The following is a 144179-nucleotide window of genomic DNA, read 5'->3' on the forward strand; positions in this document are numbered from 1 at the left end:
CTATTGGAAAATTCACTATCGATAGTATCGATAGTTTTTTGAAACTATCAATAGTGTAAAAAAACTACCGATAGTGCTGCTATCGATAGACTATCAACAGTATTATTGATACTCTACTATCGATAGTAATACTATCGATTCTACTATCAATACTACTACTATCAATATCGATTCTACTATCGATAGTATTACCATCGATAGTAGACTATCGATAATATTATCGATATCGTTGCTATCGATAGTACTACTAGCGACAGAACCACTATCGATAGCAAGACTATCGATAGTGAAACGGTCGATGGTAAGGTTATTGATAGAAACAATATTGATATTATGCATTTTCTGCCCACCGATATAACCAAAATATTTGCGATACCTGGTTGGTTTGACGGCCTCATGTGGCTTAATGTCCCAAAGAGACTAAAGCTATGATTGATGCCGTAGTAGAGGTCTCTTGGTAAATTTCGGCCAGCTGTGGTTCTTTAACGTGCACTGGGATGCGATGCGATGAAAGAAGAAACAGCCCTTGTGCTGGCTTGCTGACGTAACCGCTGCAGAAATGGTTTTCGCACACATGTTTCGCAACTAGGACATTGGCGCGCTAACATTTTATCCAGCAACTTTACATAGGAAACGTCTGCAGAGCTCGGTGACGCGTAAGCCGCGAAAACGGACGAGTCCTGTCAGTTGCTCATACCATCACCTCCATACCATACCATCGATAGTACTATCGATAGTGTTTTTTACCATCGATAGTTCGAGAGTGATTCAACTATCGATAGTGTCGATAGCACTATCGATAGTTTTGCATCACTACCCTCGTCCCGAGTGGTAAAAAAGATGTTTAGGAGGCAAAGTAGCGGACCAACCATGTGAAATATGTTCTATCAAGGACATGTCTCATTCTCATCAGCACCAACCAGAGTTCTCTAAACATGGTTTATGGTTGATTAAGGTTTAACATCCCAAAGTGACTCAGGCTATGACAGACGCCGTAGTGAAGGGCTCCGGAAATTTCGACCACCTGGGGTTCTTACGTGCACTGTCATCGAACACTACATGGGCCTCTGTAATTTCGCCTATGCCTATGCTGCACCAAAAGTGCAAATAAAAGGTGGCTAAAATCTTTTTAAAAAGTATCTGCCCCAAATTACGTTCAGCCATGAAAACATACCACTTAAGTATCAGCAGCCTCACTACGCCCACTGCAGGACAAAGGCCTCTTCCATGTGTCTGAACCTCTTCCTCCATGGAAACCATCGGTGCGAAATTAAAAGAACGTTACTTTTATACCGCCAAGAACGAAGGGGAATACGTTTGGCTCGTTCAAAGGCACAATTGAAGTTATACACAGTTGCATCACTTTTGCGTGTGTGCAGCGGTGTCTGAGGCCATGTGGGTATTGAGCGCTGCCGATCTGTCGTAAATAACCATCCACGCTCTGGCCACCATGGCGCGGTCGCTGTGGGCGGCTTGAAAAGCTGTCCCACAGGATTGCAGAGAGTTTACGCTATTATTAAGACTGTGCCTAAAGAACTCGATCTTACTTTTCCTGCTTAAATCTTTGCTTTGACCGCATAGACATTCTATCCGGTGTATTGTCTTGGCAACACTCTGTTGGCACCAAAGATGGGCACCTCAGATGAACATGCTTCGCGTGCACAAAAACAGTCAGGTCATCAATATTCGACCAAATATTCGCTTTGCCGGGAAATACGAGAATGCAGCCGCATAGTTACCCATGAAGTTAAGAGCACGGCGAAGCAGGAACTGTCCTCTTCCTTTGTACCACATTGAAAGAACGGCCATTCCTGCAAAACAGAGATATCCGTGTCAAATCACAGAATAGCGCTGCTACACTCAAGAGATATCTTGACAGAGATATGGCTTCCCGTATTGATAACACGCAATGGTATTGGCACATTTACATTCTTACAATGCCACAAGAAGACAACAAGAGTTGGATCCACCAGATGCGCACACAATGGTAGGCATGTACCAAACAGCGCCAGGTCCTCACGACTGTTTCTATCTAAAGATTGGTTTCGTTTAATAGAGTTTAACGTCCCAAAGCAACTCAGGCTATAGGGGACACCGTAGTCAAAGGCTCCGGAAATTTCGACTGCCTGGGGTTTTTTAACGTGCACTGACATTAAAGAACACCAGGTGGTCGAAATTTCCGGAGCCATCAACGATATATCGTCCGGGAACCTAAAGGTGGCTCCATTATCGCGTGATCCCAGGCGCACATTATAGGGTGCACCTATTCTTGCGTGCACACGTGTGTACACCATCGCGTTTACCGCGAGCTAACAAAGCCCAGAGCACTATAGCTCTAAAAATTACACTGGAATGGGCATGTGGGCAAAGCAGCAACTTGGAATAATTTAATTATGCCTTGCTCTTCAGCTCTCACGATGTCTAATTTAACTAGCGTACGTAGGAAACGACAAAAACTGCGATACTTTACACACTTATGCATTCCCGATACCATAGAAAGAAGCTATGTTTTGAGTAGAAGCGGAAATGGAAGTTGTCAGTTTACTTCCCATTGAAGAATCCATACTTTCCTCGCAACCTTTGACGACTCGAAAGGTTTTCTTGCTACCTTTCTCACTTCAGGGCAATCCTAACGAGAACACGGAAGCCGCGGGAAAAAAAAGGGCTAACACTTGTGGAATGGAGACTCTAGGCCCATCGGTGCAGCGGTCAAGCGACGCGCAACTGCCCCGCGATGGCAGGTGCTGCCACAGCGGGTCTTGAGCGACCCAGGCTGCCCTTCCTGAGCAGCCTGTCGTGACCAATGATTAACCGGGTCGAACAAATTTGAACAAAAAGTTTGAATATTAGATAACTGTCAAGTACTGTTATGGAAATATTGGAGGTAATGGCCCTTGCTTCAGATGTGTAGCAGCAATGTTTTCTGTATTGCTAAAGACTGCCATAGAAAACCAAAGGAGAACGCTTTTGACGGTAGCAAAGTTTTAAGAGGCTGCAGTCTCTTGCGGAGCTGCCGCAGTGGACATTTTTTTCCACACTGACTGCAGCTATTCACCCTTCAGAGGCTTTTGCCGGACATGTTTCATACGGTACATTGTTGCGGATGGTGTCATATGCAATAAAGTAAGACATGTATGGCTTCACATTTGAAGTGAGCCTTAGAGCAAAGCCACGCATTTTGACACAAATGCACTGCCTTAATGCTCGTCTGATACGACAGCGATGAATCCTACGGGACAGCTACGTGCACTTTCCTCACCTGTGACAGCTGTCTGTACTCGCCCTCACAGTCACTGTTATGTGAAGGCGGGTCTGGCTGTCGGCGACCTTATTTGCACCCACGTCATGAATGCGCTTCAGAGTATATGCGCTGATGCGGTTCTTCGTCAAGACTTGTGCTCGGCTTGCAGGTGGTTCTATTGGCTTCACTTCTGTAAAATTAAATATAGAACTTTATGGAAAGAAAAGGGGTCATCAGGATATTGGAGTAAACAAGCAAGGGATAGAACTTATCGCAGATTGTCTATGGTGTCGTGAACAACTCATGCTCAGCCTTCCAACATACGATCCAGGTTGGTCTCCTTAGCGTTGTAACTTAGTTACCAATTACGGCACGCACAAGTTATACATTTTATGGTTGAAACAACTGAGTAGAACACACCACAAAGCCTGAATGAACTGCACTCCGAGTCGTTATATCATTGCACTCACGTTGCTCTGTTTGTAAAGGTAGAAGTTTATTCTAAAAAGTTGAGAGAATCCTGGCCTTCCAGGGTAGTGGTAGGAGGCTCGGTCTATTCTATTCACCATGAAGGTGAGTAGTTCTAGGGGTTGGAGACAATTATTCAGTATAATGCCGCTGCCATCTCTTCACCAACTCAACAAACAACGTTCACGTGTTCACGGCCATACTATCTCATAGGGAAAATCCGACTGAAGAGGCGGCTCTATTCTGAGCCGTCAAATTACACGTGACCAAAAACCAATTCTTGCAAACACTTTCCCTGAAACGAATTATTCCCCTCTTTTCTGATCCACGTTATGTAGAAGCTTTCACATCCTCGAGACGGCTTTTGCTACCAGTCATTCAAGGAATTGTGTTGGCGGATACTACGAGAAAGGTGGCCGACAGACTTTCTCTAGGTATATGGATTACAGGGGTTTAATGTCCGAAAGTGATTTAGGCTATGAAGGACATCATAGTGAAAGGCTTTGAAAACTTCGAGCAATTAGGCTTCTTTAACGTGCACTGACATCACACAGTAAGACCTCTAGAAACGGACTGTAGCTAAATATGCACAGAATCGGTGAGAGAATGCATCTGTATGGTCATGGCCCCACAATTGCGGTGAAGCAAAACGACGCACCCAGTTCTGATCTTTTCATGTATGAGACGTACAGCATGGCTACGAGCATTGTTGACAGAACTTTGCTATACGAACCACACGGGAGTGGTCTAAGGGAAGAAGCCCAAATAGGGCTGTTTTCACGTGTATGCGCTAAACAGCGATATCAAAGTTATCTGGAGCCCCGGTTCATACTTGATAATTGGTGCTTGTACTAGATAAGATTACAATTACTAAATAGTACTCAGCTCTCTATATAACTAACCGTTTCTGATAAGCTCTTTGTGCTATGTTAGCTCTTCTACCCTAACCCGTGAAGCGCACCAAGGTAAGTTGTCCTGTCCTGAGCTTTCCAATCGAAAAGGAATAATAATTCAGTGCTATGCGAGTCGTATTTGAAATAATTATTTGTTAATTTAGTTAATTGCATAATTATCTTATTAGTCTAATTAAACTTTCTACTTAGGCCAGATTAATAAATAAAACCGAGTAGGAAATTGGCCGAGCTCGGGAATCGAATCCCGGTCTCTGGAGTGCGAGACGAGCATGCTAACCACTCCGCCAGGTCAGCTCGATGGTTTGGAATGAAAAAGGCGCGTCTAGCGGACACTTGTCTTCGTTCACTCCCATTTTCTTCCCTTCCCGTTAAGGCGAGGTTTATGTGTCTACCAAGATATTCGAGACAGATCCATTTTCTTTCTTCAAAAACCAATTTACCGACGAGCAAGGCGTAGAACCGAACGGGCGATGGCGTTCTATAGACTCCCTGTCAGCGCTGCAAGACGCTGTCGCGTTCCACTCTTGGAGGCGAAGCTTAACATCTTAACCACAAATCAGTGACACAAGCAGGAACACCGCGCTTAAGGCTTTCGCCTCACCGCACTATAGGTGAACAAAGCACTCCCCTGAATTTTTTCTAAATACACACGTTACCAGAAGCTCACCTTTTGAAGAGTCATCCTGCAGAATGTGGCAGCAAGGTAGATCTGGTCCTGGCACTTGCTGCAAGTCCTTGCATTTGTTGCCGCGGAGTCAGAATCCGTCTCCTGCACAGTTGTGCGATAAAAGTGAATTATTTCTTCAGAAAGAAAGGCTCAAAGGTAGTCGACAAACGCAGCTGAAGAGAATCACAGTTGACAAAGTAAGACAGTTTATTGGGGTTTAACGTCCCAAAGTGACACAGGCTATGAAGGGCTCAAAGATAAGAAGAGGGCGTATACTCAGTCAATGATTATAGAGACGAAATGGGAGCGTGCGGGGGATGTTGTTTACGATACAAGGCGGAAAGGTGAATGTCAGCACTGATTCTATGCACAGGGACCAGGGCTTGGGAGAGTAAAAGGCTTGGAAAGGTGGCGGTTGGAACGGATTATAGGCGCATATATATAACAAAGCATTAGGAACCGCTTGAACACTGCCATTAATGGAGACGATGAGGAGTGTGCAAAATGCCGGAATGCCCGTACTTCCATAAGGGTGGCCCGAAGTTGAATGCGGGTTTAACATCCCAAGGTGACTCAGGCAACAAGGGACGCGATAGTGAAGGACTCCAGAAATTTCGATGCAGACCAGCAATGTTCTCATGACCAAAGAGGCCAAGGAATAGGAAGAAACAATTCCTTTTCGCGCAAATATGACGCATACTTTGGTAATATATTCCACTTTTCCATGTATAAGCCAATCGTAAAATTTTACTTCAACGCAGATTTTTGCTTAAGAACTGATGACGATGATAATGGTTTGTTTTAACGGCGCACGGGAGTGTGAAGTCTGTTTGAGACTAGTCAAGTGCGTAGAAACCTGTCCCATGACACGTATCTGAAGAAATGTATGAGGCATTGTCATTACTGTACAAAGACTCAGCAGTTAAACAGGCATTGTAAAAAAATTCTCTCATAGGCAGGTATGGCACTAGGCTTCTGCCTGTGAGAAATGGCGATGAAATACTACGTGACAGAATTAAAGTGCCTTCCAAGTACGGCGCGCAACGATCTAGAAGGTTCCTAGAAATACTGGCAAGTGTGCTACTCCTTAACAGAGCATACTTAAAAATGATACATTACAAACAATATAAATAAAGTGAAGTTACCGAAACGTCAATCAGAACGGCTTCCAAGAATAGAAACCTTAAAGTTCAAGCTACATTTCTTTGCGTTGTAAAGTTATCATGCACGAGATGGAGCTCATATTTTTTCGCCACCTTTTTTTCTGTGATGCCGATATAGAACTAAAAAGTTCTCTAGAAATACTGTAAAATCCCCCGCCCCGCGCTGTCGACTAAGGATCATCAAGAACTAAGAACTGAACCAACAAGAAAAAACTGTTTTGATGGCGCAGGGCACTGTGATGTCTATTTGACTAGTCAAGTGTGTAGAGACCTGCTTCATGACTTGTAACTGAAGAAGAAATGGAAAGGGGTTGTTAATATTGCACAAAGACTCAGCAGTTAAGCATCTGGCAATCTCAGGGTATCAGTAGCTTGAAGTGGTGACTTCAGGTATATACTAGAAGCGAATGCAACTGCCCTTTATACGCTGAAACGGTATCTATGAAGTATGACCACCCCAAGTAAAGCAGTGTCAAAGTAAAGCAATGCTCATTCAGAGTAGCGTCCCACTGCACACCAAGTGACAGCGTCCATTCCTGGTTGAAGCTTTTTTTTCAAGGGTTCTCGAAGCTTCTCTGGCCTTATGCATTTTGAGTTAGACATCCGTCTCTATAATTTGCTGTGCCGAGAGGCGCTGTTGATAATTGAGACGGACGCACAACTTGCTCACATGCTTCATGGCTCGAGCCGGAAGCATGTAAGTTCACTCTTGCGTCCAGCAAGCGTGATGGGAAGAAGACTTGTTTCCAAGCTGGAAAGAAAGTTGATACCACATTTTTTAAATCCTTAGTTCCTGAAAAAGCTCAATGCTGTGGGGCTTTGTTACTGGCACTCTATTTAATAACTGTTGAAATTACACACTCTTGGGAATTATCCAACGTTTTCACCTGTGCAGTACTACAAGGTTGATCCCAACCGCTCACCCACAATCACTCACAGGGCGCTGGTGGTGGAGCCTGAACTGCCAGGACGTGGTCGTGGCGTCGACTCCAGAGACGCAGCGAGTACTCCAGGTCAAATTCTCGCTTCCACCTCTGACACGGCTGCGAATGGAGAATCCTATGTGAGCACAGTACACTGCACTGTGAGAAAAACTAGGTTTCAAGAAGCAGCCTAACTAATTAATGTCTGCGCAATACCAGAAAATTTATCCGCCACTGCAGAATGCCACAAAAATGAAATAAAACAAACTGTGGCGCTCAACTTCACGAAACAGGATATGAACGAAGGCGGACGACTCTGTTGTATGCTCCGTATTTAGATAACCTGGTGATGTCCTTTAGTGGGATCCTTCAACATTCGCTTACATGGAAGAGCAAACGGCTGCCATATCCAGCATTCGAAGCAGCGATGTGTTGGGGGATCAGGAGTTTAATGCCAAAGCTACAGATTCCCTGCGGCGGATACACAAATTAAATCTGGGGCATTGGCTCTGGAGCAATGGCAATGGAGAAAAGAATGGGCACTGTTTTTTGTGGGGAGAACCAAAAACGAGTGAGGCAATGTTGAATGTTTGCTGCTACCTGCCCTTGTCTTTCGGATGTTTTGCGAGGACGTGGAAGCTGTCTGAACATCGTCAACATTGACTGAATACATAATGCACCGTGGGATAATTTTACTAATAGAATTCATTTTAACAACAAAGAAGGTCGTATAAGATACACCTTTGAGGCGCTTCATTTTCCCGAATGAAAATTCTCGAGAGGGTTGAACCAAAGTGTGCATGGAATGAACGATTTGACAGGAAGTCTTTTAGGCAGTTCAACATGCTGCCGCGAATGCCAGTTCCGCCAAGTCCTGAAAAATTCCGAACCTCCTGGTTGTTTGCGTACAAAAGCTTCACGGACAGTCTACGGACAGTCATGGACATACTAGGTGGTCTGCTGTTTGAACATGCCTTTTTGGAACCGCAATGATAGACATCGAGGAGCTCACAGACGTCTAGCACGAAGGTTAATCTAATATTCACGACACTGAAAAGATTTCACAAAGCAGCTGGTGAGGGCCAAGGGCCTGTAACTGCGAGGTGAAGTTGGTGGTTTCTTAGGTTTTTAAAATGGAATGATGATGGATTTCTCCCATGCTGCGGGCAGTTTACCTGATAACCAAACGTTATTAAAAAAAGTACTTCAACGGCAGGTTGAGAAAGGTGGAATAGTATCTGTTAATGTATTTCGTCAGGGCTGGGAAAAATCCGTTTACAACTGGACAACACTGTGGATTTCTTGAACTGCAATAAGATTATTTTACTGTTCATTTGTATAGCCACTTGTAGGGAGTCTGTTTCTTGGCACTGTTTTCGTATTTTAGAAATCATTTTTTACAGATTGATGAGCTGGAATGCCGAAAAATATTCACCTACAAAGTCTTGCCGTTCTTCGATGTTTGTCTCTATACCAGGGGCTGTTTCAAGGAGAAGTGTGAATGGGTAGTATTTACCATAGAGCTTTCGCACCTTATCCCACATTACATCTGATGTTGTTCAGGTATTTATAGATGTCGCGTAACCTTGCCATGAAGTCTTCTCGGCGCTATGCCGGATATATCGGGATTCCACTCTTGTGTTTCTAAAGTTTATAAGATTTTCTTGGTAGGGTACCTGCGATATTCCCCATGGCTTGTATTGTTTGTTTTTTGCTACTTTATATTTTTTGTGTATCAGGTGTTGCGTTTCACCGCTCCAGAAGACTGAGGTATAGCCAGGCGGGCAGAGGAAATAATCCAGTTTGCGAAAATTTTATTAAGTTCATCTAGATCTATTTTTCTAGTCTGCAATTTTCTTGAAACAGTGCCCAGTCCATCAAATGCAGCTTCCAACGTCGTGGTTTTGTTGGAATGATATCCGGATAAAATGCTAGGTTGATAAGAACGGATAGATGATCACTGCTATATGGGTTGTCCAAGATATCCAACTGAAAATCAGTAAAAACGGAATGTGATGTAAGAGACAATTCTATCCAGCTCCTTTTTCCTGACCTTGGAGACCAGTATGTGTGTTTGTCTGTTTTAGGCATATATTATTGCACAGAATAAAATTTTCTAAAATACGGCCTCTAGTGTCTGTTCGCTTCCCCACAAATTGGACTGAACATTAAAATCCCCGACTAACAGATATGGCGCTGGTAATTGTTATAAAAGTTTTTCTAAGTGATGGAGTGTTACTGTCAGGTGTGGCTGAAGATGTACGGAACGTATTATAATTGTTTTAAAATGTACAATAGTGACTGCTTGAAATGTAGTCTGATGTCTGACTTCAGGAATGGCTACACTACTTTGGACGATTATGGCGGTACCTCCAGGGAGCCTATTTGCTTGCTGCCGGCTGTGCCGAAAGATTTTAGATTTATTCAAAATATGTTCTGATCCTATGTTTTTCTCCTGGAGACACAAAACAACCGGGAAATATAAATCCAGAATAGCTTTTTCGTCACGGTAAATTTTTAACGTCTCTACAGTTATAGTGAATTAGGAACGACATATCTGATGCCTTTCGGGGATGTATTTAAAGACCTATGGTCCCGGTTTTGTGGGGGCCTGTTACTAGTATTTTCCCTCCCTTTCTTTTTCCAAGGAAGTTGCGCCACCACTTCTGCGGAGGCGAGCTACAGCTTGTATTCATCGCCTCGCAGGAAGCACTGGATTTCCGCGGGGAACCCGAAGCGAGCCTTTCTTTTGAGATGGCAGGGCAGCCTTGGCTGCACCTGTCAGTGATGTGGATCGCTATGCCTGGGCAGGTGCCTGAATTGGAGTGCTGGATTTCCACTGCCACTAACTTTGGTTGTCCCAGAGGCCGCTGTCAGGTGTACCGCTGGGCTGACAATTGGGCCGACACCGCAGTGCCGCTGGGTGGGGACGGGGGAGGCACACATGAACGATGGTGTACTGTTTGCTGAACTTTTTTCGTGCGTCATGGTAGGATATATTTTCATGCACTTTGAGATTGATTATTTGCGTTTCTTTTTGAAGACTTAGGATTCGCGAGTAGGCTGCATGCGGACCTTTGCAGCTCGTGCATTTTGTTACAGTTGCGTGGCAGCTGTCTGTGTTAGTTTCGGCCCATTTGGCACATGTCTCTTTGCCTCTCCACGCCTTGATGCGGTGTCCATACTTTTGGCCTTTTGGCAGTTGAAACATCTTCTAGGATTAGGGATGTATGGGTGCACTGGGCGCGTGATGAATGCAACCTGGACACACTCGGGCAAGCGAGTGCAGCCGAATGCTAGAAAGATGTGAGGTGTTTTCATTTCTTCTCCTTTACACCTGATAGTGATGCCTCAAAGAGATTTTATGCCTTGGTCTCGCAAATTCTCGAGGAGCTCGTTGTCATCCTCTGCCATTAGCAGCCGCTCAGAAATTACTCCCTGAACGCTGTTCAGGTTTCTATAATGTGTTGCTGTAATGTCAAAGTCAGCAAGTTTCTGCTCTGTGAGCAATCCGCTTCTTGGACTTCACCTGCACAAGCAGATCTCGGGAGGAGAGTTTTTTGGCTTCCTATTCTTCGCCTATGTTGGTCTCTAGCCAGTTTTGTGTCTAGAACACTGTACTGTGCGGACACTGGAGCATTTTGCTCAAAAAGCGGGCACCTATCAGGAACTGGGGGAAATTCTCAGGAGATTTCGGAGTTGAAACTGATTCCTTCGGTGCAGTACTATTTCCGGTCCCAATCGTTTTTTTTTTTGAGGGGAGGAAATTGAGAATCCATGCGGCATGTATGGATTGAGGGTTCCTATTTGGTCACTTGTGCTTCTCCCCAATAAACACAATGTCCCGGAGCCCCGCACCTGGTAAATAGATGGAGAATCCGTCGAACGGGGCTTGACCGAGTCCCTGACCACCACCGTTCATGGTTTCTATCTACCCTTACCCTTTTGAGCTGTCGCCATGCTGCGTATTACAGCTTCGGTATGGGGCTAAGGGTCCATGGCGGCGCCAAGCACGATCACCTTGAAACTCAAGGTTCCCTTGCGGGGGACGAGCTATTACCCTTCTCTAAATTCCTTATTCCTAATAAATGCTTTTAACTACAAAGTCGGAAGTGTCGTTTATGCCCAACGCTGCGTACAACTGAATTCGACGATGAAAACTTAAGCATGCTTCTGAATGCGACCCAGGAAGAGCTTTCTGTTTTATCAAACATTCTGGAATATCAAAGTAGAAAGAACACCACTAGAACTAACTTTATCGCCAGATTTCTCACCCTGATGTAGTGTAGCGAAGGCTGCAGTCAGGCTCGGATTCGAGTCCGCACGCGATGCGGATGTTCCACACTACTCGGTCGGGTTCGCTGACGGCACCAGGACTGGCGGCAGCCACTTCCTCCGAGGCTGCGTACAAAGAATCCAGAGCCAGCGTGTGTCATTGCACAGAAGGAATTTTAGAAATTTCGGATTTAGCAGGAAAAAAGTATTGGAGGTTAGCATATGCTGTGATTCACCGAAAAAAATTTGCAGAACGCAAATGCACGTCCGCTTACACTAAAGAAATAACTACGGTTATGATTTTGGTTTTGTAGGGATTTATGTCCCAAAAAGACGCAGGCTGTGAGGGACACCGCAGTGAACGGCTCTGAAAACTTTGACCACCTGGAAACCATGACACCTAAGCGTGCACTGATATTGCACAGTACACCGTGCGACCACCGCGGTGTGTATCAAACCCGTGTCTTTCGGTTGAGTAGACGAGTGCCATAATCACTGAGCCATTGCGCCGGCTGACTACGTTTATGAATGAACAGATCTGCGCATGCGCACAAATAACGACTGCATGCTTATCACAATTATTTGTCGCCTGCAAAACCAGTTCGGCCGTAAAAACTTTCATGGTTTATGATTTATGGGGTTTGACGTCCCAAAGCGACTAAGGCTATGAGAGACGTCGTAGTGGAGGGCTCCGGAAATTTCGCCCAGCTGGGGTTCTTTAACAAAAGATTTCTGTGTGTTTCACTGTAACCCTGTAAAATGCTGCTCCGGCTTCAATGTGAATCGTCTCTTTGTTATACGGCATTAGCTCCCTCTCCGTTCGAATGGCAGGGGCGGTTTCATCCCTCCCCCCCTGCCATCCGCAAAAATGCCGCCATCTGCACCAACACTGAAATCAGAAAAGATCGGACCGATTAAATTCCGGGCTCTGGCAAGAAAGTGTGTGTGTGTGTGTGTTTGTGTGTGTGTGTGGGGGGGGTATTGGTGTGGGTGGAGAGGGGGTGATTGATTTTATGGCGCATTAGCAGCTGATGCTATCATACGCCAGTACAGGGTTGGTAAGATCTCACTGTTGTGCTGAATGACTAGTTCTTAAAAGTTACAAATGTGCGATGAGATTTGAAGTCTACTATTGCGTTCTCTCCTAAGAGCAAGGTGGGGTGGAAAGGGACCTGCTTGTGGAGAAAATGTTTTTAAACACTTTTTCTTATTACTAGGTTCCCGCACTAAAAGAAAGGCTCATTGTGACCACTCCATCACATTCTCAAAGAGCATTTTCTTGTTTCCTATGTTGTGTTGGGTTTAATGGCGCACACGCGACTAAGGCTATCATGTGCCAAGCTCATCTGAGTATAAGGGTGCGTGTGAGATGCATATACGAGGTCTGTTAGAAAAGTATCCGACTTTATTTTTTTTACGAACACGATATGGATTTTAAACAAGCACGCTTGCACCAGCATACCTTCAACCTTCGTGCGCATGCACAAATTTTTTCACGCCTGCCGATAGCGCCAGTCACTGGCACGCAGCGTTTGAGTGAGGCAGTGCGCAGTGCTCTCGTCGGTTTTTCATTGCAAGGAAAATGGCGGAGCGACAGGAGCAGCGCTAATGCATCAAATTTTGCCAGAAACTAGGCGACAGCCAAGTGGAAACAATTCGGAATATTCAGACGGCTTTCGGTGACAATGCTATGAGCAGCACACAGATTAAGCAGTGATACAATTGGTTTAAAGACGGCCGCACATCGGTGCAGAGAGAGCCACGCTCTGGTCGGCCATCAACATGCCTAAATGACCAGGTCATTGCCAAAGTGAACGCTATGGTGACGCGGGACCGTCGTGTGACTATCCGAGAAATTGTGGAAGAGGTGGACATCGCCAATTTTTCTGCACATTCCATTATCACCGAAAATTTGGCCATAGAGAAAGATGCGGCGAAATTCGCGCTGAAGCTGCGCATGGTGGAGCAAAAGCAGCTTCGTGTTGAAGTCTCACAGAATATGCTGCATTCCACAAACAGTGACCCCGACTTCATCAGCACCATAATCGCTGGTGACGAGTCTTGTGTGTCACAATGGCAGCATTCTACGTCACCAAGACCAAAGAAGGCCCGCCAAGTGCGCAGCAATGTCAGAGTGATGCTGACTGATTTCTTTGACTCCCTCTGTGTGGCACACCACGCGTACGCACCCCACAAAGTAAACATTGACCAAAAGAATACTACAGGGATGCCCTCCGTCGCCTGCGTGGCGCTGTGCGGCGCAAGAGGCCGAAGTTGAGGTCAACAGGAAATTGGCGCATCCATCACGACAATGCTCCTGCACATTCCTCGCACTAAATTCACACTTTTTTCGCGAAAAACCAGACTGCTGTAGTTCAGCAGACTCCTTACTCTCCTGATATGGCCTCCTGTGACTTATGGATGTTTCCCAAAACCAAGAGGCCATTGAAAGGAGCGCGATTTCAGACAAGAGAGGACATTATGGCTGCAACGACAGCTGAGCTAAACTCCATTCCGAAAGGGGCCTTTTCTTAATACTTCCAATAATGACAGCACCACTGGGAGAAGCGTGTGGAGTCCCAAGGAGACTACTTTGAAGGTGATTAGGTTTCCAACGCTCCTGTTATGCCAGTTTTTTCTTCGGTAAAAGGTCGGATACTTTGCTAACAGACCTCGTATGTCAATGCCAAGGCGCCACAGGAACACTTCAGTAAAGCATTCTTGGTGTTGATACGACATCCATTCGCCATGAATCGGCTTTACAAGGTGTAGTTTGTTGTCTTCTCAACATCCCAAGTGGAGTGGCATTTCTTTTTTTTTGCTAGTTTAATCTTGGCATTGTGTCAAGCAGTCTCTGTGCCGAATGTTTACTTCCGCTGGTGTGCTTTGACGTGCTCGCGCCGCACAAGCGTCGGCTCTTTCGTTACCGGCTACGCGGATTTGCTCGGACCCGAGCTAATTTTCTTATATTTTTTCTCCATATATTTCGGCTGCTGCTGTACTGTGCATTATATCGCCTATTAGCAGTTGTACTGTGTTTCTTGAGTGTAGCGCTGTTAGATTTCTTGGCGAGTCTGTGTAGTTTATCCTCTTCTTAATGTCCTATCTCAAATTTTCCCGATTGCGCAGCAGACAGCGTAGCATTCGGCTGTAAAGATTAATGAGCTCTACGGTAATCGTATTGCTGTCTCCCAGTTGTCTTCTACAACTGAGCTTCAGACATAAAGGGCTGTTTTTGATCTGTCTAAAATTCTCATACTGTTGTCTAAGTGTTTTGTATGATGCGTTTCTGTGGGGATCGTTTGTTTGAAAGCGTGCCACAGAATATCGCACACTGCGTGGAGGTTGCACCATGGAGAAAGTGGCTTCAGCTTGAGCGTAGTACCTGGTAGTGTTTCCAGTAACTCCACTTCAAAGCATTTATGCTTAAATAGCTTAAGTAATGGCATCACTGCTTGTGGTTGAATACTGAATATTGTACCGGGCACGCACTGGGTGACTGTGGTGTAGCAGAGGCGATCCGGAAGTGATCTGTTTCTAAGGACGTACGCGCATGTCACCATAGTTCTATATTCAAGGGGAGGCGGCTAATAATGCGTGACGTTCTGCACGTGCCTGTTGCAATACACAATACCAAGTTGTGCAACGGGTATAGCTGTTTTACGTAAGACGGCCTTGCTGATCCACGTAGTGCAGACCCGTAACCCCACTGAAACGGTCCGTATGAGCCGCTTGTATGGAATTATGGGAATATGAAGTCCATAACATAAGGAGTATACGGAAATCCATATATTATCTGGACGAAATCCATAAGCCTTTCAAATAATTTCCACGCAATTTTCATATAATGCGCATGACCTTATATGGAGTCTGAAAGTTTGCATAAGTGCTTCTATATAGTCCATACCGTGTCCATATGCTCCATACTGACTGCATAAAATTTTTTATAGAAACGTATAGAATTATGGAACTTGCCGTGTGGAAACTTTCAGTAGTGAATCTAAAGTCGAGTGTTCTAGCTAACAGTAAATATGGAAAATACAAGTCCTATCAGAGCCCCAGTGTTCTCGAGGCGTAGGGTACTGTTAGCGACATGCAATGCTCTGGTCGAAACTTCCCTCACCTGAGATCGCCGGTACCCGCCTCATCACGCAAGGAGGAGGCGGGTCTGGCTGTCGGCGAAGCGACTTGCACCCACGTGACGAAGGGACTTCAGATTAGTCAGCCGGCTGTATTTCTTCGCCCGACATCGACAGTGGTCTCGCCACTGCTTCTTGCAGCTTTAAAAGAAAGAAGATACTTCAATCACTAACTTCGGAAAATAAAAGCTGGAAGATTGAAAAGTGATAACATATGGCAGTAAAATGTCAGCCTCACTATCAACAGCAGACAGCACGCGCTTTTTAATTGGGAGGCATGATACTGATCCTCTTTCCCACATGGGATTAGTGACTGATAACTGCGCAGCAGAAAAGTTGCAGATGAACTAAGGCAGAGGCCACGGCAGTTCCTCCATGTTTAAGCTGGAACAGATCCAGCTTTATTGGACATCACTTTAAACTGCGAGGCAACTGTGTCAAATTGAGAGATACTGTTAAAAACATATTGGTCGGAATGGTCTCATGTCAGATCAGTTAAACTAGTTCCTACGGTAATATTAACTAATGATTCTTACCTAGGTGCAAAAAAATGGGTCAATAACAAATTAATGCATGGCTATTTTGCCTAATGAGCAAAGAATGTAATATTAAAATCAGTTTCTTTTCAGCACTTCGAATACCAACATTCATGGTGTATTTTAATAGTATGAATCGATAAATTTTGCATATATATAATTTTTATATTGAGCCGTTACTGAAGAATTGTGTTCTATTTATTGCAAACACTGAGTGTTCAGCTTTCCACACAAAGCAAAATGGTTGGTTTATGGTTTACGGGTTTTAACGTCCCAAAGCGACCTAGGCTGAGGGACGCCGTAGTGAAGGGCGCCGGAAATTTCGACCACCTGGGGTTATATAATATGAACTGACATCAAAACAAAATATCATTGTCTCTATTAGAGATGCAGAGATCGACATAAGACAGCCAGGTAACAATTTTAAGCTGTTAAATATCGCTTCCTGCGGAAATTTAGTCCAGACGATGATCTAAGTTAATATTATGTTTAAAATACAGGTTTCCAGAAGGAAATAATGGCAATACTTTGAAAATAATACTGCAATTGAAAAATGTAATTCAGGTTTTGGTCCAGAAGACCTGTGTCCCCTTTGCGACCGCCACAGAAAACCGATGCGGTGAGTTTTGGAGAATAATTAGCAGACAACCAAAAGAGTATATATATTGATTGTGACTGTGCAATCGATGTGCAACGAGTGATACAAGTCCACAACAGTGACAGGGTTTAAGCCAACTCAGTATCCAGTGCTCACTAGTGCAATGGGTCGATGTTGATATTTCACTGACGTGCCGACCCTTCCTTCAAGATAGCTGGTGCTTGATGAGCTTAATGCGTGACTTCACAGCCTTTCTAAGCAATATAATGGGTTACGGCTATGCATCTTGCGCATATAAGGAACATGCTTGTACGCGCCCGAGACAGTATTAAAGAGGCGTGATTGCCTCCACACCGTCCTCTTTAATGGCAGATGGCACAGGAGTGCAGTTTTGATTCCCTCCGCCACTCATCGCAGATCTCACAAACTTTCTCGCGGATGGCATTTTGTTTTAAGACAGAATTGATTAACTATTACAGTGAAAGCTGTTAATGGAAGGCCATCTTCTAGCGATCATGCGTAGCCACCTGGGCCGGTTTAACAAGGCGGGCTCATGGACATAGCTCGTGACTCGGGCACGCAGCTCGGACCTGGCTCAAGTAAGTGGAAACACGGGCACTCGCATGGGAGTCAGCGTGCGAGCGCCTGCTGACGAGCGGACGCAGCCAATGCGAGGTGAGGAGTAGCCTATAGGAGGTATACGCACTCAAGCCACAGTGCTCGCCATTTTGGCGTCCATACAGAACAGTGTATGGCTATGGCGCATGTCTAAACTGGCAACCGTATCGTCACGTGAACATTTCATGTACTCCCATTTCATGTACTCCAGTTTCATAATCAGGAGCGGAACGCTGTCAAAGCTAGCGTGCTTTCTGCGCTGCCTGTAACTGCAACCAAAAAGCAGTGGCTTGGTTGTAGTTGGCTGGTTGTAACTCCGCCGCCAACCGCGATGAATGTAACTGAAGGAGGAACTGGCGCTAGCATCTGTACTAAAGAAGAGGATCTAACCGCAAAAAAATCTGAAAGAAGATTCTCTCTATCACTTTTGAATTCCTGACCCGCGCGGAATTGTTCATTCTCAACTTAACATTCATATGTCCCTACAAGGTCTCACACCATACTCTGCACAGTGTGCAAGCGGTTAAGGAATGCGCCAGTGCTGTGCGATGGCACCGTCCTGCCCCTGTTGGGTCTCGTGCTGCCCAAGTTGCTCTTCCCTAAGAACTTCGTTACTTTAACAATAAACTGCCTCCTGCAGTTTGCCTACAATCCGGTGCATAGGTTGTGATGGCCCCACAAGGTCACTGACCTACCCAGGTTGCATGTTCCCAATCGAGGTCGCCCACCTAGGTTGATTCTCTGGGGCTGGCTGCTGGGGTCACGCTACGCCACCCTGTACTTATCACGCACTACGCCGACAACGCGGACACCGGATTTTCTGTGTAATGTGGCCTTGAGCACTATCGCGTGCAATAAAAAGGCTGTGTTTGAAGGTTAGCGCTATGGAAAGGGTGTCATATTCCCCCTTTCTGAGGCACAAAACTGTTCTTTCGGCATCCAGACAAACTGTAGCTAAGTATTCCATACCAGTAATTTGTAGTGCGAAGAGTGCTGCAGGGGTTGATGGGTTGGGCGCGATGTCCCCCCGCGATGCAGCATCGAAGATGGCGCCGTCATTTGTCCGCTGTCACCTTGTTGTCTGCGCAGGCAAAAGCAGAGCAATATTGTAAACGACGGCACACAGAGAAATGTTAACGAAGTATGGTACGCAAAGAAAAAAGAACAAGACTTATTCTTATGACGGAAGGGAAGGAAACAAAATTTTGGTTTGGTTTATTGGGGTTTAATGTCCCAAAGCAACTCAGGCTATGAGGGACGCCGTAGTGAAGGGCTCCGGAAATTTCGACTACCTGGGATTCTTTAACGAGCATTGACATCGCACAGTACACGGGCCTCTAGAATTTCGCCTCAATCGAAATTCGGCCGCCGCGGCCGGGATCGAACCCGTGTCTTTCGGGTCAGCAGCCGAGTGCCGTAACCACTGAGCCACCGTTGATAGAACGTGTTGCAGCCAGCAGTCGAAGCAATTTTGTCAAGAAACAGCCCATATTTTTTCCGAGGACGCGATGCATGGCGCTATGGACTGATAACCATTGCAGAAATTACCATCAGTTCCTAGTGCCAGTCCAATGATTGCATCAAAAACTGGTGTATAATTTTTTTGAGACGCGTCGTTTTATTTCCCGTGTGTCCCAAGCACATCAAGGCCAAGATAGCCGAAGGTTACTCAATCAGCGCAGGTAATTGGCCCAATATTGGGAACATATTGACAAAGGCTGGTTCAACAAAGGACAAGAGTGAAACCATCTATTTAAAATACTGGGCCCATTACCAGTGTGCTGCATGGACTCTTGCAGCCATTTTAATTACTGGAATCCTAATTCCGGAGTGAGAGGATGTGGAGAGTCCATGCGTGCTCTCCTCGATATGATGCATAAGGAGCTGAATACAGTGAATGCGGCATGCCTCCGTGGAAAATAAAACATCGGGCGTGTATTGTGTTTCTAAAAGATAAACAAGAGCATTCGCCGAAGGAGCCTGCGGATACGCCAGCAAACTTTGTTATTCTGATCTAAGGCGTACCCACATCATCTTCAATGTGACGCAAGCATGATGCAAGCAGAGTTTGAGTGGAAGGCCGGGAACAATTTACAGTTTTATTCTATACTGTTACGAGCAATCAACACGTCTTTCGCTGCGAAAATAACCTCCATAAGGCGAAAAAAATTAATTTTACTAGCAAGAAAATTTGGATCGAGCTGTCCTGAGTGTCCTTTCAAGAGAGATACAGATGCTCACTATTGACTCTATTGTTGGCTCTGTGGAATTTCTCGCAAGGACAAGCGGCTCGCCTACTGCCGCAAGGTGCCTCCATGGGAGACCATCGCTGTCGCAAGTCGGCCGGGCATTGGTTGTCTGGTCCTCAGTCAGCTGTCTCCATGACAGCGAAGAAACGACGTTGGTCTCTCATATCCTGCGAGAGGACCACAAATCATGGAAAGTTCATACCCATAAATTGTGGATAAAAGCATTTTCGAGCTGAAAACCTTTGATGAACTCATTTTTTTTCATATACTGTAGGATTTTATTACATCAATCAATATATCCACAGATCACCCGCCAGCAGACTTGCACTTCTTTTTTTCTATTAAGGTTTTTGCTATCGTCAAAAGCGTTTGCCATTGTTTTTTTATGACGGTATTAACTGTTCGGTGCGATCTATGTTAATTGATTGAAAGAAAGGTTTGCTACAGTTGTCGGCGCGGTGCCGACAACTACGATGTCGACAGCTTTTCGACCGAACGAGCTGTATGCACTGTCGTTTAAAAATGACATTGATTACACCAACCCAATTACGCATAATCATGACATACTCCTCGCAAAGGTAAGGATGCTGCTTATTCTGGTAGTTAAAATTGCCAATCGACTCATTTAAAGGCTGCTCGGTGACGTTTCGCCTTATTCATCTGATGTCTGTTAAAAAACAACTGGGGTCAGAAAAATCGAAATCCGGCGGCCACCTTTCAAGCTCTAAGATTGGCAGTAATAATGGGAGTTCCTGTGCTGTGCGACAAGCGAAATTTGACCTTTCATTTTGCTTTTTACCCGATTCAGCAAGTGCGCAAGAATTGAGAGTCCTGATGCTGCTTTACGCATTCGCCAGCTAGGCAGGCTGCGCTGGGTGTGTGGAGTGTTTCAGTTCCAAATATAAAGTCAGAACCAACCAGCTGAACAGTTTTCTAGAACATGAAGCACAAGCCACGAGTTAAAGAGAACAGCGCGAAGAGATGAGTTCGCACAGATCAAAAATGGTCTATTGGTGTCGCCAAAGCGACTCAGGGTATGAGGGACGCCGTAGTAAAGGCTCCGGAAGTTTTGACCACCTTATACCTAACTGCCTTAAAGTTAACTCTTCTTACGGCAGTGCAAGAAGTTTAGGTACTCTTCTTATGGCAGTGCAAGTAAGGGTAAGAGCAAAAATTACGAGGAACTTTAGCGGCTAAAATGTTGAAAGGCGAAAGGCGCGATTGTTCACTTCACATTCTTTTGGTGCATTAATTAACTGCCAATTAATGATGCTTAATCTTTGCCTTTAGGAGTGGAACGTGACAGCGTGTTGTAGCGCTGCCAGGGAGTCCACGGAACACCACCACCCGTTCGGCGGGAGGCGTTGACCTTTGAACGCAACGCTTTTTGAGGAAAGGAAATGGCGCTGTAACTCTCAGTCATCTCGTTGGACACCTTAACCGCACCGTACAGGAAGTGAGGAAGTGGCAGTGAAAGAAAGAAGAGAAAGAGGGGCCGTAATGAAGAAAATGAAAATTGTATGCGAAGAAAGGAAATTACGCAGTAACTGTCTGACCAGTCGAAAATTGTATTTGAGGAAAGGAAATTGCGCAGTGTCTCAAATATTTCGGTGGACATCCGTCAAAATTCGCGCGCAGTGACGTCACGACCTCTTCGACCAATCTGAAACGCGGACAAATTTGATAACACGTCTTTGTCACGACAGTATGAGCCATTAAAGTCTTTAGCCTTAAAAATACTCTCGAAGAAGCAGCGTGACCTTACCCCAAAAAGGTGTCAACTCAGCGACAAATGAGTTAGTCCCCAAAAAGATTAAGATCACACTATTTTTTTTGCGATGTGCTCCTCAAGGCGCTCACATTCCCTCCTCCTCCGCTTTCCTCCTCAATCTCTCTTGGGTACTGCCGTAGCCGGAGAGAGCCAGCGGCACCGGATCTAAGCTCCATAGTTGCCCTCGATGGCCAGCAGGGGGAAGACTCCGGTCTCGGCGGGGGATGATGATGAAAACTTTATTTATAACAAGGGAGTTTTGGACACGTCGGTCCTTGGGCCCCCGCACGGCCCCACTGCACTCAAACGTTCATGTCCCGGAGGCATGTTGGGTCCCACTCTCCCATTCGGCTTCACTGAGCGCCATGCGGCGGCGGGCCGTTTCGAAGAGGCAACTGCAGCTGCGGCGTGGAATTCAGGAAATCTGGCATTCTAGCAAGGCAGGATGGTACCAGAGATTGTTTAAAAAGGGAATCGGGGTTAACCCTTAAAAAAGTTTTAGACAGTCTGCAGTGTGTCGACAGACGACAGACAGGCAATACAAATCCCATAGACCTTCTATAGACAACCTATAGAATTATGGCCATTGACATTTAGTAGACTTTTTGTCTATAGACAGTCTATAGACTATGAATAGACATAAAACAATGTCTATATGTCAATAGAGTCAATAAGAAGTCTATAGCCTGTATTTAGACCATTCTTATAAAGGAGTTACTCTTAAATACATCATCTTTCGCAGCTAATCTGCCGAGAAAGTCGGCGCCTTGAGAACAGTCGGTGCACTTGTGTGGTGGTTCTCTTCTGTCCCATTCCTTTTGCGCTGTGTTTCGTCATAGTAGCAAAAATGTCTTGCAGCATGAGTAGCATATTCCTGTGCAATCACGTGACCCGGACATACTATTTTTCAATTATTTTCCAACAATCAGGATCACTTATTTCGAGCTGCAGTTGCATATTCGCCAATGACAGCTTCTCGTTCACCTGGAAATCAAATGCGAGAAGCCGCCTTTCATGGCTGATAAATTCAGTAATAAAAAAGAAGCAAAGTTAAGCTGTGCTTTATTACGCGATTACCTACACAGCTCGTTCGGTCGAAAAGCCGACGGAGTAGTCAGCACCGCATGTCGAAAATTATCGGGAAGCTGCGTAAAAAAATCTCATGCCAACCATTTTCCGCAGAATGTTCCGGATGATGTTATACGATTCAGCGTTTCACGGTGCATAAACTTTGCAAGTTAGAGCCTAGCTCACGCCAGGGATTTAAACCGGTGACCTATATTCGTGGGCCTCGTAAAAAAAGTATCGTGGCAATTAGGGGTTCTAGTTATTGATGATTGATTGTTGTGTAATAGATGACGAGGTGATCATCATGTGTATTTTTTCTTAAGGACGCCTAGGCGGGGCATTGCATAGCGGCATTACATGAAATCATGGTAATTAAATTGATTAATTAAGGAAATTAAAAAAATGGAAAAAAGTGATTCAAATGTGTCAAAATGCTCAGAATAAAAAGCCAATGCTTGATTATGCTAATTAAGAAAAGTTAGAGTGCATAATTGATCAATTAACTAAATGAAACAACTGAAAAAATGAAAAATGCGTTCAGAGGTGTCAAACTGCTCAGAATAGAAAGCCTAACCCATTACGCTATCACGTCATACTGTTAACGTGATGCTTAAGTGTCGTCTCCAATTTTTTCCTCCATCCCCAGTAGAAATTGTTCTGGAAAGCAAACATTTCGCATGCCTTATCACGCATACTCAGAGTTTACTTTTGGTGTAGCAGTCTCGCTTGAACTCCGATTTACATTTTTTTCTACGTGCACTGCCACGGGCAAAGCGAAATAGCCGGTCCCCTTTTCTAATATGTACAGAACACCTGGGAGCACAACAGTCCTCAGAGCTTGATCTCGGACTGCTGCGTCACACACACAACACGTTGTTTGTGGGAGTTTTACGTTCTAAAGCGGCTCAGGCTATGAGGGACGCCGTAGTGAAGGGCGCCAGAAATTTCGACCACCTGGGGTTCTTTACCGTGCACTGATATCGCACAGTACAGCTCGCTTAAAGCAAAGGGGCATGACCGATGAAGGGATTGCCTGTTTCCTCCTTGTTTTTGCATGTGTTGATTATTTTCCCGCTGCCTTCTCCCGACTAGAGGTGCCTCGGTACACATCGCACCTTCTGCACCACTATCACAAGTCGCATGTTTTGTCCTCCAGACCAGAAGCACTTGCGCCGAAGTCGCAGGCCAGGAAAGCTGACAGGCGAGTGTTAAATTCTGCTGAGCCGCATCAAAACTTGCCGAGCGCCTCTTCACAACCTTTCCCAGTAAGACAGCCGTCTTATTTAGGCACTCTTGTGGGCTAGCGAGCATGTGAAGATCTTGTTGTTGCCTTTTGTTCAGTTTATATTTGTCTTATCTTAACGCCACGAAGAACTGCTCCCCTCTCAACTTCTTCGCGCGGGCTGACCAGCGCGGGATGTTTACCGACGCCTTGAAGCGGATAGCCCTCCAAGAGCTCTCCTTTGCCCTTTAAGGGCAGCCCCCTAAGGGTTGCCTAAGCGGGGAAGGGGGAAGGAAGAGGGCTTGCCCCTCTTTGCATTGCTTTCACCTACCACTATGAATATTCTGGCGTCAAACCCTAACTCATATGCATCTGTGAGCAAAGAAGTTGGGGCTGCGTGATGCCCATGGAAGTCTGCTTTTTTCCCCTAGTAATGGATTATATTCCTTCCTTTTCGTATTGCCTGTGGTTTCGTATAGAAACCACAGCCAACACTACAGCCAACTGTACGAAAACGTAAAAAACCTACTATACGACAGCAGCGGTTTCGTATAGAAAACACAGGTGTCGTGTAGTTCGTTTCGTACAGTTTCGTATGTGGTTTAAGGTCTCGTATAAGGTTTTGTATTGCGGTTTCGTACAGAAACCACAACTGAGAGGAAAAAAGCTCTTTTCATTGCCGTCAGGAAGCCATCTCCGCAAAATTCGTCACGCGTATTTCGGAGCAACCATGTCCTATAGATTACTTTTTGCCTGTTTTGATGACAGCAGCTAGAATGAGTCCTTGTCGGTTATGTTCACTATTACGCGTCTTTCTGCGCGCTTTCCCTATTGAAAAATCCGGTATAGCGGCAAACCGGATATTACCGGAACATATCGGTTTCATACCGGTCCGGTATGACTCTCATACCGGCGAGACCCGTCCGGTTTGATGGCTATACCGGTTCATACCGGTCCGGTATCGATCCCAAACCGGACAGACCGTTCCGGTACGGAGCTCATACCGGGCAGTCCATTCCCGGTTCGAAGCTCAAATCAGACAGACCAGTCCGGTACGGAGCTCAAACCGGACAGACTAGTCCGGTACGGAGCTCAAACCGGACATACCAGCCTGTATTCAGAGCGATATGTGCTGCGGTTTTGGTGCTTGGTCTGCAGATTGACTGCTGTACGCCAGCAGATATTTTTAGGGGAAGGGGGGTGGGGGGGCAGCGTGCGCATAAGTGCGATAATCAACACACACACGGTCTTGTTGAAAGGGCTAGGAAAAGAAAAGGGCTAAGCGTGAACTTCGCAGTGGCAAAACATGCAGTTTGTGCATGAAAGGCGGGGGCTGCATGAAGGTGATTTGCGGGCAACCGCCATAGGCACCCTGCAATGCAGTTTGACCGAACAGGTCGCGCCCTCAGGCGGCCCACGCAAGAAGCTCGAAGGCGCTCGCACGCTCGGGCTTTGCATTGCTGAAGTTGCTTAGCGTGGGATTTCTGGGCTTTTTTCTTTCGCGTCCGAAGTAGGTGCGGTTATTTCTGCAGTTGAGGACTCGACGGCACCATCGGAACCGTGCAACCACACCCCTGCCAAAGATGTCAAGTGGGCGCAGGTATTGCTCTGTCAAAGACTGCCACAGTCGCGAAAAAAGAACGCCGGGCGTCAAGCTGTACAGCTTTCCGTCGAAGTCTTGGAAGAAAACAAGAAGGCAGAAATGGATTACCGCCGTGCGACGAGTCGCGGAAGTGTATTCCTATTTGTAAACGGTAATTTCCGCACGTTACGAAAGTAGCCAAAGACGTGGTTCATTTTTCAGCTGGCTCAATAGGGTAACAGTTTTGTCAGGGTACGGATAGTTTGCACGAGGCGGCATATCGTCCTGTTGAAATAAAGTGTACCATGACCTTTGGCATGAGTTCGCGACCCACTCTTCTTCGTCTTTTGTGGCGCTTAATTGTTTTCTGAGGATGACGACGTAACTACTCGTAGACATGTTCACCGCAACTACTACGAAAGAAGCCGTCCTCCTTTTTGGACGGCATTTATTTTGTCTGGACACAACATGCTCTTCGCGGTGGTGCGTGGTTCATGCCGGCGGACAAAAACTGCAGAGAATGTTTGCTACATTCGAATCGGAGCGAAAGCTCGGATTTGTGCTACGTAGAAGACGACGATGAGCGGGCAGTGCCGCGAGACGGAGTGCTCGCGCTAGGTCAGCTGCGGACGTGCAAGAGAATATTTTTCTCGGGTCAGAATCACCGAATTGGTGCCAAGTAGAAGGCGGTGAGCGGGCAGTGTCGCGGGACGGAACACTCGCTCAAGGCCAGCTGCTAACCGACAACACGACAAGGGACGATTTTGCTCGGGGTCGGTACCCATCGAATTGGTGCTTACGCAATAAAAAACGCCCAGTGCCCGACGCTGTCAGGCGCCTTTAATGTCCGCTGTCGCTGTTCACTCATGCGAATTATCCAGAACTATTTATTGTGTTAGTGCGTAATCTGCTGTCCATTCTTAAAACTGAAATATAGTTCCCGCACTTAGGCAGGGGAGAAAACGGTCTGTGTGAAGTGTATGAAGTTAGTATGATACCTACATAAATAATTTGTATACGTAGCGCATTTTCTTGTTTTAGTAATGACCCTTTCGTTGGTTGACTTAGCTACATATGTTGCAGCAGATTGATGGTAATTACTCGTGTTTTACTCGTTTAAGTTTTGGGAAACCTCAAGCTGGCAGCCGAACAGGAATTCGAGGGTGTGCTCCAAGCATTTTGTGAATGGCGAAGAAAGCGCAATTATTGAAAACCACCCTGGCTATGGACCTACAGTAATTAATTGGTACGATGAAACAGCGCTGACGGACGGGACAGAAGAAGAGAAAGATACATGCGCTGAACTAACAACCGGATGGTTTCTACGAAGTCTACAAGGTCTGTCATGCGGCCGTTTTTACATCGCGGAGACCGGACGGTGCGTCAACTAATGGCTACGCGAACAGGCGAAAGACACTGAAAACAGGTCACGCCGAAATAACATGGTCATTCATTCCGCGGATGGCAATGAATGTGAGGAGTTTGTGAACCAAACCACTATTATCGCCAAGTATACAGATCACACCTGGCGCCTGATATCAGAGGCTTTTCACATTCACGCATTAGACAACTCATGTGTAAGCCAACCATCGGTGGCTCTATTCACACAGGAGCTCGCCTTTCTTTATCAGTGATGCGTTGATAGCTCCCGTATGTATGTCACGTCATGTTCGTCCCGCATTTGCTTCCCATCTGTGCTTTGGCTTGCCCTGCTTCTTTATATTGCTTCCCCCACCCCCTCCTTTTTTTTCGCAATAAACCATTTGGTTGCTAGTTCAGCGCATGTGTATCTCTTCTTCTTCCGCCCCGTCCGTCAGCGCTGTTTCGTGGTACCAATTAACATCAACCAACCAGCCCGACTGAGCCCTCTCCTTGGACTTACAATAATCCCGAGGGTGTACAAAAAGCATTCCACTTCGCCTTCTCCTCAGCTGGCTCGATTTAACAGGTAAGCTTGTCTGTGATGTGCTGCTTGGGCTCAAGTTTGCTGTGAAAGCTGGGACTTTTAGATGCGTGTGTTTTGTAATTAGCTTTACCGCAGAGCGGTTGGTCTCTACCAAGAAATCTGAATGTTGCGTGCACCAAAACAAAAGCCGTGTGTGCTGACAAGCAAGATTTAGTGGCATTAAAGCTTCTATAAAATGGGCAGGTGGAAACAGCGGCACTCTGGGTCATCTGCCCCTCCTGCTGCCACTGCATCACCTGCTGGCCTCGAATCAGCTTTTTCCCACACAGCTGAGGCAGCAGGAGCCAATGACACCATCAGCACAAGCAAAATACTCGTCGAGGACGTCGACTGGCTTGAATCCGCAATGGACAACCCGCGACAGTGCGGGTAGCTTGCGCTTTCCGGATGCTGCCGAGTGCAAAAAAAGGAAAAAAAAAACGTCCTGAGCAAACGCAGTTGTGGTGAAACGTTGAGGATGTTCGTAACGTCACAGACACGGTCGGAAGCCACGCCGAAAAGAGGCGCTGCAACGGCGCCGACACACGAAGGAGCGCCTGCGTGGTTGGTGACTTCTCCGTTGGTGGCGCAGATGTCGGCGCGCTGGTGGCGCCGCCCGACGATTGCAGGTTCCCTATATTGGCTTCCCGTGCAGCACCCTGACAAAGCCAGAGCCAACGTTTTTAGATTAGGTCAGTTGGGGAAGAGCGCGCGCTCGCCATGTAGACGGAGCGGGCCCCTTCCGTATCCCGCTCAGCGGCGGCGCTGCGGTCGCGTTGGATTGCTGCGTCTGGGTTCGTCTGCTATTTCTCCGAGCAATCCGTGCTGAACGGCAGATGCAATCAGCTTTCGCATCAATGCAAAGGCCTTAAAGCAGCTCAGAACAGCTGGTTTAATGATAGTTACACACCGAAATAAAATAAAAGCCGTGGTTGTAGTCTCGGGAAAAAAATGGTTGAACTAGGCAATCGGCTTGAGCCAGCTGACGGACGTCGGCGGCTGCTTCGCGCTGACGCTCCGGCGCGGCCCTCTTAACACGAACCATATTCGAGACGGTTTTGCGTTGTCGCTTCCAATAGGGCTAGTCTATACCTCAGTCGGGTATATTTCGACACACGGCTGCGCTTTTCAAGCAGGCGTGCCCATGGTCACTCTAAGTGCATGTTTAGGCCGGCTCATAAATTGAGTGCAAGAATGTATTTACAAAACGACCAACTACAACGTGAAAAATGTATCCTTAATCACCTTTCAGAGTTGAAACTGTCCTTTTTATGCGATTAGGCTCCGCGATGATACCTTGCTTCCGATCGGTAAACTCGTCTCACTTCTGGGATGTCTAACTTTACCCTTAATGTCCTTAACAGCTGGGAAGAGGTTTGTAAGGATGGAAGAGAAATAAGCTCAAGGTTAAGTGAAATGCAAGGAGCGCAGTTCAATACAAATCAATCAATCAATCTCTATTTTGCATTTTTAGTACAAATAAAAACGCAGGGAGTGGGGACAAAAAGCTGCTCTGAGGCAAGCTTGACTGGGTCCCCACCCACTTTACATGGCAGTTTGTGCAGCAGTTATGCATGAAATGTTGAATGTTTAAAAGAGAACAATTCACAGCACATGCGATTTTCGCGCAGGAAATGAATAATGTTACAAATGCAGTCTTGTTACAATATAAAAAAAATACAACAAAAATGCAACAAACACTCGCGTGAAAAATATAAAGTCAAAGCATCTTCTTCTATAATCTTTATTTGGTGCATGTCTTTAAGCACTATGGATTCATTTATTTGCCCATGAAGCCAGTCTACATCAACTTCACCTTCTTTCTGACCGAGGCAATTGTGCCACAAGCAGTTAACTGTTTGCAAGCATCCTTTGCTGCAAAGTGCATTCTCAAGACTATGTAGTACTTCAGAAGTTCTGCTGTCAGAGTGTCCCTGTGGGTACAGCACCCAACTCCTAGCACACCAGAGCCTTTGAGTAAATCCAGAATTTCCCAGAAGGTGTCTACACAGAGGCTGTTTTCTTGCAGGAGAGCGGAGATCTTGCTTTCAATGCTTCTAAACATGTTGAATAGCTCCCACGAGGGATATTTAAGGCAGCCTTCCTTGAATTCTCTTTCCAGAGTTAAAAAAGCTTCTGGGCACTGCGTATGTGATGACTGAATTTTGCTGATGCAGGCAGCACACTTCTCGTGCTTCAAAAAGGAGTGCACAAGATAACCACATAAGTAGTACACAACACAGTCCTGTGCATCAGGCATGCTGTATCCATGATCTGGAGCAGTGCTTCCCTTAGCCGGAACATCCTTTGAAGGACTGCAGAGCTTGGAAAGTTTTAACGTGATCACATTTTGGAGTTCTTCATGTGTTGCCAGGCGTTCTTTCTTTCCTGCCTTCATGGTTTCTTGAACAGCAGCAAGCACGAGTGTTGGCTCTGCCGCAACATTGCCAGTGATGCAAGTCTTTATGGGCGTGTACAGGCTTAGTAGTCTGTATATGTGCGAGAAGCTCACGATGGTTGGGTGGTCTTCATCCCCTCCAAAGCTTCTAGTGACTCCAAAAAATCTCTGAAAGTCAGAGAAAATATTAAGTGAAGTCTGCTTCGCCAGAAAATTTACAAACATTTGCACCTCTGAAATAGCAGATATGTAACGTTGCATAAAGTTTCCAGATTTCTTACCTCCAAGGGGTCCTGGTTCAGTTTTCCAGTCAGAACATATTGCGCTCCTTGGGAAAGCAGGTCGGTGATCAGGTCTAGGACAGATGCCAGAGTCACTCGGAGAGACTCCATGGTCACTTGTGACGCAAACATGACAGTTCCTTTCCTGATGTTGTTCTCCTCAGTTGCATTTACGAGCCCGAGGAATTCTTTTATGACCTTAAAAACAAACCGGCATGTAACATTCATTAGTATATCCAAAAAAAAGTTACATTCCATTAGGCTAATTTTTACATACCTCAATTTCTTTCGATCAGCTTCGGATCCCAAACCGTGGCAGCTTCACATTTAGGGCATCAAAGAGATTGTTCACCAATGATGTGAACTGAGCTGTTCCATCACAATTTTCCAGACCGGGCTGTTGAAGTCTTTTGTACACTTTTAGGCCGATTGCAGTGCTACGGCTGAAAAGCTGTACAGTACGAAGTTCCGACAGGTTAAGCACATGCATGGAAGAATTTGGACCAACTGCAAACAATATTTGTATGCACCAACCTGCACAGCCAGTCTCACATTCATTTTCCTCAAATTGTCAGGGTTCACATGCTCCTTTGTCAGCTTCGGTACCACACGAAGCTGCTGTTTGCTCTCGACTTCCTGCAGTACACGGTAATGATCGAAGTTTACCTTGTGTTCACCAATCTGTAAGTAAAAATATATAGAAAATATTATTTGAGAGTAGAAGCAAACACCTTAGGTGTGCAGGAAAACCTTAGTTCAAGCTAACCTAAGAATAGTTTATACTCACCATGCCGTACTTGTGGCGAAGGAGATGGTTCCTCACACATTTAATGATATGAGGCACATCACAAAGGAAGTACAGCCACTTGTCGGGATCGCATGGGTGCTCAGTTTTGTGCTTGGGTGCATGAAAGTTGCCTGTGATGCCGAATGTTGACCACATGGCCTTGTTTGTGCTTGCTCCATCACTGATAACTGCTACTACTGTGGCCTTTTGTTTATGAAGCTCTATGATGGCTTCTAAAACTATCCTTGCCAGGACTCTCCCAGGAGCAGCACTTTTTGTTGCCAAGCTGGCGATTGGTTACACCCACGAATGAAAGAGCGGCACAAACATAAGAACAAGTGCATGATCTGCCACTGCAGTTGACTGCTCGTCATCGCCATAATCAACAAACCCATCAACCTTATAGGTTTGTTTGTTAAATGCGACAGTTCGGCGCACTTTCATTTCATCTAGAATGAGCGTTCCATTGCACCTGGCTCCTTCTTCTCGTTGCATAAATGCACCAATGCTGGCAAGTGAAACCTTATTAAAGCCAAACTCGCAAGGCATTCCTTTGATAATTTGTTTCAGCCGTGAAGAAGTAGGCAATGGCAATAGGTTCATCTTCGACATCAGCCTATAAGCCGCAGGACTCGAGATCTTTAGGAGGAGGCAAGTCATCAACCATTCGGATTCGTAGCGCTTTCCTCTGGCTGACTTTGCTGTGGAAGTTTTCAATGCTGAACGAAGAGCGAGCTGTTGTGCATGAGGAAGACCCTCTACAACTTTGTCAATTTCACTGCTTGAAACTTTGTTAAGCTGCATCTTCATTGCACGAATTTCTTTCTTCGCTTTTTGCCGGAAAATAGTGGCTCTAATAACTTTCTTCCTTAAGTTTCTTGCTTTTGAGCAAAATCTTTGTTCAGGTTTGGTCAAATCCTTTCCTTTCATTGCTCGGTTTCGCTTCTCTCGAGCACAGAGATTCTTCCTTGTGCTTTTGCATGGTGGGCACAAGCTTTGCTGAGAGAGCCCAAAGCACTTTGTGTTCCTCCACACGTTGTGGCTTTTGAGAGCAGTTGTTGCGGCCGCAATTGACGGAAATAAACTACAATGGCAACCCGTGCACACATTTAAGCTGTCAACATAGTTCAGAAAGGACGACACTTTTTTCAAGCTCGAGAGCTGCAGTTGATTTCCCGAACCGCACTCGGTATATACACACGGAGGAACAAGCTTTCCCCTTGAGCTCACAGCAACAGTGAAGTCTTTCTTCACAACTACAGCCCTGTCAATAGTAACAATACCGTTGCTTGCAGCAATTTTGAAGAAAATTACTTCCTCGGTCACGAGCTCCACATTCCAGGACTCAAACTTTGAGCGCCCTTGGAATGCAGGAATCCAAGTTGTTTCATCTGACTCCAGTTCTGCTTCGGAAGGGGTCCCAGTTTCATCGGGAACGACATTTTCGCAGTTTACGTAGCACGCATTATTACTTTCCGACAAGGGAAAATCGTGATTCACTGTATCTCTTCGTTTCGGGGGTTTCCTTCCCGGCTTCGATGCCTTTGGCTTTGAGAGGTGCACAGGAATATTTGGAAAAATTCGTGGCACCGCACCTGGCTTAAGAGTCCACCGTCCTCGTGGAATTCGAACAGTGCTACCGTTAACGGTGTGCTCGTAGCAAGTGATCAGGTCCTCCGGCTCAAAATGTACATCGCAAATGTACGTCTTTGTTGTCACCTTGAAGGCTTTTCGCGGAATGGCAGCTGCCCACGCCCTGAGCACTTCGGGGTCATTCGGAGGTTTGAAGAAGTGGCGCAGACCGCACGTTTTTTCTTCCGAAGCATATCCACTTCGGCAGCCCGGCGCGCTGCACGTCGGCATGTTGATAACGCGTCAAGCTTGGAGTACAACACAACGGCACACGATCATCATGTCACATTCCTAGAAAGAAACCCAGAAAGACACAGTGCGAGTGAAGTAACTGTTTTGAGCGCGCACCAGCGATCGACACCGAAAAAATGCACAGCAAACAAAGCACCGAACTCGGCTGGCACGGCTGCAGCGGGCGACGGCCTCTTTCCACGCCAATCTCAACGCGACGCCAGCGCCACTGCTGGGCTAGGATACGCGATAGGGCCGCCTCCGACGGGGAGTTTTCCAACTGACCTAATCTAAAAACGTTGGCCAGAGCGGCTGTGTGCGGGCAAACGGCTAGTATATATCCGCCAGCAGCCTTCGTAAGTCCTTCCAAGATTACTCTGGATTTCACAGTGCAGAACTTCAAGACTGGCTGATAAACACGGCGAGCCTCCGGTGACTGCGCCAGAGGCTCAAAAAGGTTTGTTACTGTCGCGTTCATTGCAGCAGCTTTCTTAATGTTCGCTAGCGGCAGCCTCTAGCGACGCATCGATGGAGAAAGAAAATTCTTGGTTTTCGTGCAGGAATTCTTTGCACTTCTTCTTCAAGTGATCGCCCATTGATAACGCAACTTGTCCAAGCGTCATCGCGAGCGGCTCCACCCTTCACTCCATCAGGAACACATACTAATCACAAATCACCCAGAACATTTCTATCGACGAACAAGAAAAGGTTAATTCAACGGAGCCGGCAGCTTGGGTTGTTCCCTGAAGGGCGACGCTTCGTGCTAGATAAATGATACAGCGCTCGAGAGAACAAAATAAAAACAAAAACCAACTGTATAAACCTCACGAGTAACCCGTCTTTGCGCAATTTTTTTTAAAGCTTTTTCTTTTCTCTCCTCACCGCCTTTGCTTTTCCTGGGTCCGGTCGCAAAAAAAAAAAAAACCTGCGCATTCCTGGCTTTTCTATCGGCCTTTGTTCCTTCCCCTTGGGCTCCTCTGTGTCTGTCCTGTCCCTTCCAGTGCCGTTCCCCGAAGCGGCGCGGAGGCGCTCACTCTACAACCCACGACCGAGCATTTTAAGCCGCCCTCCCGACCACGCTCCCCGCGAGGCTTCCATGAAGTGGCGAGGAGGTTCCGATTCTGCTTGTTCACTGTGCCCGGTCGCAGCGCGGTGACTTTATGCAGAAGTCCTCCCCCGCCTTTCCTGCGTTTGTTTGGAACAGGTTTTTCTCTCCTGTGGCTGGGTTGAGTGTCAAGCGATGAAGGTAGCTGCGAAAACACGCTGGCACTCGCTCGTTGGCGTTGAATTTGTGTTATACAATTTTTTGCGCCTTTGTTCGTGTTGCCTTGATAAATCCATGATCAAAGATGACATCGCCTTTCATGCGTACGTCCAGTGCAAATATGGTGGAACCCTATCATTCTTGTCTCAGTGATGAATGACTTCGCTCCGAAAGACGTGAGTGGTGAACATTTGACCGGTGGAGGCCACGGCGGTGAAGGCGGATTTTATGACGGCGACGTCGTGCTGCTAGGACGTAATTACGCATTTTAAATCACTCTGTTCTTTAAGTACTCCCTCCGTCTCGGGTATATGCTCGGCGTCAACAGAAACGTTCTAACTGTCCAGTGTCTTTTTAGCTAAAACTTTGTAGATTGCACAGCGTAGAGGGACGAAATAGCGCAAAATTTTCTTTCAGTTACATACCGAAATTGCTTGTCCTTCATGATAACACGACTAAAATTAGTTTTATAGTTTGTATTCTTTCTTTACAGAGGCATGTGGTGCACATGTGCGGGAGCAATCATCGATAAGCGTCCTGAGGGGAAGCGGCTCAAGCCCTTGAACAAACATCAAGCATCGCATCGATGCTGCGGTATGTGCCGTAAATAATGGAGGATGACCAGGCAAGCATCGGAATCGTCCGAGCAACCTGTTTACACACCAATGTTACGACGCAGATTTTCAATACATTATTGATTCAAATATGGAATGCGTGAGGTGCATTCACGATACTGAGCATTGCCAATGCTCAGGGCCTGGCGTCTTGAGACGCCTTGCTTGTCTGTGGCTTGTCTGGGCCCGCGAGGGCCCGCAATTCACGAGCCCCGTTTGTGCTACTGGGGTATGCATTTGTAATTATTGCATACAGGTCTACCTCGGGAATGGAATTTTTATTCCTTCGGCAACGTGGGCAGCAGTTATGGTGGCACCCAAAGATTCGCCTTTCTGCAAGGACGCAGCCTTTGGACGACTCCACCACTCCTGGAAAGGAGCGTTACAGGGCAAGCTTGCCATCGGAACTTGAAGTCAGAAGCCTCGACAGTGGGCAGCAAGCCAATGACCCCTGAAAAGCTACAAGCCATTGGCCGTAAGTTGCATGTCAAAGTGCTCAATGCGTTATGTTGTGTGTCAGTGCCCAATTAAATGATAAGGTGGGGGCATTATGTACTACCAATCATATTTTCTTTTCTGCAGGTGCTTTTCACTACTTCATTGGCCAGCACCCTGTAGAGACCCCAGCGCCGGTAGATTGCCGCAAAGAGTTAAATTATTACCTCAGTGAGCTGGTTCAAGACATGCAAAAAAAAATAAACACCTTTTGGACTTTTTGATGCATTATAATACTCACCATGCTACCAATACTTGGTAAAAGCTGGGAGCAAATAACACAATTGCACATCGACTGCAATACGAGTCGCTGATAATCGCGGATTACCAGTTTCCGAGGCTCCGTATATTGCAGCATTTGGCATGTACACTTATGGCCCCAGTTTTTGGGCAGATTTAGTCCAAGTGGAATATATTGAAGCATTTTATTCCTGCCTTTGTCCTGTGATACAGGGCCCTCCTGTATAATACGGGCCTAGCCTGTAGAATACAGGACTGTCCTGTAATCCGGTATGAATTTTAAACCAGAACCACATACCGGGTTATTGTACAGGATTTGCGATACCCGATTACCGGAGTATCCTGTACAAAACAGGAGACTCTTGTATTATACAGGACTATCCTGTTTTATACAGGATATTCCGGTAATCCGGTATCTCAAATCCTGTACAATAACCCGGTATGCGGTTCCGGTTTAAAATTCATACCGGATTTTTCAGTAGGGTTACTTCAAACGTGGTCTTCCAAACAGCCCCGACCAACACCTTAATGAGATTTATTGCCCTGCCTGACGACAACAGAGTGAGGCACCAAGCCAATGTCTCTTGGCAACTGGACCAGACGGTTTTGTGGAAGCGAGTAAGGCAGCCTGTGTTGCTCAGACTCCTCTGTGTTATCAGGGGCTGACTGAGTGGTCTCTTAGTGCATCAGTCGCCTTTATATTTTTTGTTCATGTTTAGAAAAGAAAAATAAATTATTTGGTAAATTTGTCCTGGAATAAAGCTACTTTGCCACTACAAATTAGGAAGACGTCGTCGCATCGCATCATCAGTCTGGATGTATTTAACACCATCCAGAGGGCAATGCAGCGATATGTATTAGTTCCCACTAAGGGAAGTATTTCTAAGAATGTGACCATTTGGATTCAGGTGTGTCCTTAGTTTTTCCCAGCAGAGGATTGAGGCAACGTCATGAAAGAAAAATTTGCCATTACTACATAAAATTTTTTGCATACGGTATAATAATAAGACAAAGTCCAGGGTGGCCCAGGACTACTACTTTTCATCGCCCTCACTGTCCGCAGCGGGTTCCTCGCCGGACTGAAGGATCGCGCCATGGCTCCGCACGAGATAGGCTGCCTCAATGCACGCGCCTAAGATCGAGATGAGTTGCGTGCGCGGAGGGCAAGTCGCGCCGTGCTCTCGCTTGGCTCACACGTCACGAGGTGTATGCGTGCACCACTCGGGCTGCAGGAGAGAGCGTAGGCCCCTTCACGCCTCGCGCCGTCGTCGGCCTGAGACGACGCTGCATGGTGTCCTGGTAACAGCTCGACATATAGGCAATAGGGTGTGACTGGAAGTTTTGTCCAAGTTCGTTTAAGTTCGCCCCTGGGTTCTTCCTCCATTATGGCTGCAATGTCACCCGCGGCGGGCCAAAAAGGGGAGCTAAAAGTGTTTCATGCGCAAAACAGTGCGATTTCACAATCAGTGCATAATTACTCCCTTATTACAACGAGCAAATATATTAAAACCTGGATGGCAACGGCTTACCTCTGGGAGGTCGGTCTTCGCCCCATTAGTGCTGTAAGGACGAGGCGAGTCTGGCTGTCGGCGACCAGCCTAACGCCCACATGACGAGCGCACTGCATGGACAAAAGGTAAATGCTCGATCACCCAGAGTAAAGGTACTCCTGCTGCTGTTTGCCTATACTCTACAAGATAAAGTCCATGCCGTGCACTTTAGTGACGTGCTCGGTTGGAAGTGTCGAGAAGACATCGCATGTGAGAAACGTCTTTTGGCACCCATTGAAAAACAATTCTGGTGAAAGACTTGTACACCCTGCAACCAATGACTTGCGAGATTGGATATGCCAATGAATTGCAGCTTACTTCCCTCACCAGAACAAGATTTGGCCACCCTTGTGTAGAAGTTTTAAGAGTAACGTAGTGGATTCCAAGAGAAGGCAACTGTAGGAGGGGGCGGCGGAAAGTTAGGTGTGCGGAGGAGATTAGGAAATTTGTGGGGATACGGTGGCTGCTGCTGGCAAAGGACGGGGTTAATTGGAGACATGGGATAAGCCTTTGCCCTGCATTGGGCATAGTAAGGCTGATGATTGTTCGTCTCGTGTTTCCTATTATCGTGTCCTTGGCGGCGTTTAAGCTTAGAGCTGCGACGAACTAACCTTAACGTTACACCTATAATTTTTCTTTCCATAGCTCGCTTCGCTGCTACACAACTTAAGCTGAACCCTCTTTGTTAGCCTCCATGTTTCTGCCCCACAGGTGAGTACCGGTAAGATACAGCTGTTGTATACTTTAGTTTTGAGGGATATTGGTGAACTGCCGTTCATGATCTGAGAGAACCTGCCAAATGCGCTCCACCCCATTCTTATTCTAGTTACTTCCCTCTCATGATCCGGATCAGCGGTGACTACCTGCCCTGAGTAGACATATTCTCTTACTGCTTGGAGCACTGCGCTACCAATTGCCAACTGCTGTTTCCTTGCTAGACTGTTGGTTTCGGTGTTTTGGAGAAGGCATATATGGATACATTGATTTCCGTGTAGATATCTTGCGATATGCGAAAAGTTTGGTTGGGTTCTGAATCATCTTTTTCGAGATTTTCGGTATAGAAGAGGGACAGTATTCCCCTTTCATTATGCTACGAAAAATTCCAACACAGATCAGCCTTGCCATGAGTATTGCGCACCGGTCGCGTTTTACTGGTTTGGTGGCTACCTAGAACCCTTCCCGTTGGTTCAGAGGGTTTTATTGAAAATCATGTCCAACTTTCTCGGGCAAAAATTTTGAAATTTGTAAGTTACTGTTATGGAAACATTGAAAGTAATGTTTCATCCTTATGATATTGTAAGATACTGTTATGGAAACATTGAAAGTTTTGTTTCATCCTTATGATATGCAGGAAAATCTTTTAAAGTGTTTCATCGATCACACCGAAAAGTTGAGACTGCCTTAGAGAATCAATGGGAAATGCTCTTGATGATACAAGATTAAGACTGCTGTCGGGTGAATAGCGAATGTTTTGATTGCTTAGCAAAATCTTATATTATCAGAAATAATTGCATTCATAAACTATTTCCCGCTCAAAAACACTCTTGTTCGCAATGGTTGGTTACGGATATGGCAGAAGTTTTTTTCTGCAGCGGGCGTAGCGAGGCTGATGGTGAAGGTATATAGAAATGTCAGATATCGGATAGTATTTTTCGTGTTTAAGAATTCAAAGTCGAAAATGTCTTTTAGCACAAGATGCACCTCAATTTTTGCAAATTTCAATGAGGTGCACCGCACAGTAGTGGAGCAAAAAATTTCTGGTCGTCCTCGTTTGAGACTTTCTTGAAAGTATTTTAGAAGCGGTAACTCCCTTACAACCACACAAATTTGGCGTACTTTCTCACCCTTGCTTTTCGCGCTCAAAATGTATCTATTGCGGCTGCTTTGTCTTGATTCGTACGTCATTGGAAGTTTACGAAAAAGTATTGTTCACGAAAATGCTGCCTCTGCCATGACGTTCATATATCTTCTCCCCGATATATTAATATTTTCACAAAGCGAAATTCACTGAATAATGTGTATAATAATAATATGAAATAAATCAAGCAAATCAAAGATGTGAAACAGGCATTTTATCTCCGTTAATGTGGACTGCTCAAGTGGTACTCCTGATGGCTTCTGACAGCTTCCTTTTTTCCCCATATGTGCGGTAAGGATCTCGCACGAGTCTTGCCCCGTAGTTCATTGCCTGTACATATTGCTTACTGGTGAATTACCGGTACATATGGCTGAGCTCCAATTATAAAAACCCCTGAAAAGATACAAGAAAGGCTGAGCCACAGGAAACGCATGCCTTGGTGGAATGCATTAACAGCTGGTCATTGCTTCGGTGGAATGAAGAAGCCAATTCTCTCAGATGCCTGCTTTGTCGTGTAGCTTTCTTGAGCTTCATTCCCTCAATATGCTACTGCCTGCATTCTTTCGGAAGCCTAAATGGTTACAGCAGTATACTGATGATTTGAACGTAACGAACGTATATATGCAAGCGGCATAAATATCCCGGCTAGCTCTTTAAGTCAGCTTGTACAAAATTGTATAGAAAGGATGTGCTACACCTAGCAGCGAGTAATATTTTTTTGCAGCGAATTTAGCTTATTTCCTGTTACCGGCGGGGTTTTTGGAGCCCACTGGCAAACACAGTAAATGATTTTTCGCAAAACGGGGAGCTTGAGAGAGCTGTATCCACCATTTTTATACAGCCAGGTTTTGCTCGAATTGTATAGCTTTTTTTTAAGTTTGAGAAAGCGTGGCGTGACAATTTTTTCGAACGCTTACACATCTCTAAAAAAATTACGTGAGAAATCGTCAGTCTTGAGGACTGAGTTCTCATTCAGTCTGGAAAATATTTGTTTTCAATTATAGTGCCCGGCGACGCTATAAAGCTCAGGCGCTGAGATGGGCGTTACCAGCCCGCGATAGAAGAAAATAAAGATGGAGAACGCGTGCTCGGAGCGCACGCCCGGCACGCGCTGTTCGGAACTAGAAGCCTGCCACGCTGGTCATCTTGCTCTGGTTCTCTGCTGCGACCCCGAAAATCTTCAACAGTGGTGACCTGGCGAACCGCCCCTTCTTCATCAGCGGCGTTCCAGGATGGCGTACTGGCAGGACCCACTCGACCCGCCGCTCCCAGCGTTCCGGCCTGCAGGCGTCGGCGGGTGGTGCGCCCAACTGGAGGCTGTGATGTACTTGAACGGCATTACCATCCAACCGTTTAAACACGCAGTCCTTTGCGACATCCTGCCGCCCGACCTCCTGCGTCGGCTAACCTACTCTGCCTTCGGCTGCCGGCCATACGATGAGCTGCGTGCGGCCGTCTTGGCTGACTTCGGCGCCTACTATGTTCCGCCGCCGCTCTACGGCGCAGCGGACCCGCTTTCGCCGCCGCCAGCCTCTGGCCCTGCTCCGGCCTCGCTCGCGCCCACGCAGCCTTCATCAGAACCCGGCCCGCCTCAGAAGCCCCTCGCCGCCTCGCCGCCACTCCTGCACAGCGTTTCCAGCCCGGCCGTCCCTCTCGACGCCACACCAGGTGGGATCCGCATGAGCTTAGCCTCGCGTCCTGCTCCCACTACTATCCGACCCGTGTCTCTGGCCCTGCCTCCTTGCGCTTCAGTGGCGTTGTCGCCAGAGCCTCCTGCAGCCAAGGACGACTCTGCGGCAGCAGCCGTGCCGAGGCTTCCGGCATCTCCATCTACCTCGTCACTACCGCCAACAGCTCTGCAGGCCTCTGCTGTGAGGTTGAAGCCGCCGCCCGCTGATGCTAAAGAGCCCCCGACAACGACCAAGCCTGCTTGTCCCACTCCCAGCCCCTCAGAAGGTCCGCAGAGCACTAATTGTCATCAGAAGCAGGATGAAAAGGCCAACCCGGTGATAGCAGTAACAAGGATGGCGGTTGCCACCAGCCCCACTTTGCCTGAAAAGGTTCCTGACCCGCTGTCAGCGCTTGCTCTCAAGCCCGACCAGTCCGCTGATGTGGTGGGCCCTTCTTGCTCTCCGCCGGTGTTTGCATCTTCAAAGCAGCCTGACACCGCTAGCTGGGCCGCCACCTCATGCCCATTCCCGGTGAGCCCATGTGTCCTTCCTATCGCGAGACGCGCCTGCAAACCCCATCAGAAGCCCTGTTGCTCATAAAGCGCAACCCGAACCGCTTACCACGGCTCTCTGGGCATCTGTGAGCTTCGCAAGTGACTCTGCCTCCGCGACAGACGAGACACCCACCGAAGGTGGTGGCCTACTTGCGACATGGACGCGTTTGGACGGGCCCCATCCAGCACTGCCTGTGGTCGGAGCACCAGCGCATCACGTTCCTTTCGATGCTGATGTGCCGGACTTCTGCCCTACTCCTCCAACTACCGCTTCCAATATCGAAGCGGCCACGGCTTTCCCGCCAGATGGCAGCCGCCCGTTGCTCATTCCGCCTACGCCTGCCTTGCAGTTGCTTCGCCGCCTCGAGCACCATCTACCACACCCTCTGGGGCAACGCACCGCAAACGCTCGCAAGTCTGGACGCTGGTCTATCTTCAGGCCATCCTCGAGTGCACTGTCAGCCCTACCAGATGCAGTGAAGACTTGTTTCCGGCCATCCCGTCGACGTTTCCTGGGTGACTTTTCATGTCGATTGCCCCTGTCATTACCATCCCCTTTCTGCATCCCTCGCCCGTTGCGAAGCAGCCAGGCTCGACCGCCTGAGCTTGGTTCTACAGCCTGACTGCCTTCCCGGACTACCGACCTACACTGCAGACCCACCTGCAGACCTGCTTGCCGCCGTGGCTACTCCATCTCTGCCCCGTCGGCACGTAGATTTCGCCGTTCCATCTAGGCGGGGGACCTTATAGTGCCCGGCGACGCTATAAAGCGCAGGCGCTTAGATCGGCGTTACCAGCCCGCGATACAAGAAAATAAAGATGGACAGCGCGTGCTCGGAGCGCACGCCCGGCACGGGCTCTTCGGATCTAGAAGCCTGCCCCGCTGGTCATCTTGCTCTGGTGCAACGCTGCGACCCCGCTAATCTTCAACGCAATGGAAACAAAAAATGGGGATGAAAGCGGTAACCTAGCCAGTTGCTGCTGATGTGTCGAAGCCTGATAATTAGGAGACACTGGAGTTGTCAGTCCAATGAAACATTTGGTAAAAATTTTCCCACGTTACATAAGCCATAGTACATGGAAGAATACTGTGCAAGGTGCAAGGGTTTTATATACTTCGCCCTGTGTTGCTTTCACGGTGAACAAAATTCGAGGAAGTATGCGGTTTTGTATTGCATCTCCTCAGCGTACACTACAACGGTCTCGTTTGGGTTTTGTATGCGAGACTGAAGGAGCTGCTGGGCTCTCTCCTTTCGCTCGACGTATGTGAAGTATTCAGAAGCTGCTCCTTGATGGTTTCCCAGTTCTTGAGGCTAGCTTCCTCATTCTCAAACCAGATTCTTGCTGGCATGTTTCACGTTCTCAACTGCACTACAGCCGAGATAACTGGTGACTGTTACTGAGCACGAATCACTCACCCAGCCGTTGCAGTAGAATGACTTGATGCCAGGCTCTACGCAGGTATTCTATGCGGACCAGATGTTGACCAACTCGCCCAGACTGCAGAAAAAAGAGCACCTTATGTGAGACTCCACCACTGAATTGCATGAACAATGCAAGCTGTACCGCACATTCCGAGGCACATGGATCAGAGCAGCCATTGTATGCAGTCAGTGGCCGCTTTAACTCCGATTTGTTTTTGTATGAGCACTGACGCTCAAAAGAATTATAATGCCCAACCTACTCAAGCTGTTTCAGTCATCCTTGGTAATTATTCATTTAGCACACTCCAGTAAGCATGCTAAATTTCGCTGCTTTAGGCCGAACAATATATTTTACATGCGATCCCCACTTCACCCCAATTCATTCAGGGTCTTCCGAGCTGGTGGTCTGCAGTGAGCGGAGGTCTCTCTGCCTGCATTGGCACTGCAGACGAGTACTGTCTTGCACTGACACGTGGCAGCAAAGTGATTTCAGAATGGGCCAGAACAAAAGCATTTGACAATTTTAAGGATTCACGCCAAATTAATAGCACGATCGATGGACTAGAACATACATTCTCAGGAAGATTCAAGAAGTTTGCTCAGCTTTCCCTTCTGTTTGCTGCACTGAGCAATCACTAACCTGAAACAATGGCTCTTTCCAAACTGATCGAGGTATTGGAGAGTGTCTATTTCCACTCATGTAATTTTGTTTTTGCTCTCTCCAAGAGAAAAGGTTTAATAAATTGGGAGAGAACTTGAATTTTTGCACAACTACACACTTCTTTTCTTTTCTAGACAAAAAGGAGTTACCAACATTAAATCCAGATTTCGTTTCCATTCACTGTTGCAAAGTGAATCCATATTCAGAGGGGTGGTTGTTTAAATTGTTTAAATACGGCATATTTCAAGGCTACGTAGCAACTAATGTGGCATTTCTTTCCCACAGCATTTCTTGACAGGATCACAGTTATGCAAGCTTTGGTTTCGGTCCTTTCTGGCTCGACTTCGCTCCTGGTCAGTGTTTATTTATTTTTATGTATTTATTTATGTACATACTGCGGACCATGTTTAGGTCCAAGCAGGATGGGCACTAAGGGTAAGTCAGGAAAATCACACGGCAACTAGCAGGTTACAAAAAGAGAAAAAAAACGCATGCATTAAGATACAAAGCGTGGCTCGCATCGAACAAGTCAGTCAAAAAGAGAGCAAGGCACTCATCCCCTTTCGTCAGACCAGGCAGTCATGAGCATACTGCACCGTAAGGAAACTAAAGAGTAAGGATGCACTCAAAATATATACTCAAAACTTCAGTGGGACTGCAGGTTGGTTAAGATTATGCAAGAGCATCTACTAGACAGCGGACAGGTTTTTTTCACCGCCATTTTCTCCTCACCCCGCTCGAGTAGTGTGACAAAGGCTGCAGGACTGCCCGGCCAGAACGAAGCCCTCACGCGATGCAGGTGTGCCAAATGACGCAGTCGGCATCCAGAAGAGCTACATCAATGACCCGCTGGTGCATTCCGGGCTGCGCAGTAATGACCAAAAGTCAGGTCTCTTCGCCCCATACGTGAAGAACATAGAAAACAGCAGATGAAATGAGGCATGCTCGAAAGTCGCTAGGCGGGAACAACTGCAAAGAAGTTCGTGAAAGAAACTCTTGAAAAAGCAAACCTTATGCAACAATGAAATTGTAGTAGTTTGAGCAGCACTGTATGTTGCGTCAGGAGTGAGATATATGAAGCTATATCTTGGTACACGCCCAGATACACGCTGTGCCATGTGCATGACTATGGCAGGTGGCGCCCAGAGAGAAACCTAGGAGGCAGGTGGGCCACCTAGGTCAGGTGACCTTGCGGAATCATCACAACGTGTCAACGGATAGCAAGCGAACTGCCCACTGTGGCAGGTAGCAGTTAATGAGTAATCACTAGGGAAGATCAACCTGGGCCACACAAGGCCCCCGCTGGGTGCACCTGCCATCGCAGGGCAGTGGCACATCGCTTAAAAGCTGCACCAGGAGGGGTATGAGGACTTCCAGGGATCTGTGAATACAGAGAACGAACTTCTGGGGAGTATGGGGATTGACTCATTACGATAACGCGTCATACTCTTAGGCGGAGCTAAAGTGTATCCTCCAAGTTTTTGTGAATACAGTTATGTTGGCTTTTTTTCCTCTATGTCCTGCGCACACGTGGACAAGATGCCAGAAAAGCCAGAAAAGGCAACAAAATAAACCACAAGTATCGCAACCCTTGTTGGTTTCCACGTAGAAGCCAGAACACTAAGGATCCAGGTTTCTATGTGGAAACCGCCCTGGGTCAGCTGATCTCTGAAGCTAGAGCCCATGACCGCCCAATTACACTCAAGTCACGGAGTGTACTACAACGTTTAAGGTTGCCAGAATAACCTGCATAGAGTGAAAAAAAAAGTAGCCTATTGGAACCGGATGCAGTCACAAGGTGGCGCCGTACGGACCACCGGTGGCGGTGAGGTCTCGCTTTGGCTGTCGGAGTGTTGCTTTCGCACCAAAATTGCCAACGATTACATCGCTTCCTAATGCGAAATTTGAGATCGACTTCTCAGCTATTTCACCTTTTCGATAGACTGAGGCTGAACGCCAACTTTCTCTATCACACTATAAAATGGGTCTCTCCGCGCCTTCAAGAGTGTGGAAATTGGCGATGGGGTTAAGCTGAAAAGGGTTTTAACCGCATAATATAAGCAAATGCATAAGGACGCCGTTTGTATATTGATACTGCGTCGATGCTGTGACAATACCGCGGACAGCGACGCCGCTTTATAAATATGCAGTGCGGCAAAGCCAACTAAACGCGCTTTAAAAGAAGTTTTGACGTTCAATATTTCGAGCGACACTGGCGATAAAAAAAAAACATAAAAACAGGACTCACCCTTCATGTTCATTCGTAGTATGATTTTGGCTCCTAAAACCAAAAATAAAAAAGTTTATTGCTTGTGTTTAGACATCTAATCGTCTTTTGATTCACAGCAAACAAACTGGCGATTGAAAGAAACGGGAGCAGAGCGCTGTCTACATGCTCCGGTGTCGTATTGTTTTCATTATGCTTTTATTTACGTGGCAACAAAAAGACACTCAGCCACAATTTGATGAAGCATTCGAGGACGGCAACGCCTTTATTTTAGCACTCACCAACAAGGTAAAAAGCGCGCTCATAGATGGCACGTTTCTTTTCATTGCCGCTGCACTAATATCCCCCATGCTGAGCCGTTCACGTGCACAGAGTGCATCAGTGTATCTCTCACAGTTATACAGATAAAAATCTGAAAATGATCAAAAAGTCACCTTGCATATCTGACACCTAGCCATTCTGTCTATCTATTCTGATATTTTACATAAACGTTCTCACCTCTAAATTTTGGTTATGTGCGGGGTTTGATGACCGGAAAGCGCACATAGGCTACAAGTAGAAGGCTCTAGAATACTTTGTACCACCCGCAATTCTTGAAATTTCACTGCCAGCGGACGGGTGTTTCTGCCTCTAGGCCTCAGCGAAATGTGACTGCTTCGGCCGGGGTTGCCGGTAAGGAAGTTTACGTAGCGCAGAGAATTAAGCGGTAAATGCCATATAAATTGTTAATAATTTTGACCTTAACGAGAAAAAAAAACGCCTCCGTTTATAAAGAGAACGCCTTTTATCTTGCTATGCGAATCATTCTGTAGATGGCAGACAATGTCCTATTGTGGACCAAGATGATAGCACTTCGAGTCTCAAAACAACAATGCATCAGAAAACTTTATGCCTGCATTGGAAGCCTGCAGCGGAGAAATTTTTGTAGTGTAAGCTACACTGGCCGTGGATGAGCTGCTTTACGTGAGCGTGGATGAGCCAAGCTGCGCATGCGTGAGGAGTGAGTGACGTCACAGGTGCGCAGCTGGTGTGGCGGAGCCGATAAGAAGAAGCAGAGAATGATGACGAACGACAGCCAGGCTACCGCCATGGAGAAGGAAAGCAAAGCCGCTGCTGAGTGGCGCAGAAGAGCGAAAAAGTTGAATTCGCCGGATACCGAAGTGGTTGCCTGGCAGTTAACGGTTAACCAGAGAAAGAACGAGCAGGCTAAGACCAAGCGCGCAGCGGAGACACCACAGCAACGAGAGGAATGCCTAGCAAAGTGGCGTTGCGAGGAGACTGAGCGGCGTGCCGGGGTCTTTCAGCAGCAGCCTCAAGACGATGTCAAGACTCGCCGATCAGCGGACAATACGGTGAAACTCAGTGAAAGTGCCAATGCGACTCGTGCCTTTCAGGCCGACTTTGTGAACCATCTACTTGGGTATGTGTGCGACGTCTGTTGTGTTGTTGTTGTTGTTGTGACTTAGAGAAGGACGAAAAAGAAATTGCACAGGCCTGCCTACTGGCTCGAGCCAAACCACCACCGCTGCCACGTGCAGATAGAGGAGAGTCAAAAGATCAGAGGAAAGAGAAAAAGGAAAGAAAAGACGCGGGTCGCAGCAAGAACTGCGTCCGCCGGAGCGGACCCTGCTCAAAAAACAGATAAGCGGCCGAAGCCGCGCTCGCCGAAGCGAGGGCAGATACACTATGGCACTTGAAATATCTGACGCCGGTAAGAAGCGACATGCGTGAAACGTTGAGTTTGGCGGTGTCTGAGTGGGGCGAAGAAGGTGGAGCCGTGAAGAGGGTTTGTACAAGGAGGGTTTGTACGACATGCAAGAACTGCCTCATTAAGCAACGAACCTGTTACTACCGCCAAGTCGCTTAAAGCACGGTTGATGTGTCCACTGTTCCAAGAGACAGGCAGTTTTGCGCCTTTCCTCTGGTTCAGCTGTCCACCGAGATGTGGACACCTCGCCCTCACCTCCTGCTACATATATCCTGGCATAGCAGAGCTAAGCCACTGATAATTATTTTTTTGTGGTATACAAAACTGGTGCCCTGTCTGCACACCGGGGCTTTCGCGCAGACGATGAGAAAATGACTGCGACGTTCCGAGCGGGACAGCCGTAATCTCGACCTAGTGGAGCCGCACCAGGCTAGCACTGCATATGCATCCAGAGCGACTAATCTTCCACCAGAAGAGAAAGGGCACCTATGCCCACAGAGTTGGAGGCGGGAATGAAATTCTTCCAGCTGCTTAGTGTAACAGGATGCTTTGCACTTTTTCGCTCCCGAGGTGCTTGTTATATTATGTGGTTTATGGTTTATGGGGGTTTAACGTCTCAAAGTGACTAAGGCTATGAGGGACGCCGTAGTGGAGGGCTCCGGCTAATTTAGACCACCTGGGGTTCCTTAACATGCACAGATATCGCACAGCACGCTGGCCTGTAGCACCTTGCCATGTTATATTATCTTTTCTTTTCTGATTTTCCGTGCCAATATTAAATTTTTAGAAAGAGGTCACAATGTGTTCCCAGAGCACAGGGGGCGTATTGGGCCCACCTATTAGGAGATATGAGCAATGGAAAGATCGCACTTTACTTCAATGTCATTTGTAGATCTATTAAATAATAATCGAATAAAATCGGATAAAAATAATCTAACATAATTAGTATGCACCATTGGGAGTAAATAACTTACTAGAAGTGAACCTGGTCATTTATAAAAAGCTTTATAAATACTAATAAGGAATAACTTAAATTTAGGCTTCGCATTCAACCAAGTTAAGGCACTGGTTGGCAATAGGCTGGGATGATGAAGAGGCAATGCATTCCTGCGGTGAGCGTGGAAAATAATGTAGCCAACCTAAGGGCACAAAACATGCCGCAAGCAATTCCACAACAAGCTGTAGCAACACAACGTCTAATGTATAAGTAGTACCCCGAACGCTCACTGCTGTGTTCATGCGAATTTCGGAGTGTGCCTGTTCTGCGTAGTGTTGATGCCAATGGAAGAATTTAGTACCCCTGAGTAGAGTTATGGGACGCCTCTCGGTAGATATACGTCACAGACACGTGTGACAGTACGTCACAAGCGGTCACTCATTTATGTCCATAAGGGGGACGCCCGCCGTGACTGGAGTTAGTTTCAGGAATCTCCGAATGCTCCTTAAAATGCAAAATTCGTATGCTCACTCCCTTCCCTTTCCATTTGAGCACGTTGAGGATACGCGGGAGCTAATACTTCCAAAACCCACGTGGCAGTCGTAGTCATCTCTGGCTGCTCTCTTTAGCCCCAGCCTTGCTGCAAGTCTCAGATTCAGTGTTATCCAGTTTGACGAGCATCTTAAGATAATACGCATGTGAGCTTAGTGCGGAGGTGAAGTGTCGCCGGAAAAGTCAGTAGAGCTCGTTTCTTCATCAAATGAACACTAACATGTCTAGCAATTTCAGGCAAACATTTGAAAACGGGAAAATTGTAAGATACTTTTACAGAAATATCAAAAGGTAACAATACATTCTTCTGATATGTAGCAACAATTTTCTTTTAAAATTTTTCCATTGATGCATTGAACATTTAAGGCTCCCATAGAAAAGCAGTAGTGAATACTGTTGAGGATAGCAAAAATGTAAATAGAAAAAAATTCAAGACAGCCGCCGGGTGATCTCTGGATCTATTGATTGTTGTAGTTAATTCTCACCTTATCTTTAAAAAATTGCATTCATAAAAGGTTTCCCGCTCAAAAATCTTTTTGTCCAGTATTGTAGGGTTTGTAATATATTGCTGTGTTCAAAAGATGAAGACACTGCTTTCACTACGATAGGACGTTTTCTCACCAGAATGATGTGGTGTGGCCATGACCAACCGGTTACACAAGCATACTCGAGTTTCGAAGAAGGTTTTGGCAGCTCGGATCTCCGAAGCCTGGCTACTATCAGTATTCACTTGCAAACGGTGGTGCTGCAGCCTTCTTCGGCCTTTGTGACCAGTGATGCGGCAATTTCGATCAAATTTTCTCACATATAAATGCGCGCCTTCATGACAAACAGAGCCAGAAGGAGCCGTGATCAGAGTCTCTTCACAACTGCTCACGTAATTCAAAACTACCGTCTACGTCTCATTTGGAAGGCTGTTTCGCTTCGCGGGAATCTTCCCTCTGGCTACCACTGATAACAATATGCACCAGGGAGCAGGCCTCACATAGTAGTCCTCGACATATCCTTACGTAGGTGCAATGGTGCAACCGTCGTTCCATGGTGCTGCGATAACGCCATTTTAAGGCGAAAGCCTTTCTTTTCCCACGAGTGGTGTTCGTCCGGCAAGACAGGTCCATTTCCAATCCACACTAGCCACACAACAATCCATATATTAGCTAAACTGGCTCATCAGTGGTGTCCGCAAAAACAAAATAAAAGGAAACAATTAAAACACAGAAAATAAAAAACGAGCAACACAAAAAAATGGAAGGCGAAAAAGAAGATAGGGAAAGGCTATCGCATTTTTGCTCTAGCACAAAGTCAGGGGACGAGGACTGTTCAGCATTTTCCTCCACTTAAGTCGAGCATCAGGCCGGAATGATGCTTGTACCCTTTAATAAAATTAGGCATTGGCTTAGCTCTGGTTAAGCCTGCATATACAAGCGAAAAGCCACAGTTTTGCTTGGTTTGACGTCATGGCTGTCGCAGTTGGCACGCAATGCACTTTTTTTTGCTCACTGAAGTACGAATTACAGCCAGAGCAAGGAGGAGAGCTCCTCTCTACTACGTTGGTCTAGAGAGGCAAAGGCTCACCGTTCGCTTTCCTCGATGACGGCTGGGGTGTACTCGTCACTCTGCGTGGACATGTTGTTCGATCTCAGCTGGCTTGAGCGACGCTGCGAAGCTCAGTTGGCTCTGTCGTCTGTCCTGGCTGACGCCAGGTGGCGGGGTATGCCTGGGTGTTTTTGGTGCCTCCGTTTCCATGACAACGAAAAAGCCGCGTCCATCGGCTTTGCTGCAACAGTGCCTGATATCGAGAGAAACGTAGTGCTATTGAAAAGGTCCTTTTTATTGCTTTATGTCGTTGTCACAAACATGTGATGCCATGCAACCTGATGTGCAATACCAACGCCTATCAAGAACTATTACCATTAAAAGTAGCATATCGTTATTTCACTTCCACTAACAATACGTGGTGAAGTGCAGTCTTAAGTCTCTTTATTACAAAGACGAATTTTCACAAAGTGGCAACTGAAGCAGAAAGCGTGCAGCCTATTTTCGGCATACCGGACAATTTTACGTGTGGCACAAACAAGCACAGCACCGCGGCTAAATCGCGTAAAGAACGCGGCACGTCTCATCGAGTTTTACATGTAAACATATACGTTCTGCTGAATCATGCAGCCTTTAAACTAGCCGTGAGCTTGGCGCATGATAGCCTCAGATGCTTATGCGCCACTGAAAGCAACACAACGCCAGAGCCAACACAACGCCAATGTAGCCAAGATGTGATTGCGGCCGTGTTAAAGAGGACTAAATTATGCGAGAATGTGTTGCCTTAATTACGACCATTCTGAATGACGTAAACAAGACCGCGGCTTGAAATTTCCTCTTACGAAATTTGTCGTCTGTGAAATAAGTGACCTGCCAGATACGCTGGCTTGATATGAACTGGGCAGCGTACAGAAGAGCAGAATTAAGATCCATCCTACCGATTAAGGTTTATCCGCTGGCTTCAGAATTATGGCCTCCAACTGCTGACTTAGTAGGCAGGTATCAGTTTATGGTTTATGGGGCTTAACGTCCCAAAGTAACTCAGGCTATAAGGGATGCTGTAGTGAAGGGCTCCGTAAATTTCGACCACCTGGGGTTCTTTAACGTGCACTGACATCGCACAGTCCACACGCCTCTAGAATGTCGCCTTCACGGAAATTCTCCAGTACTCTGGTAAATTATTCAGTACTCTCCAGCGATTGGCGCGTAGCTAAAGTAATCCCCATATTCAAATCTGGTGACCACTCTATACTTCGGCACGGAGCACCGCGTGAACTGTTGAGCGACCGTGGGCGGGTGTTTCTGTCAGACGTCGTATCCTCTCAACTATCGTCCAATATCCTTAACTAGCTCCATATCTAAGCTAATGGAACATGTTGTTTACACTAATATTATCAGCTGTCTTGAGCACACCAGCATCATATTCAAATACCAACATGGATTTCGAAAGGGTTTCTCATGTGACACTCAACTTTCCGGCTTCACTCACGACCTCTTTTCATCAGTGGACGCAGGCAAACAAGTCGATGCGCTATTCCTTGACTTCTCTAAAGCATTTGACCGGGTCCCCCATCACAAACTTTTGCTCAAACTAACCCACTTGAACATTCATTCCGATGTTATTGCCTGGGTTAAAGCTTTTCTTCCATGTCGATCTCAGTTCATTTCTGTCAATAATCATCTTTCGTCTTCCTCACCCGTTTCGTCCGGTGTTCCCCAGGGAAGCGTTTTAGGACCTTTACTTTTTCTAATCTTCATAAATGACTTACCCGCCTGCGTATCATCCAAAATCAGATTATTCGCTGATGACTGTGTTATATACCGTAGCATTTCTAACGACTCTGACCGCCAATATTTGCAAACTGATTTAGATTCCATTAGTAACTGGTGTTGTTCTTGAATAATGACCCTTAATTCCTCTAAAACTAAACTTGTGTCTTTCATTCGCAAGTTTTGCCGCATCCCGACATCTTACACTCTCCTCAAAGGGGCTCAGAAACACAATCTTAGTTAACTGTTTTGCCTGTTGATTGCATACAGTGAGTTATAATGGTGCTATTAGCGTCGGTAATACCGCGTATATTCCGTTTTTTAATATTTTAACGTCCTCCCAAAAACAACTTCATGGCTCTGATGGTGTCGCCACACAGTGAGGGGTTTTTAGCAGCGGATATGACATCACCTGGCGCGAGCTTGATGATCGGACAAACAGTATATATACAAATTGTGTGAATAAATAGACACATTTTGTCACCTGTCTGCGTTTTATATTAGATCAACAAAAACAACTTGTTTGTCTTAGATAAAAGCCCTGCAAAGCAAGTAAAATAAAAGTACACCACCAGAGGCGCTCTGGCATGGAAACAACTAGGTAGCATATACAGTAACTCTAGAAACAACGCTGCCAGTCTCAGCAAGAACGAGTTACAGAGAGCAGGCAACCATGGAGTACAAACTTCCGCGACGTGCTCTGGCTGGCTGTTTTGATTGGGTGCGCCAGGTGCCGTCATTGGGATGGCGAAATAGGAGTGGGAAGCCCCGCCAAAATCGAGTTGAGGGCAGCGTTTTGTTTGCTTGTATTTTAAAATTTCTTCACTGAATAACTCCTGTTCCTGTGCATCGATTCCTGTAATTCTTTTTAAGTCAGCATCTGTGTGACATAAAGAACCCACCTGAAGTATAGCCGGTATTCCCCCAGGCAGTGTTTCGCAGCCCCTTTAATAATCCGGTTGAACTTTCTACTTCCTACAAGTATTTGGGACTACACCTTCAGTCTAATTTAACATGGAATTACCATCTTAGCCATATTCTTGCAGCTGCTAACCGCTCTCTGGGTCTTCTAAAACGTAACCTTAAACAAGCGCCTTTTCACCTAAAAAAGGAGCATACGTTACCTTAATACGGCCTAAAATTGAATATGCGTCGGCCATCTGGGACCCGGATCAAGCATACCTTATTGGTGACTTGGAATCTTTGCAAAACCGTGCAGTTAGATTCATCTTTTCTGATTATTCTCGTCATACTAGCGTCACCGCACTAAAGGCTCGAGCCGAACTTGATACGTTATCACATCGCCGCAAACTATCACGCTTGACCCTTTTCCATAAACTTTACCATCATGTTCTGCTCCATAACGATTTTTTTCAATCACCTGAATCTTTTTTTCCACGTCACGAGCACCCGCTGAAAGTTAAACGCATATCATGCCACACTTTTGCTTTTGCTAACTCTTTCGTACCGCGTACTATAGTCGACTGGAATAATCTGTCATCACACATCGCTTCTTAAAGGGATCTTAACAAGTTTCAGGACCTTCTAACCCAAATGTCTGTTTAGCTTTACTAATTGAGTGTACCACTTGCTGCATTCAGCTGTTTTATTACTTTGTTTTGTTCCAGCGGTTGTTATGCCTCTAAAAACTATCTGTTCTTTTTTCACGTAAATTACAATGTATACTACAGGTTTTTGTTTTTTCTTGTTTTGTTTTCTACTTGTGCTTTCTGTATTTATGTATTGCACCTTGGTGCTTGCTCATTCTTATTTTGCGTTGTGTGTCATTGCTCCCCCCTATGTAATACCCTCGATTGAGGGCCTTTAGGGGTTTATTGAATAAATAAATAAATAAATAAACGGCAGCGTTAACACTGTACACAGTATGCTAATAGTGTGTAATTTCGTGGTGATTTTTTCACTGCCTGATATTTTCAGGGAAGCACGAATTTGGGAGTGGGTGAGAGAACAAATGCGGATTAATGACATCCTAGTCGAAACCAAGAGGAAGAAATGGGCTTGGGCAGGGCATGTAAAGCGAAGGCAAGATAACCTCCGGTCCTTAAGGGTAAAGTAGTGGATTCCAAGAGAAACCAAGCGTAGCAGGGTGCGGCACAAAGTTAGGTGGGCGGATGAGGTTAAGAAGTTTGCGGGGATACAGTGGCCGCATATGGCATAGGAAAGAGTTAATTGGAGAGAAATGGGGGAGGCCTTTGCCCTGCAGTGGGGGTAATAAGGCTGGTGATGATGAAAATGACGAATTTGGGATGTGCTAGCCGTAAAATACACCTCGCGTCATTAAAAAAAACGAATTAGCTTCCCATTCGCGAGTTTACTGCGCTATATACGGTCGCAATGCTGCATACTGATACCCATTTTTGCAAGCTTGAGAAAAGACACAGGAAGACAAACTTGGCAGGACAAATAGTACGTGAGTTAAATATGTGACAGTGCTTCAAAAGAGTTGCTGTTTGCGTGCAAAATGATTTGGTGGTTTTGGGGCGCTTTGGGATCATTGGAAGTGTTTGCATGTGACATAGTTCCTATGATTGTACCCTCGCAATTGTTTTCTTCTTGTTTTCGGGCTTTAGTCAGTGCTGTACAAGTTGATGTTGACTGCCACTGAGCAGGTACGTTTTTGTCTGAAAAAAGTTCTAATAAACCTAGTCGTGAACAGCGCTTATCTTTTAAAATTGGCTATACTATACGAACTAGTCCAGCACACCTTTGGTAGTTACATATAGATTAATACACAATATTTTTTTTTGCCGCCGTGGCGGCTCAGTGGTTATGGCACTTGGCTGTTGACCCAAAGGACGCCCGTGTACTGTGCGACGTTAGTGCACGGTAAAGAACCCGAGTTGGTCGAAATTTCCGGAGCCCTTCACTATGGCATCCTTCATAGCCTGAGTCGGTTTGGGATGTTAAACCTTGATGAACCAAACAGAACTACTGCACTGGTTTTGGAGTATTACTGATTTGCAGCTGCCGAAGATTTTTACCGCGTCACGCTTACGGAGAAATTGCAAATAAAATTCGCAAGCTCCTTTCTCTGCTCTTCTCTTTGTTTTTTTTTTGTAATGCCAAGCACGCCTGTGTGTGCAGCAGTTGCAGTGCACTGTCATACAGTCACACTAAGGGAATGTCTTTGTCAGCCGCTCAGGTGTGTGGTGACGATGGGCGAGCTAATGTTTTACCCTATGAGTGAACTGGTATTCGTGTTTGACATACCATTTCCTGCGAAGTAGCCCTACAAATTCGCAGGCGCATAGGTACCATAATCACCCCAAATTTTCAGGTCAAGGAGTCGAAACGTGAAGATGACTATTGTCACGTTGTAGTGACGGCAGTCCAGCAGTCAGGAAGACACCAACCAGTCTTCGAAACGAAGCTCTTTATTTCGGCTGACCTGCGCCCGCAAAAGAACTGAATCACTCGGCGGCGGCGTAAGCAACAAGCGTGCTCGTCGGTCGTCGAACTGCGAATGCCCGCTGCTCGCGGCATCGTTCAATTTAAAGCCGGCAAGGAAACTTCGAGATAATAGCATAGAGTAATATAGAAGTAAAGAGCGGACACTCCCGTAGGCCCCAGCGGCCGACTTTTGTGCACAGCGCACCTAGCGGACCCGGGGAAACGCACTGGCCTCAGAGATGATAGACCACAACAGGAATCTTGGAGGCTCTACTTTCATTGCGTCTTGTGCGTTCTCCACTCTCGCGGAGGAGGCGGTGTCACATTGCCCAGCTGAGCAGCCGGCTACCAGCGTGACGATTACGGAGCACGCAACGATTATCCAGGTTTCGACGTGCAACGCTCGTCAAAAGCGTTTGGCTTTGATCGCTTGCCTGGACGCCGCGGCGAACACGTCACCCACAAGCCGCAAAGGCGTTATGCCACGCATCGCGTGCGCTTGGCAAGCGGCAGTGAACCTACTACGTGCATTCTGTCAGGGTGACAATGAGCGCGTCAGTCACTCCGCAGAAGGAAGCCAAGACATGCCAAGACCATACTACCTTTCTTTTTTTTTTATTTGCACGTTCAGTGCCATCTGGCGGAAACGGGGAAGCGCCGAACTCGGCCGCGAAAGGGCCCGAGTGTCCGCTCTTTACTTTTATGTTACTCTATGATAATAGGTCGAGATCATCTAGAGTAATCTAGAAGCAAGTAGGTGCAGCTGTTCATGGCTGTGAACAATCGAGATTAGGCTGGTCGCTTCTCGCGTCACGAACAAAAATGATAACAGCCCTTTCCTTCAGCCTTGAGCGTGAACGAACAAACACTGCAATGATACGTGGCATTACCCCCCTTCCAAAGAAGCATCGTCTCGATGCTTTAAAATGAAAATAAACACGGAAAATGAAACTTCCGAGTCCTTTAGCGTTCACAATATGGCTTCAGGCGTACGACATGTACGACTTCCGGGCGTGGGCGGCGTCGCTGAGATGCTGTCGTGGCATCGGGGATGACTTCATAGTCGAGGTCACCGATGCGACGGAGAACCCTGTACGGGCCAAAGTAGCGTCGCAGCAACTTTTCGCTCAATCCACGGCGGCGAACTGGCGTCCATATCCAAACCCGATCACCTGGCTTGTAATGCGTGTCTCGTCGGCGCAGATTGTAGCGTCGGGCGTCGGTGTGCTGCTGGTCTTGAATGCGAAGCCGCGCAAGTCTTCGGGCTTCCTCGGCGCGATGAAGGTAGGCGGCGACGTCGAGGTTGTTTTCGTCGGAAACGTGAGGGAGCATTGCGTCCAGTGTGGTCGTGGGCTTCCTGCCGTATACCAGCTGGAATGGGGTAAACCTGGTTGTCTCCTGGACGGCAGTATTATAAGCGAAGATCACGTAGGGCAGAATGGAGTCCCATGTCTTGTGTTCGGCGTCGATGTACATGGAGAGCATGTCTGCGATGGTCTTGTTCAGACGCTCTGTGAGTCCGTTGGTTTGTGGATGATAGGCAGTTGTCCTCCGATGGCTTGTCTGGCTGTAGTTTAAAATGGCTTGCGTCAGCTCCGCTGTAAACGCCGTTTCTCTGTCTGTGATGAGCACTTCCGGGGCGCCGTGTCGCAGGAGAATTTGTTCGACAAAAAATTTTGCGACTTCTGTTGCGGTACCTCTAGGCAACGCTTTTGCTTCGGCGTAGCGGGTCATGTAGTCGGTGGCCACGATGATCCACTTGTTTCCTGATGAAGAGGTCGGAAAGGGGCCGAGGAGGTCCATCCCTATTTGCTGAAAGGGCTTAGTTGGCGGTGGTATGGGGTTCAGGAGTCCGGCTGGTCTAGTCGGAGGCGTTTTGCGTCACTGACACTCACGGCACGTTTTCACGTAATGGGAAACGTCGGTAGCTAGCCGTGGCCAATAGTACTTCTCCTGGATGCGGTGCAACGTGCGAGCAATCCCGAGATGTCCTGCAGTCGGCTCATCATGACATGCCTGCATAATTTCTTGCCTGAGATTTTTGGGCACGACAAGAAGATGCACTGTCCTGTTCGGCGCGAAGTTCTTCTTCAGGAGGACATTATTGTGAAGGACGAAGGACGACAGTTGCCGCTTGAACCCTCGGGGAGGCGATGCGGTCTTGCCTTTCAGATAATCAACTAGGCTTTGCAAGTCAGGATCCGAGTGCTGCTGCTGCGCGAAACTGCTGGCGCTTACCGGTCCTAAGAAAGCGTCGTCGTCTTCCTCTTCGGGTGCTGCGTCGACAGGGGCTCGTGACAAGCAGTCTGCATCGGAATGCTTGCGGCCAGATTTATAGACTACAGTTATGTCGAATTCTTGAAGACGCAGGCTCCAACGAGCAAGGCGGCCGGAGGGATCTTTCAAATTGGCCAGCCAGCACAGAGCATGGTGATCGCTCACAACCTTGAATGGTCGTCCGTATAGGTAGGGGCGAAATTTGGACGTGGCCCAAATAATGGCGAGACATTCTTTCTCTGTCGTCGAATAGTTGGCTTCTGCTCTCGACAGTGAACGGCTAGCGTACGCGATAACTTTCTCCTGTCTGCCATTTTTCTGAACGAGGACCGCTCCTAAGCCCACTCCGCTTGCATCGGTATGAACTTCGGTTTCGGCGTTTTCATCAAAGTGCCCGAGCACAGGAGGGGACTGTAAGCGGCGCTTCAGCTCGTTGAAAGCTTCCTCTTGTGGCCTTCCCCATTTAAAAGGCACGTCAGCCTTGGTAAGTTGAGTCAGAGGTTCAGCGATGCGCGAAAAGTTCTTGACGAATCGTCGGTAATAAGCGCACAATCCAAGGAATCTGCGTATAGCCTTCTTGTCATTAGGCTGTGGAAACTCTGCGATCGCAGCCGTCTTCTGGGGGTCTGGGCGAACTCCATCCTTGCTTACGACGTGACCAAGGAATAGCAGCTCCTCGTAGGCGAAGTGGCACTTCTCTGGTTTCAGTGTCAGGCCTGAAGACTTGATCGTTTTCAGCACTATCCGAAGCCTTCTGAGGTGGTCTTCAAAGCTTGAGGAGAAGACAACGACGTCATCTAAGTAGACTAGGCAAATCTGCCACTTCAAGCCTGCGAGCACCGTATCCATTACTCGCTGGAACGTCGCTGGGGCAGAGCAGAGGCCGAATGGCATCACCTTGAACTCGAAGAGTCCGTCTGGCGTGATGAACGCAGTCTTCTCGCGATCTCTTTCGTCGACTTCAATTTGCCAGTAGCCGCTCTTCAGGTCCATCGATGAGAAGTACTTAGCGTTACACAGCCGGTCCAGTGTATCGTCGATGCGGGGGAGGGGGTAGACATCCTTCTTCGTAATGTTGTTCAGGCGGCGGTAATCGACGCAAAAGCGAAGGGTGCCGTCTTTCTTTTTCACTAGGACGACCGGTGCTCCCCAGGGGCTCCTCGATGGCTGTATGACGTCGTCACGAAGCATTTCCTCAACTTGCTTGCGGATAGCTTGGCGTTCTAGCGGCGATACGCGGTTGGGGCTCTGTCGCAGTGGTCGTGCGTGTTCGTCTGTGACAATGCGGTGCTTGGCAAGCCGGGTTCGTCGCACATTCGATGCTGATGAGAAGCAATCGGTGTACCTTTGAAGAAGACTGCGTATTTGGTCTTGTCTGCTCCGGGGTAATGCCGGGTTGATGTCGAACGTGGGTTGATGGCCTTGGTCAGATGGTTCTGCGGGTTGGTCGGGTAGGGCAAATACGTCTCTGATGTCTGCCAGCTCGTCGAGGAAAGCGATAGTCGTACCTTTGTTTAGATAGATAGATAGATAGATAGATCTTTTTATTTAGACAACAAGGTCTCGGATGCAGGGGCAAAAGGCAGATGCACTCTGCCTGACGGGGCCCAAGCACCCGACACAATGCTCACGACAAGCGGCAAAAGAAGCAAGAGCTTCATACACTCTCATTAGAAAAAACAACACATAATTATACAAGCGGCAAAAGAAGCAAGAGCTTCATACACTCTCATTAGAAAAAACAACACATAATTATACAAGGTAAAAGTAGGAGGAAGGTGCATACTTTTGCAATGACATAATTAAAGTAAATATTTACAAGACACATCACAACAAGAAAAACACGAGAATTCAAAGAGTTGACGGAAAAACAGGGACATCAAGAATTTTAATCATTCGGGCGAGAAAGGAGGTAAGCTTTAGCATTTCTATTGAATGACTTTTGGGAAACAGATTTCTGAATAATTTCTATGGCCTGTGTATGTTGATTTAGAAGACTGGGAATTAAATATGAAAGCATTTCGGTTCCATAGTTAGTCCTTACAAATGGTACTCTGTAACTGACGTGCCGGTATTCTTCCGTGAAGTTGGTTAGCAACACCTGGGCTTGGCCATTTCGGATTTCGGCGACTCCCCTCGCGACGCCCAATCCTCGATCCAGGAGTAACTGGGTGTTCCCCTCGATAACGCCTTCGGCATTTTCGATGTCTCCAGTACCTATGCCGACGAGAACACTTGATCGGGGCGGCACGCTCAATGCTTCATCGAGGACGTTTAAGGCAACGTGATGAGTCGCGCCCGTCGCAACAGGTATGGCTTTTTCCGGGGAAAGCTTGATCGACTTAGATCGAAGGTCGATGATCGCCCGATGTTCGTTCAGGAAGTCCATTCCCAAAATCACGTCTCTCGAGCATTGCTGTAGGATCAGGAAGGTTGTCGCATAGGTTCTCCCATTTACAGTAACTCTCGCGGTGCAGCGTCCTGACGGCGTAATCAGGTTGCCACCTGCGGTGCGGATCAGCGGGCCATCCCAGGTTGTTGTTACCTTCCTGAGTCGGACAGCGAGTGGGCCACTCATGACAGAGTAGTCAGCTCCCGTGTCCACCAAGGCAGTACCCGCGTGACCATCGACCGTAACTTCAAGGTCACTTGTTCGCGTTCTCGTATTGTACGTTGTCTTCGGTGTCCGATCTCGGCTTCGTCGAGTAGTGAGGCTGCGGTGTGCGTACTGCGACGTTTCTTCACTGGGCAGCGGTAAAAGCTTCAAGTCTGGCCGCGTCGTCGTCGTCGGTGTCGTCGTCGTCGGTGTTGTCGTCGTAGTTGAGGCATGGTCTTGAGTACTCGTCGATGGAGGATCTTTGTCATTGCGCTTAGAAGCAACCTCGCCTCCAGAGGCTGCTTTATTTAGTTTAACCTTCGGGGGCTGGGGGAGCGTCCACGCACGGCGTAATCTCGGCTAGGAGAAACAAAGCGCGGGGACGATGGCGACGGGGAACGTGATAGGCGGCTCGGCGATGAGTATGCTTCCCGACGTAAAAACTCCTCGATTTCGGCTGGTCGCTGGCCGGGTCGGGGTCGTGGAGCGTCGTAAGAGAACCCTCGGATGCCCAGTCTTCTGTATGGGCAGTGCCGGAGGACGTGACCGGCTTCGCTACAGTGGAAGCATCCCAGGCAGCACAAACCGTTGGCCCAATATTGGGAGTCTGTTGGCTATGTGTGGCCCTATACAGGACCAATGTTGCCTTCATTGTCCCCATATTGGCACTGCCACAATGTGCCATTTCCAACATTGGCCCTACTTGTCCGATGTTTTCCCCATATTGGCAATGCCTCTTAGTTACACCTCCAACGATGGCCCTACTTGTCCGATGTTTTCCCCGTATTGGCAATGCCACTTAGTTACACCTCCAACGATGGCCCTAAATGTCCGCTGTCGTCCCCATATTGGCAGTGCCGCCTCATTACACCCGCAACGATGGCCCTACTTGTCCGCTGTTTTCCCTGTATTGGCAGTGCCGCTCCACGACACACCAAAGGATGTGCCTGTGATTATCTGTGGTTATTTCTCTCAATCCGTTTTTTTTAATATTCGAACTTGCTTATTTATTTATTTTTTATGACCAACAACAGCGTTAGCGTCGAACTCTGACGCGAAATTACAATAAAAAGCGCGATGTAATTGATCGCGCGAAAGTGAGCAGAGGTCAGATTCATTCACCAAGGTATACGAATTTTGAAAAGCGGCGTCTTTTGTAATTATGGTATGCAAAGAAAAAAAGGAGAGAAAGAGGTGCCACAATCAACAAAATGAAATTTCGATTCGAGGAATGCTATAATAACGCACTAATTAACATACTGCCTCGCATATCTCTCGCATACCTCGCATACCACAGCCCCCGATTATAGGTTGCCGGTTCAATTCGTGTCTCAAGATATAGGCTCAACTTAACTAATAAGTTTATGCTGCACGAAACGCTGAATCGTATCACACAATCCGGAACACAATGCCTCACCCACAGGATGCTCACCCTAGAAAAAAACAAATAAATCGCTTTTTCCTCTACTACAATTTAACTAGGTCACAAATTATTGCGTGGCGCCTTTGGAGAGAAGAAACGATCTGAGTAAAACGGGATTTTGGTTTTATCGCAAATAAACAGTTGACGTGAACAACTAGCTGCACATTTACTGCGTGAAGAAGCAGCAGACGGGAAAGAAAATGTAGATGTATGTTAAATTAAAAAAAAAATAAGCGTACAAACGGCTCTGCTTCCTGAAGCCGCGAAGCTAAGGTGGCTAGGTTTTTGTAATGTCGCAAATTGTTTCGTTATTCTGCTGTGCCTTTTGGGTATTCTATAACGACGGCTCTAGCATACGTTTTTGCTTTAAATTATCACGTTTATCAAATTAAAGATCGGAACTTTTTCCTGGTCGCATTTCCACTGGTTTTTTTTTTGCCTTTTGTTTGCGCGTATCCTTAATACCAATGAGCCATAACAGGTGCGTTGCTGAATAGCGCGCCGCGTCATTTCGAGCTAGCGCAGACACGCACGGGTGGGCCGCATGACTATGGCTTAGACCGACCTGCCTACACTGGTGTGTATAAAATGTGGGGTATTCGTCGCTCTAGAAGCGAATCATTGGATTATATTGATGAATGGTGTTGCTTGGACGTATGTCATCCTACTTTGTCCGCCACACGTATCATATATGAAACACTCAAAGAACATGCATTGTTCCCGCTAATTTTATTTATTGTTTTATATTTCCGGTATTTTCATAGTAACACATTTATCTCAGCTTCAACCAAAGAAGCACACGACCGCAGAGATTACGCTAATGTTTGGAGCCGTTTTGAGGAAATTCATGCCCAAGCTCCACGTTTCCACTTCCAACATCTCCACATTGTCGTTTCCTTGCCGCTTTTCACGTGCTCAACTGCCTATGGCGCATCCTCCGGACATTCCGGAATTCTTTCACTCATTTCACCCCCTTTTTGAAGTCCCATACAGCCGCCTTTTGCCGGGCCGAGCCTCTTTGTTGGAAGAGCGCTGGCCCTCACCATACTAGGAGTTATTTTTTTCTTTGTGATTTTAGGTTCACTGACCTTCTCTAACCTGTTTTCCCCTCGCGCCCTTACACCGTGCGCCCAACTAAGCGCAAAGCCGCTCATCCACCCTCCCTAGATTTTCTTCTACCCCTTTTCCAGCTGCCGTTTCTCTTGCTGCAGCAAATTCTCCGAAAAATATAAGAAACCTGTCCCATCGTCGTCTCCTCCTTTCCCGAACACTCGCCCAACGGGTACCGCCTGTAGCTAGCAAGGCCATAGAGTAATATAGAAGTAAAGAGCGGACACTCCCGTAGGCCCCAGCGGCCGACTTTTGTGCACAGCGCACCTAGCGGACCCGGGGAAACGCACTGGCCTCAGAGATGATAGGCTTAAACAGGAATCTTGGAGGCTTTGCTGTCAAAACCTGGTGGTGGGCATCTGCCCTTGACGCAGCTTTGTTGCCTCTTTGGAAGTGCTTAGGAAGAGCCGCCGCCGCCGCCTTTAAGGCCGACAGCTGCAGCTTCTTGTTGGACAGTTCACGGGGTGGAAGAAACAACCGTCGCAGCACCACAGCAGTACACAAAACGGACGTGCCCACGAAGCTTGCAGACGCCGCAAAAAAATACAGCCGCTCACACCGTCGGTCCGTCGCACACTGCCGCCTGGGCGTGCTTGCCCGTTGGCTTGACGCACTTAAAAGACGCCGCTGTTGCTGACGTAACTGCGACCGTAGGCGCGCAGCGCACGTCACTGCAAGCCAAGATATGCCAAGACCATACTCTTTTTCTTTTTTTATTTGCACGTTCAGTGCCATCTGGCGGAAACGGGGAAGCGCCGAACTCGGCCGCGAAAGGGCCCGAGTGTCCGCTCTTTACTTTTATGTTACTCTATGGCAAGGCGGCGAAAAGCCACACAACCAGCGTGCCGACGAAGCATGCGCGCTCAAGCTGACGCCGTTGGTTGTCGAGAATCCACACCCGATACGATTTGACAATTATGACGGAATTCAGTAGCCTGGCCTGCAAGATTCTATTTGTGAGTACCACCATACTTTTATATTGAAATGTGTTTGGAAATGAATATGGTTCTTGGCGTAATTGCCGCTTTGAATCAGCGCCGACCTTTTTTTTCTCCAGCAGGAAAAGAGAAAGCGACAAAGCACTGGCGCCAACTTCTGAATGCCAACTTTCACAGCGAAATGTCTAGCGCAAAGGCTTGCACAGAATGATGAGAACTTTATTTTTCAGCTTTGATAAAATGGATTTACCGAACGTTGACTATCTCTTCAATCACCGTGGCGGAGTGTTGTGTGGCCCGACTCATGTTGCGTTCATTACGACATTGGTCGTCTATCGTTTGTGCAAGATGAGTACCAGAAGCGCTTATTCTTCCACTGCAGCAGTTTTCTGGCCGCGTGTAATATTCCCGTGCCGGGTGCCTTTGTCTTGACCAGTTGTAGGCGTACGAGAAAAAGCGGAATTCCTGGTCCCAGCTAACTTTATCCATGTTGTCTTGGAATTAATCACCCATGGACTATCGGAAGAGTGATTTCGTGTGGTTTTCAAGTAAGATTTCCGTCTGCCCCGTTACATGCATGCCAAGCGGCATCGATAATCTGCTTACTTTAAAAAAAAAACTGTATTCGGTCTCCTGCGTTCAGCGCATTTCGCAAAACTGTGCAAGCCGTCTTTGCATAGAATATTATATTTCATAGCGAAAAAAAAATTGCTCACAGCTGTTCAATGGGCAGGAGCTGCTACCACCTGTGCCATACTTTGCTGGAACAAAAAGGCAAACAACCAGCTCGGAATAGACATGTAATTTTGATAGGAAATATAAAAATTGATTGATTTGTATTAAACACTATATTTATCTCTTTTTGTGACTTTCAATATGTATTTGAGGGTGTGACATGGCAAATTGGGATTAGAAATTAGCAATACGATGGGAAAAAATTGTTAAATTCAATTCAACGTTTTGGTATTAGTGTGGGGATTTATATTGAGTCATTTAGAAATTATACTTTCAACATATGTTGCGAGTACCTTCTCGCACACTGCGCGCCACTAAAATCAATGTGTTATTTTATTTCTTGTCTTTTTTCTGCGATGGTTGTACTTACACTCATGATCACATCATGCACCTCTTTGCAGCTGCGATGTACAGCAAGGTCATCGTGCAAGAGCTTGGCGAGGAATTTGTTTCAAGGCACTGCAAAATTTCTCTTACAAGAAGAGTGCAACGATTAGTGCCGATATGACTCATCGATTCAGCGGCTCCGGCAAAGTGCATTTCACGATGTACCGGCACCGTAGATGCAATAAATGTCGTTCTTTGAATCCGTTCTTTCTTTTTTGTATGTCTGCTGACTGCTTATATGTAAAATGTTACACATACAAGCTCCGGCTGGTGGAAAACAAGCGGTATATGTCTGCATTGTTGCTGGCCAGCAAGAGGTGTGGTACAAAACTAGGTGGGATCCCCGATCGCATACAATTTCCCACTGGCCTTGCAATTGATATGCCACCTATAAAAGTTAGATCAAGGGTGGAAAAGTGGTCACAAGTCGGAGCGAACCTGGGGCTATTATTGATACTGGCGGAATGTGGGCATACTATTGGCGCGAACTTCGGGCCATTATTGACAGATCGACCGAATGCGGGCATACTATTGGCGTGAATGTCGGCTATTTTTCATAGATTGGCTGAATATGGGCATAGTATTGGCACGAATGTAGGGCCATAATTAATAGATTGGCTGAACATGGGCATAGTCTTGGCACGAACGTTGGCCATTTGTGGATAGACTGGCTGAATGTTGGGTCAATGCTGGTAGCTAGACTGGCTGAGTATAGGCACAATCTTGGCATGAATGAAGGGCCATTGTTGGAAAAAGACTCGGATTGCTCAAATGCCAGTGTAGGACCAATATTCATGCCAATTTCCGCCACTCTTTTGCCACTGTTGGACCAATCAATTTGTGCTGCTTGGGTTAGTGGGCGGCACTGGTCGGGAGTTCTCCACTCGTCGCATTTCCTCGGCTGCGCGCGTCGCTCGTAGGACGGGCGGGTTGGGGCGAGTGGGCGGCGGTCCAACGCAGCTGGCTGAGGGCGATAGGGGCTTGAGTCCCGTCGTCGAGGTGCAGGACGGCGCACAGCTGCGGCGTAAGTCATAGCTGGGGGCTGCATAGGCTGCGTGGGTGTCGGCGTCACACCCAAGGCCTGTTGAACCTCGTCCCGGATGACGTCAGTGAGCGATAAAAGTTGCGGCTGCGTTCCCGTTGGCAGCAATCGTTGGAGCTCCTCTCGCACAACTTCACGTATAACCTCCCGCAGGTTATCGTTTTTAGCGGTGTCCATGCAGCTTGCTGACAAAAAGCGCTGCTGGCGGTCATACTGGCGGGCTCGGGCGTCAAGAGTTTTCTCCATTGTGGATGCCTCTTCTACGAATTCCGCGACGGTTTTCGGTGGGTTGCGAACGAGGCCGGCAAATAGTTGCTCTTTAACTCCTCGCATAAGCAACTTCACCTTCTCTTCTTCCTTCATGCTCGCGTCGGCACGCCGGAAGAGACGCTTCATTTCCTCAGTGTACACAGCAACGGTCTCGTTTGGGCGTTGTATGCGAGACTGTAGCAGCTGCTGGGCTCTCTCCTTTCGCACGACGTTCGTGAAGGTCTTTAGAAGCTGCTCCTTGAAGGTTTCCCAGTTCGTGAGGTTAGCTTCCTCATTCTCAAACCAGACTTTTGCTGGTCCCTCCAAGGCGAAGAAGACGTACCTAAGTTTCGTGGCATCGTCCCAGTTGTTGAAGATAGCCACACGGTCGAACTGCTCCAGCCATTCTTTGGGGTCGGCGCCAGGCGAAGCGTCGAAGGTTGGTGGCACCCGGGGCTGGTGAAGAATGATTGGAGTCGTCGTCTGGGGCAAGCTCATGGTAGACGTTGCGGCTGGCTTCCGCTTCCGGGTAGGGCCCGGCAGATTCCCGAACTCTGGTGCGTCCCCTTGCAGGCGTCGGCTAGCGCGGTGGACTGGACTCAGGTCCTGCGGTTGATGACTCAGAGGGCTGGCGTCACGGCTTGTAGGGGGTGTCCGGTACATGGAAGGCTACCCCGCACCTCCACCAGATGTCACGTTGTAGTGACGGCAGTCCAGCAGTCAGGAAGACACCAACCAGTCTTGGAAACGAAGCTCTTTATTTGGGCTGACTTGCGCCCGCAAAAGAACTGAATCACTCGGCGGCGGCGTAAGCAACAAGCGTGCTCGTCGGTCGTCGAACTGCGAATGCCCGCTGCTCGCGGCATCGTTCAATTTAAAGCCGGCAAGGAAACATCGAGATAACAGGTCGAGATCATCTAGAGTAATCTAGAAGCAAGTAGGTGCAGCTGTTCATGGCTGTGAACAATCGAGATTAGGCTGGTCGCTTCTCGCGTCACGAACAAAAATGATAACAGCCCTTTCCTTCAGCCTTGAGCGTGAACGAACAAACACTACAATGATACGTGGCACTATGGTGCTGTATCGCGCATAAAATGTGCGGACCCCATAAAGTCACAAAATTTTTCACTCGGAATGGGAATTTTTATCCCTAAGATGATGATACAGGTGTCGACAGCTGTCGCCACGGCGGAAACTCAATTGCTTCGAGAGAGGTTTAGGCAGCTCGGACCTCTGAGGCTAGGTTACATTAGTTCCCACTAGTAAACGGTGACCACGCAGCTTCTTTCGCTCTTTGGGTACAGTAATGCGAAAATATTGGTCCAATTTTCTTGAAATTGCTTATCTTCCTGCCGGGCAAGCACCAACAAAGCATGAAAGATACGGGATCAGTGTCTATTCAAAACTGCTCATAGAATATCAAACTACCGTCTGCATCCCACTTGGACGACTATTCAACTTCTCGGGAATCTTATCCTCTGGTTACCACTGACAGGAGGGCTATTCTTCAAAGAATAGCCCTCGACATCTCTTAGGTGCAACGGTGTGACTATCGCTCCACGGTGCTGCAATATTGTCATTTTGCTCTAGTAAGTACGGACCAGTTCTTGTCAAAGCAACGAGGAGAGCAGGTCCGCTATCCGCTACGTTTGTGTGTAGAGGCACGTGCTCACCATTGGCTTTCCTTTGGTGCAGCAAATGTTGAGCTGTCAGTTGGCGCGGACATGTCATTAGAGCTTCACTGTGCTGAGCGACGCCACGTCGTACCAAACTCAGTTAGTGTTCACGCCTTTCCTGGCAAAGTACCAGGTATCGGGGTACACTTGGGATACATTAGCCTCCGAGGGCTGTTTCAATGACAACGAAAAAGTTGCGCCTATCGCCTGGGCTGTAAGAATGCCCGATACGCTAGGAAACCTTAAAAGTGCCTCTGTATTACTTTATGTGGCTGTCAAAAGTATGCGATAGCATGCAACCTTATGTTTGGTATCTATTTAAATAGAAAGCTGTAACCATTCAGAGTATAGTTTATGGGAGGTTTAATGTCCGAAAGTGACTCAGGCTATGCTGTACACCGTGGTGGAGGGCTCCATAAATTTCGATCACTTGGGGCTCTTCAGTTTGAGTAGCATAACGTTACTTGATAAGCACTTGTACTAACATTATCGTGAAACGCAGTCTTAAGCCTGCTTATTATACAGGCGAACTTAAAAGCGTGCAGACTATTTTGTAAAAAGGAAGATGGTCGGCAGCTGCAGCGGCGGAGCTGACAAGCACCACGAAATTGGAGCGTCAACGGATTTTGGCATAGGCCTATTTTTTCCCGGCTCTGCCCGGCCTTCGCACAAGATCACCTATGAATAAAGCCTGTTTCATCTTGGTGGAGCTTGCGGAATTTCATCTTGGAGCAGCACACGAGTACCCTCGCTACCACCACGGTTTGGTTTAGTTTATGGGGTTTAACGTCCCAAAGCGACTAAGGCTATGAGAGACGCCGTAGTGGAGGACTCCGGAAATTTCGACCACCTGGGGTTCTTTAACGTGCACTGACATCGCACAGTACACGGGCCTCAAGAATTTCTCCTCCAAAGAAATTCTAGCCGCCGCGGCCGGGATCGAACCCGCGTCTTTTGGGTCAGCAGCCGAGCACCATAACCGCTGAGCCACCGCGGCGGCTGCTACCACCACGGCGTCAACCAGTCCACCAGCTCTTCGCTGGCGTCCGCTGTCTGCCGTAAAATTATACCGGACCTTTTTAAGTGCGGCACACGACAGGAACACGTAACAAAAAGGGCACGCCTCTTCGCGTTTGACATAATTACGCATTGGGCTGAATTAAGCTTCCTTTGACCAAGTTGTGATGTGATCCAGGCTTTGTCAAAGAGGCCTAAATGACACTTGAATGTGGCGCCTTAAATGACATCATTCTCAGACGGCGTAAACGAGTCCTTGTTTGTCACCATTGGACACGAACAGGTTCCACGTGCTGCGCAAAACAAAAAGTTCGCATGCTTGCCGAATACCGCTCAAGTGAAAAAAGGTCCATTGAAATATTTAGGTTTATGGTTTATGGGGGCTTAACACCCCAAGGCGACTCGGACTGAGGGACTCCTTAGTGAAGGGCTCCGGAAATTTCGATCACCTTGGGTTCTTCAACATGCACTAACATCGCACAGTATATTTGCGGAAGGACAATCAGAATGAAAATATCATTCTTTGAGTACAAAAAAAAATACCGCTGAGGATTTATTACCCTGCGGAGAATATCAAAACTTCACTGTGTTTTCCGAGGGTTATATTCAAGCCCTTGTACCACTGCCATAATAAGATTTGTTCAGCGCTCGTCTATTTCCACTGATGACGAGGAAGCGCGTCGGCCAGTGACATCCCCAACTTGTGCGTCAATTGTGCTCACCCATTCCTGCTGTAAGTATGCCTTCAGTCTTGCTGACGCGGCTTTCCTTACACCCACGTGAGGAATTCACTCAATCCTTTCCGTTGCAGGCTGCAGTGGCTGTTCCATACTTGCCGGCGCCGCTGGCGTGGTTCTGGACAGAAAGACAAAAGCAAAACTTTGTTTGTCCCAGTAGCCCAAATATAAAAGCTCTTCGTGCCGCAGTGAGCCCAATCCTGCATGATGTATGATATAATGACACGCATGGAGCGTTTTGCGAACGTGCATATACACACTGCATGTAGGAGGCACCTCTGAAGCCCGAGCACCATATTTTCAGGTGTCTTCCCCGGAGGGTAGGTAACTCGAAAGCGTTGATATGTCTTCCAGGGGAAGGAAAGAATGCATGTTCTTTGATCGTTTAGACGGACAATGCGTTGTAGGGAACATTATGTGGTTTCAGTCAACTGGCATTGAATATATGGTATGCTACAGTTTATGGCAATGCTAGTCCAGAAGCCGCGTTGGCTCTGCTCAGCTGCTGACCCGAAAGACGTGAGGTCGATCTCGGCCGCGGTGGTCGAATTTCGATGGAGGCGAAATTCTAGAGGCCCATGTACTGTGCGATGTCAGTGTACGTTAAAGAACCACAGGTGGTCGAAATTTCCAGAGCCCTTCACTACGGCGTCCCTCATAGCCTGAGTCGCTTTGGGACGTTAAACCCCACAAACGAAACCAAGCCAAGCAATGCTAGTCCTACACTTTCTCGTAGGGAAGATCTGCAAAGCCATCTATTTTTCTTAAGTGACCTGAACTCCGATGATGGCCACGTGTGTCGTCGTACTCCTAAACAAGAACGCGACAAAAGGCTGTCCAGACGCAGTGGTGACCCTTAGGTTTAACATCATTTCAACCCTGCCTGACAGCAACCTTCTGCACCTGTCGAGGACGAAAACAGTAGCCGGTCGTCACACGGAGTCTCAACGTTTCACGATGACTACTGTCAACTTGAGCAGCGTCCAAGGCTATCCTTTAGAATAGGTACTCGCAAGCAGGCCCACAATAGTCGACTGCCGTCTCGTCTTCCTCTACGGAAAGCCCGTGCGTATCACTACCAGAAGGCGTGCATGTCACAGTGTTGCGCAGTCATATTACAAGGCTGCCTTGGGCCGTTACTCTGGCGTGTAGGAATGAATGCGCCCTTGTAGGAATGAAGGTGTGCCCTTGTAGCAAGGTACCATGTATCACTGCTGATATTCGAAAGTCCTTCTCGTCACATTCCTAGCCAAGGAGTAGCAGCAACCTTATCTACGAATTGAGTTAAAGTGGTTAAAGGTGAGCGGTCCGGCCCTCAGTTTCCTAGACCAATTATTTCACAGCAAAAATAGCAGCGAACTCGCATATATATTTCAGACCGTGATTCTGAAATCGTGGCAGCCAGTATCTATGCAAGCAATTTTGCAGATACTCTATCAAGTAAGTGCTAAAGTCTGATGCTATTCGTCCACATGATTTCGATTTTAGACAGTTTCATATGAACGCTTAGCTTACCGTCAAATTCGATGCTTTATATGGTTACTGCAAGTGTTCCACCCAGGCAGTGCAGCCTTGCTGTGCTGTGAACCTTCTCAGAATCTCTGTCTTAACAAGGAAGCTTCCTTTTAAAGCTTAACATTTTTGGATATTAAGCTGGCATGTAAGGAGATCATCCCTCGCTCTGTAGAACAGAGCGCCCCTCGCTGGACTTCCAACCTTAAGCTCCGCCTTGCGGTGTAGTGCTAGCATAGTGAATTAATTCCCATATATGCAGAAGGTCATCCTCTGCTCTAAATTCGTAGACCCCTGGGAGTTCTCGATGCACGCGGCTCTTTGTGGAGTGCCATATATAACAAAAAACCGCTTCACTGTATTTAGCGCCAAGTAATGGTTTGACTGCTTTTCCGGAGTGTAGTGCTCTCAGCATGCTTTGAGTGCTCCAGTGCCGATAATAATGCTCTAATCTCTCGTTTATTATCAGCGGACCGTGAGGAAAACAGCTTCTTCCCATTTCCCTAGCAGTGCCTTTCTTTTAACACAATTGCAGTTTTCACGTGAACGTACTGACCACATGTGGTCGCCGGAGTCCCTACCGCATGTGATATATTTACATTCCTTTGGAAAACAGTGCTGACGACAATCCATTTAGTGTAGTGCTGCGCATATAAATTTCGACCACTACATATCAATAAGGTTCATCCTTATATCCCCTTTGTTTTCTGACCAATCATTTTTTCCACTGTCAACTACCCACCTGCACTATCCAAACATTCATCCACAACGTGTGCTTTAGACTGTGGCGTGTTTCACCAGCTTGTGCGGTGTCAAAGTACTTCTGCGCTCTGCGCAGCATGAATAGAGGCGGACATGAACAGAAAAAGAGCGCTGGGCATCGGCGACAGATTCGAACCAGTGCCAAGAGTTGACGAAATATTTCGTCCTCTATAATAGGTGCCATTATGGCACGGTCGAACATTTTGTGCCCATCAACCAGCAGTCACACCTCTTCTTGAAACAGCAATAACATCATCAGAGATCAAATATTTGATTTCATTTGATTTCCGGGGTTTAATGTCTCAAAGCGACTCAGGCTATGAGGGACACCGCAGTGAAGGGCTGCAGAAATTTCGACCACCTGGGGTTTTTTAACGTCCACTTTTTCTCCTCCAAAGAAATCCGACCGCAGCGGCCGGGATCGAACCCACGTCTTTCGGGTCAGCAGCCGAGTGCCATAACCACCGAGCCACCGCGGCGCCTAGAGAGGTCAAAGACGCGACCTCTTGCGCGGTACGCCATATTTGTACGGAGAGCCAGATACTCACCACCGTCGGTTGGCTGTGTAGGTGCGCGGGCGGCCGTGGAACCACGCCTGGACATGTTTTTCGTGCAGCGCAATGTGGGGGCGATGGAGCTGCGCGCCGGGCTCTATGCGCGAGCATGCCGTAGACGTGGAAGGCGCACCGAGCGCCACAGAGATCCATCGCACGCCTCAGCTGGCTGTTTCCACGACAACCAAAAAGCGGCATCCACTCCCGCACCTACAAGTGGGAAGGAATGTCAAAATGTTTGTTAGACAGTAATTTTTCCGCGCTGAAGATTAGTGAAGAGCTCGAAAAGAGAAAACATTTCCGAGTGTTTTATGTGCCATCCGTGCGTAATATGCGCCTTAGAAGGGGGGAAGGGCGATCTTTACTGGCAACAGTCGGCCGCGTAGGCGCTTACAGATGGTGGTGGCATTATACAGATTTTAAGGGTGATAAAAGATGGTAGCCGCACATGGGCTATGAGCGACGCCATATTAGAGGGCTTGATATTAATCCGACACTGTGAAGAGCCCCCTTGCTACTGGGCCACTGCGGTGGGCATAGGAGAGACAGTACAAAGAGCAGGGAGCCGGAAATTAACCGGGACCCTTCAATGATGGCGCCTATTTTCCTGTTCCTTCCTTGAAATGCACTTTTGCCTAAATCCCTTGAGTCAAGGCGCGGTTGAGGTGTCAACTGAGAGATTCCTTCGCGTTTTATTTTCTCGTACGCACTTTATAGTTAATACAGAGACAAAAAAGCCAACAAACTAGAAAAAAGCTTGACTGATAGACACGACTATAACCCAACTCAAACCCTGTAGCTCTTGCAGCCAAAGTTGTGCGCTTTCGCCCGACACTCTTAGCAGAGTCGCTAATGAGCGTAGCCTTAGTAACAACCAATCTTCGGCCATGTGGAAGGCATAGGACCACATGGATTTGCTGGCCCGCTTGTTCGGGCTTTAGTATTTTTTTGGGCGGTGGCAGAACTAGTCAACCATCGTCGTCATCATCAGCAACAGCAGCCAAGCAGGTTACATGCACTGCAGGACAGCTGTCTGTTCCCAACCATAACCATGCAAACCTGCCTTGCAGCCCTGTGACTACCTAGTCTGCAAACATCCTGTGTTTTGTAGTGAATTTAGGGCATAAGCAAATACAGCCATCCCCGACCTAACGCAAGGTTTCTGAATTGTGTAAAATATCTAAAGGTTTAATAAAACAACTCATATGAAAGGTTTGGTTCGTATAAAACTGTTAAAAAGACAGGAAGAGCATAAGAAAGATGCGATTGGAGGTGTTGATTATGAGACTGCGAGCAACTTTTCCATAAGTGACTGGAGTTTGGTGCATGAAAGATTAATGCTTGACTGCTATTTCAGGCATCATGAACTTTAAGGGTTATCATTAACTTGAAGGGTGTTCATGAACTTGATGGACAATCATGACCTTGAAAGACTATCATGAACTTGAAAAGAGTTTATGAACTTGAAATTAATTATGAACTTGAAAATCTATTATGAACTTGAAAGATAATTATGAACTTGGAAGACTATTATGAACTTCGAGCAATGTTTATGAGCTATGTTTAAGCGTAGATTGCTCGTTGTGGGCTTTTGTTGGTTATTTCATGCTATTTGGACAAGTTGTGGCTCTCGCTTTATTATGTATTGTAATCACCAAGTAATGGTAAAACTGCACTACTCGTGTAGTGCTCTAAGTGTGCTTAATGCTTTAGCGCAGATAATACTTCTCTTGATTTTCTTGTTCAGAACTTCCTCCAGAGTGACCAGGATGGCATAAAGCTCAGGCGCAAACATCTATGCGCACTGTGGCAGACAGCTTTCCCCCAGTTCCATCTCGCTACTGTGCTTTCAACATAAGAGCGGTTTTCAGCGAGCGTACTCATCCGACTCCCTACCACACTGCGCTGCATTTACCCTTTCGAAGGCAGCCCTGATGGCCATCCCTTTTCTGTTTTACTGCCGACATCAAGTGCGTACTCTTGATATAAGCATCGTTACTTCCCGTTTGTTTCATAAACTACTGCCTTTTATGTCCCTGGACGTAATTTCCAGTAGAGCGACTTTCATTCACAGCGTTCTTTAGACCATTCGAGTTTCACCTGTTTGCACGACCAATAAGACAGCAACGTCCTGCACAATGCGAAGAGGAGCGGAAATGCACACTCGACGTCAGAAGTAAATGGAAGGCGGCTTCGTCGCAAAAATTTCATTTCTGTAAATCTAAAGCATAATGGTCCATGTTTGTTGGTGCACAGTGCAACTCGAACAACCGGAATTAGGCTGCACACATGTATTCACGGATGCATGAATTGGCGGGGCAATAATTAATTTTTTTATTTAATATTGTTCTCCATTTACCTCTGATGGCACCTGTACAGACAAAAGAAAGCTTAAAATCAGCGACGGGTTCAAGCAAACGCCAAGAGTCAACATGGCACAACCGCAGATTTCCTACACAAAAGCAAACAGCAACGCCGGCTTTTCAAACAACAATAACATCATTAAAGAATTAAAGCCGCGACGTCTTCCACTGTGAGCCATATTTGTACGTAGAACCAGATACTCACCACAGCCAGGTAGCTGACGTGCTGCGCGGGCTACAGTTGCAGGCATACCTGGACATGTTCTTCGGGCTGAGCTAATATGGGGCGGTGGAGCGGCGCCTGAGGGTCCATGTGCGAGACGGGAGCAGACCAGGAAACCGCAGCGCCACGGAGATCCACCAGGCGCCTTTGCTGGCTGTTTTCATGACAACGAAGAAACAGCATCCCGTTCAGGTTCTGCAGGCGAGCAGGAAAGAAGTTAGCCCGCTTGGTAGCATAGGTACCTTCCCGTGTCGAAGATTAAGGAAAAGCGACGAAACTGAAAACAGAGCACTTATAATTGCAGATGAGTGTTTTCTAAGAAAATAGCCGGAAGCCTTTAATGCCTCATCGTTGTAAGCACCAGCTGGTGACAGAAATGTCACGCTTTTCAATTGGTCGAAATGGTCGTACCGTCACAGTGCGCGAATTTCAAACGGGGCCAATCGTACTTTGGCTAGCAACCATGCAACCAATTAAAGGAATTCTATAGTGATGCTCCAAGTAAGTGGGACTGAGTTTAGTTAATTGCTTAATTTCCCAATTAGCCTAATTAATCTTTATAGTCAGGTCACATAAATAAATAAAACCGAGTAGGAAATTGCTCGAGCTCGTGAATCGAACCCCGGTCGACGGAGTGCGAGACGAGCACGCTACCACTCCGCCATGCCAGCTCGATGGTTTGGAATGAACAACGGCGCGTCTAGTGAATACGGCGTCTTCGTTCACCCCCGTGTGTTTATCGCGCTAGAAACGTGACCAGTTTTACATCTTGCGTATTCTACACACACACTGCCTTCCCTTACGTTTAATTCAGGTGTCCACCGAGATGTGTGAGACACATTTCCTTTCCTTAAAGGGAGACTGAAGTACTTTTTCTGAAAATCGGGCTGGCAGCGGCATCCTATAGTTTTTCATGCTGTATACTGGAATATCGCATCTAAATAAGGCAAAAACAAGCGCGAATTGCCTTTTTTAGCCGAAATATGCGGCCTGTGCCGCGGGGCACGCCACGCGGCGCGCCGCCGCCCGTGATTGGTCAAGAGAGGTCGTGACGTCACTTTGAGGACTGGAGAAGCTGCCGATGCGGATCCGGCGCTGCGTTAAGGGCAGATCGCAGCTTTCCGTGTCGTTGTAAAAGCGAATACGGCGAGTATTTTTTTTTACTGACCACCGAAGAAAAGGATACTACAGTTTGCTCATTCCACGTATCGCCTGAAACCAAAAAAGACACAAGCAAAAAAATTCTATGACGCTGGCAAAGACGCGATGCAGACCATGCGTAAAAGGTGCCAGCACAACCTCGGCTCGTATTCTCGGAAAGGAAGGGGTGCGAACAATACTCAAGTCAATTACCACCACCGAACGCCTCCTGGCTCGCCCGGAAGAGCGTCATCCTAAAGAAAAGGCCCAAAGCACTGTGTACAAAAAATCCTGTTCTCAGTACCCGGCGTTGCAGGTTGGGGCAAGAAAGTATTTCAAGGAAACGATGAAGGAGCACAAAGATGGTGTCAAAATTAGCGAAGCTCAGTGGCCAAGCACTGCGAGGCATGTGACCACAAGATAGTGACGCAATCATGCGCTGGAAACCAAGCCAAATACGCGCACAAATACGCTTCACTCCTGGCGCGTTCAGCAGATGCCAGAAAATATTAATCGCTGCCTCGGAAACGTTCGCCCTTCCTAGATTTGCAGTTTAGTCTCAGTGAAGTAGTTGCCAACTATATGTGTGCTTAAAAGCCAAGCTAGCTGTAACTCGCCCGCTGCCACAACTTGATGAAGAAACCGAGTAAGGTTGCGGTGTTTTTTGCAAAAACTCGGTTGGCATTCATTTCTCTCATAAATTTGCATCCGAAATCAACGTCGAACGCTTTCATTTTAATTGCTTAACTAGGATTAAACGAGATGCCGCATATGAAGAGCTTCGATGCTTGCTTGCTTTGCTTTATTGTGCTTTGCTCTGCTTGCTTGCTTGCTTGCTTGGACACGTCGAACCGAGTATAAAATCACTAACCGAGCCTTGCTGAGCACGTCTCAGGTGGTCAGGCCGCACCTAAGCTGAGGAGAGCGACACATGCTTAAGCGTCTATAAGGTTTCTTCAGGGGCTAAGTGAGCATGTTTCTACTTTTAAAAGAGGCGCTTCTTCGGAATGGTGACACGCCTCTTATGCGCGAGTAAATCAATGGAACTGTGTCATGGTTCAGCCGCGCCTTTTCTACAGAAATCTCGAGAGATCACACTAGGACAAGCTCTGCCTGTAGCCGCTCTTAAGAAAGTGTTTCGAGCAGAGTAAGCTTGCTTTAGTCGGCTTGAATTCTTCGTCACAGCAGCGAGCGGTTGCGCTGCGAGCTTGTGATCTTGCGGAAAACAGTAGAAGACGACACAGTCACGGCCGTAGTTGTTCGTGGACACGAACGCAGAGTAGTGCCCGTTGAATCTGATTCTCAAGGTCGGCTGACACGCTTTGTACGTCACAACGCACGCAGTACGAGGAACAACGCATGCAGCACGAGAAACAACGCGCGCTGAAAGCGCGCTCGGGTGCGCCGAAGCGTCCCCGGCTCCTCAACATGACGTCACGCTGGCCGACATGGACGAGGTTTCCCTCTCCGCTGTTCCCCTCTCCTGCGCTCGCGCGGAGCGCGGGAAATTTAAACATCGCAGTTTTAATTGGTGATTGCGCCACTGTTTTAGCCAAAATCGAAAAAATAATTTCACAGACGTGATCAGCAATGACAGTACTTCAAAACCCTAGAAGGTTAGCTGATTCGAAAACCACCTCAGTATCCCTTTAAAAACCAATTTAACGTCGAGCAAGGCGTAGAGCCGAACGGGCGATGGCGTTCTGTGGTCTCCCTGGCAGCGTTGCAAGACGCTGTCGCGTTCCACTCTTAGAGGCCAAGCTTAACATCTTAACCACACATCAGTGACACAAGCAGCAACACCGCGCTTAAGGCTTTCGCCTCACCGCACTTTAGGTCAACAAGGTGCCCCCTTGAATTTTTTTCTGCGATAGACACTTCAGATAACAGCTTCAGACAAACCGTGGCTGTGGCTCAATGGTTATGGCACTCTGCTGCTGATCCGGAATAAACACGCTGGATGCCGGCCGTGGAGGTCGAATTTCGAGAGGAGAAATTCTACAGGGCCATGCAATGAGCGATGTCAGTGCACGTGAAAGAACCCCAGGTGGTCGAAGTTTCAGGACCCCTTCCCTACGGCGTCCCTCGTAGCCTGAGTTGCTTTGGGACGCAACACTCCATAAACCCATTTGGCTTCATATAACAAAGGCCTCTAGTGTAAAGTTTTCAACCTTAGAGCTGTCAAAGGCATTTCGAAATGCCTTTGACCTAATGGGCTTTACCGTGGTATCTGCGACACTACTAATATTTAGTAATCATATATAGTTAATTAGCAGCCCACGATTAGAGACTGATGCTTTCACATTCACAGCACGTAGTGGCCTCCGTAAATTTAGCGCCCACTGATACCACACAAGGCAGGCGTGCTCTGTGCAATCTTCACGAGTTCGAAATTGTACTAGAGCTATGGCACCTGTTGCTTTATTCCTTGCTGACTCCTTCAACTTTTCCCTCACGGCATAGTCGTGGTGTCCACCTAGAAAATGATGCAATTACAGCGGCTCTGCTCTCCTCAAAAGCAATTATCAGATGCTCACAGAGTATTTACAAAGCTACTGCGCCTTTGCTTAAGAGAAAACTGATTTAACGTCAGGGTGGCTCAGTGGTTAGAGTTGGTTCAATCCGGCACGCGGAGGTCGCTTTACGATGGATTCGAAACGCAAAAGACGCCTATGTGCTGTGTGATTCAAGAGCGCATTAAGGAATCCCCTCATGTGGTCGAAAAAAATTCAGGGGCCGCTCTGGCTCTCTATAGTGCTGCAAGGCGAAAGCGTTTCCTGGCGCACTGTTTGTTTCTATTTACTTTTTATTTTTCGTATTTTTTATTTTTCCTCCTTTTCTTATATTGTTTTTTATTTTTATTTTCATATCCTATTTTATTTTGTTTTTATTTTTGTTTATTTTATTATTTTTATTTTCCTTTTGTTGACTTTATTCGTTTTATTTTATTTATGAAACCTATGCATTCACTAGATGCGCCTTTATTCATGCTGGAACCTTGAGCCTTCGTGAGTAGCGTTTCCTCTTCAAATGCCAAAGGCCCTGGTTCGATTCCCACCCTCGGCGCAGTTACTTTTTAAGCAGTGACGCCGAAAGACGGACAAATCTGCCGACGCGTCTGTCGACATTCCTGCCGACGCGTCTGTCGACACTCCTGACGACGCGTCTGTCGACGCGTCTGTCGACACGGCTGCCGACGCGTCTGTCGACACTCCTGCCGACGCGTCTGCTAACGACAGTATGAGGCATTAAAGGCTTTCGCCTTAATAGGCCCCCTTGTACTATGGCGCTCATTTTGTTTACCCAATGGCGGCGGCTTTGCGTTTCGGCTTGGGCGTGCCGGAGGAATGGGGCCAAGAGCGCGCAGCGCGCTGCCTCGGCTGCAGAGCTGGTTACGAGAAACAACGGCGACCCCCTCATGAGGGACAAAGCGACTCAGGTTATGAAGGAGATTAGTAGTGAAGTAATCCGAAAATTTCGACCACCTGGGATTCTTTAACGTGCACTGACATCGCACAGTACACGGGCCTCTAGAATTTCGCCTTCACCGAAATTCGACCACCGCTTCGGCCTCTCCTCAATCGCGGTACCAATATTTCGCCTTTTGCTAGTCAAGTTAGAGCCTGGCTCGTGGCAGGGATTCGAACCATTGAACTATAATGGGGGCTGCGCAAAACATCTTATCATGCAAGAAGATAAGCGAGCCCGTTACTGCGTCATTTCCTTTCTTTGAAAAAGCAATTTTTGATTTGTACAAGGGGCAAGGCGTCGCGCCGAAAGGTCTGTGGCGTTCCATCTACTCCCTGGCGCCGCTGCAACACTATGTCGCGTTCTACTCTGAAAGGCGAAGCTTAAGCGTGAAATCGAGAGTTGGACGAAGTATTGATATGGTCGGGGACAAAAATACAGTAACTGAAAAAGAACGCGAACCAAAATGAAAAAGAACAGAAACCAAAAAACGACGTTTCGGCTCGCGTACGCGAGCCTTTTGGTCGGTGCGTCCTCCAAATTTTTTGTACCATTTAGTCCATTAATCACATGACACCCATAAAATCAAATTAGAAGGTACACACCTACAAAGGCAAGGAAGGTTGGTTGGTTGGTTTATGGGGTTTAACGTCCCAAAGCGACTAAGGCTATGAGAGACGCCGTAGTGGAGGGCTCCGGAAATTTCGACCACCTGGGGTTCTTTAACGTGCACTCCAGGTGGTCGAAATTTCCGGAGCCCTCCACTACGGCGTCTCTCATAGCCTTAGTCGCTTTGGGACGTTAAACCCCATAAACCAACCAACCAACCCTCCTTGCCTTTGTAGGTGTGTACCTTCTAATTTGATTTTATGGGTGTCATGTGATTAATGGACTAAATGGTATAAAAAAATTTGGAGGACGCGCCGACTAAGAGGCTCGCGTACGCGAAGGAAGACATCCCACTTAACTGAAATAAAATCAAAATCATCTATACAACATATGATTATTATGCTGCAGTTGTGCCTTCACTATGCCGCTTGCCTTCTAGGCAGACGCCGTTCTGCGGACGTCGTTGCATCTGCCCTCTGAACAAGTACCCTCGCGTCGAACACCCATCGCGTCGAACACCCAAACTTTCGCTACATTTGTTCATGCTGCGTCGCGATGCGAACAGAAGTCGAGAACGTCAGTGAGGATCCCTGTAGCAAGACTTTCAGGGACCAGCTGAGACGCGACTCCCACAACAATGTCGTCGCGAAGAATCTTCAGACGCGGCACAGTTGCCCGCGTTCACTAAATCCCGCAGAGCTGTACTACACTCGGAAACTCACCCCTGGCTCGTGTCTTACGCATTAAAAACGTTGCCGCTCGATGACAACGCGTGACGATGTGGAAATGCTTGCTTTACAATGGCGACCGTACCATGATTTTCAAATGGGGCGTGCTCGCCCACTGCGTTCGTCATCGTTAAAAGTGGATGAGTAGCCTCTCATGCATAATAAATGTGACTGCACTAATCATCGAGGGGATATCCTGACCTTCCTTGAAGCGACAGGCATGTTTGAAACTTCTGGTACCAACCAATGAGACCACGGGACATCAGGTCGTCCAAACCTCGATAGAACGCCGATGGCGGCTACATGTTGAATCTCCGCATTACCGCCTACTGAGCCATTTCTAGAAAACTGTGTAGTATTCCTCGAAGAAAAGTAGAAGTCGTTGTTTCCGTTTATGAACGCTGACCTTCCGAGCTAGGTTCGCAGCGTGAGAACTCCTGGTTAAGTTAGGCCTCGCGTTTGACCGTTGCCGCCATGCTTTCTCCCCGTCGGGAAGTGGACGCCGTCGTACACATGCGCATCGTTTTACAGAATTTTTTTTTCGGTTCCCCACAGAACTACTCTGTGCTTGACCCATTCCTTCTTATTTTCCCTCCATTCTGCCTTGAATTAAAGTCGCTTGGCTGTAATTTCTGCCGATGCGTATGTAGGATTAGGATATCGCATGCCGGTCTTGATGAGAGGCTATCTTGTGCGCCGTGCAAGTAAACGTGTCCACGGATGCCGGCTATTGAAGTGAGGCACCACACATTAATTTCGGAATTTCGCTTGAAAATACTTGCAGCTGGACGGTCGGCTTCGTATATCCTCGTAGTCCTTTATGGTATTTATGCTGCACGCTGGCTCTGCTTATCGATGCTCATCGATTTCGAAGTGGTGCCTTTGCGCCGCGTTTCCGACAGAGTACGAAGGATGCCTGCCAAGGCAGCCTCGAACGCTTGAAAAAAAAATACTCCGAGCAGTCACAACGAAAGGAATGAAGACGAGGGAGCTAACAGAACATCCCTGCAAGGAATCATTTTTATCCCTGCTGGAGGCCGACGCTCAGGCCAGTCAAACAAAGGAAAATGAAGCAAAGGACTCACATTAGCTGTAGGAGTTGTGCCGACGAAGCTTGAAGTTGCCGTATGGTTGTAAGGTATGCGAGTTACCATTATTTTGCAACGACTTGTGCCGTGCGACCATGTTATCACCATAACCATATTATGAAACTGGGGACTCATGTCGGTGCGGGTAGGAACGCAGGCCTAACAACCCGTCGTCGTCTACGTGGTGGAGGCAAAGGGAAGGAGACGAGGTCCTAAGGTCGAGCGGTAGACGAAAGAACCGTTGTTGTTGTTGTTGTTGTGACTGAGAGAAGGATGAAAAGGAAATTGCACGGGCCTGCTACTGGCTCGAGCCAAGCCACCACCGCTGCCACGTGCAGATAGAGGAGAGTTATCAGAGGAAGGAGAGAGAGGAAAGGAAAGACGCGCGTCGCAGCAACAACCGCGTCCGCCGGAGCGGTTGTTGTTGTTGTTGTGACAGAGAGAAGGATGAAAAGGAAATTGCACGGGCCTGCTACTGGCTCGAGCCAAGCCACCACCGCTGCCACGTGCAGATAGAGGAGAGCTAAAAGATCAGAGGAAAGAGAAAAAGGAAATAAAAGACGCGCGTCGCAGCAACAACTGCGTCCGCCGGAGCGGACGCTGCTCAAAAAGAAGCGGCCGAAGCCGCGCTCGCCGAAGCGAGAACAGATTGATGACGACACCATATTTATACCATTTAATCACGTGACACTTAGATAAGCCAATTCCAAAGCGTACACCTAGAAAGACAAGATAAGGCAAGTCAATCCACTAAACTCAAAACAAGATCGAGATCAATCAGTACAACGAAGTGAAGTAATTATTTGTAGCCAAAATGAGCCTAAATAGGGATCATCTATTCCTGAAGTGCGAATTTGGTCTCAAGATCAACCAATTGAATACTCTGCATTTTACGCGACAGCGTATGCAGCTCGTTCGGTCGAAGAGTCGTCGGCGTCTTAGTAGTTGTGAGCACCACGCGTCGGAAAAAGAATGGGCGGCACACTTAAGCTCCACTATAAGGGTATGATGCGATAGCATTATGGCCTAATTCCAATGTATGCGGATGATTCTATACCTTACATTCCTAGAGATCCTTGAGAGTCACCATACCCCTCCAGGGTCAGTAGTGCAGCGGTTAAGCCATGTGCCACTTCCCTGCGGCTGTAGGTGCTCCCAGCGGTGGGCCTTGTGCGCCCCAGGTTGCTGTTCCCGGGCGACCAGTCACTAATTTAAATTCCACCTGCCACGGTGGGCAGGTTGCTCATTGTCTAGTTGGTAGGCTGTGTGTTGCACACACGGCGATACCCGGCTTTACGTAGCAGAGTGAAATTACCGCTTCAAACTTGCATCATGCCATTGATTGGATAGGAAAACGTTTATTGTCAGCACTGAGCCCTAGTGGGCATTATACTAGGTGGCTTCGAGCCCATGGCTTTTGGCGACCTTGTGAGCCCACTCAGTGGCCCGGACTTGCGTCAACGGGTCTGAGCTGGCCAGTATAGCTTCTTAAGAGGGCTCATCAGCTACAAGGCAACTCAGATTTGAACTTTTTCTGTCGATAGATGGCAGCACCTGAGTACCCCAAAAAGGAGGGAAGTTCTATTGCCCCTCCAGGTGTGTAAACTACACCGCGACCCATGACCGCGACAAGAAAATATTCGTTCTTCCGCGTACAAAAAGTAGACCCAGAACTTTCTGTAGGTATGTGGCCAAGGTTCAGGGGACCGAAGCACAAAAAAGTTAACCCATCTCAAGCCATTGAGCACAGAAGGATGTGGGGGGTCATACAATGGACCATTTCCCAGTAACCCACCAATTTAGCATTTCCGGTTTGGGTTTCCTAAGCTTCCTTGAGTCTTTTCTGCGAAAATTCTTTTACAATGGTAGGGTGGGGTTACTGGTTTCGCCGGAGCAGACAGGTGGGGTCAACAGAGGCTTGGTGCATCCGCAGGACATTACCCGGAAAAGGTTCCATTGTGTTGAACACCTATGTAGTCAGTCTCTAAATAAAAGGAAAGAAAGGAGCTCCTAGCACAAGGCCTTATGACTGGTTTTCTTCCCATTCCCGCGTAGCGTTCCTTACATAGCTACAGAAGCATATCCTCGGTTGTAGTGACAGCCTGTAGCTTACTTTGCCTAGTCTCGTACGAGGTTTCCCAGCGCCGAACACCCATCTTCCGCTTCTCAGCACCAACAAGTCACCAAGCAAACCAAAATTGGATGAAACTTAAAAGGACGAGAAGTGTGGTTTGCAAAAGCACCGAGAGCGTCCTGTAGCTATGCATGGTGACTGAACGCTAACTTTGGCATTGCATAAGCGAGTGCTTGCTTAGCTCTGTTTACATGAACCAGTAACGCCAGGTTGAGTCGGAGGTCGGGCTGAGGGAAGTCAACTCGACCGACGCGTATTTACATGAACTCGATTTTAGCTAGTCGAGACCGGTTCATAAGCAGTGACACCAAGCGTCGAGCACCGCATTGCGAGCGAGCAGTGGTAGCATCCAAGATTCAGTGTTGTCGGTAACGCGCGCGTTACAAGTAACGGCGTTACCGGTAACGCGTTACTTTTTTCGGTAACTTAGTAACGTACTAGTTACCATTTCGGAACTGTAACGGGTCACGTACTTACGTTAACATTTTTCGGTAACGTGAGGTGTCACGTTACTAGTTACTTTTTTATTTCAATTGTCCCCCTCCGCCCCTTTTTCAAAAAAAAAAACGCCGAAAATGATGTTGCAAATAGATAAAATGTACCGGTGTTCTCGACGACCATTGTTGCGGCTCGCACACCTGCCTTTGACGACGCACTCAACTAAAATAAAAAAGCACGAACACGCAGTCACACACTTGTCTTCACCCCCAAACCCCTCACATCCACAACTCTCCAAAGAGTGGACGCATGCCGAGCCACCAATGAACCATTTGTAGAAATCTGTAAGTCAATTTCTGCGTAAGCTTGTTTTCCAGCCAAAAGATCTCGTTCCCACGCGACACACTCGCATTCCCTCTTCTGAGCAAACTCATGAATGTCGCCAGTTTACTTCAAGATGGCCCCAAGAGAGCCGTCGAAAGAGTACAATGGTACAGCACAGAAAAGGGGATTGCAGTCAACCTGCTGTTTCTATCTGCAACTGCGGCTACGTTTCAGGTTATTGAGTTCCTAAGCGAGCGAAGCTGACCTTGAACACCTTGACGTAAACACTCGCATTTTCGCGATAATTATGCAGGTTCAAGTAAAAAAAAAATGTTTATGTGCGCTAATAGATTTTTTCCGGAACTATGACATGTAAGCATTTCTTTATTGCTACACAATTTCCGCGTAATTTCGTAAGCAGAAGCACACCAAAATTACTGTAAATTTGTTGAGTTCAGCTGTTTCCTTTGTGAAGTTGGAATGAAATGAAGTGTGAACTTTATAAAATTGTTATCTTGAGTTCTTACAGCGAAGACGCACTCAATAAAATTTATTGCCATGGAGTAACGGCAAAGTAACGTGCGATACTTTTTTTCGGTAACGGTAACGCGTTACCTTTTTTTGTGGGTAACGTAGGGCGGTAACGCGTTTTTTTTTTAGTGTAACGAGTAACGTATTTAGTTACTTTTTTTCGGTAACGCCTACAACACTGCCAAGATTGAGGCACACACCGCTGCTTCAGAGGTGCAACAGCGCAAGTGAAAAACAAGTTTGCATTATTCTCTCCCCTCCGTTTTTTCGGCCCGGCAGCGTTTACAAGCACAACGGAGCAGGGAGTTGAGTCAACCCCGATCTCTTGACTCGACTCGGCGCGTTTACGTGAACAAAGTAACCGGTTTTTGACCCCATAACACGACTCACTTGGGCTTTGGTGCGAACAATGCCTTACTGTGTGTGCTGTGGGAGGGGTGGGTGGGGGGTGAGGTGCTTTTGGGTGTGGCCTTGCATCCGGCTTCCTTTTCGCACCACAAGCTCGAGAGAAAAAGAAAAGCAGAATCCTTTCGAAATACAGCCCAAGCAAGAAAAAAGGAAAGAAAGAAATCAAGTTCGTCCAGGTTCTAAAAAAAAGTGTGCGCAGGAACACAGACAAGCAAGAAGTTGGTGGTAGAGTGTAGTAGCGACAAAATAATTTGTTGCCAGGTGGATCCACGTCGCACTAGTAAAATTTTAGCGCGAAATTCAAATCCCCGCAGAAAATACATACACAACTTTCAGAGCCTGTAAAATACAAACACTAGGTTCGATATGGATAAAAATTGCGGCCTAACAATCAAGAAAGAAAAAGGGAGGAAATGTTGCGGACAAAATTTTGATATTTGGCTTAGTTTTTTCCCAAGATGACATGAAGGTTCGACATATCTAAAAGCACCATTTTTCTGGAACTTTGCGTCTAATTGGTAAAAAATTGAAACTTAAACAATAAAATCTGTCCGCAACATTTCCTCTATTCACTAAAGACGAAAACGCTGCCACAAACCTCATGAAAATCGAGCCATGTTTAGACATGGCATAGCTTCTGAAAGTTCCCATGTATTTTTTATGGACACTGCCACTGGTGAACCCTCTTAAACTGGGGATCTACAACACCACCACGGAACTATGCGAGGCACATATATTTGCGCAATTAAGGAGGCTTGAGACCTCACCCCCGGGGAGAAAGATCCTGACCAACCTAGGATTACATGATAGAATTCCGGAAAGAAACGCGCAGGCAAAATTACAGACCAAAGTTAGAAAACTACTCATTATTAAACCACTTCCAAAAAACTTGCACCCTGCTTTTCACGAAGGCAGGAGGAGAGCCAGAGCAAAGGCCCTTGAAGCCAAGCTCGAAGGCTCGGAATACACAACCTATGTAGACGCGGCGGAATACGAAGGAGGCGACTCCTTTGTGGTCGTGGCCGTGAACGACTCGGGTGAAACATTAACGGCCGGTTCGGTCAAAACAAAAAAACTCAGGGACAGCGGAGGAGGCGGCTATCGCCATGGCTAGAGTACACTCTAGCCATGGCAATGGCCAGCACCAAAGCAGTCACCATAATTAGCGACTCCAAGGTGGCTATCAACAATTTTGCGCGGGGTATAATCTCCCAGGAGGCAGAACGAATATTAAGACATAAAGACTGGGACCAAAGAGAGGTGGAACTAATATGGGTGCCGGCACACTCGGGGAACAGGGGAAACGAGTTGGCTCACAGTATAGCTCGAGGTTATGTCAGCCGAGCAGTGAGCCGGGTTGAGTCCCCAAATTTCACGAGAGATGCATTCATATCATTTCACGAATACACCCATCAGTTTAAACTGGAAAGGAGGATCTATCCGCCACCAGAAAAAAAGCTCGACAAAAGCCAGGAGGTAACATGGCGTCGGATCCAGACGCGAGCCTTCTTTAGCCCGTCGAGACTAGCACACATGTATCCAACACAGTACAACGCTACTTGCAAACAATGCGGCGAGATAGCCGGATATGACCACATTTTATGGAGCTGTAGAAAGGCGTCGCCACCGGCGGACCTACTACCAGTCCCTTCTCTAGTGCATCATGCCAACCGTTAACCGCAGAATGTTCCGGATGGTGTCATACGATGCGGCGTTTCTCTGACTCTAGACACTATTTAAGTTAGAGCCTATAGCTTGCGACAGCAATTGAAACTGGCGACCTATAATCGCAGCCTGCGGGCGTCCACCAAGATATGTGATACAGTTACTGCGTAATTTCCTTCCACAAATCCAAAACATTTCCTTCATTATGGCACCTCTCTTCGTGCAGACCATCGCCACCGGCCGGGCTGCCAGTGTTATGGACCTTAGGAACATAAACACTTGAGTGCAGTGGGGTCGTGCGGGGACCCTGGGGCGTGCCCCGAATTCCTCTTTAAATAAAGTTTTTCTCTCTCTCTTCTTTCATTAACACCTTCCTCCCTTCCCTTATTGTGCAGTTCGGGTGTCCACCGAGATGTGAAACACAGCGCTATTTACTTTCCTCAAAAATGCGTTGCGTTCAGAGGTGTTTCCAACGGGCAAGGCGTCGAGCCGTAACGGGCGACGGCGTTCCATGGACTCCCTGGTAGCGCTGCAACACGCTGTCGCGTTCCACTCCTAAAGGCGAAGCTTAATCGTCCTTCAATGTTATTGTTTAGTTTACAACACCTCCGTAAGGAAGAAGATGGGGCTTGAAACGTGCCACTAAAAACGCATCGTGAACGCTTAATCACGTCAGTACAAATTTATGTCCAACTTCAGATGAGAACGGAAATCACTAAGCTGTTGAACCAGGGTGTGTGTTGCACATTACAGTTATTTAAGGTAATACGCGGGTATCTCATGTCGCACAGGGTGTCCCCTATTCAAGCTGTCGCCACCGCAGGCGATATTTTCCTTTCCAGGCTGCGAGGTACAGATAAAAAAAAATCTCTGCCTCTCCCGTAAACGAGAGTAGAGTAAGCATGAAATGTTTACGGGCCTAATGTCATCTCGGTGGACACCCGAACCGCACCGTACAGGAAGGGAGGAACGCCACCACCCGTTCAGCGCAATGCCTTGCCATTTGAACGCAAGGTTTTCTGAGGAAAGGAAATGGCGCAGTAATTCTCTGCCATCTCGGTGGACACCCGAACCGCACCGTAAAGGAAGGGAGGAACGCCACCACCCGTTCGGCGCGATGCCTTGCCCTTTGAATGCAGCGCTTCTCCCACGGATCACGTATGACAACGAAGGGTAACGTGGCATTTATGTGCTTTTTGCACGCGTTATTAGAAATCGGAAATTATAATTCCGTGCATTATCAAACGCACAGCGACTATATCTTGATAAACATTGAGAAGACACTGGCAGCAGTTATTTTTTGTGACACCTTTCGAGTCCAACCGGCGCTTGCATGCCGGTCGCGTAGGAGGGCTTACAGAGTCTCGTTAAATCTCGTTAAGTCTCGTACGGTGCCCGGATGTTCTCGTTTCAGAGCCCGGATGACTGGATTTCAGTGCCCGGATGACTGGAATTCAGTGCCCGGAGGACTGGATTTCAGTGCCCGGATGACTGGATTTCAGTGCCCGGATGACTGGATTTCAGTGCCCGGATGACTGGATTTCAGTGCCCGGATGAGTGGATTTCAGTGCCCGGATGATGGCTCTCGGTCTCGGCGTGACGTCACCACACTGCCGACAACGGGGGCTAAAAGCATTTCATGCTTAAAATCCTTGAAGACAAGTTTGTCGTGAATAAAGCACACACAGACAACCACTCACAGGCCTCCTAATTCGTCCAACATTATGCACCGTGTTTTATTTTATTCACAAAATAATCATACTGGATCAAAGGCCTAATTAAACCACATTAGGTTATTACGCAAATAACTGCATATGGGCTTCACACTTACGTGGCCAGAATCCCCACGTTAAAGGTGACGCTCTGTGGCTAATATCGCATATCTTCGAAGAATTTTCAGTGAAATAGATCGCCAGTTATATTACTCGGGGGCCATTCTTTTTGCAGAACAGCAAACAATGCTCGTTTACTCCAGGCACTGCTCCAGGGCAAAGCTGCCGAGCTAGAGGGCGCGGGTTCAAGCACGGCTGATGATTGGTTATAAGGAAGCGCCGAGACAGAGGCGTCCGGGCAGCGTTCGTGCCGAAAACAAAGATGACCGATCTGTCCGAGTCCGAACAGGCGAGCAGTTCTAGGAATGAATGAATGAGCTGTTTGTTTTCAAAAGGGAGGCTCACGGGCGTGTATTGAGGAATTTAGTTTTTGAGGAAAGGAAAGCTAGGGACCTACTGATACATGAGGGGACGACTAGGGTGGTGGTGGTGGTGGAAGATTTTTATTTTGGCTATTTACATGAGAGTGTGGGGACTGGCCTTAAAAGCCAGCCCCTTACAAATTCTAGGACAGGTCCCTAGTCCGCGACCCCTGTGGCTTCCACGGCAGGTCGGGCCATAGCGACGAGGGCTCTTTGGCTCTCTAACAGAGCAGCCGAGCAGGGCAGCCTCCCAGCTCTCTCGGGTTGGTAAGGGGAAAGAGGGTAAGAAGGGTTAGAGGAGCAGGAGGAGAAAAGCATTTATTTAGTAATGTACAGAGAGGTGCTCGGGGAGAGGCCCCTAGTGGGTCTCACCCCTTACAATACTAGTCGGAGTCCCTCATTCCGGGATCCCGTTGGTCGAGACCGCTACACAAGTCCGCCGAACCAGGGCCTGCTGGGCCGATAGTTCCTGGCAGCTGAGTAGGGCCGCCTCCCAGTCCTCTCGGGTAGGGGAAGGGGTGATTGGGGGGAGAGAAGGATTTTTTCTGCATGCCCAAACCATGTGGAAGATGTCGGCCACCTCCCCACAGAATGAGCAGCGGCCGTCAAAAGAAGGATTAAAGTGCTTGAGAACCGCCGGGCACAGCAGGGTGTTTGTAAAGAGCCTGAGGAGAATTCGTTCGCCAGCTTTACCCAGTCCTTTCATAGGAACTGGGTATCGCCGGTGTTCGGCACGATAGTGCTCAGTAATTTCTTTAAAAGAAAGGAGAGGGCTGTGATCTGGGTTAAGCTCCTCCCAAGGGACGTCTGGTGCCCGGTGAGTGAGTGCGCGGGCTGCCTCATGGGCGGCTTCGTTACCTGGCATGCCTTGGTGGCCGGGGACCCATATGATTGAGCGATGAGTTGGATCGCCGTCGCGAGTACTGCGGTGTAAAATTTAGTGAGCGAGTGGAGTGATCCAACCGAACTCAAAGTTACGACAGGCTCCGCGAGAGTCTGTGAGGATGAATTTAGAGTCGGGATGGGAGGCTGCGAGGGCGATCGCCACCTCCTCCGCATGCGTTGAGTTGGGGGCTCTGAACGAGAGGCCGTCCACCTGTTTTCCCTCGTGTATGACTGCAGCCGTGTACCATTCCCCCCTGGAGCGGTAGGGGCCTGCAATGTCGACGTAGAAGACGTGTTTCTTTGAGCCATAGTGGCGGTGCAGGGCATTCGCCCGCGCCTGGCGCCGGCCATTATGGTCCTCCTTGTTCATCTTAGTCGGAAGGGGTCGAACGTAGAGGGCGCTTCTCCACAGTTCTGGCACTCGAACCCGTTCCATGGTATGGTGATCATGTCTGATATGTAACCGGTCCAAGAGGCGGCGACCGGACACGGTCTGGGCGAGACGCGTGTATTGTTTAACGAGATGCGCCTCGCGGAGTTCTCGATAGGTGTTCACCACCCCCAAAGCGAGAAGTCGCGCGTTGGAAGTGGATATCGGGAGGTCGAGGGCTCTCTTGAAAATTTTGCGGAGTACTATCTCCAAGTGATCTTCGTCATGTTTCCGTAAGCGGAGGTAAGGAGTCGAGTACAGTACTCGACTTGTTACGAAGGCATGCGCGAGCCGCATCGCATCCTTACTTCGCAACCCTCCTCGCTTGTTGGAAACGCGGCGAACCATTCGGCCCACCTGGTCGCCGACTTTGCGGAGTTTGGCAAGAGTTGTGTCTGCCTTAAGATGTTGATTAATGAAGAGACCGAGTATTCGTAGCTCCTTCGCTTCACGGATGGGGCCGCTTGCGAGAGAAAGCTGAACGGAGATTTTGCATTTCGGAGAAGATCGAATATGCACAAATTCAGACTTGGACGGGGAGCACTGGAGGCCGCAGTACGTGGCATAGTGGTCAACTATGCTCGCCGCTGCTTGCAGGCATTCCTCCATCTCTCCTATATTTCCCGTAGTGGCCCAGATGGTGATGTCATCGGCGTACAGCGCATGCTGAACACCGCCGACAGCCGCCGGCCACAGTACCGTGATGGTATACAAGCGAAGGAGCCAACGCTCGTCGCTTTTCGTTAGCCCTTTCGCAGGGGGATGAAAGCGGGTATGCGATGTTTGATAAAATTGAATAGTTTGCTTGTAGGTGATAGCCGGATTAGGTTCTGATACCTCAGGCGTTGAGTGTCGAGGCGATGCTCGGTGGTTGAGCGCGCAGGTTGAGGCGTCTGCAACCTCGTTTCCCTCTAGTCCAGCATGTGCTGGGGTCCGGATGATGACACGTGTGTTCGGGGTGTCGCGGTACCGCATCTATGTCACATTTTGGCGGCACGTTGAGGTATGCGTCCTTGTTGTGGATTTTTACACGCTGCCCGGGAGTCGGCAATGATTAGCCGGGAGTATGGTTCTGGAGCGGCGAGTGCTATGGCAACCTCCTCCGCGTGTGTAATGTTGGGCGCACGGAAAGTGAGTCCCTGAAGGTACGTATTTTGATGGATTATTGCGGCCGTATACCATCCCCCGTGGTGTGGGCCAGCAGCATCCGTGTAGAAGACTCCTTAGCGAGAGCCATAGCGGTCGTTAAGGGCCGTCAAGCGCACGGTTCGACAGCCATTTTGAGTCTCCTTCGTCATGTTCTGTGGCAGAGGCTGGAGCTGCACCGCGTGGCGCCAGTCGTCTGGAACCGTCTTCCTTTCCACTGCATGCGCTTTGTAGGCAATGTGCAGGCGGTTTAAGGGGCTTTTGGCGGCTGAGATTTGTTCAACCGCAGGTAGTGATTGTGGAAGTGCGCCTCGCGTAGCTCCTCAAAGGTTTTGGTCATCGATGAGCCGTTGATTGGACGTCGTGATGGGGACGTCGAGGGTGCGCTCTGAAATTTTGCAGTGGATCGCCTCTAGTGCGTTCTTGTCACATTTCTGCAAGTGGAGATAAAGTGCCGTATTAGTCACAGACGAACTGTGGCCACAAGACGTTTAGGTAGATCAGACGATAGGAGAATTTCCTAATTCGGTCCGGCAACACTGGTCGCCGGTGTGTCCGCCATTAGCTTGGCGACGGCTCCCGCTGCTACGCTGCTTTGACAGCCTCCGCGTTCTCCCTTGCTTTACTGAGCCCATTTGGACAGTGTAACTATCCTTCCTTAGCAATGTCGTGGACCAGAAGCCTCTCTATTATTCCGAAGAGCCTGACCACCGACAGAATACAAGCTTACAGCGCTTCAAGGAGCCTCGGCAAGCGGAACGATGACCGCAGCCACAAGTTTGTCGCCGAAAGCTACATTCAGTGCGATTCCATCGAAACGTCATCATTCACTACACGGTAAGCTGCCACATTGTGCGACTGTGCTTTTATTGTTTTCCAGCGCTCTTTGCTATATAAATGATCATTGTGTTCTCTAAACTGTCATACAAACTCTCATTCTTTATGGGGCTGCACTGGAGAGCAGGCATGGCTAGTTAAACCGAGTGCCTGCTATTTTTTCACTTCGTTCGTGCTGTAAGGAATGTTAGTTACTTTGATCGTCTTTTTTTTCTTTTGCAGTGACTGCACGTTCGTGCGTGTGCCCGCTCGATGCTTTAGAAGCCAGAAGAAGACTGCATCGCATTATCAAGTAAGTGCTGTGATAACGCAAGACGGCTTCATCGAAGGCTGCACATGTGAGTGCGCTGCGCGGGAGAACGGTGCGTGATACCACGCTCTGGCATTGCTGAAGTCTATTGTGCTACTAAAGGAGCAAGGATACGAAGAACTGCCGCCTGAGTTGTCTTGCACGGAACTGCCGCAGAAGTGGAGGCGACCGCGTGGAGACAAGATATCGTGGAGCGCAGTAGACGAAGTAGATTGGAGATCCGTACGGCCCTATGGTCTAGAGTGTGCCGAAGCTTCTCGAATTTACGAAGCGCGCAAAAAACCCAGGCTTGCAGGGGATGTCAAAAAGGCTGCTCTGAAATTCGGACGAGACCTCTCAGCACTGGAACCAACCCCATTTACAGAGCACTTGCAGGCAATGACAGTGAAAACAGCAAATTCTTCCTATGGAGAAACTTGCGAAGGGAGTATGTTATGGTGCCGGAAGCCATTAGTGCCTCACCATTTCTCAAGCCATGTTAGTCCAGACATCAAGTTGGGTTCCACAGTGAGAGGCGCCGACTCTGTTCCACCAGAACCAGCTATAATCCGTTCAACATCAGTGTAAGTGGCTTCAGCTCAACACCTGCCACCACCACAGAAAGCCATAATTGAGGTAAATACACATGTCGCATTTGAATAATGTATGGTAAGAAGAATGTGGCTAGTATGTCCAAAAATGTCCACAGCTGCAGCTTTGAGTTTTATTATCTTAAGTGCATATAACATGCGTGCGTATAACGCAGCGTGGTGTAATAATATTTTAAAGTGCTGAATGTAGCTACTTATTCTGCGTAAACATATGTGCACATTTATTTCAACCATCATGCACAGCAAATTGTTGTTGCTCTCAAATACAAATCTGCTAGTCGAAGCAGAGCTGCTGCTGGAGTCTACCTGGTTTTACCTAAGCAAGCATATTGTTACGGGATTGGAGAAACGCAGGAAGGGCAAGGCCGGAGAACAAAAGAAGAAGAGGTTGAGAGTGTTGTGCCCCGCTGGATGCTGATTCCCGCTCGCCGATCGAACCTCTCGCCGCTGGCCTGTTGAACCAACTAGAACACCCCGGCTATAAAGATTATAGCCGTAACATCTTGGTGGAGGCGCTGGGTAACGATCTCAGCAACAAAACGGCGCAGCAACAACTGGAGCAGCCCCGCCGGCGTCGTCGCCTTGCCGGCCTGGAACCGCTGACCGAAACCATGCAGTCTCCCGAAGAGCCATCCGCAGCACGAAGTGACGCTTCGATCCAAGTTTCAGACCAGCGTGTGGCCACAGCGACCGGTTCAACGCAGCACTATCGGGAGCCTCGCAGTTTCGCCGGAGCAGCAGGCGAGGACGTGGAGGAATGGCTGACCCATTACAAAAGGGTGAGCCGCTATAACCGCTGGGACGCCGCCACTCAGCTAGCCAACGTGGTCTTCTTTCTGACCCATACAGCTTTGGTGTGGTTTGAGAACCACGAGGACTCCTTCACCACCTGGGACCGCTTCGTAACTGAACTGCGACAGTGTTTTGGCGATTGCCTCGCGCGCCGCAAGCGGGCCGAACAAACGCTGGCACACAGGGCTCAGTTACCGGGCGAAACGTGCACGACCTACATAGAAGAAATACTTAAGTTATGCAAAACAACGAACGCTAATATGACCGAGGATGATAAAGTAGGACATCTTCTGAAGGGAATTGCAGAAGATGTGTACAATTTTCTAATCACCAAAGATGACTTGGGGGCCGTCTCAGACGTCATTCGGCACGTCCGCACATTCGAGACGTTGAAGACTCGTCGTATTACGCCTAAATTTGGGCGACTGGCTAACGTTCCAACTGTGGCCAGCGTCGAAGAGCGTTTTACGGATCTCTCAACGACGATCCGCCAGATCGTTCGCGAGGAACTTCTGAGATTCGAGCCCCATGCACGGTGTCCTCCATCTGTGCCGTCTGAAGTTCCCGTTTATCAAAGTTCTCCATTAGTAGTCCCCTCGATGCCTGGGCTGAGTTCTGTAAACACTGCACACACGTCCAGGTTCGGTGGACCCAGTCATCCCTATCATTCCTACCCACGCTCGGCGGACTTCGAATTGAACTACGATCCAGATTATGAACATCGTTCAAGACCGCCTGCACCCTCCTTCCGGCGCCCAGCCAGAAGGCCTGAGGACGCGCGTGGGTATTCAGTGCTTCCCGCCTCGTCAGAGTCTTCAAGAGAACAAGCTCCTCGTCGCACCGCTCCCGTTTGCCGCCGCTGCGGCATCGAGGGGCACATCGCTCGCTATTGCCGCCGCCGTCCACCACCTCGATACGAGCGGCCCGTCCATCCTCCTCCGCCGGTCAACAATTCGTACGACCCTCCTTTTCAACGGCCCTTGACCTCGAGCGACTATCCTCTGCCCGACGGACAACGCAGCCACTCTCCCGTCTCCGACCGAAGTTTCTCACCACCCCCTTCCTCTTCTGTGCGCCGTTATTCGTCACCCCGGCGACGTTCCCCATCGCCTTCGCCGGGAAACTAGTCAGCGCGGCCGCGGGAGGTGAGGCCGCTGGAGACTGTGCGCTGCGTTTAGAAATTCCTCCCTCAATTGTTATGCTGAAGAACACAGTTCATGTGCTTGTAGATGGTGTGCCCACAATGGCGTTAGTGGATACGGGTGCAACTGTCTCAATTATGAGTTTGTCATTCAAGAACCAGTTAGGCCGCAAAGTTATGTTTCTTTGGGACCACAGTGTTAATTTTCATGGCGCGGGCGGTGAGTTATTGTGCCCCTTGGGGATATGCAGTGCTGTGGTGTACCTCGGCGGAGCCATTTTTACAGCGGAGTTTGCAGTGCTTCCGAGATGTACGCATGACGTTATCTTAGGTATTGACTTTTTACGAATGTGTGGCGCAACTGTTGACTGTCGCTCTGGGGAACTCTGCGTTGATGGTTCCCTTCCATCTGGACTCTTCGAAGAGACGCCGGCTCGACAAGATGTGTTTTGTGTATCCGAGGATACCAGTGTGCCCCCGCTTTCTATCAAGTGCGTCCCAGTTTCATGCCCCAGCCGTGCTTCCGATACCTTCGATGCCACAGTGGCGCCTCTATATTCTAACTGCGCTAAGAAACTCATTCTGGTTCCACATTGCCTGGTGTCAGTGTTCCAGGGCAGGACCCAGTTGTGGGCCATCAACTGTTCTTCGCAACCAGTTGTTTTACCAGTTCACATGAAGGTCGCCACGTGTAATCAAGATGTCCCTGCCTCGGTGGCTTTGGTTGCTGACGCACCAGACGCAGTAGCTGCTACTCCAGCCACTGCCTCACAGCTGCGTCGGATGATCAGCAAGTCTCTGAACAGTGTCTAGCGTGATGCCTTAGAAGCCTTGCTGGTCAAATACTCGTCTATCTTTGACTTTTCAGAGCCCAGTGGTTCCCGTAGCATTCCCGTGTCACGTACACGGCATCGGATTGACACCGGTTACTCACACCCAATTCGACAGAAGCCGTACAGAGTGTCCCCAACAGAACGACAGGTCATCAATCAACAAGTTCGGGATATGCTGCAAAAGGGTGTTATACAAGAGTCCTGCAGTCCTTGGGCCGCTCCTGTCATTCTGGTCAAAAAGAAAGATGGTACATGGCGCTTTTGTGTGGACTATCGCCGCCTGAATGCTGTAACAAAGAAAGACGTGTACCCGCTTCCTCGGATTGATGATGCCATTGACTGCCTGTTCTCTGCATCGTACTTCTCATCCGTTGACCTACGGTCGGGCTACTGGCAGATCCCTATGCATCCCGAGGACAAAGAGAAGACCGCTTTTATCACACCGGACGGCCTTTTTGAATTTAACGTAATGCCTTTTGGGCTCTGTAATGCTCCTGCAACTTTTGAGCGATTTATGGACCCGATCTTACGGGGCTTGAAATGGCGTATTTGTATGTGCTATCTCGATGATGTCGTCATTTTTGGCCGGACATTCAATGAGCACAACGAACGCCTCGCCCTTGTGCTGGATTGCCTGAAACGCGCTGGTCTGGTGCTTAATTCGAAGAAATGTCGTTTCGGTGAACGTCAGACGTTGGTGCTCGGACACCTCGTCGACAGTGAAGGTGTCCGCCCTGACCCGCAGAAGACCGCGGCTGTAGCATCATTTCCAACACCTCAGACTGCAAAGGAACTTCGCAGCTTCCTCGGACTTTGTTCGTATTTTCGCCGCTTTATTCCCCGTTTCGCTGACATCGCTCACCCGCTCACGAGCTTGCTCCACAAAGACGCTCCCTATGATTGGACATCTGAGTGCGATTCATCTTTTCGTCAGCTCAAGTTTCTCCTCACATCGCATCCAATTCTCCGCCATTTCAATCCTTCTGCCCCAACAGAAGTGCATACTGATGCCAGTGGTGTTGGCATTGGTGCCGTGTTAATTCAGCGTTATGGCGACAAGGAACACGTCATTGCTTATGCCAGCCGTTGCCTGAGCAAATCTGAGCGTAACTATACCATTACTGAACAGGAGTGCCTTGCGGTAGTTTTTGCCGTTCAGCGGTTTCGTTGCTACCTCTATGGGCGACCTTTCACAGTGGTTACCGACCACCATTCCCTCTGTTGGCTGATCAACCTCCGTGACCCATCTGGCCGTCTTGCACGGTGGGCAATCCGTTTGCAAGAGTTTGATTATACAGTGTCGTACAAGAGTGGACGCCGACACGCTGACGCAGACTGTCTCTCTCGGTTGCCGCTTGCAACGACGGAATGTGACGCCGACGACTTTGACCACTACATCGCATCCGTAGAACCTAAATTCCCCGATGCCCGTACATTCCACGAGGAGCAACGGAAGGATCAGCATCTCACGTCATTCTTTACCGCTGCGCAGGCCCCTACAACCTCCTGTGCATTCTGTGTACGCGATGGTCTTCTCTACAAGAAGGTCTACTCCGCAGCTGGTCTCCGTTTCCTTCTGGTTGTGCCTGAAAGTCTCCGCTCATCTGTTTTGCGTGTCATGCATGACGATCCCACTTCGGGACACCTGGGTTCTGCGAGGACACTCCACCGCATCCAAGAGCGCTTTTACTGGCCACGTATGCGCGATACGACAGAGAAGTATGTGGCTAGTTGTGCACAGTGTGCGAGTCACAAACGTTCCACCGGTCCTCCTCCTGGTCTTCTTCACCCGGTGACGCCTCCCAGATCTCCTTTTGAGAAGGTTGGGATAGACCTCTTGGGACCTTTTCCCAAGTCCCATGGCTGCAACCGTTGGATTGTCGTCTGTACAGATTACCACACTCGTTACTGTGAGACAGCTGCTCTCCCCTCGGCTACTGCATTTAACGTCTCTGTCTTTCTGCTGCATTCTGTGATCCTGCGCCATGGACCCCCGCGAGTCGTAATCAGCGACCGTGGCCGCCAGTTCACCGCCGATATTGTTGAAGCACTCCTTCGATTGTGCACAGTGCAGTTCAGACATTCTACCCCCTATCATCCACAAACCAATGGTTTAACGGAGCGAACCAACCGGACACTCACCAACATGCTTTCCATGTACGTCGCTCCTGACCACAAAGACTGGGACTCCATCCTACCTTTTATCACATACGCATACAACACCGCTCAACACGAAACTACGGGTTACAGTCCGTTCTTCCTCCTCTATGCCCGCTCTCCACGACACACCCTGGACACTATACTTCCGTTCTCCACCGACGATGACCCTGGCATCGCTGAGATCCTCTGCAATGCTGAAGAAGCCCGCCAACTAGCCCGCCTGAGAACTCTCGCCTCACAGGACCGCTCCAAAGCCCGCTATGACGACCATCATCGCCGAGTCACCTACCTCCCTGGCGAGTTGGTCTGGGTTTGGCGTCCACTCAGGAAGCGTGGCTTAAGCCAGAAACTGCTCGCGAACTATACCGGTCCCTATGTCATCTTGGAGCGACTCAGTGACCTCACTTATAGGATTGCGCGCGTCACCGCAAGCGGCCGACGTTCTGCCCGCACAGAACTCACCGATGTCGCGCGGCTGAAACTTTGTCATCCACGTGCCGATGCCTGACTCGCCCAGCGGGCTTCGCCTGCGACGGGGGAAGTGTTACGGGATTGGAGAAACGCAGGAAGGGCAAGGCCGGAGAACAAAAGAAGAAGAGGTTGAGAGTGTTGTGCCCCGCTGGATGCTGATTCCCGCTCGCCGATCGAACCTCTCGCCGCTGGCCTGTTGAACCAACTAGAACACCCCGGCTATAAAGATTATAGCCGTAACAATATTATTCTGTTTTTTTTTGCAGTCACTAACTCTCACCATCACCGAGGCTCTTCAACTGGAGAAAAGTACCCGTGGGCAAAATAAGAGTGCTGCATGGAAGGCAGTCCGCCGTCAACGGCTGACCGCATCCAACTTTGGTGCAGTTATGAAGCGGAAGAACTCGACAGTGAAGGGGCTCAAGAACTTGACTGCCGAGAGGGACCTGTCACGAGTTAGTGCAATCCAGTAAGCACCATTTTTACATGTAAAAATAGTCTTGTGCTCAGACTAATCCTTGCATGCACTGCTTTTAAAATGTATCAATCTTTTAGGATGACCTGTTGCAGTGTGTTACATTTTATGACGCGTTTTTCTGGTATGGACACAAGCCGGGACATTGACTCTGTAGTAACGGTTTGGTTTATGGGGTTTAACATCCCAAAGTGACTCAGCCTATGAAGAGGCCTGTAGTAATGCATCACATAATCGCAGGAAGAGGGCAGTCAGGGCTAGTTGATGTGCCTAAAACCTTTAGCAGCGCTGTGAACAAACACTGGTAGCATAAAAGCATGCAAAAGTAACGCAAAGTTCAGTGCATGAAATAAAACTCTTTATGAATATTTAGTGCTCCCTGCTTCTGTACATTCTTATTCAAACTTGGACATGAAAAAAATATTTCTTCCATCCATGCACAGGTTATTTCGTCATAAGTGTTCATACCGTCTTGTAACAAACTCGGTTCATTTTGACAGACACACATTCGAAGGCACTTCGATACAACAGCTTCACTCTGGTGGAACAAAGTTTAATACAATTATAAGATAGCTAATATTGTTCGGCATGGGTTACTTAATGATCATATTTCTACTTTCACTGGCAGCCTTTCTCTGTGAACTGGAGATATTGCTTTTCAGCGCAGTGTGGATGACTATTTTTGGTATCTTCATTTCAGGTACGGCATTTCAAATGAGCAGCAAGCCATACGCCAATATGTGACGACAATGCAGGCACTGCAGCACGATGTGCAGATTTTTTTTTGTGGATTTGCTGTAAGTCCAGCTTGCCCATGGCTGGGAGCCTCACCAGATAGGACAGTCTGGGACCCAGAAGAAGGCAGCCATGGAATTGTTGAGGTCAAATGTCCTTACTCAATGAAGGATATAGATTTCCCGAAGCTAGAAGGGTCATGCCTTGTGAAGGACGTGACCGGAGTCATCAGGCTTCATCGCCAAGATTTTCATTGCTATCAAGTTCTTGGCCAAATGGCACTAACTGGCCTCACACGGGCAGACTTTGTTGTCTATTCACCACATTTCATTGTCATCGAAAGGATAACGTTCGATAAAACTGCTTGGCAGCTATGTAAAAACAAACTAGACAAATTCTACTTTGACACACTTCTCCCATTTTTGGCAGAGCAATAAACTACAGGTCATCAAAGGCCGTGGAAAATGATAACACGACTGCTTCACTGTCTATTACATTTCGACATGAAACATATACAAATGATATTAATGTCTTTTATTCATAGCCTTAGTCGCTTTGGGACGTTAAACCCCATAAACCAATCAACCTTTTATTCAGATAGCGAGGTCTTGGATGCAAGGGCAGATGTGCTGTGCCTGATGGAGTCCAGGGATTCTATACATTGAATAGAGCATGCAGCATAATAAAACATCGTACAGTAACATCCCTTATACATTTGCAAAGAAGGGAAGAAAATGCATACATCTACAGCGATGAAAATACAGTCTAGCCCGTCTATAACGAAGCCACTTATAGCGAATTAGCGGTTATAACGAAGGGATTTCAATTTCCCATTCCCATTTTTGCATTTTCAATACATTTTGGGTCCGGTTTTAACGAAGTAAATAAGAGCGCGTCAGCGGATATAACGAAGAGATTTATTATTTTTATTTATTTAATGATACTGTCAATCCACTGGGGATTTTAACAGGAAGGGCGCTGGAACAAGGCACATCAAAGTAAAAACTACAGCAACGTCACGAATAATGGACACAAAGAGTGAACAAGAAGAAGGATTGAAGGGCAATATAAACGACTACAGTGTCGCACTTAATTAAGGTTCAATACATAAAAGTCACGGGTACAGCAATAGGATCGTCGGATTGTACAGTTAGTTCAAGACAAGTTAACATAAACAGTACATGGGATATATATGACATTAGAAACGAACAAGCACTGGTAAGAAAAATAGCAAGGCAAATAAGGAAGTTGTCAACAAAGGTTCAGAATTCAAGTGTGTTTACGAGTGAAGATAATTTTCTACTGACTGAGTGAAGATATCTAGTGATGTGCTGCGGGTAATAGAGTGGTCAAGGGTGTTCCATTCTCTTATTGTGAGTGGAAAAAAGGAGTATTTCAGGCAGTCAGTACGAAATGTGTGCTCTTTTAATGTTTCTGAGTGTCTGTGACGTGTAGGTCTTGTCTCTGGGGCCATAAGGTACCTAGTTTTATCAAGGTTAAGCTGATTATGGAGTAACTGGTAAAGTATTTTTAGTCGTGCAAGTTTAGCTCTATTTTCCAGAGTGAGAATGCTGGCTGTCTTGAGTAGTTCGGTGGGTGAGTCAGTAGGCCTGTATTTATTAAACATAAATCTTACTGCCTTTCTTTGGATTGCTTCTAATTTTCCTATGAGATATTTAATATGCGGAAACCATGCAACGTTCGCATATTCGAGTACCGATCGTACGAAAGCGTTGTATGCAATTAGTTTTGTTGGAGGAGGAGATTGTTGAAGATGCCTTTTGAGGAACAGGAGTCTTTTAACGGCGGCTGATGTGACATAGGTGATATGTGAATCCCATCTGAGATCATGGGATATTATTATACCGAGGTATTTATAGCTGTTAACTCGAGTGAGGGGGGCGTTGTTGACAACGTAAGTGTAGGACGACTGATGTTTTTTTCTGGTTATTGTGAGGAGAGCGGACTTATTGATGTTAAGGGCCATCTGCCAGTCTTTACACCACCTAGATACGGCTTCTGCAGCGAGGTTTAGGGCCATGTGGTCATCTGGTGTGTTAATTTCGCGGTAAATTATACAGTCATCAGCAAAGAGTTTAATATTAACATTGACATATGAGGGCAGATCGTTGATAAAGATTAAGAATAAAACTGGAGCTAAGACGCAACCCTGAGGTACTCCTGATGTTACACGTTCTAATGAGGAAGGCTGGTGGTTAATCACAACGTATTGGGAGCGACCAGAGAGGTAGTCCCCAATCCAGTTAACAATGGGGCTGTTACCAAGTGTGCATTCCAATTTTTTGATTAATTTTTGGTGTGAAACGCGGTCGAATGCTTTCGAAAAGTCGAAAAAAATCATATCTACCTGTTTTTGGTTGTCAATGCTCAGAGACAGATCATGCACTAGTTCCAGGAGCTGAGTCACTGTTGTTAAGCCACTTCTAAAACCATGCTGGAAGGGGGATAGAATGCGTTCTTTTTCAAGGAATGTAGTTATATGCTTAGTAATGATGTGCTCAAGAAGTTTACATATTGTGCAGGTTAACGAAATGGGTCTGAAGTTAGAGGGTTCGTTCTTGTTTCCAGATTTGTGAACAGGGATAACCTTGGGGATTTTACATTCTTTCGGTAGAGTGCAAGTCGATAATGATTTGTTAAATAGTAAGTATAAGTACTTAGCGATCCATTCGGCATATCGTTTGAGGAATATGTTAGGTATGTTGTCAGGACCAGGCGCTTTTTTTGTGTCTAAGTTAAGTAAAAGATTTAACACACCTCTTTCGCTTATACTTGTCGGTGTCAAAGGTGTTCTATATGTAGTACTTAAAGGGGGGATAACACCATCATCAACAGTAAAAACGGATTTGAAGTAATTATTCACAGAATTGGCATAATTTATATCTTGTTCTTGGGAATTAGGGTTCTTACGTCCTTTATTAGGCTTTAGAAAATTCCAAAATTTTAAGGGAGAGCTTTTTAGAAAATTGGGCAGTGTTTTCGAGAAATAAGTGGTTTTTGCTGACTTAATCTTTGATTTTAAATCACTAATAGCCTTGGCAAGGCGACCATTGTTTCGAGGTTTGCTTTTTGTCTTCAACGATTTTCTCAGCCGTTTTACTTTGCGTTTGGCATGAATCACATCGCGTGTTATCCAAGGGTTATGTTAATACAAGGGTTAATACCAACCGAAAAATAATCTGCCAATCAACAAATTTTTGCGTCCTTGAGGCGATTTTTACCGCGAAAATAAGAGCAAAATTCGGCTGACGGCGTCCTTTCGTGGCGTCGTCTGCTCTCCTGCGGAGCGAAAGGTTGCTTCACTGCATCGCTGGCACGCCGTTCTCGTGTTGCGCCGTCCTTGAACGGCGTCACGGCGTAGAGCGGTAGAGCACGCCGCGCAGGGGAAAAATGCAAAAAAAGAACAGAGACGATTTTTTTTCGATGACGTCGCAGAGAGCGGCCGTCTTGGCCAATCTCGGTTCTCTATTTCTCTCAGGCAGTCGGCGCCACGGCTGGACTGCAGTCTGCACGAGGTGTGGCAGCGCGCGCTTTGTTTTATGTCGGTGCCGCGGTGCGCAAGGCAGGGAGAAAGCGCGGCAGCATTGTGCATGTTGGAAGCGTGGCTCATTTTTATCGTTATCGCGGAGTTCGACCAGATCTTTGGTTCGCAGTTGGATGGTATGGAAGCCGCAATCCTGAAGTCCGCACTCGCGAAACGTGTTCAGGGGACGCTGGACGACTTCTTTCAGCGGCAATAAATCGGTATGCCGATGTTTTCATTTTTTTTCGCAGTCCACATATAACGAAATAGTGGATATAGCGAAGTGATTTCCGATTCCCGCCGACTTCGTCATAACCGGGCTAGACTGTACTACCAAATATTGCGCATGCATTATTCAGTATCGTTGCACCCTATAAGCGGGCTCTGGAGATTGGTCAACAATGCACAAACAGCCCACATTTCATTGATCATAGGCGCTATGGTCAGTGGAACCGGCCTGTCGAAGATGTGGAATGCTTTGATGCGCTGAATACGCCTCTCAACATGAATCCTTAGTTTTGCTATTTCTTGTGTTCCGGTTACTTCTTCTGCTGTGAAAAAGTCTCTCCGTAAAAATGGAGGATTATTCAGTGCGACACCAATCTTACTAAGGAGGTCATCTATATTAAATCCCATGTCAGCCATGACTGTGTCTCCAGGCTGAAACTCGAGCTTCAGAAATCCACATTTCTGCACCAAGTCCTTGTCAGAAATCGACCCGGGAAATAGTTTCGACAAGAAAGTGATCGTCCCATCTGGTGCTATGGCTCTGTTGCATCTATGATTACTCTAGTACTTGAGTACCCCTGTGTGGTAAACACAGCTGGCATTGACTCACTTACTTCTTCTCTAGACATCCAGAGGTTAAGCTGGCCTATCTGCAAGTACATGAAGCTAATGCAGGTCGCGCACAACCTAGATACTGTTGCCAGTGAAATCCTAAACCTGTAGGCCAGGTCTTTTTTGCGCAGACCAAGACGAAGCCCCACGAGCACTAAGAACAGCTGTTCCTTGGCAGGCAGCAAATGGGGCCTTCCAGCATTGTTAGTGCCCTCCTTACAGCTCCTTGACCAGGCCTTAACATTTTCGCAGTTCTCCCCTGGATCAAGGAAATCATAAAAGCTTATGAAAGCGTCATAGCTTGGAAGGCCCGTGTAGAATGCTATGTATTCAGGGCTGTCTTTAAAACATTCAATGGAAAATTTTCGACTCAGTCGTTTTTCAAGCCGCACATTTTTAGCTTCTACAAGCTCACCTTCACGTTGCACCCTGTAGAAAGAGGCTTTCGCTAAGCTCAGTTCCTCTGCCTGGCCCTTAAGCTTTGCCTCAAGGGTTTCTATATGTGCCATCAGAGCGTCAACTTTTTGCTTGAGGTCCGCCATTTCCCGCGAGCACACACAATCGCACGCAGGGTCGTCACCGATGCTGCTCGATGAGCTGGCCTCGGCAGGAATGCTCCCGTCGCCCATTTCCGCCGCCTCCGGTGGCTCGGTGACAACATCGGTGGGCGGCACAAGGTCGGATGTAGCGGCACTAGCACTTTTGGTGGCAGAGTTTATGCTGCATGAATGCCTGTTTCGAGGTTTTAAGGCGAAAGCCTTTAATGCCTCATACTGTCGTTAGCAGACGCGTCGGCAGGAGAGTCGACAGACGCGTCGGCAGCCGTGTCGACAGACGCGTCGGCAGATTCGTGCTCCTTTCGGCGTCACTGCTTAAAAGGCTCAAGGTTCCAGCATGAATAAAGGCGCATCTAGTGAATGCATGGGCTTCATAAATAAAATAAAACGAGTAAAGCCAAGAAAAGGAAAATAATAATAATAAAATATAAACACCAAATAAAAATAAGATGTGAAAATAAAAACAATAAAATTAAGAAAAGGAGCAAAAATAAATAAAAAACAATATGAAAAATAAAAAGTAAATAGAAACAAACAGTGGTCAGGAAACGCTTTGGCCTTGCAGCACTTCAGAGAGCCAAAGTGCCCCGTGAATTTTCTCTTTCAGTCGTCACAATATATCAACTTATGCTTAGATGGTAATATTCTTCTCGGCGGAGGCTTCGGCGCAGAGAAGGCAAACACAGTCGGCACAGCATCTTGTCTGAGAAAACGCCGATTCCCCGCCACGTTTCGAAGATAGCAGTCTTCCACGAAATGCCTAGAACACATTTTGGTGAATTTTGTGACCTTGAAAAACTTCCCCTCGTCACGTTTAATGGCAATCAGCCACCTCTTCTTCCAATAAGCGTCCCGTGGGAAGGAATAGAAGGACACCTACAACAAAAGAAGTAGACGCAAGGTCACGCACGAACTAAGTGCATGAATGAGAAAAGGTTGATAATGAGTGTACTTGCCTTCGAGCCGCTTTCGTCGAGCACTCCTCTTTGCTTGCACAGTGGCACACAGCAGTGAACGGGCATGATGTGGGTAATTCTCAACACAGCGGTTGCGGTTGTGAAACGCGGGGAAAGCGGGCGATTCCGCACGGACGGCATCGCGTCTGCGTGCGTGCACGGATGCTACCGGAGTGGCTCGCCAAGCTAATGGCGGCAGCTAAGGCTTCGCGTTTCACTCGATAGATGGCGCTGAATTAGGAAACTCCTATTTTGCACTGATCGGCAAACCTATATACGCACCCAAGACCAGGAGCATTATCCGTACTCTCTAGGTACCAGAGGAACTCCACAGGGAGCATTCCTCTCTCCCCTCCTCTTTAATTTCGCCATGGTTCACCTTCCCGCACTGCTAGATGATGTCCAATGCATCAGGTATGCCCTGCATACCGAATACCCAGGTAGCACACGGCAGCGGGCCAATATTGGAAATCCACTGGCAAAGCGTGGCCCTAACTAGGCCCAGAGTTGCCAGTGAGCATCCGATATTGGTTGTGCCACTCCTTAGCACATCCAACAATGGCCCTGGTTGTCCATCGCTTTACCAGTATTGGCTGAGCCATAATTAGATCCTGGCTATCATGGGCCAGGTTAGCCAGGATTGCCCCACTGTTTGCCATTGCTGGCTGTGCCATCATCGAATCCTGGCTATCATGGGCCATGTTAGCCAGTGTTGTTCCACTCTTTGCCAGAATTGGCTATGCCATTTCCGGGAGCTGGCTATATTGGCCTAGGATTGACACCGCTTATCCAGTGTTCAAAGTATACTGGCAAACGTTGGTAAACATTGTGTCATCCATTAAAATGGGTTCAAAATTATTTTTATTGTCGAGTACCATATCGGCAGTTCATAATTTTCGAACGCGCTAAAACATGCGAGTTCGAAGATTTGGTTTTATTTATTATTATATTTTAACCGAACACTTTTGCAGTTTGTGAGCAAAGCTACCCGGTTGGAAAAGCTGCACTCTTTTTGCGCAGTGAGCAGCAATAATACGTTTAGGAGAATTGCGATCGAAGTCCTGTTGATCAGAATTAACGTTCTGATTACACCCGACACGCCTTCAACAAAAATCAAATAAGTTTCACTTGATTAAATTTCTGGAATAAAAAAATCACTTTTTTTTTATTCGCTCTAGGAATTCACTGCCGCAGTACGCAGCTGGTGTCTGCTTCAGGGAGATCGCGATACAAACGTAATAGATTACCGCAAGTGCATTCGCTAAACCGAAATTGTGCTCAGTTTTGGCAACGTCCAGAAATGAAGCAGTCGCCTTGTAATTTCGAATTATGCGTTGCGCTCGTGAAATATTAGGCGGATGCTTCATAAACGCACGCGGACACGTGCTAAGCGATTCCTACGCTTCCCTGTCTTGCCCTGTGATCGCGCCTTTCCCGTGTTTTCTGGTTTGCTATTTCCTTCCTTTGCTGCAAATCGTTGTGTTGGAAATTGTTGTTTTTGACCATTTTATTCTTCTGTTGCGTAATTTGCATTGGGGGCTACATAGCTCTTGCTCACGTCTTTGCATATTTACTCGCAGGTTCTTTTTTTCTTTCGAACATCACCTTTATTGATGAAAACCATCGAAAGTAGTTGCGAACCACAATTCAACATGCCTTTGTTTGTTTTTGCTTTTTTTGCGCGAAACTTCCACCCCAACAAACAATTTGAGGATTCTTCGACGACCACTGAATAAATGGACTGACAACTGGCGTTAGACGCATGTTAACCTACTTGTTTGGCGCATGTACGGTACATGAAACTATGAAAGAGCGCGCATTCTGCTTGGATATTTTTTTTGCTTTATATTTTTGTTATGTGGTAACATTTTAGGCTATCTTGAACTGACAGAAGCCACATCATACGGCCCCACAAAATACGCGAGTGTCTCAAGTCGTTTTGGCGAAATGCATCTTGAAGCTCCAAGTTTTTCACTTCAAAATTTTCAGGCTTTTGCTGCAGCTTTGTAGCAATACTTTGACGCTTCCGTGTTTCCCATCCACTTCTCTCTTGTAGATATTGCTTTCTGCACTGCCTGTGGCCATGTGACTCATTCTCCAAAAATTCCAAACCCTTTTCACGTGTTTTGGCCTCTTTCCCTCTCTCTTTCAAGTCTTCAAGTCCAATATCTCCCCACCTGTTCTCCCGGCCGTGCCCTTTTCAAGGGAGCGGGCTAACCCCCCACCCCGCGAAGCGCTATTTTTTCTTTTTGGTTGTCACTTTCTCAAACCTGTTTTCCCTCGCACGCAGCTACGCGCTTCCACCTCCCTGTCTCCACCTTTCAGCTCGAGGACTTTTCTCGGAACCACAAAACCTGTGTAAAGGAAAATTACTCTCTCCCCTCCAGCCAACCCCCCCCCCCCCACACACACACACACCATCGTCTCCACTGCTCGTCTTGGAACCGCGCGACTCATCACAATAAGACATTCTTGACTGCACGGCGGAGCTCAACCACGTGCACAACCAACGCGACGAAAATGCATGCACACTCGAGCTAGTACCGTTCATAGTCTGTGCACGCGAAAAGCCACACTCATATATTAGGAGAGCTCCGACGCTGTCCATACCGCCTGCAAGATCTTTTGTAAGTACTAAAACTCTTCTACCTTGATATACGTCTGGAAGTTAAAGTGGTTTTTGTAGTAAATGTTGCTTCGACTACATGCGCCTTTATTTTTTAGGCAGGAGAAGAGAGCGAGTCAAAAAGCACGAGGACGACTTCTGTGTACCCACTCTCATTGCGAAATGGCTTGCTTGACGTCGTGCGCAGTGGAATTGTGGCCGAATGGTGAGAATTTAATTTTTCGTCTTTGGTGAGATGAACTCACTAAAGATTCACTACTTTGGCTAACAGCGGGTTTGAACTCATATGACTTGAGATAGGATGCATTCGGGAATATGTCCTTTACCGCTTATGCACGACGGAAATCAGAACCGCTTAATTAATTTTCCACTGCAGACTAGTTGGTAAGGATATGTGTAATACTTCCGTAGTGTTTCTTTTTGCCTTCCACTCTTGCAGACTCAATAGAAAATCCGCAATTACTGGTTAAAGCTTTTGCCCAAGTTCTCTCGCAATGAAAAAGGGCATTACTCTGGACTATAAGACTAGTATTTTTGTGTGGTTTTCAAGTTGCAGTTTCGAATCCAACTATAGCATGCATGCGAAGCAACTAAGGTAAAACAAAGGTGCCCTGAGTTCGTTGCGTTCAGCGTATTTCGTCAAAAATCGCAAGCCGCATTTTTAACCCCATTAAATAAAACTAATCAAAAATGTTGTTTTGACGTCCATGTGGAAGAGACGCTACAACCTGTGCATGTTTACTGGAATAAAAAATTACCTCGCAATTTAGAGATACGAGTTATATTAAAACAAAATAACACATTAATCTGTTTTCAATATCACATTAATTTGCTTATCTCGCATTGAATATATTTACTGGGAGTGCGACACGACGCATTAAACTAAATTAAACCATTTGGTATAAGGGAAGTTTAGTAAATTAAATTCCACTTTGTGCAACTAATCTGGTGCTGGTTCTTAAGAATAAATTAAAAATTATCCTGTAAAATATGTTGCTAGTGTCTTCACGATGACTGTGTTTCACAAAATTCGGTGTTATTTAATCATTTTGTTTTTGTTCTGTGATGGCCATAATTCAACTTACCATGACATCATGCATCTCTTTGCAGGCTTGGCGCTTCGTGAGGCCATCGTGCAAGAACTGGACGAGGAATTTTTTTGAATGCAGTCCAGTAGTCCCCTTGCAAGTGGAGTGCAACGATTACTTTGGATATGACTGATTAGTTCACTGGAGGACAGCTCCGTTGAGCGCTTTATGGATGCCTTAGCCGTGCCGCAGCAGCTTGCCGAGATGCTTTGTCCAACCTGATCGGCACGCACCAAACTTGAAAATAAATTGTTTTCCCACAGCCTCTGCCACCATGCTCTTGGGCCCCTTTTCTTTACTCCCCACGGTGGCTGGTGGTAGCGCAAACAATCCTGTGTGCGCTAGAAGCGTGATTCTTGTAACTCAAAGCAATAAACGGGTCTTTTTTCTGGAATTCTTTCGCAACCTCATTTATGAATATTTGCTAGGTAGAATGGTATGTATGTACATCCATCCACAGTGCCGGTCATTGCCGAGTGGATTAATTGCATGTGCCAGCGTTCGAAAGCTGGATGCCATTATTCGAAAGCTGGAAACCATTATTCGAAAGCTGGAAACCATTATTCGAAAGCTGGATGCCAATATTCGAAAGCTGGAAACCATTATTCGAAAGCTGGCTACCAATGTTTGAAAGTTGGCTACCAATGTTTGAAAGTTGGATGCCAGTATGAGACCTTTGCTGGTCCATGCTGCAGAACGAACATCGGGACTGCGTTGGCCACTTGATCGGCCGAGCGTTGGCCCAAAACTGGCATGAAAGTAAGGCCAATGTGTGAAGTGGTAGCGCTCGGCCCAAATGCCAGTGTAGGACCGATGTTCGTGCCAAGTTTTGCCAACACTTGCGCGACGTTCGGCCAATGTTGTTGTGCTGCCTGGGTACATCACGCTCTGGGCAACACATGGTTCGTTGCGACAGATCGAGGACAACCAGCAACAAGCGGCGACTATCGTAGACGTATACGCTCTCCGCTGTGGCCTGGAATGCTCCGAGACCAAATCAGACTTCATGCACCTTAGGCCAAACCCGGAGTGCCTCCCTTGCTAGCGGCCCTATCCCTGAACACGATAAGGTAAGAGTGTAGGGACTCTTTATTCACCGCAACCTCAAGATCGATACAACCCTGCAGAATCTCCCACAAGATTGGAGATCAGATGGGCCGTATTGTCCGCCGGGTATCTAACAAACGATGGGGGGAGGGGGGGGGGGGTGGTATGGAGCTTACGATGAAAACACTCCCTGAGGCTGGCGAATGCATTTCTAACCAGTCGGATACGACTAGGGTGGCCGAGCCACGCTTTACACTGCTTTGTAGAGGCCACTAGGAAAGAGTGATTTATTGGTTTTGAATTAGTTTTTTGCACAACCTTGCGTATGTCGTCATTCTTCGTGGCACCGCCCACCTGATCAGACGTCTCCATCCTGGCGGCACTCGATACAAAGGACGCTGTTGTAAGTACAAAGTGGGAGGCGGGGCCTTCTAACGAACTTCGCCGAGCTGAACGGCGTGAATAGGGAGCTCGAGCGTGCTCACCGCGGTGGTTCACTTGTCAAGGCGCTCGTCTACTGAGCCCGGGTACCCTGGTTCGAACCCGACTGCGGCAGCGGCGTTGCGATGGAGTCGAAACGCAAGAGGCACCCGTGTGCTGTACGATGTCAGTGCACGTTAAAGATCCCCAGGTGGTCGAAATTATTCCGGAGTAGTAGTAGTAGGAGTAGAACGTTTATTATACACAGTAATAAATGTTCAAGGGTCTTGAGAGGTGGTTGGAGTACTTAGTTCAGAATCCCTGCGGCTGTCGCTGCCGCCAGGGCCTGACGATCCAGCTGGCGTCAATCTTGCAGGTCCCAGCTGGACAGAGAGCCTCCCACTGTTCCTTTGTACTAATGTTTTGAGGTGATGTGACCTCCACCACGGCACATCTTTCTCTCTTTCTTCTTGCTCACCCACCCCGGCGTGGTTCAGGTGTCCACCTAGATATGTGAGACTGATACTGCCATTTACTTTCCTCAAAAAACCAATTATAATGCAGTTCAGCTCGAGCACTATTTTGCACGAAATTCCGCGCTAAGCCATGGTAAACTGTCCGCAGAATTTTTAGAGCGCAGCCCTTTGGTGCCGGTTTCACCGCTTCGCGGCGTCGTCATCGCCGTTGCCCGCCACCGTCGCCGTTGTCCGTTGTAACCAGTAGTGGACTCCTTAGTCCCGCTTTAAGCTGCGAAATCAATGGAGTGGAAGCTTGGAAAGGAGAGCGCAAAAATGGGTAAATTTGTATTAAAATATCATTATTAGATTATTAAATTAAATTCATAAATAATAAAGTATTACATTTTGAGGTGTTGTCTTTGACTCTCACTTAAGCATTATACCCCATGTTAACCATTTGGAAACGGAAATTCTTGCATGTACCACGAAGCTCCTGAATTGGTTCCATTTCCATTTTCGTGTTTCTCTTCACTATGCGCCAAATTTATCATCAGGTTATTCTTCCTACAATTATCTATGCCGCCCCAGCTTGGTGGTTTCTTTGGCTACTTTTCCCTCTAAGAGATCGCGTTTTATCGCTTCAACGAACCCCCTTCTGGCTCTTACTGGTGCCTATAATACTACGCGAACCACTGCTGTTCATGTGCTTCCAAACGCTCTTCCTTTGCGTATTTATCTAGACCAGTTAGGCGCAGATTTTTTGCTTTTCACGTTACGACAATCCGTAGAATACGGACATGCCTTTTATGACCTTTCTCAAATTCAACCTTCATTTAATCCCTGGTATGACCATCCCTCAATGAAATTCAAATTTTCTTTTGTTCAACTTAGCTCTCAGAAAGCGGCATTCTTTTCTTGTCAACGCGCCCTGCATATTTACACTGATGGGTCTTTCACTCCTCGCTCAGCTGGTGCTGCTTTTGTTGTCCTTAGCTCAACACAAAATATTGTATACGTTCATCGCCTGCCTTTAGAACCACCCTCTAGCGCCTATGCAGCTGAGCTTGCAGCCTTTCATTCTGCTGTTGCTTATGCTATTCGTAACCTTTCCTCTACGCCTGTTCAATTTTACACCGATTCTCTATCTCTGCTTTCTGCCCTGTCTTCAGTTGCTTCTTACAATCCGACTATTATTGCCATTAAGAAAGATCTCTATCGTTTGTCTTCTCTCGCCCCATTTCTTTTATTTCATATCCGGGGTCATTCCGGAATTTTCGGTAATGAGTTAGCTGACCAAGCTGCAGGTAGTGCCGGGCAGTTTGGCAATTTACATATTTCTACCCTTTCACGTTGTTGAGTGCGTTGCCATTTACAACGTTCTTCACTTCTTTTATGGAACATATTTGGCGCGAGAACAATGGGGGCACTAAATTATTCAGTTGGATCCCTGATACATTTAATATTCCCCTTATTCGTCTACCCAGGAATCCTCTTATTACTTTAGTTGCTGGGCATGGTAGATTGGCGTTCTGTTTTCAAAAAGTTGGCCTGTCTCCGTCTTCAACTTGCTCTTCTGGGATGTTATGTGAAGACCTCCGTCACTACTTCCGGGATTGTTCCGTTACTGCTTCTTTAGTTTCTCGCTTAAAATCTCTTCGCTCCTCAGACATCACACCATCTGTTCACCCCTACCTTCTCCGAGACCATGCTACTTCTGCTCTTCTCCTTCAAATGTTCTAATCATTGTGTCACACCACACTGCCATCTCGTTCCCCCCTCCTCCGCAACATGCACCCAGAACATCACAGGGAAAGACGGGAGAAGAGGGCGGAGGCGCTGGTTAAAAGGGCCGGGAACATCAGGGCAAATGAGGTTGCCTACGTGGACGCAGCGAGTGGCAGGTCGGGGGCGGCGGTCGCCTCAGTAGTCGACGGCCGAGGTGCACCAGTCACCGCCGCCTCCATTAGGAGTAGAAACATAGATACGACCGAGGAGGTCGCAATAGCGCTTGCTTGCGCCGGTACCAAGGCTAGTTTGATTCTTAGTGACAGCAAAACAGCAATCCGCAACATCGGAAAGGGCAGGGTCTCGCCAGAAACGGCTCGAATTCTGTCCGCAGCCAAAATTGATCGCAAGATCACCTTAATTTGGGTCCCAGCACACACATCCATCCCCGGTAACGAGGCGGCCCACATGTTAGCCCGAGATCTCTACTTCCGGGTAACTGTAGAGCCACCCGACCCCCAGGGGATGCACGAACGTTTGCAAACATACGCTGAAATCGCCGTGCACTACAGGTTAGGCAGGCGTCTAATGCCACCACTAGATCCAAACTTAACCAATACAGAGGCCATCGCCAGGCGACGATTACAGGCCGGAAATTTCGTTAACCCCGTCAGGTTATTTCAAACCACGTTAGACGATAAAAAAGGTGACAAATGTAAGACCTGCGGAGCGACGGGGACCCTAGATCATATAATTTGGCAATGCCTTGGATCCCCGGGTGCTGAGGACAATATTAAGAGTAGAGAAGCCTGGGAGGCCCTTCTGCGAAGCGAGGTCCCCGCCGACCAGAAACGAGCTGTCCTCCTGGCGGCTAAAGCCGCGAAGAGACGATGTATCTTCGCCAGTCTTTAGTCGCGGAGGTCCCGTCCCCCGTCCCCTAGTCCTGCGTGCCAGGGACGGGTAGTAGGGGGCCTCCTACATCGGTGGAAATAAAAGTTGTTATCAATCAATCATCTCCTTCAAATGGGTCACCTCATAAGTAGCTCAATTCCTAATTATTCACGCTGATTTCTCTCTTTCTTTTAATTTGCCTTCTGCGCATTGTTTTGACTTGTTCTGTTATTATGACTATGCTCTGGCTTTGGTTTTCTCTATTTTTATTATTATTATTTATTCCGTGGACTGCATGCTGTGTGGAGTACATTTTTTGCATTGTCGTACGGGACAGTAACAATCCGACCCACTCTTATACATTAATCCACCCACTAATATTCACTAATCTACCGTTAACCGACCGTAATTTATATTAATACTCCGAAATTTATTGCGGTCGGTCAACTTCTGATATCCAGCGGTGAGCCAGCTTCGAAATGGTATCGAATTTTCTTTACGAATTGGGGAAATGAAAAGTGCACTAACATTTTGTCGCAGCGCAGTTAGTCGGCCCAATATTGGAAAAGTATTGGTAAAGGGTGTTCCTACGAAGGACCAATGTAAAAGCATCTATTTCCAATATTGGGTCAATTACCTGAGCTGGTTGGGATATGCATGCTGGTCCTGACTCCATTACGTACAGCATTCTTCAAAACCACATGGCTATGAACACCCTGTTCTTTGGCTCTTCCAAAGGGCGGAAAAGCAGAAGCAACTCCAGCTTACTTGGACATAACTTTCTTTTGTGAGCCAACTGTGGAATATTGTAACATTTTCGGATAAGAGTTAATGAAGAATACCTTAGTAATCTACTATTCGCTGATGACATTGCCTTGCTAAGTCACTCAGGAGATGAACTGCAAAACATGATCAGTGGATCCCGCATTTGCTGCGGTACAGATGACGCCACGTGTGTCCGGGCGATCCCCGGCTCTCTGAGTATGTTCTGCCCTGAGCGTCGATGGTTCGCCATTACTTCGCGTTCTCTCGAGCTCCTCCAGGTGCGCTGCTATTGCATGCATCTCGATTTGATTCGCAGAGCGGACGTTTAGCACCTCATCTCCCATCAAACTGCCTGCTTCGTACCGTCGGCAGTGCAGTATGTCACGGCACGTCTGATGGAAGAGGTCCCACGGCGGTATTCGCGGCCCTGTGTTCGGTCAAAAGCAGCACAGATAATCGGCACAATATTATAAATGGATGGATTTGCTCTGGTCCTTTGAAGGACTGGCCTTCGCCAGTACATTACCAATACTGGTCTGATAAGCTGTGCTGCTCGGGGTGGAAATCACTGAGTCTTTTATTTTTCTTAGCTCTGGATTGGACGCGACCGGTGTTGGCAGGCTATGAGAAGCACGGTCATATCCATGCATTGCGTCCCAACACGACGTGATACACCGCGGCAGAAGGCCATTTAGGCCGGAATACTGAACGGCATAGTTAGCATGAGGCAGTCTGACGATTGTGTGTGATTATAAGTCTTGGCATTGAAAAAAATGCCACCAGAGAATTTATCCTTCATACTTCTTTCACGAAGCCTGGAACGTTTGAAGGTATAGTATGTACCCCTTTGCCAAAAGTAACCGAGCAGCAGGTTTCTGCTTCTCAACCGTATAATGGAGCCGTTACACCTGCCATAAAGACCGAAAGGTTTCGAAACGTGAGGAGAAGGCTTCACCTTACTTTAGAAAGATTCAGACCTTAAGGGCTGCCATAAGTGCTTCACCACGCTGCTAAAGAACAAACCAGCTGTTCCCGGTTACTTTTGGCTGAGACGGCACTTAGCAACACTTAAAGGTTAGCGTTGCCGACGCGCAAGAAAGGCCGAGGCAGCAGTGCGTAGCAGTCGTGTGGCACTGCGCTCGTCGATAGTAAGGCTCGCACGCCATCTACAAAAGGAATTGGGACGTACAGGTAGTGGCGATATGAAAGGGAACACAGGAGCCCGTTGCTTCCGCGCTCTGCGAAGCGCTGCCGCCGACAGCCAGAGAGCATGGGCGTGGCCGGGCGCATGCGCGGTAAGAACAGCCGCCTTTGTCTCTTGCGCATGCACCTATGCCACCGATTCTCGCCGGATCTCAGCGGCACCGCTTCGCGAAGTACGGAGGCCTCGTGCTCCCGTGTTCCCTTTCATACTGGCGTTACCTGTATTTTGGCCTCGCATAATGGGGGACGTGGCACCCTTTGCATCCCTGTTGTAGCGCGTGGTCCTGCGCACGTCCAGCTTCGAGCAAACAGACGCAGCAGAGAACTCGGCTGAAAAGTCCACGGGACGCTTCAACAATGCGGCTTTTAAACTCATTGCGCTAGTGATCGTGAATTTAGGAAGTACCCCAAGTATACACTTTAACAATCTTACCACGCAGCTCTCATTGCATCCTGTACTACGCGTTTTGCATGGCAGCCTTACTGAGAGAACACAGAAGGGATAGAAATTTTAGGATTCAGGTATGAGGCTCGGGTACTGCGCATGCGTACACGAAAACGTATCCCTGCCCGTGGGAAAACGTTTCGATGGAGGCGCAGTGCAAAATACACCCGTTTGCCATGCGATTTGAGTGCACGCTAAAGAACTTTTCCTCTTTCTGTTACTGTCTCCTTCATACCTTCTCCCCAGCGTGATTGAGGTGCCCACCGAGGAGTTACGGCGCCTTTGTCTGTAAACATAACTGGTGATGCCAAAACTATGCATTTTCCTGCTTTGTGCGTATATGTATATCTCAGAGAATAATGATCTTTGTAGTTAAGGTTACACTGTAGTGAAGGAACAATGATTAGGATCAGCCCTGCGCATGAAAATGACCTCACAGAGTGTTGCATCACATCCGCCATTTTATGAATATGCACCGCGTTGTCAGCCGGAGAGACAAAAACTGGCAGTGGTTTAGCTCAGTTATACCAGGATATACATAGCGAGAGGTACGGTACCATAGAGTTAATACAACAAACTCTAGAGGGAAAGCTGGCCATTGAGCCCATGCATTCCAGTGGGCAACGCATGAACGCAGCCATCACACAACGGTTTGCGTGTGTTGCCAGCTGTTTTGTCACTTTCTAAATCTGGGCAAAGAACGGAGTTGGAACCTGGCAACGTTGTCCGTGGCAAGATGGCGGTATGCAGAGTAGCTCTCGACTGCTCTAAACTGCTGTAAACAACGGCAAAATCGTCGTGTTTGGATCGTTTTCAGTGGTATGCAGTGTCGCATACCGACTGTAATTTCATATAGGTGGCTTGTGACTTCTGAATTGTTATTTGAAGGCTAGTACCGCGATTGTGACGCGCTGAAGTGTATTCGTCTGTAGAGCGCACGGGATTTTGCATGTCCTCTGTTGTCGAGTGCAAATATACGTCGGAAATTTGCTTTGACCCCAAAAGGGCGAACACAATTCGCAAAGGAAACGAATGCCCAAGGTAAATGGAGCAACTGCTCTGCCTGGTTTGTTTTGAATGCTCAGCGTTTTGTTATATTAAGAAGAACTTCTTGTTGGGCGAGTTGGTGCATACTGTTGTAGGAACGAATTGCGCACAAAAGACACACACAGGAAAACACGAGGGAGACTGAAAGAGCGCAAACTATGAACTGGTGTTTATTGGATTCAGTGCCGCTTTGTAGGCAGTGTACACACGTGCCTACAGAGAGGGGAAGGAGGGGATGAGGAGGCAAATGAACCCTGCGCGACAATCCATCAAAAACGCTCCAAAAAATTCTTTTCCGCGTTGTACAATGGAACAGAGGTGTCACTCACACATTTATCACCTCTTGCCTTGATGTGGTATGCCTCTAGAAGTTCACGGGAAACTTTGTCATTACTCCTGCCGAGAATTCTGATATTATTTAGCAGTGGCTCACAACCGGTGCATGCAATGCAATGAGCAGGCAAATTCGCTCCTTCTCTATTCCTAATTGAACGCTGATGCTCCCCTGCGCGTTCATTCACGCAGGGTCCTGTCTGGCCCACATACACGCGACCACACTTCGGCGGGATGAGATACACAACGCCCGTGGCGCAATTTACGAAATGTGCCGCATGCTTTATCACGCATGCTCTTCGTCGAGCGCCTTCCGCGCTGATCCTTTGGCACAACCCGGCGAGCTTACGTGGCGCCGAAAACACCACAGGGACGCCATGCCTTTTTGCCACTTTTTTATGTTGTGGGCCACCTTGTGCATATACGGTATGACCGTAGTCTTTCTTCGCGGCAATCGCTCCTCGTTGTTGGCGCAGTTTCCTTTTTTTACCTTCCGAAGAAGGTTCTCGGCCACAGCTGAGATGACCTCGCGAATTTTTTGGAGCGTTTTTGATGGATTGTCGCGCAGGGTAGATTTGCCTCCTTACCCCCTCCTTCCCCTCTTTGTAGGCACGTGTGCACACTGCCTATAAAGCGGCACTGAATCCAATAAACACCAGTTGATAGTTTGCGCTCTTTCAGTCTCCCTCGTGTTTTCCTGTGTGTGTCTTTTGTGCGCAATTCGTTCCTACAATTGTTATATTAAATGTCGAAGGCTTGTTAGAGTACCGGGGGCCTCTCGCGTTTTTTTTTTTTTTAAATCTTTCTCCTTCGCCGAGGAAGACGGTGCCGTGTTTTTCTGGCGCGAGATGAGCTCATAATGGGATTTTTCGTACGCAGCAACGCTCAGAGCTTCATCACAAACGAATGAAACAAGGTGGAGGCAGAAATGCATGAAACGCCATGTACCGCTCGAGAAACCTTCGTTTCGTGTCCAGCACTGTGCGCATTAAATTGTGCGTGCTTGGTTGGTTGTTGTGGTGGGTTTTTGTTATTATTTTTGTGTTGGTTTTTTTTAGGTTTACGGCCGCTTTTGCTTCTAATGTGTGACACTGCTTTTTTGCTGAGATATTTTTTATTCCTCTGTTTGGTTTCAAAACCCATTTATGAGAAGTTATGTGCCGCAAGTACTTTATACGCACGGGATAAGAAGGGTCCTGCGATTACATGTATGCTGTCTTGTTTACAAGCCGATTTCCTGCCACTGGCTGTGTTCGGAGCAATAATGCGCTGTCAGATACGCTTGAGCTGAGGATTATAAGTGTGCCTCTTTTCCGTAAAATAAATAGTTGGTAGACTGCGCATGTCCTTCTTGTGCCGTTGTCGTTGCGCGGCCGTTCATATCAACATTGTTACCTTAATTACCGCATGCATTAGTGATGAAAATCGTACTAAAACGGATTTAAGCAAGAACACCTGCATACTTTATAAGTATCGCCAACGTGTTCTCTGTCAAGCAGATTGAGGCAATGGCGTTAAGAAAGTCGAATGCCGTGAAAAAGTAAACGGCTGCAAGGTTCATTCGCTTGGTGTCAGCCGCCTTTAAAGAGAGTTCCAAGAGCGGGAGATTTTCATTTACACGCTTTACAGTAGACAGTTGTCGTGAAATGTGCTATGTATCTCTTCCCACGTTTACTCACAAATGATGCAAAGTGCCCTATCCTTTTGGAGCTTTTGCCATGCATCAACACACGAAGGTGGCATCGCGGTGAACGAGAGCGTGAGTGACTCCTTGTCGTATGCAGCTCCTTGAATTAAGTGCCTTGAAATCAGGTTCGAAAGCAGAAGTTTAAAACTGAAACTCCGAGAGCGTTTATTCAGTTCACTCGTGAACATGTTCGCAATCGTCCGATATTAAAAGAAGTGACCACAATCAGTATGCTAAAGATTACAAAATGTGTTTAAAACATTGAAAATACGCGTAAGAATGACATATAATTATTATCTCTGCCGCAGTTTTCCGAATTCAAACTCAAACTTCACCCATCCTTCACTTTACGAGAAAAAACTGTGCTGGCCACAATAGTGTGTTGTAAGATGGCGTTCAAGATGGCGACTTACATGCGTGGACCGCTTTGCGGCTCAGCTTTACCCCCCTGTACGGTAGATCGCTGGCCGCACAGCGTCGGCTTCGCTCTCCTTGACCGCCATGACAGTGTTTTTTTCCACCGCGACCCTCCTCCTCCCCTTGCCGCGCATGCGCAGTAGAGCACGGCGGGCCAGCTGCGTGTCGTGCATGCGCAGTCTCTCTCTCGGTCGGAGGCGCGCGGCTCACCGGCTGCGCGGCTGTGACGTCAGTCAGAAAATCGCGTACAGAAAATGGTGCAGAAAATCTCGGTGATGGCAAGCAAAACAAGGGTGACGTCATCAAGCGGCCGTAGTACGCACAAAGCAAGCCGAGCATCGCCACGTCGGACAATCTTATACATGATACCCGCCACTGGCCGAACTCCACTTGAAGCCATTCATGTCGTGACATTCATGTCATGTCGTGACAACAAAACTGTGACACAACTGTGTGTCGTACAGCTTTCCAGGCGGTGTCATACGATTTCTCATTGCATAGTGCTTACCTGTGTTTGTGTGTGGGTGGTGTCATACTTCGAAAAAAAAAAGATTGATTGATCGCCGGAGATAAACTGACTTCGCAAACCGCAACCAAACGTCCACGTCTTGCGTCCATGACAAGCTTTCGCATTCCCACATGTAAGTAGTCGTAAGTGTCTGTACCATTTTTTTTTAATTAGGTGTCCCCGAATACCACTGGCATTGGAGTAAGAGAGCGAAAGCAACTGTTTGCCGTTTTGGAAAATATTGATGCTGGGTCCCATGAAAATTAACCTGTGTTGAAGTTCACCGTGTCGATGGCAGCACCGTCGAAAGCGCCAAGGCAAAAAATATTATCAGCCAAACGAGCGCCTTCGATCGTCCAGAATGTGTTCTCATGTTTGTCGCGGGTCAAACGACTGGCGGCACCAGTTTTTAGGCATGCATCGGATCAATTGAAGGGCCACCTCGGTACTGCAGGTGACCTATGCATGTGCCAGGCCCGGGGTTCGCAGCTCTGAAGACGAGGCACTGCAAACTTCGACGACACTTGATGGCCGGTCGTCCTCGAAATATAGCCACGAGAGAAACACCGAATTAATTCCAGTACGTGTTCGCTGCCACGCATGTCTTTTGGCAGCCGTCGCCTTCTAACTAGCAGTTCGTTGATAGTAGTTAGCCTTGAATGTCGACAGCAAATATTAGTTCCACTCCCGGCACCCTCGATTTACTTCCCCGCAATATGCGACGTGCCCCTCAAAGTGCGGATGCATAGTATATTGACCGTTAGCGCGCATTTTACGAGCCAGCTACAGGAATTGCATGCTTTACTATCACTAGCCATGCATCGTTTTGAAGCGAGTAGCATTAAAAGCCGGTGTCGCATGAAACCACATTCGCTTCTTTACCAGCGACGAAACGATTACATCTAAAGTGCCCTGCGGTCTACGGGCTTCATCTTAGGAGCTTGAAGCGCACCAGCTGTGACCGTAGTGTCGAGTAATGATGATGATTAAAAACTTTATTGGCACTAAGTCTGGTCACTTCCATCAGTAAAAAGCACAGTTGGATTCCCCGATTTCTTTCGCCCGTTGGATCATACAAAGCTATTCCTTCGGGTCCCAGCTGGTCAGGGCGGCATCCCAGTTGGCGTGGGTTACGTTGGGGATGTGTGATTGAGTAACAACTCGCTTCCAGCAAAGATGACAAGTACAGGGCTTGCGAATGTAACAATATCCTTTTTGGTGCAAAATACATTGCATAATAATCATAGTTGACTAAACCACCGGCTCCTCTCAGCTAGGCAACGTGTTTAGTGCAACAGTGCACGCTTATGTCGGCTGAGCGTTTCATTGGAACACAGGGTCGGAATTAACCACGCAGAGAACGGTACAAGGGGAGGCCGATGATCGCTTAGTGTAACTACAGAAACTGCTGATATGCCCAGGCCACGCCGTCCAGAACGTTAGCGTGCATGTCTCGAACGGGCGGAGGTCTCCAGAAACTTGCAGGCAGGCGTCCAAGGGTGAGCCTCGAGAATTACGCATGTATCGGACGGAGCGTCACTGATACCAGTATGTTCTTCACAGTGTCAAGAAATAGCGAACGGGTTTCTACCTAAATCTTATCTCCAACCTTCACATGTCACAAATGCCACCACGCTGCGGCGGCTTATGCCCGTCAAGGTGTTGGATACTAGGCCAAGCAAAACAACCGAATAGTCACACATCGAGAAAAAGAAAAGGGTCATACAGAATATCAGGATTTCAGCCGTTCACACGCTGAAGAACTTCCTCGAGGTCATCGTAAAGCTTTAGAGCTTCCTTCCAATCGAACCATTCGGGTTCGGTAGCAACGGCAATCTTGCGATGGGCTTTCCTGAACAGTTCATCGCAATCAACGCCTGCAGGCATGTCACAAAGCAGCACTGCGTCCCAGTAGTACAACACGAGAATAGGAACGTCCGCCATGGTGGCCACAAGGATGGCAGGCGAGTCGATAGCAGCGTTTCTGGGATCGGCAATGAGCGCCACAGACTGCTGAGCGCGGATCTCGTTCTTCAGGGCGCGCTGGAAAGCTATTGTCGACACTAAGGCAACCGACCGGCCTTGCACACATTCTAGGACAGCCTTAACCTTGGCCTCAACGAGCAGCCTCTTGCATTGCGATAACAAATCTCGAAGTTCTGCCGGCGGCCTGCCTGCGACTATATCCTGGGCTTGGCGGCGCGCGGCCACCATGCCACACTCTCGTAACGTTGAATTGACTGCCTCGATTTTGCTCTGGTCGAGCCAGGGAAACTTGCCTGTGTCCAGAGAGGAGTGACGCAGAGGAACGAGGCGGACCTCGATGGCGACATCCTTTGCGTAAGGCCTCGCAGACGTCCCGAGGCAGCAAACGAGGTTCAGCGGCGTCCGCAGGCTTTTGAGTTCCGATTCAAGAGCGTCGATGCCGCTGACGTCCAGGTTCTCCACTATCGCTAGAAGCCTTGTTGTAGAGGACGCTTTTCGCTGCCGACTCTCTTGAAACGAGGCAATGATCTTGCCATATGGATGACTCGGGTCCAGATAGTGATGGAAGTCCCGGAGAATTACGAGGGGAATGTTGCTCGTCCACGTGATTCCGTCATCCAGGCAAGTTGCGAATAGGTCAGGTTTCATTAGGTACACGCCGTTTGAGCTCTCTACGGAGCACGGCGTGGAGTGCAAGACGTGACCATTGACTGGTAGCAAAGCCTCGAGGGAGGTGACAAAATCTTCGTCCTCGAATATACGTTCGCCGAGGATGACGGCACGCTGCGATCTTGCTGCATTGATGACTGTGAGGAAGAGCTGACGCTGCAGTTGAACCGTTACCAGTGCCACCACGCAGTCTTCGACGCATACACGGTCGAGAAGCTTCTCTTCCCGCCCGTTTAGCTTGTACCTATTGTCGTCATTTAACGTAGGCTCGCACTGCACTCGTCTCAGAGAGTTTAAGCGCCTTGAAAACTCATTGTGATCCCGCTGCTCACGCGTCTCGTCCATGCTTACAGGTAGTGATCCCGTTCCCTTACTTCGCCTTGAAGCATGTGAAAAGTACGCAGTTTGAGACTTGTTGGCTGGCGATGTGGCCGAAACGATCCTGGCATCGAACGCGCATTCGACGGCTTTACGAGGCAGTGCAGACGATAATAAGAATGTGTACAGATCTTGCTGTCGGTTTCTGCTGGTAAAAGTAAACGAAGATCATCTTACTATCGATCTGATAATTAGAGGACCTATGGGGAAGCATTTATGGAAACGTTTTGTTGGTGTCGTGGGTGTGCTGCAATGGAAATCTTTTTGCGATTAACGGCTCTGATAACTCATGAGTAGCCTTGATATAGTAAACTCTTATTATGCAATGCAGAGTTTGACCATAATGGATTTATGGCGAGCCCTTTATGCGGGAGTATACTGTCTGTGAACAAGGGAATAATAGTTTTAAAGGAACATGCACTGGTATCCTTTACATCTTCTGTAATCTCTACAGGATGTCTCTACTGCATAACTAATCTGCGCGTATGTTCTGCATCTCATCTATAGCAACGCCTGGATTACACTCAACGGTAGTCATTCCTGTGTGACCATTCTGCAGAGGGAAATGTATTGGTGGCGCGGCGTAACGGTACTACGTGGCGCGGTGATACTATGCGGTGGTTCTTGACCGCCATGAAATCGGCGACTGGCACGTGCATTTCGGTGCGGTCAACCATCGTGCCGATATTAATCGCATACGGGTCATTCCATGTAAATGAAATGGCACATCGAGAAGTAGGGAAGAGACAAAGCTACCTTATCGTTGTTTTCTTTTTCACCTTTCCCCCTTTCCTAGCATGTGTCAGCACGGGGCGATTACACCAGCAGAAGTTCTGCAGGGCCGAACTCAGAAAACTTGCGCCAGAATTAAAACAAAAAAGCGATACCAGTTTTTTTTCACGACACGTGGCATAGCCTTGAACAAGGCTGTGACGACGGACAAGACGAATTCGAGGACCCTTCACCTTTATTCGAGAACCCTTTTAGCAGGAAGTCAGTTGGAGGCCTCGTACAATTCCTTCTGCCGTGAGTACATGCTTTACGAGACTACTTTTGCGCGGTGTACGCTAGAGCCTTAATTAGGGGGTTATGAATGTGCGGGCCCTGTTGCGTTACTTCACAAGCCGCACAAGTGTTACGCCCTTACAAGGAAATAGTAAAAAGATGTTAATGGCTGCCGCACTAGTGGGTCAAGGTATGGCTAAAAACTGCCAGCTGCCATTGCTTTGAGGCAAAGGGTCACCCGGTTCATAGACCGTGTTTGAACCAGCGCTTCTCGTGCTGAGTGTCGTTGCTGCCGGTCTTCTTCAGACTGCGTGGCCCGTCGTGTACTCCAGAAGAGGGCTGATCTGGGCTGCTTGGTACGCGCTGACGAGGAACAAAGGGAACGAGACATACGCTTGAGCGCTGTTCAGCGGCTGAGCAGCGGCTGAACTCACACGTTTGCCATAGACCTCGCGTGCTTCTTGTTCAGACTGTACCTGTTTTCCTTCGTTTGTTCGGTTCGCCTTGAAAACTCAGCAACCTGTTCGGCCTCTGGCTGTTCCTCGGTGCGTGCAGTATGCCGCGCACCCCGCACCTTATTTCTTCGGTCTTTCCGCAGCAGTTTGTAGGCTCCCCTAGTCACTACGCTTTTCGAATGCGTTCTGCGCGTCATCTTAACTGCCCTCTGCGCTCAATTTTCGGGTCTTGTCCGCAGGTGAGCACACTTGTCTGGAGCGCTCGGATGGTGCTTCGAGCAGGAAATTAGCCGAAATGTTAGTGCAGGTGCTGATAGTCAGTGATGATACCAGCGCTCGAGCGCAGCCGAATAGAAATGCCGACCCTGCAGGGATAAGCGGATTGCCCCTAGCAAAGAAGTTGCGCATTTATTTGCTCCGCAGCACAACGCTCAAGTACTCTAGGCAAGCTTGCTCACCTCTGCACTACATACAGCGCGCACGCAAACTTTCATGATTAACAACAGAGCAACGCCAAGGTGCGGCCTCGAAGCAGGGTTGGCAGCTCAGCACAAGGAGTTCCTAACGTCTCTGGTCCCCTGTGTTTCCGTGCTGGCTGTCCTCCGTTGCCGTCGTTCCTTCGGCTACTTTTAAGTGATGGTTGTGTGTTATGCCTTTCCTAAACTATGCGCACAGTTGGAAGAGCGCAGGACGCGAGATTCGGAGGTCGTGAGTTCGGATCCCACCGGTGGGATGAGGTTGTTTTTCTTCTGCTTTTATTATGTCCCATTGTTAAATAACTACAAAAAGACATTCCATATGCTCCTTGGTTCCGGTGGCTCCTTGATGTCGTAACGAGCACCGCTTAACATTTCCTTGTCTTCTAAACTACGTGCGCCATTTTGCGTTGCAAATCACGAGGAGCCTTGTTTACGTGCACAGCTAGCAGCACTGTTAAAGGGAACACGGGAGCCTGTGTGTGTGAGGGCCGATCAGTCTTTTGGCTTTTTTAAACATTGGAGGCTGCCATGTCGTGCTTTCGTACCACTTGCTTTAGAAAACCAGTTGGCTGCTATGCTTGCAAAAATGGTACTTGGATGAGCTTTCCGCTTTTGAAATTGCAGCACGCCCCGCCGCAAGCTGGGCAGAGCGTGCATTCAATACTTACAGGAGCCGGAGGCGCGCTTTAGGACAGGATCGCTACGGACTCGCTGTTTTCCTTTTGTATTACTTTTACATGTACTATCGCGCTCAATATGACTTGCAACGCCGGGAAGCGTGGCCGGAGCGCTTACCGGAAGCATGGTGGGGCCAGCAAGCGGTGCTGTTGCAAATGGAAGGGAAAGGGTTTTGCTGTTGCCACAGTGAACCTTTTCCCCTCTGTCGTCTACCCTTGAAAGGAGCATAGCGTTATCGCATCGCCAACGCAAGGCGCATGTCGCAACTGATCTCACATTGTGGAGGACAGACGACTCGGGGGATGCGGCTGATTGGTGGAACAGCAGAATACTTTCTACTTTGTTTTCAGGCATGCCGCGTGTTGGCACCACCGTGCGTCCGGAAAGCGCTGCGGCCACACGCTCGTGCGCTGCAAGTCATAATAGGCAGTTTTAGCTGAGCGTTTTTACGGCCAGCGGGCCGGAACGGGCGAGCGGATACGCCAGCGGAGACGTGCGCGAGAAAACGGTTTTAGCCGTGCGGATCGCACGTCTTCTCGAGCGGGGTAGAGTCGAATTGCTCGGCTGCTCCATCTAAAGCTCAAAAATCGAGTTACAGTGAAAAGAATGTCAATTAAGCCAGCTAATAATGCGCTGAAACTATTTAGTAAAGGTAGATTCTGTATATTTAGTTATTTATTGGGTAAATTTGCGTTTTATATGTACAAAAGAGGCTGCCATCTTGAATACCCATACACGCCCGCACTCTCACGGGCTGCCTATCGCTCCGCTGGAGGGGGCTTCCCAGCGGGCGTAAGCTTCGCTCCGTAAAAACGCTGAGCGGCCCAGCGACGTGCGCATGCGCAGTGGTGTCTGCTCCAGTCCGCTCCACTCCGCTGGCCGTAACAACGCTCAGCTAAAACTGCCTAATGAGCGCGAAAGTACAGTGCAAACGAAAGGAAGATTGCCACAAGTGGTAGACGGCGAGGCACGAGAAAATCGTGATACATTGAGGGCGAGGCTAGCTGGGCCGTTTCCACTTTTATTTCTTTGGATTTGGGGGCGAGGGGGGAGGCAGGGTTGATCAGAGGTTGGGGTCACGATAGGTATCGTTTGAAGGGCATTTTTTTCTGCTGCACTCGTTTAACTTCCTGTCAAGTCACTCGTGAGGTAGCGTTTTATTGATGTTGAAATGCGCAGATGTACGCGGTGATAGAAATGCCAGGAAATCTTTAGGCTGGCGTCGACCAGTGCTTTTGGGTCTTCTCACCAGTCCACGATAGTGAATCGCTCATTACGAAAACAGACAGCGCTTTTTGCGACAAGTGGGCAGTATGTGAACTTGTGGGCACATTCAAGCGTGGTCGACGAGCAATCAATGCAAAGCAGAGTGATACAATGCGCGCTAATGATCGGCTGTTGTCTGCCTCCCCGTGCTACGGTAATATGAATGCCTGGAAGTCTCGTTGAATATTTGCTTGCGCGATAGAAGCGCGTCGGGCCACTATTTCTCCTTGCTACCGGTGGCTCGCTTGTCACAACGTCTTTTCGTATTCTGCATTGGGTTTCAGCGGCGCTAAACGGTGGAAGGTATCTTGAAGCAGTCTCTGAAATGAACGGTATGAAACTCATCGCGAAGATGGGAAAAGTACTCCGGGAAATCCGTAGGAACGGTACTCTCACGTGGCTTAATTCGAGCCGAGAATGATGAGGGTGCATAGCATGGCGAACGTGCATAGCGCGCGTGCTAAAGAGCTTGCAATCCTTAGTCACCTTACAAAGAAATGGACTGTAGACGGTCTGTAGATTCCTTATAGACTCTATTGCCTTCCTATAGATATTTATTTTTGTCTATTCATAGTTTATAGGCAAAAGTCGACTAAAACTGTATGGCCATAAATATATAGATTGTCTATAGCATTGCCGATACTCTGTTCTCTAGGATTTCTCTATAGAGAGTCTATGGACTTTATAGACAGAAATCTGTAGACAGTCTATAGACTGTCTAAAAAATGTTTGTAATGGACGGCAACATGAGAAGCCGAGCCGTGTTCAATGATCAGACCAAAACACAAAAAAAACCCTTCTATGCTTCTGGACAAGGCGAGAGAAGTATCGCTGATGCAACATATGACCTAAGCACAAAGAGTTCACCCATGTTCACTTGATACTTGACAACGCATCTGTGTGAAGTCCTTTCTAACAAGGCGGAGATCTGCCCGAGCAACAGTAGCGAAGCGCATACGTGATTCCTCTTTTTTTTTGGACTGCAGGTCATTCGAACACACACCGTCATTAGTGAACAATCTGGTGTAGAAGTATTCAAACATATTCCAAATGAAACGTGTGTTTTTTGAGAAACATTCCACCTGCATCCACGGCATGACTTGAAAACACTTGAGCTGCTGTTTCGCTACACCATTACGAACGCTTACTTATCGCAGGTCAGATGGCTAGCAAGAGAGACCCAAGTCAGGACCCGCTGTCTTCCAACCCAACGGCTACACTGCATGCATGCCGAATTTGTTTGGCATGCGCTGGCGGCTTCACGGCTCCCTTCACAGGTGGAGTGGTTGACTGCACACTACCCTGCACCGGCACCAAATACCGAGCTTGCCAGATCATTCACCACCTGTCAGCGTGGAACGAAGCACTACTCCTGGGCCTCTATGAACTCCGCGAACGACCACGAACACGTCCCGAGTTAATGTTAGCGAGCAAAGATCCGTGCGCCACAGTTTGCGATCTTGAAAAGTTGCTGAGAGTGGCCACGCTCCTTTACTTCCTTATCAAGAAACATCACTGCCTGACAGCGGTTGACGTCGTCATTGGCAGACTCGGGGTGTACGACGCATTCCTCTGCGACGCCCTTCGCGACAACGAGCACATTCGTAGTGTTACCCTTGTGGATTTCACGCACAACCGCGATGCATTCAAACCTTTTTTCCCGGTGATCTCGTCGCTGAAGAATTTGAGGCACTTTCAATACACAACCGATGCAGAGTTCCGCAGGGCACATCTGAGAGCGCTGGAGTCAACTCTGGAGAAAACGAATACGCTGGAGTCGTTGCGCATTCCCGGACTCTGGAATTACGACATGGACCCAACGGACCTGCTGACTGCGATTACTGAGTATGCCTCTTTGAGAGAGCTTACACTAAACTTCACGTTTCTGGAGACGTCTTCCGAAGACTTTGAGGCATTTTCAGAGTACCTCAAGACTAGCGGCACCTTGACGACTCTGAGCCTCGACGGTGGCTGCGACTTTCGTTGCTCCTGCGGCAAGGCGGTGTTACGGGCGCTATGCGATAATGAAAGCATCCTCAAACTGAAACTGGACCGAGTTTTCTTCGATAATGAGGCGCTCGACCTCATCGGCAGTTTGCTCGCAAATAACACCGTGCTTCGCAGCTTCCACATTCATCCTGCTTACAAGTGCGTCATCGAAGGGGGTGGTCATTGTGATAGCTGGCTCCCCAGTCTGACAAGAAATTACACTATCGAAGAAATGACGGTGCCGTTTCAGATCTGGAGGCTACCGCAGTGGCTGAAGCTCTTCGAATTGTTATCGACGAAGCAGAACCTCAATAGGACCAGCATAGCTTGGGTCGATATGTCGGTGAGGGACTTGAACGAATTCTGCGTGGCAATCTGTCAAAGTGGAGCAGAAGGGAGAGTTACTTTCACCCCTGCATTCGATCTTTCCCTCTACGGTAACAACTTCAGCCTCATTCAGTGCAAGAGCTTCGTCGACATCCAGGCTGATTGTGGAGACAGTGCCCCACAACTTAAGAAACTGACAGCCGAGGTCTCTGCTGTAAGTCACGTGACGTCATTAACCCTGAGGATCTCCCTACATCCGACTGAGAGGGATCCGTTGTCTCCCATCGCCAGCCTAATCGGAGCAACAACCACGCTTAAGACGCTGCGTCTTTTTGTGACCGCAACCGTTAAGCCTGCGGACTACACAAACGTACGCTGGAAAGCCACCATCGAGTCGCTCTCAAGAAACCAGAGCATCTCGAAGCTGCGCATAGACTCGGATATCGTGGAGACGAAAGACATCGAATATCTGGCCGATGTCATCAGATGCAGCGATAGCATTAGCAGGCTCGGTGTGATTGTTGAAGAGCGGATGTCGGACCTCTTCACGAAGCACTTGTCCACAGGCATTGCCAGCAACTACGCCCTGGTCGGCGTGAAGTTTCTCAATTACTCGGACCCAAACGCGTACGCCGTCCTGGACACGACGCGACGCAACTCCAGTCTGGTGGCACGGGCTTCTCAATTCCAGATGGGAGCTCATCTCGAAAGGTGCGTATGACTGCTTCAAAGAACGCACACCCGGCCAAATCTTTAACTGGCGTGAATTTTGCATCCCCAATTGCGCCTTGTGAAAAGCTTCCCTCGGCTAAACCGATTGCATATTCATGAAATTGACGTGTGTGGTGGCACTTGGTGGTCTATTTTTATTCATATTACGCTTCAGTAGGGTAATTACCTCAATAAATCAAAATTATGAGTAATCTTCATCGCCTGCATCTACGAGGTGCCAAAAGAAGAGGGATACGTACCAATGGTTCTGGAGGCGCAGTCGCGCTTACTACGCGTTAAGAACCCTTCTAGCATGAGGAGAGAGAAGGAAGCGAGATGTACCAGAACCATTTCAGACGATGTGCATTTCTTATAATTTTGGTCCAATCAGGCAAGTACTCCACTCAAGCATAATATAAAAAAGGGCCATCAAGTGCCACCACACACGTCAAATTACAGCACGAATACAGCAGTGATTCAGCCGAGAGAAGCATTTTACAAGGTGCAATTAGGGATGCGAAAATCGGACCATTTATAAATTTTGGCCGGTGGTACAAGGTTTATTCGCAGGGAAAGGCACTCGGAGTTAATTTCACGAAGGTGAAATGTCGCAAATGCAGTTTTTTTGGTAGTTTCGAAGCGTCGCTTTATTCTTATGCAGAATGTTTCACGTAAGACTTTACACAATTTTTAAAAATCGGCTTTTTGAATTTTAAGAGCACTTTTTTTTCGGCATAGCATTGCTAGTGGTAGAGCGCATCAGAACTAAGACGCCCTAAGTAGCAGGTTGGCTAATTGATATTGAATAGTTAATTTTTAAACTTTTACTGCCAGACTCCTTAATTATTGAGAGGTGTGCAGTCCACCGTATTATTCATATCAATTTTTAGAACTCCAAAAACGCGGTTACCCTCAGCGCTGTGGCCAAACAAATTTTGTCTACATCGTGCCAAAATACATGCGCTTTCGAGAAGCTTGCAGGCTAAGCAACCTCCCCAGTGCACGTAACTGGTCAAAATATCCAAAATTTGTTGGGCCGCAGAGCCGAGGGTAACAAAGTCTTTGAAATTCTGAGAACGAATAGGCGTATTATCTACGGTGGGTTACTCGCCTCTCAATGATTAATGAGTCAAATGGTAATGGTCAAAAATATCTATTCAATATTAGTTAACCAGCCTGCTACACATCTTAGCTGTATTCTGATGTACAGTGGTGAGCAGCCTTGCCTAGAGCGCTCGGGCGGTGCACTTCCTTGCAAACAAATCCAGATTTTGTGGCAGCCTCTAAGGTCCATCTGCAACGCTTGCACGGAAGTAGCGCCAGATAGCCTCGTAAACAAAGCAGGCATGAAAACTTTGCCCTGTAATGAAGGGCTGCTCTCTAATTTAGGTTTTTGTTACCAAGTGCGCACTGCTCAAGCGCTCTAGACAAGGCTGCTCACCACTGTACATCACCGCTGACATTGCTATGCCGAAAAAAAGCGCTGTTATAACTCAGAACACCTGTTTATAAAAACTGTGTAAAGTCTTAGGTGAAACACCTTGTACGCCGACAGGGCATTTTTTTTCTGGTAGAGAAGGAAAGAACCACGTCCAGAGTGCGCTCAAATTTTCTACTGATAAGTGTAAATGTTACAGCAACTTTTTTTCCTGTGGCAATGAGGCGTGCTTTTTTTATGTAGTTGGGTAAAAGAATGTGATTAGTGCGGCAAATGTGACAACGCTAGAAGGTTGAAATGCCGGCGTGTCTTTCAACAGAATTTCTTAAGGTGCACGAGTGAAAGGGACCTACGAAATAGAGGGCGCATCGTGTTCCCCCTTTTTTTGTTTGTTTCGCTGCAGTGGTCTGTTAACTATCTCCCAGTGTTACAAGAACTTTGAAATAGTGGTGCGCAGTGAAGTACGGACGTGTCCCTTTTCGTGCGTTGTATCTTCTGTAACATTTTCTCTTGCTAAGTGCGCACGGTCTCTGCGTCGCTCATTCATGTCGACGGACGCAACACGTAGATGAAGTTTGTAGCAACGGAAACGAGTGTGTACGTACTACTCTTTGTGGCTCACAATAATCCGTGTTGACATAAGTCACGAAAGAACGTACCCAGATTATAGATTAAGTGGTGATGAACATGCACGGGACACACGGCAAGTATCCCCTTTTTAGGAGACGAGCAAAATGTTTAATCAGTGATGCGTAATTATTTTTGTATATCGTCTAGTACGATACCTTCGATTTGTGTACGCAGTTCTATTCTTAGCTGCCGCAGCGGTGGCTCAGTGATTTGAGCATCCGCCTCACACGCGGAAAGTGTCGGGTTCGATCTTCACCGAATGGGCACTGAACATTCCATAGACGTCCTGAAGACATCCTGGATGTTCCCAGGACGTCCAGGGGACGTTCAGTGTCCATTGAGTCAGCGCTGTCAGCGACCCAGAGGTGATACAATCGGTACAAGCATTGCCTTGGCCCCGCAGGGGCACCTTGTGTAACGAGGTGTTCGTGCTTGGCGCCACCACGGACCCTTAGCCCCCATACCGAAGCTGTCATCCGTACCGTGGCGATAGGTTGAAAAGTGGAGGGAAGAAACCTTGAACGGTGGCGGTCGAGGAAGTGGTCAATCCTCGGCCGATGGGCTCCTCGTTTGTCGACCAGGCGGGGAGTCCCGGGACCTTCCTCTGTGTATAAGGGTGATTCAGAGGCGACAGAGTATGAGGAACCCTTAGCCAGTACATGCCGTACTGATTCCAGGGGTCAGCTCATCAAGGATTTTATTCTTTCGAATAACATATGTTTAATGAATACGGGAAAAGCTACGTACTGCTGCCCCAGCTCTGAAAAAATGACCTGCCTCGATTTAGCATTTGCATCACCATCTGTTTTTAATGATTTTATTTGGGATGTTTTAGATGGCCCCCGGGGAAGTGATCACTTACCTACGGTTTTAAAACTAACATCAGCTACATTCATCCTCCCTACGAAGCCACGGCGATGGAAAATTCACCTCGCCGATTGGGCACTTTTCAGAACGAAGGCCACACTAGAAAAAGAATATGCCGAAACCCTTACTATAGAAGAACTAAATGAAAAATTTGTCACATGATTAATATCTGCAGCAATAGAAGCCATCCCACAAACGTCTGAAATTGCACGAAAAACACATAAAGTTTGGTGGTCAAATGAATGCTCATTGGCTAAAAAGCAGCAAAACAAGGCTTGGGGCAACCTTCGCAGATATCCCACTGCAGGAAACTTGCTCATCTTCAAAAGGGCCAGAGCCAAAGCACGATACATTAGACGCAACGCAGAAAGGGCATCATGGCAACAGTACATATCCTCCATAAACAGCTCAATATCATCAAAGAAAATGTTGCAGCAGGTGCGGAAATTCACAGGAAATTTTACTCCATTCACATTTCCAATGCTAACAACAACCGGTACTCATACAACATTAGAAGAGCAGGCCAACATATTGGGTGAGCATTTTTCCAGTTTCAAGCTCATCCAACTACACACACACATTTCAAAAGCACAAAACAATAGTATAAAAACAAAACCTGCCCTTTGGAACATGCATACATGAAGACTACAATCAGTTTATTATAATGGAAGAACTAAACGCAGTACTAACATCCGGTAAAAAGACAGCACCAGGCCCAGACAATATACATTATGCCATGCTTGCTCACCTCTCTGAGACTGCCATAGAGGCTCTCCTAAAATTTTTCAATAAAATATGAATGAGTGCAGAAATTCCCCAAGCATGGAAAGAAGCAATCATAGTACCCTTCCTAAAACCAGGGAAACCATAAACTAGTCCCACCAGTTACAGGCCAATAGCACTCACTAGCTGTATAGCAAAATCATTCGAAAGCATTCTAAACATCAGACTAACCTTCATACTTCAGTCCCAGCAACTTTTAGATATACACCAGTGCGGTTTTAAAAAGACATGTTCCACAACCGATCACCTTGTACGCTTTGAGAACACAGTCCGGGAAGCGTTCATCCACAACCAACACTGTATCGGGGTCTTCTTCGACCTGGAGAAGGCTTACGATACCACGTGGAGGTTCGGTATCCTCCGTGACCTAGCGGACCTAGGTATCCGCGGCAGGATGCTGAGCTGTTTGAGCGACTTCCTGACCAATCGAACGTTCAGAGTCCGCCTAGGCGCAACCTTCTCCAAGACTTTTATCCCACAAACTGGTGTGCCCCAACGGTGCATCCTATCCTCAGCACGACCTTATTTGTCATCAAAATGAACTCCTTAGGAAAAGTAATCCCAGAATCCATAATGTACTCAGTATACGTAGACGACCTCCGAATAGCATGCACGTCTTCCAGCATACCTACCTGTGAGCGGCAAATACAAATAACAATAAATAAACTGGCTACCTGGGCAGATAGAAACGGATTTAGATTTTCCCCTCAGAAAACAGTAGCGGTTCTGTTCTCTTTGAGACGAGGCCTACAGGCCGACCCCACACTATATTTAAACCAAACCCCACTGCCTGTCAAACAAGAGCATGAATTCCTAGGGATAACTTTCGATAAAAAGCTCACTTTCTTGCCACATATAAACAGCTTAAAGAAAAAAGCTTCCCAGGCCCTCAATGTGCTGAAAATACTATCAAGAAAACGCTGCGGGTCTGATAGAGCTTCCCTGTTACATATATATCGTTCTCTGGTTCGCTCTAAATTAGACTACGGGTCCATAGTATATGGCTCAGCAAGACCGTCCTACATAAAACGTCTGGATCCTGTCCACAATCTTGGTTTGAGGTTGTCTTCCGGTGCTTACAGAACTTCACCAATAGCAAGTCTGTATGTGGAAACTAATGAACCTTCCTTCGAAGATCGAAGAACTACACTAACTTGTACATACATCCTCAAAATCCTTTCTCAGCCCAAACATCTCTGTTCCCCAATTGTCACGAAATGCCCATCACGAATACTCAACAACAAGCCCCATGCGATTAAGCCGTTGCTCTTGCGCTTCGAAGAAAAATGTCAAACTCTAAACATACTAAACGAAATCAAAAATATTGCCCCAAGACACGAAGTGCTACCACCGTGGTACACTCTCCCCACAGTGTGTGACGTCACACTAACACGCCTCAGGAAAACCTGTACACCACACGACCATATAATACAAGAATATCTAGCACTACAACAAAAATACAGAAATTATACTGCCTTTTATACTGATGGGTCAAAAACTCATGCTCATGTAGGAAGCGCAGTAATACAAGGAAAAAATGAAAATGCAGTACGACTGCCCTCATATGCTACAGTTTTCACCGCGGAGTGTTATGCTATTAGTGTTGCGGTACAGAAAATAACAAATGAAAACATCAAAAACAGCATCATTTATACAGGTTTACTGAGCGTCCTTACAGCATTAAATTCCAAAAATGCCACGGAGCCACTGATTGGAAGCATCATACAAAATATAGTAAAGGTCACAACGCAAAAACATGTTATAAAATTCTGCTGGGTTCCCAGTCACATTGGCATTAGGGACAATGAGAGAGCCGACATGTGTGCTGCACAAACCAGAACCATGGAAATAAAACATGTGAATTTGCCTCCTAGAGATTACATGAAGTTAGTGCATAGCAGACTAAGAGCCAAGTGGCAAGCTTCTTGGGAAAATGGACACTACAAGCTGCATACCATAAAGCCCATTTTAAAAGAATGGAAATCATGCCGCCATAAAGAGCGTTTTATCGGAGTAGTTTTATGTCGTTTACGCATAGGTCACACACACATCACCCATAACTTCTTAACAAAAAACGACAAACCTCTGTGTGAAATGTGTGGTGAGGAGCTCACAGTAAATCACATTTTAATTTCTTGTTCGCGTCGCGAAGAACTTAAAAAATTTTTTTTTGCGGTATTTTACAATGAACACATTCCATTTCATCCCGCATTGCTTTTAGGCGAGCAAACACTTGTCGAGTTTTCACTTGTTTGTAAGTTTCTAAAGAAAGCCAATGTCTTACATCTATTATAATGTAACCTCTGTACACTTGACATAACATCATCTAACCTTGTGTTTGGCGCATGATAGCCATAGTTGCTTATGCGCCATAAAACCCCATATAACTGACTAACTAACATTGTCTTGGCCTGGTGCTCTGCTTCTTTAGGGTGAAGTGGTTGGTAAATGGGACGCTGACCCCACCACGAGTAGACGAAAACACCTTGTGTCATGATGCTCTTCGGCCACGGATGCTGTGCGCCTTAAAATTTCAGCTTCATTATTTGTACTTATGCGTAAGCAACGGCTGGCAGTGGTTGCGTTCGTCGCATGATTACCTTTGACGCGATAGCGTTAGAGGCCGCATTACCCCGGAAATGCGGCGTAGGCGTTGTCGTCGTGGCGTTGTCGGCATGTCGGTGTTGTGAGCGAAAAATCACGAGCCTGGCTCTGGCATTTGGTGCCCTGAGAGCAACCTAGGAGATGGGTGGGCCACCTAAGTCACGTGACCTTGAGGTGTCATCAAAACCAGCCCAGCTGATAGTGAGCCAACTGCTCACCCTGAAATGTACCAGTTAAAATATTGATTGGTCGCTCGGGAGGAGCAAGCTGGGCCTCATAAGACCCCCCGCCGGGAGCACTTGCCATCGCACTACAGTGGCGCATCCCTTAACCGCTGCACCACGGCGCAAGGAGGGGTACGAGTACTCCTAGGAATCTGTAGATGTAAAGTTAAAAATAAGTTCATGTCAATATGGGAATTAACCCATTACACTATCGCGTGATACCCTTAGGTATAGCTTGAGTGTCCGCTTCAATTTTTGTTTGCGCTATAATCTCATTGAAAAAGTACAACGTAAGTGGCTGGGCGAGTTGGTTCCGATATTCCATGACTACAGAGCAACGCACGGGATACGAGGAAGGACACAGTCAGCTGTGTTGTGTCTCTGCCTATGTCCTTCCTCGTGTCCCGTTCGTTGCGCTGTAGTCATGGGCTCATCGAAAAACGAATAGGAAACGAGTAATTGGCCCCTCTGAAAAGCTAAATCGCGTCACTTTAGAGACGGGATTTGATAGCCACGACCTGAATTTTTTACGACGCGTAGGTGTTTGCTAAATAAAGTTTCCTCCTGTAGTCTCCTCCCTTTAATCTATCCCCTTTCGTTGTTTCCTGCAGCTATAAATTATGGGGCACTCTGCGTCGCGGCGCGCTTGCTTTCCCCTGTTTCTCTTCTTTTTTCGTCTCTTCCGCCTCCGTTTCTATTCGATCAGGTTCTCGGTGCGCCCACTGCAAGGGGGAATGCCAATATGAAGCAGATGCAGTGCGAGCGTAGCAAAAGTTTTGTTTTTTAAATCTTTTTTTTATGCGCCTCAAGAAAAAAGGCACTGTCTTATTTCGTATGCATCGACTCTGGCAGGAAAAAAACGTGATACGAAATCTTCACATGGTGTTACGTGACAAGCCTTCAGGAAAGGTCATTCAGAGAATCTCATTTCCTCGCAAGCGCACACCACAACTCAGTCTCTTGTCTCGTTACAAACCATCTGCTGTGTCCGCAGGATAACTGCCGGTGCCATGGAACGCGTCTTCAGACATAGTGCCCTGCTGGAAGAGTTCGCCGAAGTGGAATGCATCTCCGCGGAGAAGGCCGCAGCTGGGCTAAGAGCTGCACTCTGCGCATTCGACGACATGCACTCCTTCATGGTTATGGCGGGCGTCGTTCGCGAGAGCGTCGTGTGCCACGCCCGGCAAGACATGCGGGCGCAGCTCGACGACCTGAACGCGCCTTGCTGGTGGGCGCTCCGGCGCTACCTGTTTTTGGACTACGTGGTCACCAGTGAGTGAGTGAAATACTTTATTGTCCGACAGAAGAAGACGACCTCATCCTACCCTCCGGCTCTCCCTCTCAGTCGAGAGATGAGGGCCAGGAGGGATTGCGGAGGACAGGGTTGCCGTTTCAGATGATACTGGTGGTGGTGGTGGTGGTGGTAAAACTTTTTGCCCACAATAGGACTCGTGAAGGACACTCAGCTAGGCGCCAGGTGCACAGGGCAGCTCCCACGTCGGCACAGAGCCCAAACATCTCCGCCGCTGCGCGGGCCTCCTGGACAGCCCGAAGCTGGTCGTGTAGTGGAGCACTTTTTAGCACTTTGTCCCAATGTTCCTTCTTCTTGGAGTAGGCGTCACTCGATGCACAACCGCACAGCATATGGTTCAAGTCTACACGTTCACTGCACTGTTCACACACATGTTGTCCGTCGTAGTCTGGGTCGATGTGCTTCATGTGCCAGGGGTTGGGGTATGAGTTCGTTTGGAGGAAGCGTAACGTGACCGACTGGCTGCGGGTTAATTTCTTGCCGGGGAGGGTGCTCGCCTGGAATTTTTGAATCCCGGCGGACTCTTCAGCCAGTCGGACGGCGGGGAGCTGGTGCTCAGGGTCAGAACTACGCAGCAAGGTCTCCCGGGCGTCTCTACTGCCTATTTTATTCGCCCTGCCTGGGGATTGTGTGCACTCCCAAATAATATGGTCGAGGGTCCCTCTCGCTCCACATTTCTTCCGCCTGCGTGTTTACTGCAATAACTGTGTTTTTATATTATTTTATATTATGACTCTCTTGCATTAGCGAAAAGTGTCCGCAATTTTGTCCGGTGTACGTTCTCTAAAGATAAATGTGTGAAAATGTGATTGTGACAGATAGTGTTGTCATGGGCAAAATGTGGTTGATGAGCTTTAATTAGTGAATAAAAAGCTAGAAACGCGATAAAATAAGACTTCAAAATAGCTATAGACTTCAATATGGTACATGGACGACGTCAGAACAGCCACAGACATTGATATCGTATGTGGGCATTTTGCTTTTGCATTGCTCCATTGCGGGTCGCCGTAGTGATCTCAAAGTTTTTAGTTTTACTCGCGTTTTTTTTTGTCGTCTCAGTATTTTATTGGGGTACTTATGCCATTCTTATGTGTAATGCGAGAACGTTACTTGTCGACGAGTTATCGAGGACTTGAGACTCGAACGTCTTCGCTGCAGTAGCTCGTTTCGCGCGTTTCATTGCGTTGTCGGGTTCCCGTACTTCATCGGCATTGAGCTGCCGCCTCCGGCCACGCAATGCAGTCTCGCCTAATGATGTACACGCGACGCGAGGGATTCAACTTCGAACATGAAGACCCCATACCTCCTCAACCTCACTCTCCGAAAGCTGAAGGACAACTGACGTTGACGGCGAGGTTTCTCGCCTTGTGTAATCTCTAACCGCGTTTACGTGAATACGACACTGGCGCATGCTATTTCCAGCGTATCTCGAGAAGGTGACACTACATGTACGCCATCAAATCAAGCAGGAACAGGAGCCTCTCGCGCAGTGTATGCGGCGGAGGTGACCAGCGACTCCCATCTAGAGAATGGCCTGCATTGTTATCTGACAGAGGGCGTATCGTACAGCCACCCCAGTGAGGAGGGGCGGCCCTAAACCCGGTTGCATTCACTGCGGAAGTCGACTTGACCTTCGTGGATGGGCAGAATGGCATTCCATTGTGTAAAGATAGTTAGTTATATGGGGTTTCATGGCGCATAAGCAACTATGGCTATCATGCGCCAAACACAAGGTTAGATTATGTTATGTCAAGTGTATAGAGGTTACATTACAATAGATTTAAAACATTGGCTTTCTTTAGAAACTTACAAACAAGTGAAAACTCGACAAGTGTTTGCTCGCCTAAAAGCAATGCGGGATGAAATGGAATGTGTTCATTGTAAAATACCGTAAAATTTTTTTCGAAGTTCTTCGAGATGCGAATAAGAAATTAAAATGTGATTTACTGTGAGCTCCTCACCACACATTTCACACAGAGGTTTGTCGTTTTTTGTTAATAAGAAGTTATGGGTGATGTGTGTGTGACCTATGCGTAACCGACATAAAATTAGTACGATGAAACGCTCTTTATGGCGGCATGATTTCCATTCTTTTAAAATGGGCTTTATGGTATGCAGCTTGTTGTTTCCTTCATTTTCCCAAGAAGCTTGCCACTTGGCTCTTAGTTTGCTATGTACTGACTTCATGTAATCCCTAGGACGCAAATTCACATGTTTTATTTCCATGGTTCTAGTTTGTGCAGCACACATGTCGGCTCTCTCATTGTCCCTAATGCCAACGTGACTGGGAACCCAGCAGAATTTTATAACATGTTTTTGTGTTGTGACCTTTACTATATTGTGTATGACGCTTCAAATCAGTGGCTCCGTGATATTTTTGGAGTTTAATGCTGAAAGGACGCTCAGTGAATCTGTATAGATGATGCTGTTTTTGATGTTTTCATTGTGTAAGGAGTAGTGTTTCTCTACGTCAGTGGCGCGTCGTAGTTCCTAGCGTACCCTGCGTAGGCGACACGTCACAGTTTAACATGTACCACATTGTCATGGAGGCGGAGGAATAAACTTTATTAGACCTCTTTTGTCGCCGTTAGCCCACTTCCGCCTCAGGTGGCCTCCATGTAGGGACGACCACGAGGACCCAGTCTGCGATGTTGGCTTGTTTGGTTTATTGGTTTAACGTCCCGTGGCGTTTAACGTCCCGAAGCAACTCAGGCTGTGAGGGACGCCGTAGAAGGACTCCGGAAATTTCGACCACCTGGGGTTCTTTAACGTGCACTGACATCGCACAGCACACGGGCCTCTAGAATTTTGCCTTCATCGAAATTCGACCGCCGCAGCCGGGATCGAACCCGCGTCTTTCGGGTCAGCAGCCGAGCGCCGTAACCACTGAGCGATATTGGCTTGTATGTTTCTCTTCACTGCGTACGATCTTTTCCCAGCTATCAGCTGATGGATATGGCTGGAGCTTTCTAGGGGGTGGATTTCTCTCGCATCTCCAGAGAATATGGTCATCGTCTGCGGTAAGGTTTTTGTCACATATATGGCAAATAGGATTAACTTCACCTTTTGTAATTAAGGCCTGAGCATGGTTTGCTTTGTTGTCCGATTGAGGCGGTAATGTATAGCCACGCCAGGGAGAGGGAGGGGCGCCCCTAAATCTGTTTTCGTTCATCCCAGAAGTCGGTTTGCCCATCTCTGAGAGGGAGAGTCGCATTCCGCAGTGCAAGGAGGAGCGTTTCCCTCTTTCCATTGGCGGCAGCTATGCCACTTCCAGGGGTGGTGACGTTATTCACGTGCCGCGCTTCTGTTTCTGACGACGGCGGGGTTTTCGCTAAACTAGCCAAGTAATGCGAGCTGCTCTCGCACTGAAAACAAATGGCCAATCTGTAATTGTTCTTGCGCGCAGTGTAGTTTAAGCAACCACTTGGCATTCATCAATGAAGCAGACATATTTTCTGAATGCGTACTTGTATAAATAAGTACGTGCAGCGCCCAGGGGCATTATAGCAGGGGGGACAACAACAGTAAACATATACCTAAAATGAGCATGTCACAAATATTGAAAATAAACAATAAGGCACATTTTGTCTAAAATAAAACAGTAACGCATCACTGTAATGGCGGTCCGAGAAAAGTTCTGAAAGGGTGGAAAGCTTCTACGACAGATTGGCCGCCAGGAAAGAGTGAAAATGTTGAACCGTTTTACATTGTTCTATGCTCTATGCTCAGTGAAGAAGTAAGCGGTAAGTGAAGAAGTAAGCGTATAAGCGGTTTTAGTTCTACCAATTAAATATATTGTCCTATTGGTTTCCGTCTTCTGCTTCCTTCTGATAAGTCGTTAAATTCGTGGTCTCGTTGAGTTCTCTTTTGCCGACGCTCTAAAATTATTGCAAAACGGCTGTTAAGCATAGCTTGGGGAGAGATGTGACACTGTGATGTGTCCACTTTCTGAATGGCAGGTGCCACCAGCGAACTAGCCAGCGCGCCATTAATCATGTGGCTGAGGTTGAATGGACTCGGGACAAGGAAGGATTTATCTGTTGCGCGCGAACTCCCAGCTGAATCGAGATGCAGACAGGTGGGTTCGAAATGTCTTCGTAACAAACACTTGCCGCAAATGTGAAATTGGTTTTGCTGCGATAGTCACCCGGTAGCTGTGCTGTGAATAAGACATTACCGATCCGTAAAGTTTCCGTGGCCATCGAATACAATGGCATTTTTTGTTGTACAGAATTAAAGCTGGGAGATGTCAAGTCTTCTTGCACCAATGCTGACCATTCATGGCGTCACAAATCTGCCACCATCCCAGTCAACCACGGATATCCGTGGTAGGTCCGAGTAACGTCCGAATCTCCAGTGCCAGGCTGGGATGTCCATAGGGCATGCCTACGTATGTCCATATTCGTATATACGCATCGGAGATTCTGTGTATGTCCGAGGGACGTTCGTTATCAGATGGCTGGCGGACATCCGCCGGCGGATGTCCGAGGAGTATCCGTAAACATCCCTCTTGGGATGTGAGCTTACATGGCATATATATTTTGTTTTCCCTCAGAAAAACATTTTGAAACAAATTCTATTTTGCAAATGACAAAATTCACACAATCACATTTCTACTACCAACTAGTTTAATATTCAGATTGATTAAGATCACTCAACTATAGAGTTGATGTAAAAACACCAGAATTAAACTAATTGCTTGGCTTTCTGGCGCCAGTGCTCAAAATTTACACCCTTTTATCCTGCAGCACTACTTCGAGGTAACCGAGGCATGTAGCCATGCATGCAGCCTTCCATGAAAACAAAACTGACTAAACTCCTACCAGGAGCCGCGGCAGAGCGACAGGCCTAAAGGTCGATCCAATCCAATCCATCAGTCAATAATAGCGGCGCGATCGTCTCGTTGAGTCGTTGGTTTTCGCCGCGTGATGCTCCTTTCGACCTTTACTTTTGCTGCAATGTGCGGTTTGTTCGCTCTGTGGTTGCTTGGCTGTGCTACAAATGTGATGTGTCACCTACGCGCTCGAAAAGACCTTCGTTTGCTTCTGAAGCTCTCGTGAAAAAGCTCCAGTGTCGTATTGCACCTGACTCCTTGCCGAGACATGCTTTGTTGCTTTGGATGAAAGAAGCGGCCATGGTGTTACCACTTGCGAGGTGAGTAACTGTGCTTGAAAATTACTTTCAAGATGTTGCTGTGGGATGAGTAAAGCGCATTAACGCAGTTGTACTCTGTTGCGCAACTCTTTTGCCACGGAGTGGCAATTACAAGCATTATGCATTAGCTGCCGCAAACGTGTTTCTCGTGTTTGTGAAAAAAAGTTGAGACGGTGTGTAGTTGCATGGTGTGAATCTTAAGGCAATTGCGCGTAGGTTCATAACTGCGATAAACAGAACGCACGAAAAGCATAGCGCCTGGACGGTGTTAGTTTTTCAGATCAGGAGAGCAAGCTGCCGGGCTAGTTGGTGAAGCATGTTAAATTGAATTCAGCGCAAAAAAAAGACAAGGGAC

General features: G+C 47.6%; 1 protein-coding gene, 1 long non-coding RNA gene and 2 pseudogenes across 3 annotated transcripts; 1 reads left to right on the forward strand and 3 right to left on the reverse strand.

The window, feature by feature from the left end:
- Positions 1-1781: 1781 nt before the first annotated feature.
- On the reverse strand, positions 1782-15926 carry LOC149347571 (uncharacterized). 2 transcript variants are annotated; one of them, XM_089585617.1, is made up of 6 exons: positions 15775-15926; positions 11651-11777; positions 7391-7496; positions 5291-5392; positions 3260-3431; positions 1782-1811 (listed from the first exon to the last, which is right to left on the reverse strand). In XM_089585617.1, the coding sequence occupies exons 1-5, from the start codon at positions 15797-15799 to the stop codon at positions 3426-3428; spliced, it is 366 nt and encodes a 121-aa protein (XP_089441743.1). In that variant the 5' UTR covers positions 15800-15926; the 3' UTR covers positions 1782-1811; positions 3260-3425. The 2 variants fall into 2 exon arrangements, with proteins under 2 accessions (XP_089441743.1, XP_089441742.1); XM_089585616.1 differs by having other exon boundaries at positions 3260-3451.
- Positions 15927-18512: 2586 nt separating this feature from the next.
- Positions 18513-74125, reverse strand: LOC149347572 (uncharacterized). Its single transcript, XR_016292540.1, has 9 exons — positions 72189-74125; positions 69352-69484; positions 50038-50251; positions 45287-45319; positions 43771-43902; positions 42372-42453; positions 36851-36942; positions 19784-19958; positions 18513-18623 (listed from the first exon to the last, which is right to left on the reverse strand). It is a non-coding gene; the product is annotated as an uncharacterized LOC149347572 (long non-coding RNA).
- On the reverse strand, positions 29100-32758 carry LOC149347573 (uncharacterized; annotated as a pseudogene).
- An 18507-nt stretch (positions 74126-92632) lies between the features above and the next one.
- Positions 92633-104807, forward strand: LOC149347574 (uncharacterized; annotated as a pseudogene).
- Positions 104808-144179: the final 39372 nt, after the last annotated feature.

Source organism: Amblyomma mixtum, chromosome 4, assembly GCF_055824585.1.
Source record: "Amblyomma mixtum isolate Tamu chromosome 4, ASM5582458v1, whole genome shotgun sequence".
Lineage (NCBI taxonomy): Eukaryota > Metazoa > Arthropoda > Arachnida > Ixodida > Ixodidae > Amblyomma > Amblyomma mixtum.

Coding starts and splice junctions, on each gene's coding strand:
- LOC149347571 (XM_089585616.1), bottom strand. CDS start 15,799: ATGAGGCGGGTACCGGCGATCTCAG. Junction 11,778..15,774: donor GCGGGTACCGGCGATCTCAG/GTGAGGGAAGTT, acceptor CTTTGTACGCAG/CCTCGGAGGAAGTGGCTGCC. Junction 7,497..11,650: donor CTTCGCTACACTACATCAGG/GTGAGAAATCTG, acceptor CTCCATTCGCAG/CCGTGTCAGAGGTGGAAGCG.